General features: G+C 36.2%; 1 protein-coding gene across 2 annotated transcripts; it reads right to left on the bottom strand.

Moving 5' to 3' along the window:
* Positions 1 to 44,482: 44,482 nt before the first annotated feature.
* CDH11 (cadherin 11) lies at positions 44,483 to 123,486 on the bottom strand. Of its 2 annotated transcripts, XM_062007241.1 has the most exons (13): positions 123,364 to 123,486; positions 84,803 to 84,933; positions 64,040 to 64,435; positions 62,734 to 63,028; positions 61,860 to 61,979; positions 61,221 to 61,388; positions 58,298 to 58,485; positions 56,567 to 56,820; positions 55,461 to 55,597; positions 55,140 to 55,261; positions 54,253 to 54,370; positions 47,973 to 48,224; positions 44,483 to 46,977 (listed from the first exon to the last, which is right to left on the bottom strand). In XM_062007241.1, the coding sequence occupies exons 3-13, from the start codon at positions 64,265 to 64,267 to the stop codon at positions 46,481 to 46,483; spliced, it is 2,379 nt and encodes a 792-aa protein (XP_061863225.1). In that variant the 5' UTR covers positions 64,268 to 64,435; positions 84,803 to 84,933; positions 123,364 to 123,486; the 3' UTR covers positions 44,483 to 46,480. The 2 variants fall into 2 exon arrangements, with proteins under 2 accessions (XP_061863225.1, XP_010208305.2); XM_010210003.2 differs by lacking the exons at positions 84,803 to 84,933; positions 123,364 to 123,486 and adding an exon at positions 64,922 to 64,983.
* Between the last annotated feature and the right edge of the window lie 20,693 nt (positions 123,487 to 144,179).

Raw genomic sequence — 144,179 nt, 5'->3', positions numbered from 1 at the left:
GATCTCTGCAGCTGTGGTCAAGATGGACTGAAGCACTACTTGTTGTGCACAGTGTACCATACATCAATGATTTCATTAGAGGAAGGTTATAGCAGAGGAAAAGAAAATGAAATATTTGGTAGGATTTTTTTACAGGTTGCATAATTTTTATCTACTTACTTTTCATTATTTTGCTCCCATTCTACTAAAAATGGATGAGATAATAAGCAATGACTCTCCACCCAACACATTATCTTTTACATCAGCTTGCATGGTTATAACATGCACCAGCATGTGAAGCTGATGTGTGCAAGTCGTTGCTTGAATTCATTAACAAAAAAAATATTGAATATTGTAATCTTGGCTTCTTTGGCAAAATTTCACCTTGGTAATAACAAATATCCATACAATGCTTGTCAGTGTGATGCATCCTGGTGTATCAATTAAAGAGCATAGCTAACTGATAGGATTAATTTAAAGGCACAGTTCTTTATTTCTAAAATTCAGACAATTTGAGTGGTGTCCAAGTGGAGTTCTGTATTTTTCCTTTTCAGGCCTATTTTAAAAGTCAATCATTTTAATTGATACATGTGAGTGGAAGGTGTTTTGGAATGTTTTCACTTGTTGGGATCCCAAGAGTGGTTTCAAAAGTAGTCCAATAATTTATATGGTGTTTAACTAGGGGTTCCTCTAATACCTATTGCACACAGTACTACATTCTTCAGGTAGCAGCAAATAGTAGTGTTTTATGGGTAATTTCTTACTTCTACCTGCAGCTATCGAAATGATCCATTTCTTTAAAGCTGAAGTCCCATCAGATAGTATTGTGTTCACACTCCATTATTTTGTCACACTCAGTGACAAGTCACCCACTGGAAGATGACAGCCATGCTGTACTGAAAGGAACCTCACACTGCATTTCTAACCACATGTGAAATTACACAAAGGTTGATGTCTCTGCTGGCTGTAAGTGAGTGCAGAGAGATGTTCTGAAAAAATCCAGCACATTTTCCAAGCTGAAGCAGGTGGCAGAGTAAGATTATTGCATAACTGTTGCTGCAGAGGAAGTGGTTTCTGACATTTTTGTGCCATATGAGACCTGAAGTCCATAGAACAACTTGCTCTGTACATTAAGTCTTGTTACATAAGGTTAGAAGAGTATTAACCTGAAAGCACTTTTTGCTGTCATTACACATAGTAATAACTGCACATTGTTCCTGGAACTGGGGAAACATACATGAAGCTTATTCTACCTCTCTAAATCAGCAACAGCAAAGCATCTGTGTGTAAAGATGTCCTGTGAACAGGGCTTGTACATCTTGAAAGCATTTGAGGAACAACATATTTAATTACAGAGGTCCCAGTCTGAGTTACTATGGCAGCAGATGCATAGCTAAGTAGTCCATGGTTACCTGCAGAGAAAGAATTACTGCAGTCCTCTTACAGCAGTGGGATCAGAACAGAATCTAATCTGTATGCTCAGGAAGTGGTACAGAATAACTGTAGCTCAAACACAAGCATCATTTCATATGTGCACAAAATTTTATTCCTCTTATTTAGGAGAAGCCAATGCTACTGAGAATGTAGATGAATGGTTTGACTACAGACTACTGACACCATCTCTGGCAAATGCCTCTCATTTCCTCCATTGTCCTCTCCAAGTAAGCACACAGATGATTATTTTTTTCAGCACCAATTACATGGTTTGCAAATTGAAGTCAAACCTCTGAAAAGTTTGTTGAGATTAAAAACTACCTCAAACTTTTCAGGAGAAATACAATGAAGCAATATTCAAAACCAGCCTAAATATTGGTTAATCTGTGATATATTTACTTTTTAATGTCTCTTCAAAATAATGGCATTATTTATAAAAAGAGTGAAAGATTTAACCCCTAATGTCATAAAACTTTGATCCACCTTACAAAAAAGATAGAGAAAGAAAACTGGCATTTTTAAGAGTAGTTATCAAAGGAGGAGTTTTTACATTTTAATATGAAAATCACACAGGGGACATTTTATTCTACTGAACATTGTCTACAGTAACTTTCATTACTGCTATCCAGCATCCAATTTGTCATCTCTAATCAGGCATCTTTCTTTTATATTTTTTGCATGCTTCATAACTTTTCAAATTACTCTCACTAGATGAAGAATGTCGTGCCCTTTAAGATACTTTCCTTATGTGGAGAAGAACAACTTCTCAAGCAAGTTTTCTGAAATTGTGAAAGACTCTTGATAGCAGTAATTTTAAAGGATGACAGTATAGGTGGAATATTCCTGTCTTTTTCTTTTTAGCCATGTGTTACATAATGTCTTTTTATTATATTCGAATCTTTCATTTTTGAAACTAACTGCACATGAAATCCTGGGCCTCTCAAGCTACTTTTACCATTTGGACTCAAAGTGAAGCAATTTTTCCTGCATCATTTCTCCTTTGTTATCTTGTCTTTCCATCAGGTTCTCCATTAGCTCAATTATAGGACCGCTACAATTTTTACTGCTACTATTATGTATGGACTATTAAATCATTTACTATTCTCCAAAACATATTTGTGTATAAAGGTCTCATTTTGAAAGGCTGAAAACTCATCTCAGCATTATCACACTGGTAATCAAAGAAGTAATTGCACAAAATAATCCAGAATAAGATGCATAGTAATTCAGCTTTAGGGATGCAATCTATTTGTGGTTATAAAAGATAATATTTGTTTATATGGTCGGCTATTTTTCTTCCTTTGATTACCTTGAGATTTTCAATGTGAAAATAAAGAGAACTTGTAGCATAATGTGAGATACTGCTGTAAAATCCATATCATATGGGCCATCAGGTAATTTAATTGATATGTTTTAATAAATTGTATCTTGGCCAGATGCTAAGTATCTGAGCTGTGCACCTATGTGTTTGATGCAGTCTGTCGCACAGTGCATAGAGTGGTAGCAAATGAGTAACTGCTGCAAATGCATCCCTAAGCAGGCTGAACTGGACCCAGTGCACACTCAGCAGACCACTCTTCCCTTCTCGCCACAGCACTCCTGGTGACTTGAGTTTCCTAAATTTAACATTTTATCTCTCATCTGTTGCAATGCAGAGTATTTTTAGTTATAGCATGTACTGATAAAATCCATCAGGTGTTGCATACTTTGAAAGGGCTTTGAGTAAACAGCAGGGTATGTCATTATCATATAAATATTAATTGCTGTGTTGTGGTACAAATACAGCACTATTGACTTTTTTCTCTTCCAGTGATGACGTAAAGTGAGTGGATTTAACTGTTAGTAAGCAGAAAACTCCCAAGTGAAATATATTAAAGTGGTACCCTAGCAAGCTTGCGTAGTGTAAGAATCACTGTAAAATCAGGAGTTATGTGGTCGTGAAATGGTGTAATTTAGACAATATTAATTATCAACAGTATGCATGAGTGTTTAATGAATTTTCTTAATTTATTCATTTTCAGTTCATAAGTCTCCAGCAACATGTAGCAGAGTTGTGAAGTGATGCTCAGATTTCACTCAAGCACTTCAGGTTAAAAAAAATACGCTGCATGAGCACATTCCTGTCTGCTTTGAGAGCAGCAAAGAGCACAGGTATTGCAGTTCAGATGCAAGTACCTTGGAACATTATGAAAATTAAAGAACAGACTTTAGTAGAATTGTCCATAATATAAGGTAAGATATATTGTATTGCATTATACTAAGCTGTTAAGTATAATTTAAGGTAATATATCTGTAGCTATAAGAGGTTGTTTAGACTTGTTATATCAGAACAAATAAAACAAAGGAACTCTGTCAACCAGTGTACATTGGCTAAACGGCTTGTGTAAGTTTGACTTAAATCATCAAGTAAAGTAAAAGACTAGCTATTATGACTTTTATACACGGGGAAGAAAACATTTTTTTTCCTTACTCTGTATCTTTACAGAGCAATGTGCCTCAACTGCTCAAATGCACACTTTCAGAAATAATTGGACCCTAAATCTACAAGATACTTGTGTGTTGAAATTGTATCATTTTTAAGTTAGACAAATGTTTCCTTAAAGAAATTCTTCTGCCTCAATTGTAGAATTAGACACTTGCAATTTTCCTCTTGTGTTTATAAAAGGCCCAGACAATTTTTCATAAGACTGTAAAACATTGTCAAATTCTACTCCTGTCTGTCTCTGCTTTTTTGCTTTATATTGGTGAAAATAGTGTGGAAAATGTATAAATGTCATGGGATTCTCTAGCAAATTCACTGAAATCATTTTGGTTCTCTGTTCAGTGAAACTGGTTTATTCTACTTTACAAGAAACAAGATGACTATGGGAGAGCTTAAGGGCCAGTCAAAACCGGATGATCAGAAATAGCTGCTCAGATGTCAATGGTTTTTTGGGATTACATCATAAATAAAGTTTCACTGCTTATAAACCTGCAGGTGTTGCGGCCTTGTATTCCACAATCTGGAATCCATACTTCAAGGATGAAATTTTGTCCTTTATGCCATTGATTTCCAAGGGCTCATAGTTTCTCCAAAGATGAATAACATTGGAACAAACTGATGGTGTTAAAGTGTCATCACTAAGAGGATTTGCTCATAAAGGTCAAATAAGAATATGTCACCCACCTTTGATTAATAGTCCACAGTGTTAGTAGATATTGATTACATTGAAGAGCCTCTGAGTAAGAGGCAATTTTAATTACCTTCAAGCAACTGTACCAGAAATAAGAAATAAGGTTCATTTGAAAGTAGATACAGATGCCATAGCTGTGAATCCAGTTTGAGGAAGAGGATATAGTTAGAAGAGGTGTACCCATTTTGTAGAAGCTGATTGTAAGCACAAGTAGAGGTATCATGAAGGCAATAGTTGCCCATTATCTGCTGTATTCTGTCCGTGGTATCAATTAGAGCAATGTAACTATCCAACTTTTTTTCATTTTACCACTCAAAATCAAATAAATCAGTGTGGTCCTCAGCTTTTGACATCTGAATGACTAAATACTCTTGTTTCAAGTACTGTAGGAAGAAAAACAGAATACCCACACCACCTTATCAAATGCTTTTTCAAATCCTTTAGACAATTTATTATTCATTTATGTTTTATTAAACATAGGTAATAGGAATTTATTGGTAATGTTAATGTACAATCTGCACTCATCAGATATTGTGTAACTCATCTAGCTGTATCAGTTCAAATGTAAGGGTTTCTTTGTGCAAGATTTGCAGATGTTTAGCAAATATCTATAGCATAATTGAGTAGGGAGACCTTGGATCTTTGTTTACAGAAGGCAAAGCTGTGCTGTTGAAACAGTGGTGAAATATTGCCTTGCCATTCTCACAATCGCTTCTTGTACTTCCATGCTAGTAAGTATATAAGGGAAAAGCTATTTTTGTCCAGATTTCATAGTGGGAAAGTCTTACCACTTTTAACACTTATTTCTATTTGCAGAGAGTCATCTAAAGTCTTCCACTGTTCTGTCAATATAGAGGGATCTACTGTGTCTGAGTAGATATGTACAGCATGTTAAGCTTTTCTATTCATGAAGGTATGCATTTTTAAAATGTTTATTTCCATCGAGAATCAAACATAATCTGCATCACTACTTGTTTTTTTTTAAAGCAAACTTTCTCAGTCTTTCTGTTTTATAACCTCATGGTATTTCACAGCCACTTATATTAGGCATCACTGTTTGGAAGTTAAAATAATCAGATCTGCATGAGGATGAAATATGGGATTGCCTGGTGGAAAGAGCAGTATGTGAACATGGTATGTGTGCAGGCCATCCATGGGCACGTAAAGGTGATCTGCAACTCCCCAGACAAGTCACATTGGTATGCATATGTCACTTCTGAGAGATGCATGTTATTGTATGGTAGTACTGGTTTTGACTATTAAGCATATTAAAGGGAACCTTTCATGCCAGTAATGCCGTCTTTATGGTCATAATCAGCTTATTTAATTAGCTTGAGTTTGCCCAACCCAAAACAATAATTCATATGAGCTGAAGTAGTAAGATTTTGGGCTTTTCTGAGTGTAAAACTTGGTCTGGCTGGTACAATTTGTTGTTATTTTAATGATTACTTCTGATGTCTTGGAATACGAATTCTTGTACTTAGATGTCAATTCTCTGATATTTTAAGGTAGCAGTTGAAAAAGTTATCAAATTTTGCATGTTAGTTCAATGATAAATTTTATGTCTCATTTAGAGTTCCTCCATGACTGAAATTTTGTACCTTTTAAATTGATTTTATAGAAGTACATTTAGTATAAAGAGCACTATAAGAGCTTCTTAGTGCTATGTAGTTTATTCTTTCACAGTAACAGTTGAATTCCTATTCAGTTTTGTCAAATACATCAACCAGTAATTGTCCACACACAAAAAGTCCTCTAATAAAATTTAAGCAGCAGCTGGATACATTTTGGAGTTTTACTTGTTTTATAAATGAAGTACAAAAGTGTCCACACGCATGTTAAATGAATGGATATATGTACAACTTGTCTCCAATGCAACTCATTATTTTTTTTTTTTACAAAACAATAGGGCACTGGTTTGAAAAGCAGCAGCTTTGGAAAGTATTCATATTAATCATACAAAACAAATGTCAGACAGTTTGAAAACAGAGCCAAATTCTTATGTCTTCATATAAAGTACAAACTCATGAATTATTTTGTGTATTATCTGTTTTGAATATTTCCTGGGTGCATCTGAGAAAGACAGTCACTCACAACAATGATATGATAAGACATTGAATTTCTACTAATTACTAAAAATGTTTTGTGGATTTGTCCCATGAATTAAACATTTTTACTTAGATTCTGATTATTTTTCCACCTTTCATTACTAATGTACTATCAAATCATCCTCTCTCAAAAAAAGCAAGACTCATAAACATTTTAACATCAAGAAGGTGCATTTACTTATTTATGAATTTTTGGAGCATAGAGATAATGAAAATACTGACAAATTTCATGTTTCGTTGACAAGTTACTTTGAATTTCAGAATATACAAGTATTTAAAACAACAATTTACTCCAAAGTGTTTTGTCATGCCAAAGAAATACGAATTGTACAGACGTGTTAATAATGTTTCTGATCTGTCAGTGCTGCTTTATCTTCTGCTCCAGTCATTTAACTTGGGATAGATTGTATTTGTTTTAATTTTTAAGTATTTCCTTTGAAGTAATGAATCACATCTACATGTACCAATACCTATTCACATGCTGTGATCAAAGGTGATATACTGAGCAACCTGATCCGGTTGAAGACATCTCTGCTCATTGCAGGGGTTTAGACTAGATGGTCTTTGGAGGTGACTTCCAATCCAAATAATGAAGACTTGCAGTGATAAGGATACCTTGATAGAGAATGTTACATATTCCTTTTCAGAAACATTAACTTAAAAGGCTGGAAATGTGTTAAATAGTTTTAATATAGGTCCTAAATCAGCACTGTTTTCCCATGCCTGCTATATTTCAGGACCAGGAGATGATGATTTTCTAATCAAATACAGTTTGTTCATTAAATACTATATCATAATTGCACTGAAAAAAATGTGTAAATAGCAAAAAAATTATTAATTATTTGATTAATAGAAACCAGACAAATTCCATTGGGAAGAGTTGAAAAGGAGGTGTTTTATTCTTTTTTTTTGCATATAAGCCAGTTAATAATTCAGAAGTTTCTCACGAAAGATCACTTCACTTAATAAGCTGCTGAATGAGCCAAAAGAATAGGATAGAGTATACTGAAGGATAATTAGACATTTCACACAATAAAATTAGTATTGAAAAACATAGACTAAGGCAGTAGATGGCGAGGCAACTGGAATTAGTTCAAGTCTCTTAATAGAACTGGATAGCCATTTCTGAATGGTTTAGGTGGCAGAATTTTGCAATATACCACAAGTTCTATTGATTCATTATCCACTGTTATGGGTATTAAACTTCAGGAATTAATTGTTATTAGCATAAAATGTGAATTAATAATTGCCTCTGTTTCATGGTGATATTGTCTAAATACTACTATAGCAAGTCTTATTTGGGAAACTGCCTTATATGCTTTGGCAGAGTGGAATGAGCTGTGCAGAGGAAAGGCACATCAAGTGGCACAAGCAAGAGGGCAATAAAATGTAAAAAGGATTGTATGTTAAATATAAGAATTTGGATAGCTGTTGTTCAGGATACTAAATCAACTCTTTAACTCCTCATTTACACTGTGGGTAATAATAGAAAATCATGGGAAGGGTAGTAATAAAAAAATAATGGGAAACATTTTTGGGAGTTCACAGCAAGGAAAAAAAATACTAAGTTCAAAAGAATTCTGGATTTTCCTTTTATTAATTACAGCTTCTCTCTATCTACCCTCCAGGTGAAGTTACTAGGCAAAATTAATCTCTTTTTTTTCTGCCTGTGAAGTGTTAAGATCATGCTCCAGGTTATTTCTCCAAAGGAAGGAAAGGATTATTGCACAAGATTAGCAACCTTGCCTACTAATGATTCTTTACATGACATACACTCACAGGTGATGTTTAATGGCAGGTATGTTACAAGCCACTTTTTTCTTCCAATCTTAAACTAGAAAGTTTCATAGAGGAAACAATTATGATTTGTTCTCAACAGATGAAGGCCTCAAAGTCTTGGGAAGTGCCATGGGGCTTTGGGTAGATGCTGGTGTGGAAGAAGGAGTTGTTTCAGCTGCCTCTTGTCCATAGTTGGGGTATACTTTTAAAGGAATACTTTTAATACTAAAAAAGTAAAATTACTGATGATAAAGAAATATTTTGCATCTCAAAATTCAGATTCAACTCCTAAGTAACAACCGCAAATTTTTTAAACTTACAATGCTGATAAGAATCTGAAGAATGGAAGATTAATCTTCAGTCTGACTAGTTTTTTACTTGTTATTTATCTTAGCAGGGCATTTGCTATGAATTCTGCCTAAAGAAAGCTGGTTTAGGACAAGATGCCTCCTGTCTGCAGATGCGTACTGATAGATCAACTAGACAAATGTGTATGTAAGTATACTTCACAGTGTATTTGTCATGTGAATTTGCTAAATTTGTCTCTAGAGATATTGAAATACACAATTAGAATTGTGGAAGACCCATTGCTATCCATTTTCAAACTTTCTTCCAAAACTTCTTACTTCTTTGTTGTTTTATACTACTCCTCAAATGGTGCAGAATTTCCTCAGTTTCTAAATTCTGATTTTGTCTCTTTCGAATGTCACCTTCTGAAAAAAGTTTTTCTGTTTATGTTAAGCATAAGGTTAACAGTAGCTTTGATATGTATACTCTAAGTCATCTTGTATGAAGACAGTCTGACAGCAATGTTGAAGGATGACGGTCTTTCATTACAAAGCTTTTGAAGTAGCAGAGGTACCACAAATGGCTGTTATTGAAAATTTTCCTTGATTATTATTTTTTCTGCCAGACTTTTAAACCATACAATATCAACTTTCTTTTGACTTTGCTTCTTAGTTCCTTTTATGGTAAATCTTAATACAGTGAACATATGGAGCAGCTGAAAGGCTGCCAAATGTTTAAATGACAAGGCTATAAACGTAGAGATCGCATGGGTTTTTTTCCCTCCTTAATGTATAGTTCTGTTGATTTGAGCCAAAGCAAACAATAAATCAGAATGTATCACTTGTTTTGCCACTAACTTATGGATTTATAACCTGTAGAGGGTACCTTTGTCTAGCAGAATGAAATAAATAGTCACATAGTGTTAGGTAACTGCGAGGGAATGTTAAGCTAACTTCCTTGGAGGACATCAATGATATTCAAAGACAAATTCAGTCTTTCAGTTTTGTTTTACAATAAGTTCCTAAGAACACTGAATGGCTAGGAACATTCCTTCCTCCTCCTGCTTTGGTCCTCTGCCACGGGCTATCCTCATTCACTGCCATGTTCATTTGGATGGAGAGGAACTGCCTTCTGCTTTGCCTTTTTTTTTTCTGCAAGTGAGAAAGACGCTCTGTGTGCCTGAAAATAGAAGCTTTATCGCTCTGCCTTGTACTTTTTTCTGAGCAGCCAGTGTCCCCTTACTGTAGTCTGGTGTTCTCTTGTAGCTATTGTTGTTTTCCTGTAGCATATGAGGAAACATGAGTAGTATCTGTTACACTGGTTGGACATTCAAGCATCTTGCTTTGGTAGGAATTAAACTGTTGTTTGTGTGAGTGTTGGAGAAAGCAAGGCAGTGTAACATACCTTGCATGTGGAGGGAAAGGGATACTGCCTATAAAAGCCATTTTTCTTCTGCATTATACTCAGTAGGAGGTATTTAAAACTAAGATGCTGTATATGTCATCTGCACCTTTGGTCTCTTAATGCACTGCTTTTTATAATCTAGACTTTTTGGTTATGTTTAGTAATAAGAAACTTGTGTATGTAAACCTCTTGTGGTTTATCAGCAGGGTGCATTAGGACTATATACAGTTTTGTGTTTCTGTTTTCTACCAGAAGCAAATGCTTTTTCTCAGCCATCTACAACTAGAAGAGAGCTACCCTATACCAGAAATATAGCTATGACAGAATCAGCACTCCTAAAAATAATAATTTAGATTATTTGCAAACAGATGGCTAGAAACACAAACACTTTATCTTACAATCATCACTTATCCCTTTGGCTGCCAATACTCCACTGCACATGTCTTTGTTGCTATATGCTAATAATATCCATTGAAAGGACTTGGAATGTCAGACCCTACCTGCTGCACTCAGCAAGTGAAGTACCAGCTGGGCTTTTCGAGGAACAAAGAATAGCTTTGCGGTTAAAGCATTTGGTTTGGGCTCAGGAGACATGCGTTCAAACCGTGGGTCTGCCGTAGATTTCCTGTGTGACCTTGAACAAATAACACTCTCATAATCTCAGCTGCCCATCTGTTAACATAGGAATGGTAATTATGATGGTAATGAATTTCATTTTGTAACAGTTCTAAAGGTTACAGACCCTTCATCAGAAGTGTAGGTCAAACTTGAGCACTGAAGACAGATTCCATCTGAGAACTGGTAGTGGAAGACAAGCTGGTTTCCATGGTGTGATCCTCTCGGTTACACTCATTGCCAAGTAGTGACAAGGCTATAGTAACCTTAAGACTAAGCTCAATTTTCAGAAGTCCCACGCTGGACATCTCTGTTTTGTCACTTGTCATGGTATTGAACTGTTTCCTCCCTCTGGAGATCCAGTATTCTTTTTTCTTCAATAAGTTCATTCCAACCCAGGCTTTGGTATTTCTCTTGCAGAGCAAGACTCTTTCCTTTGGCCTTTCCTTAGTTTCCGAGTGTTCCATAGCTGCAGCTGTTTACATCACAAAATGAATGGGTTTTATCTGTTTAATGCATCAGAGTACTTTTGAGTCACGTGCAACCTTTGGTACAAGAGCTGTTGCTTCATGGGATCAGGAGGACTGTGGGGGACATGACGAAGGATTGCTAAGTGAATATTCTATACAGATCCAGTAAACATGCTCTGAGAACAGTTAAGCACATTGGTGATCCACACACACACTTGTTAATTTGCCTGCATTGAACAGTCATGGGCCACATGTCCTCTTTGATGTGAGACCCAGGCTCCTGTGTCTCACAGGCATCCTGACTGATGATCCTTCCCCTCTTCCCAATGGAAGTAGTCTTGTGTAGTTTTAGTACTGTGCTGCTTAGGTGTTAATTCTCATTATCTTATGCATGCATGTAGCCATTGCATCCTTGACTTATCACACAATGGATAACTGGCACGACACTATGAAACCATCTGAGTTTCAAGTCACCTCTTTCCAGTTTCCTACAAAAGACTTTCATGATAAACTCTTTTTTTTTCTAAGTGGGACTTTGGCAACCTTACAGCATTTTTCATTGTGCTTATAGCTGAGATAGCACCATGGAAGTCGTTGATCTGGCAGCCAGGAGCAGAAAGAAGATGGTCATTATGTCCTTTACTCAAGATTTCTTTAAAACTGAGTCATCTTAGAGAAGTACAAGGAATGGAGGTGGACAGTGCAGTGTTTTCAGAGGCAGCCCACAGATGAAATCACAGCTTGTAGAGATATTCAAGGGGATTATGTGACACCCTCTATCAAAGTGTATTGTATGGAGCACAGACTTTCTCATTGTTCTCTAAATATACTTTTGTGTGGTTGGATGCTGTACTACCATTTTATCTTCCTTTTATGTATGTAAGTGAACAAAGGATTGTTCTGAGCTAAGTGTTTGCCTGATGGATTTTAAATAGACTGGAGTTCAATTGGATTTTGGTTCACCAGCCAGTTAGCACTTCAGGGAGAAACTGTCTGCATATGTTTGTATCTCCCGAGCTTTGCTTAGAGTTTCAGATTCAAACAAAATTGAAAGCTCAAAGGAGAACCCAGCTTGAACTGCCAGCATACTCTGACTTGAGGTTGGAACTATGCAAAATCTCTATATTTAGTTTGGATTCAAATAGCGATCATAAATCCTTACGCAGATCCCAAGAGGTGTTTTAAAGTTCACTCGGTACTTACTTACCCCGAGTTCCCTTGAAATATGCTGTCATTTTAGGGGTTTCGTTTGGCAGACCATGTCTGCCAAAATGTTACATTTATAAGAAAACCTGATATAAGCATCTCTTCCTCTGTTCTTCCACCCACACCCCTCTGCCCCAAATCATTCCACTCAAGCAGTACACAAAGTGCTAAGAGCGAGCGTGAGTTTTATCTTTCTTTTAAAGACAGATGTGGACTGAAATCTGAGAGACTACTGCCCCAGTTCCTCCTCTCACTCCTACACCAGTTCTCATTGATTTCAACAATATTTTCTTAAGCAATAACTGGCTCTGACCTTGGCATGTAGTCCTTTGGAAGCTTTTGTCTGGATCTCTTTACAGAAAAGTATCACAAAATAGACTGTGATGTGAATAACCATGGAATGTTTTTCTTGAACTGGGCTTACCACATACAGAGCTATAGCAAGGCACATACATTACTAAAAATAATAGCCTAAAACTATTCCAATGTCATTTGTTCATTATTAAGTCTATTACCTCTGAAATGAGGCTGCAGTACTCAGTCCTCTCTTATTCTGCATAAAGCAGTTTATTAATGGTGCCTTTGTTTAAGAGGGATGACACAGGGAGCTAAGTGTAAGACTTGAAGCTGCTCAGCAGCTATGAAGCAGCTACTAGGTACTGTTTAATATCTTAAATGACTCCATGCCCATAAATCAGACGGCTGTAAATTATATTTAATGCTGAAAAATAACCACCGAGCAAACAGATCTTTAACCTGTAAATGTTAATTCTGTTTGTTAATACTTAGTGGCTCCAGCAGTGCTTTGAGACTACACAAGTTATTATTCATTTTGACTCCAGCCCTTTTCAGAAAAGCCGCTCCAAGATCTTCTTAAAAATGGGAGACGCCACAAGGCACCCACAATAGAGCAGAAGCAAAGCGGTAATGTTATGGTTGTACCTCCACTGCCCAAGCCACTGCACTATAGAAGCCCTGGAAGGTGTGGGGTAGTTTAAACTACCCCTGAATGGGGTAGTTTATATATTAGAAAAAAACATTAAGTGGAAGCTGATTTAGAGCTACCCTTCTGCTTAAGCTGTGGAATGACTTTGCAGATGTTTGGCCCTATGATACAGCAGATACACTCTCAGAGGGATTTGAGATAGCTCAGATACCTCTGCTGCACCACCACGTGCACACTCATCCTGCCTGCAATGCTGAGCACTAGTGGGAAGGAGTTGAGAGGGCCCCACTTGTGGGTGTCCTGAGTGGAAAGGAGAATGCACTTTCAGGCAGGCTTATTCTCTTCCTTCCCTATTTCATTTAGTATCAGGTCTACATCCCTCCCCTTCTCTTGTGCACTGTATCTAGCAATCCATACAGCTACAAACCCCCAATATTTTCTTTATTTTTGGCTTTGTGGGGAGTGGCCTAATCTTCCTTTATATCAACAACATTCTAGGGTGGATGTGAGAGAGATTGCAGGACAGAAATGAGGGTGAGGAGGAGCAGAACATCTCTGTCAGGGAGTCCATCTTTGCTGTCAGCTACAATTTTGTGTGACTAGATCCTACTCTGCCTTGATGATGGACAAGTTCAACGAGTCAAATGCTACACCTTGGAGAGGATGCAAAATCTTAAAGGCCAAATCATTAGACGTCCTTTCACCATTAAAAATCTACTATTGCAATCCTTAATCTATATTACCAGTAATACTTTCTACTTCCAACTTTGTCTGTTGAAATCACTCTCCTTGACTAAAACTAATCCTCACTATAAATACTGGCTTGTTTTATTCCTTCTAGGCAATACAAAGATCAAAGAGTTTATAATGAAAAATAATTTTGTACATCAGTAAGTCACCTGGACATCAAATCTGGTTTGCATTTTACTATATTTTACTATTTTCTCTGTGCATTTCACAAAATATAAATGTTTGAAAATCAAGTTAGTTAAAAGATGTTAAAAAACTATTGGAACAGGTAGTGAACATTTTAAATACATATTTTATCCTCATTTGAAAAAAAAATTTAAAATGCTATCTAAGCCTGCATGTGTATGCATACATGCACCTTATTCTGTTGATAAAGTACCACTGTCTTGGGAAAAGAATCTTTTTCCTATTTCTTCATTATTAGCAACAGGCCCAAATACAAAGCTAAAGTTTGTTCCTTGTTTAGCTGTAAACTGTATTACCTATATACTCTGTAATTCAGTCTGCTTTTAATTGTGACGAAAATTGACACGCTATAGGAACTAAAGGAAGCATTTTAATTCTCAAAGTTGGAATATTTAAACAGAGATGTATCAGTACAGTTACTTTTCATTATATAGGATAAAATGATGTTGAAATGTTGGCCTTAATCTAAGTTGCTGTCCAACAGCAAGAAAAATGCAGTCATACTTCTGTTTTCTAAAAATACGGTTGTTCAAAAAAAAAATAACAGCAGACAATAAAATGTAAGTGGGAAACAAATGTTAACATTCTACTTATGGAGCTCTTACAAGCAGAAGAGAGCATGTAGAATGGTAATTAACACCCACTCATCATATTCTTCTTGAAGATTAAAGAAGGGGTCCTAGCCTCAGTACTTACCTTTGCAAATATAATCTCCTCAATTAATCTAATTCAGAAGAGAATTAAGTTTTTATTTCAGCTCACTTGGCAAGATTTTTCCTCATTAGACTGTTTTCTCATTTACCACACAGGAATCCATATCTCACTTAGAGGTGAAATTTCCTTGACCTTTAAATGCACTCAGTTAAGTCTTTACAAAAACAGATGAGATATCTCAGATGTAGGAATTATGAGAACAGGATTTATAATCTACAATAAAACTGAATTTTTGCTCCTGCAAAAATATGTTAGTTGCATATAAAATCTAACCATGCAAGTAGAGCTTTCCAATTTTGGCCCAGTGTGCCACATATCTACATTGCTAATAGTGGTAACATGGATCAATAGCTGTTTTCATTGACACACCATGACTTGATCTCCCCACTCTTATGGAAATGACATGCAACATCACTGTTAATTCAAATCACCAAAAATATGTATTTAGTTAGCTTTTTCAAAATGGGTAACTGACCTAAGAGCAATATTGCTTGGCTCCCTAATTTAAGTTACTTGCACAACAAGCAGATAAATATACATAAAAGTTTTATCTCTCTATATATAAAAAGAGGTTTAGACTTTAAGAATACAAAAATTTATCCTAAAGAAATGCCTTTGCTAGTTTTAAAATCATTTTTATTTTTGTTTTCCACACATACTTCTTTAACAGACTTCAGGTTAAGTGATTAATGCTCCATTTTGAGACAGAACTGATTGTATTAGCTGGAGAATCACATTTCTTTAATATCTAGTTCATTTACATCTAGCAGTATCTCCATAAAAGTGTTCTCTCAGTCATGAAACTTTTCAAGGTGCTATCATTCAAATATTTCTATGCACTACCCTGCTAAGGTTTTAGCAGATTAAGTTATTATGGTTCCATTTCTGAACATTTCATAAATGGAGCTGAAATATGATTTCCGTGTGAGTCTGATAATGAAAACATCTTAGTAAATCTACTTTGAACTGGAATTGCTGGTTCTTGGCCAGGTATTAGTTGAGTACTAGTAGGAGCAGATGTAATAAGGCAGTGAAGGTGATCATTAATGATACAATAGATGTTTGCTGGAGCAAAAATGAAAATTTCCACTTCCACACCATTAGGAGCCTGAAGAGTGTAGAAATGCATTTTGCAATCTTTGCTCAGATAAATGATTGCTGCTCTCAAAATCTTGAATAGTTTAACAAATGCTTACTGGCTAGGCTCTTCTATTGGACTGTGGCTTCAGAAAAACTGTACTACTTAAACATATAAACACAGATTGTTAATGAAACCAGTGTCTATATCCCTTCCACAGTTCCTGGTAGAAAACGTGTAGTTGAATATGACTGAAAAATTGAACTGATACCAAGGCTCTGTAATCTCTCTGTTGTGTTGAATTTATAGATGTGCTTATGTTGATTTATTATTGAAATTTCCTTTTGTAAAGCAATGGTATCATGGAGCTAGAATGACACATGAAATGTAGTCCAAGGTAATTAAAGTACACAGTAGTTAGTTATAATCTGGCAATAAGTACATAAGACAACTCAATATCCTCAAAAACACTTAATATATTAAAATGATCCTTAATATATTAAAATGATCAGTCATCAGCACAGTTCTTTTTGTCTTGCTGCTGTTATGACTCACTTTTATAAGAAAATGAGCTCTTGATTTCTATCTAGATAGGGACAGTTTAAAAACAAAAAAAAGAATTCTCAATGCAGTTAAATCAAGACCTTTTGCTTGACTTCTTCACTGAGTTAGTGGTTACTGCAATAATGTGGAATGAGGCATTAACATGACCTTTGTGAATTTGTGTGTACCACACAGATACCTATAAAAAATAGTCAATCTCTAGTTTGAAAGTTACGTAATTGCCAGCCTCACTCACAAAAATATTTTCCTGTGTCTATTAGGAAGAATGATAATTGTCTTGTTCATGATCAAATGGTAAAACAGCAGGACATATCCCATCTCAAAAGAGTTAAATCACCTGGTATAGATCTATAGGCATTCTAACTTCATTCCACACAAGTGGCTGGTTTAAAATAATGTTATAATGAATTGGAAAATTAAGAATGGGGAGGAGAGATCTGAAGGGCATAAAATTGAACTTGGAGACTGAAAAGAATACTTAACATTAAGAATAGTATAGTATTGCAGAAGCCACAGAGAAATAAAGAAAATGTCATTCAGCAAAGAAACAGCCTCTTCAGGTTTATGTTCTGGAATGAAATTTCTAAGAAACATAACTTCACCTTTCAGAAAATATAAATTAGAGATGAAAGAAGTACAGACAGTGGCCGACCAATACATATAATATATCATATGTATTATCTGTATTGCTTGCCTGAAAATTAGAGAGTATTGACAACCACTAGCTGTGTGAATTGCAACAAGCTCTCTTAGTGACACATTCTTTTCAGCCTATTCTAAACTCAGAACTGAAAGCTGAGTCATGACTGTATCACAGCATGGTTTAAATAATGTACTCTTTGTTCAGATTGTTATTATCTTCTGTGTTTTCTCAGGGGTTAAGTACAAACTAGGGGCCCTGTAAAATTTTTCTATTCTTCCAGAGCACATTTTTACAGCATCACAGTAGTTGATTTGGCTGCACTCAAACTTGCAAAAGCAGCGTAATTATCACAACACATATAGCATGTCTGAGAGGTCAAATCAGCAAAACACTTGAATTTTTGTTTAACATTAGGCACACAAATAATAGTATCCCTAATCATAATATGCCTAATCATAATGAAGCACAACCAATACGAAACTCACAATAGAAGATTAAGTTTTGGTATTGGTTTATTTTTTGACAGAGATGTAAAGCAATTACCTTGTCTTAGCATTAAAAAAAAAGCACTCTCTCACTAGAGATAGATATATATATAGATATATATAGAGAGAGATATATATATATGTAACTGAATAGTATTTCTATTCTGGGATGGATACTCCTAGTAGATGCCTTTCTGAAAGGTACAAGGTGATATATTTTGTTATTCATTATTTGGACTGTGGTTTATTTTTTATTAATTTGATATTTTAAAACTTCTGTCTGTGAAGCAGAAAAGGCTGTGTACTGTGTGTCAGGAACAGAAGAGCTTTTATAACTTTCTTATTGATAGCTCATCACGGATAACCCTAACTGATACTACACTTTGATATTGCAAAAATTTACATTGCCTTCTTTCAGCTTCTAAGAAGAAAAGACTCGATAAGAGAGAGACATCAGAAAAACCTCAAAAAGTAAGTTGGGTTTGGAGGACATAAAAGTATGTTTACAAGTCTGTTATCAATAAATTAAACTTCACTTGTCAGAATAGAAGATAGATATATATGTGTTGTTGTGCATTTTCCTTATATATTGCATTTGCTAATCCACTGCCAGTCTGACAGACTTAAAAGGTGTTTCCATTTCTGAAGAAAAGTTGCCTTAGACTTTCAAGGTCCAAAGATCTTTAGGAACTGTGGATTTATCAGTGTTAACTTATGCTGAATAGAACACTAATAGAGACTAAAATATCTATTGTTTTTCAATGGCTACAATACCTTCCATTGTTTTTCTGAAGCCTGTTAGCACCTGGGAACAGACAAAAGTGAATCTGATTCAGTGAGTGCTCTCCCTATACTGTTTAATTGTCTGACATTGGAGAATGCTTCCAGAAAAAGTTCTCTACAGGCTGTTTTTGAGACCTGCATCATCTTTTTTGACTGTATTCCAGCAAATTCACTTTGTAAAGGAAATTTCAAGGGGGATGTTGCAGTTCTCCCATACATAAAAATGATCTTCTATGAGTCAAAGGTGACTGATACATTTGTCAAATCCATAGGTAGAGCACACACTGCTGCAAAATCAGCAGTTTGGTCTCAGTGGAAAAGAAAAGATTAGAGAAATTTCTGAAAGTGTGTTTTTAGGCATTATTTTTGAGGAATAGAGTACATGAATGAAACTCTTGCTCCCAGGTGTGTATTGATGTCTGATCCAAAGGGACTATACAGATTGAAATCACCACAATTCTACTTGCATTTCTACAGTGCCTAGTACTATACCCAGCATACCCCTTTCAATTGTTTTACACAGTTACATTAACTGTTATTTTCCATTATACTAACTATCTATATCATTCTAACAACAATCTCAGTAGATGATACCCTCCTCACTAGTGAAGACTAGAGGAAACCAGTGTCACGGGAGATATAGGCATTTTTAGTATATGTCCTCCTTACATCTGACTAAGATGCAGTATTAGGCAAGAAGGAAAAAGTAAAGAGGTCAAAGGGCCACCCTTTGACTTAGGCACTTGATTCTGAAACTTTTTAACAGAAAGAGCTTGGAGTGACTACTGAGCATTAGCTGCATAAACAGCTAGAAAAGTACTCAGCTTTTTTCTATCTCTTACACTTCAAGTGTGCTCCATGTATTTCCAGGTATACAAACAATGTATACTGCAAGCACTCTTTTTCTCTTCTTTCCCCCAAAACTGACTAGTCTGTTTTTGCCTGGTAAGGCTCAGAGGTAATTTGACTGGGATGAACAGTGGTTCCTCACTGAGAAGCAACCAATCTTTACTCACCTGTCGCAGGGCATGAGGGTAAAAGACACAAGATCTGAAAAAGACAGCAGCAGCCTCTTAGATTATGGTGGTGATGGCAGGGCAATGTGCATGCTCTTTCTCACAGCTGCTCCTTTTCCCAGGGAGCAGCTCTGTGTCCTGGTCAGGCAGCTCTCTTGTAATTTACAGATCCCTCTGTCCAAGGTTTGACCCTTTCTTTGAATGATTGTAAAATGAACATTAATTGCCCAAATGACTACAAGGTAAGACTATCAGAGGAATTTAAGTAGCCAGCCATCCAACAAAGAGATTTTCATTGATATTCACAGTACTCAGGATGCAGCAGAGCAGATATGTGATGTAATACTGATCTTATTCTGGCAAAGAAGAGAGCACAACACACACACACACACTTCTAAAGAGAAGACTCTTCACACCAGACATGCTTTTCTGTCTCAGGGTAACGATGTATATGCTGATATACAGTCTGAACTTGGCAAGGGTGGGAACAGTTGTTAAATATCATGGGAGGCAGAAAGATCATAATATTGTTTGCTTACTATTTTGAATGGTGATAAAATTTCAAGACATGGGATTTTCTAGGTTGGTCCAGCTTGATGACTGTCATTTTGGAGGAGCGTCTTTTGGATGTCTGAATTTGCTCAGTAAATTAAAAGGTAAAGGAGAAGCAGAAAACTAAGACAAAAGCTTTACTGTTGCATAATGTTGTGTCTTTTTAACCCTTAGGCTATTGGAAATGACTTCTCTAAGAAGATAATGATGAAAATGGTTTAAAAATAATGAAATGGCATAAACAAAAAAATGTGCAGTCGATCTTCATGTACTGTCACAGATCAGCATAGCTCTGTTGCTGATCTCTGTTGCTTAGCCAGCCAGCAGAAAAAGATAATCAGGAAAAGATGGTAGAAGTAGTGTCCTTTTTTCCCCCTATATTTTTAAATATTTAAATTTTATATGCATTTGAATAGCTTTATGTTTGGGCCTTAGTGAAAAATTGACACTGTTTCTATTAAGAAAGAAGTAAATTTTTCCAGATTGTTTAATGTTCCTTTAGGTGGATTTCTCCAAGATGTAACATACTTATTGATGTTCTCTAGTGAGCCTTCAGCAGATCTGAATCATTTAAGGGTTCAATCTCATCTAGTTAAAAATTAGTGTTTGAATATCTATCAGTATGCAAAACATTCATTTTCTACTAGAGTTAGAGCTCCTTACTATACCAGGAAGAATTTAAGTTTTAATTAGCATTTCCTCTGGTGTACTAAACCCATTGAGATTACTTCACTTAGTAAAATTTAATTAACTTGACAAAAGATCCTAATTGTTTTCATGCCACTAGTCCTTAGTGGGACTAAAAATAATATCCTTCAAATTAAGTGTCTGCAACCAACCTTCCTTTTGGTTGTCCTATATACGTAAAACTGGTTGGCCTACATATAATTATTGTTGTTAGAAAGTCTTGTCCAATATGGAATCAAGATTATTTGCTCAAAGATGAAGATTGTTATGGCAATGCATACTGATGAAAGCTTATTAGTCAAAAGACCTCAGCTAATATTAATTCTTCCCACCATCTTACTAAGCTCTGCAAATGGGAGTTCTATTGATTTATCTAGGTGCACTGACTAATCAACAAGATATAGTATTTATTTAAATCAATATTGTAACATAATATTGGCAAGAGAAAAGAAAGATAAATCTATCAGTAACATAAGTGTGATAAACAATATGTATCTATATCAAGTGTAGCATGCCTAGGGGAAATCTAGGTATAAAATAAAAATACTTCCTCTTCAAGACTTTACTTGTATCTTTTCTTCTTTGTCCAACAGAGCTGCTCATGTAATTCCAAGGCTTTATTCACTTTGAGACACTCATCTTGAAAGAAAAGTGAGTATGGACAGTACTAGTGTCTTAAGAGTATTTGAGACAGCTTTCAGCTCGAGAGATTTGTTATGGAAGTTTATATGCAGAACACAGGTACTGGAGTCCAGTGAATCCTTTGACTCTATATGTCTAAAGAAGAGATTTTAAGGAGAAGGGGTCAAGGGAAAATACTTTAGCTCCTTTGCCAAAATTGCGATTTCTTCACGTCCATCCTCACATTACAGTGATATGTTTGCCTAAATACTATATGCAAAATTTAAGGGATGAATCAGCTTTTCATCCTAGGAAATCAAATCAATTACTTGTTATTCCTGTACTGAGCTTTGTTGTGATTGAATAGCCCTGATATGCTTAGAAATTACTGCTAATACGGATATGGTTTTGATAACATACTCTATTATGTGCATATTCCTTTTTGAGAAAGTGTCTTTGGTAAGGCTTAAACTCCATCCTGTCTGGAAGTAACAAAGTTCAGAACAAGCTTTTTCTACTGAGAATGCAAGAGAATATTAACTATATGCATTGTTTAGTCCTTATAGTACTGGTTGAAAAAAAACCCCTCAACCTGTAAATCTGTCTGCATCTATGGTCTTCAACTACTTTTTCTGCCCAAACATCTGGCTGCTTTATAACATATGAATACTAAGAAGATTATCTTGGCTGATGATCCATCCAGATTGGCTGTCAAACACCTCTTATCTGCTTTCCTTGCCAAGTTCTTTCTTTGTTTCCTTCCCTCTCAATTTAAACCACAAGGTGTTCTTACAGGTCTCAATCTCCATCAAGATTTATTGATGCAAGCTCAAGATATCATCAATTCTAGTTCAATTATTAGAATCTTCTGAATATACATAAACAAAATATTTCAATAAACAGCTCTATAGAGTTCACATTGATAACTTTTGCCCTAGCAAATAGAACCTTTATGACAAGCCTTTCACTCAAAACCACTATATGTACGTGTGTGCTTAACGTAAACAAATGTTTAAAAATATATTCCCATTAACTTTTCTCCACATGTATAAGATAGTTAACTCTGAAGAGCTGTGAGAGATTTTAGTACATAAAAATCAAAGAAATCCAGGTATATAGTCTGTAAAATGGAGACTACAGGAATAAACAGTTCACAAAAGATTCACTAGAGAAGTCTGTATGCATTTGGAATAAATTAAGTTCATGTTTCTAAGAAAATGGAAATACTGTTAATCTTTGTTTCTGTTGATAATATATTTAGAACATTAAAATTCTTAAGTGAACTATTGTACCTCTTCCCATCTCTGCCTTTGATATTTTTTTCTTCATATGACTAATGAATCATTGGCAACTGTGAGATAAAACACAGAAACTTTATCTATCAGGTTTAACAAGCTGTGAATAGCAGCTTGAAATACTCTTGCATTCCCATCTTCACTTATTAGAATGCATTGACTTTTAAAAGGACTGTTTTCAGCATTTTTTCATGACCTGACCTACTGTTCACCTCAAGGATTTAGATGCCTAATATCTATAATGAAAGAGAAGGCATTTCATAAAACAATTAATTATGATGCAATTTTCTGATGCAGCATTTTCACACACCTTTGGAGCTTTACGTTATACCATAACAATTTATGTGTCTAGAAAATTGAAGTATAATTGAAAATTATAATGTGTAAAAGCAGTTCTGATTAACATAACGTAGAGACATTTAAAAGGAATGTTAAAGGCTCAAGAAAGAAAATAAAGTATTTCAAGTGGCTGAACTTATAAGAATATAAGCCAATAACATAGTGTTCTATGGGAATGCTGAGAACATTTACAAAATCGTCTCTTCATCGTCTTTCATAGAGAAGACTGATAATTTCCTTTGGATCTATTCTTGCTGTGCTCTCATAGTCTTTCCTTTATTACATAGATACAAATTTTTTTAATTATGTATTTGTGATATTTTATTTCAAATTACTTATGAATTTAAAAGGAAAACTAAGTCCTCAAAGCAATTAGTAGTAGATACAGAATGGTCTGAAAAAATTGGTTTGAATTTTTGCCTTCAAAAGAGAATGCATGCTAAATATTAAATGGGTCTGAGTGCTCTTAAGTATACTACAGGTTCTACTCCTTTTTGGCAAATTAAAGGCTTGACTCTGACTCAAGCAAAAGTGTAGTTTATCAGATTTTCTTTTTTTTTTTTTTTGTCTGTCAGTAGCTGATGAATAATATGTCTAGTACAGCTTCTCTAAATAAATGGAGGACAGTGACAGAAGAATCAGAGGTTTGGTTTGAGGTTGGATTTTAGCAGTGGGGTGAATCTCTGGTATTTGTCCATGAAAAGACGTTGTGTAAGATGCTCTTAACCAATTTTAAATGTCAATATCATGAATATTCATCTCCTGCTGCTTACAATAAAAGCATTTTCAAGAAAAACCTGTAAAAGGTAAAGCAAGCTTTAACATCTTTCTCTTGAAATGAGTCAAGCTATGTTGATTTATGTCACTTCAGGTCTAAAATACAAAACTCATACTTTTTTTTTTTAAAGAAATCCAGCTTATATTTTCTTTAACTGTCAAATTACTTTGGAAATCTACAGTGACAGTCTTTTCTGGAAATGAAACACAGCATCAGGCTGGAAGAACATTGGCACCATGAGGAAGGAAAAGCTATTTCATAAAGTTTTACCAGCCACAAGCATTATAGACAAGACTGAAAAGTTAATATTTTGGTAGGAAAAATCCCAAACTGATGGAAAAACATCTGCTCCATTTAAAAACTAATGGAAAAATCAGTGCAATAAAAAGAAATAGTGCAATTAAAAGAAAGGGAAATGCTGAAGGAATGTAATTTGTGGAAAATGTTTATCAGCTTTGTATATCTAGTGAAGATTGTTTAGGTACTTCTCTCCAATCAACAGAAATCCACAAATGTTACAGTATATGGAAACAAACTGTGTCATTTTTAAAGCAGATCTAACTCAATAAAGTTAACATTAAGTCATAGCAACCATTATAGCCACAGTTACTGTACTTCTCCTCATGGATTTTTGAGTAAGTAGAAGAGATATATTTATGAGGGAAAATGTGCATACAATTCTTTTTGAAGAAAATATCCTCACATTCTCTGAACCTTAAAAAGTACTAATAATTTGGCTTTATAAAATAGCAGGAACTATGAAGCAATGATATTTTTCTGAGTATGTTGGCCAAAATGTAGGTTTCTCTTCCAAACTTCATAGAATTCAGTAATTTCTGTGTGCGTGCAGTCTGTTTTTAGTTACAATGTGATATTGGATTGAACAGAACTCATTCCACTTTTGATTGTGTAACTCTATGCAACTATAACTCCATAGACTTCATGTAACAAAAGTTACAGAGCTGTAATAAAAAAAAATGAACTGAGAAAAATCCATTTTGAAATAATCTAACTAGTAACCCAAAGTTATCTACAATTAGATTGGAAGTCAAAGCTAATAGTAGAGTTAAAGCTGCATTTAATCTCCCTGTTCTCTTTCAGAAACTGGAAGTTCTGAAGACTTTGATCATTCAATGATCTAAGACCCAAGTTGCTTTGGATTCCTTGGTGAGACCACACCACTTGCCTCTCTGGTCTGAACCACCCAGATTTACATTGCACAGTAAGGATCAAAAGTCTCAAAGAAAAGCTTGATATACAGCTTGATATTCTTGGTAGACATATGGGCCTAAATCCAGAACATCTTAATTCCCATTTGTTTAAACCTAGTTGACAAGAATTATAGAATGGTAGGGGTTGGAAGGGACCTTTAGAGATCATCTAGTCCAACCCCCCCTGCCGAAGCAGGTTCACCTAGATCAGGTCGCATAGGAACATGTCCAGGCGGGTCTTGAAGACCTCCAAGGAAGGAGACTCCACAACCCCCCTGGGCAGCCTGTGCCAGGGCTCCATCATCCTCACAGTGAAATAGTTTTTTCTTATGTTTAAGTGAAACTTTTTGTGTTCCAGCTTCATCCCATTGCTTTGTGTTCTGTGTTGATTCAAAAATGCTGAGATCCACAGACCTCAACACAGATACTAACATGCCTCTGTAGGTGGGAGAACTATAGATATATGCAATCTAAATGAATTTTATAGTAGAATTTATTTGCAGGTCTAGAATAGCAGGATGAAGGATCCTAAGGGCTTTTTTGTCCCCTGATGGTATGTGAGCTTATGCACATCTCTTTGGACTTCAGGATTCTTGAAGCAGCTGAAATCTTCCATTTTACTCTGGTCTTACCAGCTCTGAAAATCAGTTCCTTTGTTGATCTGATTGATCTCTTAAGCAGACACAAAGAGAGTTGGCTGACTCCAGGCTTTTGCTTTCCAGGGGGATGGTGGCTCAATATTCTATAGTTGTTCCAAGACCTAGGCCCATAAAATAGTTAGAAGTGATGCTAACTCAAATTACAGTTTTAAATGCTTTGATGAAAGACTAAATACAGAACCTATGTTCCCATGATGATAAAACTGGGCCTGCTCTCTTTCTTATAACATTGTTAAGTTTATCATGCTGTCTATCTCTCTACATTAAAAACAGACTTCCTTGATGGAATGTTTAAGCTAAAAAATGAGCTCACCAAAGTCAGGAAAAACACAGATAATGCTCTGTTTTACTTGTCACAGTCTAAGCTGATCCTACCATTTGCCATTCCTTAAAAGATACAGATCTCACAACGAGCTGTTGTTGATACCAGATGGGCAGATCTTTAGCTATAGATAAGTGGGTGCTGGAAGTCTGCTGCCAAAATAATGTCTGGAATGCTGGAACAGGAGAGATACCACATTGACTGGGAATGAGACCCAGCAGGCACTCCAGAGCCATTGGAGCTGGAGAACTTGCTCAAACCCATAAAATTACTTCTTGGTTATGCAGAAAGCCTGGTCAAATATCTTTTAAAGGAAGATTAAATGTAGAGGGGAAATGCAATTTGGACAAAAATAGAAGAGCCTGTGTTATATTCAAAGCAATGATGCTCTCAACTGGGAGTTCCTTAGTTTATGACTTAGCTATATATCTCATTTTCAGAGATCCCAGAAAGCCCTGGTTTGTAGTCAGAGCTCAGTTCAGACTCTGATGTTTTGTTTGCTGGATTCACTTTCTGAAGTTTAATGACAGAGCAAGAAAGGGGTGGGCAAGAAAGTTAATGATACCTATGGAAGCAATTAATTCACATGCTTGGTATTTTGTGTCTAAATTCATAATTCTAGGTGAAATCAGCCTTTCTGAACAGCTGCCCAGAACGTTTAAGTAGGGCATAGAATTTTTGATAGCCTGCACAGAAGAGAACTCTTATATTCAATAGTGTGTCTTTCTTTGGTTTATGTAGATCATGTAGCCAAATACTTTGTAATTTTAGCTGACATGAAAAGACTTTCTCAGTACAATGTGGTTTAGAAAAATCCATTCAGTCATGAAGAAAAAAAAAAGTTGTAATGACCCATTACGGAAACATTCCTTAAAACCCAGCAGTTTAATTTTAAAATGTCTTGTTTCTTCAGTCTGTTAATCCTAAAGAAGCCTTGTACATTTTTGAACTATGCAACTAATCCTGAGAACGCTCACTCATGCAAATTGTTGCTTAGAATGGGAATAAAAGATTATGCTGTCAGGTTTCATATCTAGGATATGTAGGACTTCACATTTTAGATTATAGAAATGTCACTACTTTTCTGGGGAAACGAGACATATTTTAACCTTGCAAATGTACTGCTTTACTATCTCTAAGATAAATAGAATAATAGTAGTAGTTGGCCTGTTTAGGATGGAAGGTGATATCTCTGCCAAAATGCAGCTCCTAAAACAGAAATTGGCCTACTTGGATAAAAGTCCTTCAAGTGTATTAGCATCCCAAATGCTACAAAGAGCTCATAGGACTTTTTTTAAAAAGTTATGAGGCTAAAGCTGCCTTTGGTATGTTTGACATTTGTGTGAGCAGAGGATGCCTTTTGATGGAAGAGATTGATTTGCTAATAGAAGTTTCTCCATTTCTTCTGCCTCTCGATCTGTGGGTCTTCCAGGCACAAGCTATCAGACATGGTGGGTACTTACTTGTCTTGTGGGAAGAGGAGTAGAGAGTGAGATCAGAGACATAGATGATGTGATCATAGTAAATTATTCATTATTGTGATGTATCTATAGCATATGCCTTAAGTGGTACTTCAGCAACATGAAACATGACAGCTTGGTTCTTTGTTTCTAATGGTTAAATAGGCAAAAAGCCTGAGACAATTTCTTTCTTCTATTTTGCCTTTTAGTGGTTTTTGTTTTCCTTTTTATCAACTTCATGAACGTGCACTTTAACTGAAGGATACAACAAGAATGAAGACGGCTTTTACAGCAGGACAGAACTCCTTTTCCAACACATTATGTAAAGCATCTTGCATGCATTGACATTAACCCTCTCACATAAATGTAAAATATGTATTTCAAAACTTTCCCATGCTTCTCAACCATAAATATTTAATTCTCAGTATTATCATCAATCAAATTGGGTGATCTATGAAAGATATTGGTGGTAAAAGCCTCTTGTACTGTTTGCTCCAGACCTCCAAAAGCACTCCAGGTTCACTGAGAGCTTCTAAGGAGCTGATGGCAGAGAGGGGGGCATTGATGAATGGCTCCCTGGGACACTCTGACACCTCTGCTTGGATCAGAGAGATAAGAGACAGTGGAGTCTGCCAGAGAGCAGTGCTTTATACAAGGGAGGCAAAGGTTAGCATCATGGAGGAATTCCTGCAAGAAATGTGAGATATGCAGCTCCCTCTGGGGCAGGATAATGGTCTACAAAGGGGAGGAATAGAGTGAAGGATCATTTTGTAGTACTCAAGTGAAAACAAGAGACAAGACAGATGATGTTAAAGGGTTAGAATAAAACAAGAATAAGAATCCATGGAGAAATGAAGCTTTAAGTTGGATTTTTTTTAAAAGCATAGTTTAATTTCTCATCCATAGCAGAGAGGTTTTGTCACGAGGGCTTTGTTTATTCATTCTTTTATATTGTAATTTGCTATGCTAAACAAAGTACACTTCTCTGTTGTGGAGGAAGTATCACCAGTACAACTAACAGTGCACTCCTTATTTAGTTAAAATAATGTGCACATTATAGTAGTGCAAGGAAAATCAGATAGATTGGTTAGAATAGTTTGGTCTGCAGATGCATGCTATTTGAATTGGCACAAAACATCTATTGTAACAAGGCAGTTTCCATGACCCAAGAACATTGCAAGTATTTCTTCCATGTAAGATAAAATGGAATGCAGGAATTTTCTATGCTTAGTCATCCATTTATCCCAGTACCATGCCTTTGGAAGTGCCTGGAATCACATGCCTCACAAGAAAAAAAAGTGTATTTTAGGTTTACTTTATCTTTTCCTCAGACTGTGCTTAGAATTCATGGTACAAAGCAAATAATCTTCTTGTAATCAGTTTCTACTTTAAGTCATTGGAATATTTTTCGTGAGTAAAATGTCATCACATAGGTTGCATTTCTGACCAAGCACAGATCTTTGTTATTTACAGATCTATTAGTAAATGCTGTGCATAGAAATAAAAGTGGCTTTAAACTTTGCAAGTGTCGTTTGCAAAGAAAGGCACAAGACAGCCTTGGGAAAATTCTGTCAACAGGGTTTGATCCAGAGAACCTAGGAACCATTGGAGGGCAAATATAATTTGGCTTCAATGAGCTTTCACTTAGTATTCAAAGCAGGAAATTTTGGCACATTTGGGAGTACTTTGCATTAACACAAATAAGCCAGGAGTACAAATCCTTGGAATGGGAATTATTTCAAAATTATTGTACACTGACGTCACTGCCTGGATTTAACTTCATCCTTTTCAGTGCATGACAATGTAAACTTGTGCTCAGCATGGAATCTGAAAAGGACAAATATCTATAACATCTCCCAGGTGTGAGCAAATGAAGCCTAAAACCAGTTATTAGAAGCTCCTAATCCCATGGGTGCTCTGTTACACAGAAAACTGCAGGTGAAAAAGGCCGATTGTCAGGTATATACTGCTTGGCATGGAGGTATGTACAGAAGTGAAAATCACCTACATGAACTCCAGAAAAAGAGTTAGAAAGAGTTAGGAAGAGGCATTTGGAGAGAGGTTTTTGAAGCTACAAAGATACATCTTTCAGTGACGTCAAGCACATTACTCATAAAAGATCCCACACAACCCACGTGTGACACCCATCTTCAAAATGCAACAGGAGAGCAGAAAAGCATAAAAAGCAACACAGCTTTTGGAGCTGGTCTTTCAACAACAGTTGGGGATTAGTCAGTATGTCATTTTACAAAGACAAATTTTACTGCTTGAAGCAACAAAAGTAAAACTATTGGATTCTTTCACTAAGAAACTAGAACACTATTATCATTTCTGTAACCAGTCTGAATGGCCAGAGGGTACTTATTCATTACATGGCATAATGGCAGGGCTGCAAACAATAGTTTGTGCCATACTTACTTTCTTTGCCACAATGGCTCTGAGAGGCATTGCTGTAATCCAAAAATGGAAACTACTTCCAAAAAATACCACTAGATACCTTAGACCAGTGAATAGCTTAAGAAATAAAGCTTGTAATTCTTCAAGTTTTGAAGGGCCTCTTCTTCCCCTGGTCTGTGAGATGTTGATCATGCCTCTCTTGTGGACTCAGGCCTTTAGTAGTAAGGTTGCTACAACAGAGAAACAAACCTGTGCAGGGAGTTTTGCTAGTTTAACAATCTTAAAAGTACAGTCTCACTAGGGAGAGAGGTTTGGAAATAAAAGGATAAGCTAATTATTTATAATTAGGTCAGACTGGAGAGGCTGATTGCCATAATTAACATTGCCTAATGACTGTCCTCAGAGACTTGACTTGGATATACCAGGTGAAAGTTGGTAAAAGTGGATATTTATTCTGCTCTTCTGATGTGAGAGGATTTACAGCTCCTGACTAAAGCAGGCATGTGAGCAGGGAAGTGTGTGGGAGGTTGGGATCACTACAGGCACGATGCAGGTTGGAGAGCATCAGGGAAATGTAGGTTAGTGTGCTGGAAGGCTGAGCAGACTGGGATAATGTGAGCACTCTGGGGAGGGAAGTGTGTGTGGGCTGGGGAAACACTCCTCAGCTAGCAATGAGGAAACTAGGTGAAGCTTATAAGTAGTCAGAGATCTGTGCATCAAAGCAAACGGCAGCATTTCTTAATTGAACAGAAATATCAAGAAAATAGAGAAGGAGTATTCATGTGTCTCAAATAGCTAGGGGGAATTCTTACAGACTGGGTTAACCAGAGGTACACAGACTGTGCAAGCAAATATTTCACACAATGATAATGAATCATGAATATTTCCCTTCCCATAGCTTCTTGTAGGATAAGCTCAGGCAACATCCTGTGGGATCCCATATTCAGTTTGTGCTAGCAGTTGTGGCTGGCTGCAAAATATTCTCCTACAGCACAGCATTTTCCTACCTATTCTTATCTCTCTGTTTTTCTTCAGCCTGTTTCTTCAGTGCTGTCTATGACATATATCAAATGAAGCTGAATAATAACCAAACAGACTCAAGAAATAATAGCAAAAGAACAGGAAAAAAAAAACCAACCCAGAGACTGAGTTACTTCATGCTCACTTAAGAGCACCACACATACCTTTAAAGACAGGTAGCATGAGCAAAAATCCTCACATGGCCTCCATGCAGCCTTCCATCTGGGTGTTCAGAATTTCAGGCTACTTCCAAGCCTTGGCCTTCATGAGCAGCATCCTGCCAGTAGTCCTCACTTGTACAACAGGAAAAACACTAGCTCAAGTTCTTTGTTGCCCAAATGGTAGTTGCTGATGAAGAGAGAAAAGATACAAAAATGACTGGTACAAATCATTTAGAACACAATAGGAGGCAATACAACTTCTCTGTAGAGAGACAGACAGGCAGGTAATGGAGGATAATTGGTGTTGCCCTGTTTTTAAAATCATGTGTAGCTCAGTAAAAAAAAAATACCTTCTATCTCCACTGACCTCAGGCTCAAATGCTTTTAAGGCAGCCTCCAGGTCTTTCCTAGGTATTCAGTGGTATGGTGGGGGAAAATAAATACAGCCAATTGCGTTTCTCCAATTTAAGCAATATTGATGCCTCTGTACTACAGCTCTTTGGAAATGTCACTGAGTGTGAGGGTTTTTTTATTCAGCGTTAAAAAGCTTGTCTGAGGTAGCAAAATGGTTAGAGGATCTACAAGACCCCCATCTATCAGGATGTATAACCAAAAGATGGATTATTATTAGAACTGTGTGAAAAATGCAGACACTTGATATTAATGTGTATTTTCAAATCACATATGACTTTCATTGAAAGATTCATGCCCTCCCTCCAAAAAAAAAAACAAACACAAAACTTTACAAAAAAATCCAAGCATTTTTGTCAGATTTAAAACACATTTCCCTCTTTCCATTTGCATTAGTTTTCATTTGGAAGTTTATTTCAAGTTTGAATAAACTTTCCCTCTGAACTATATAAAACTGTTCTTAAAATACTGAAATCCAAAATGAAATGTTTATTGCAGATCAAAGTAAAAGTTTCCATTCTCTAGTAAGCATCTAATCCATTCCTATCTTCTACCCCCAACTGTAAAAATGGTGTTCTGATAATAATTTTTCATCTTAAAAAAAACCAAGCTAGCTACTTACTTAATTTGGAGGCAACATAGGCAATGTCCTGATCAAACAGTCAGTCACGATTTTCTGTGGGCATCTAACAGAAGAGCAAGTGTTAAAATCACTTTTGTATTGCAAATGTTGGTAATCAACAACTACAGTTAGGCACTGGATGGTCTTTTCATCTCTTCTCTGATGGTTACTCTCCCCAGGTTACCACCAGTGTCATACCCATACATTTTTTGAAGCCATTTAAGACCTGTCTCAATTAGCCTCATTGTGCCTCCCACCTGTGTTGCACATTTCTGTTCCTGCTACCTTTTTTCAGGACAGGATTACTGGGGTGCAGTTTTAATTAGGATGTTGGAAAGGACATTACCCTTGACCCGATGAAAAACAACACCCCATTGTCTTACAATTACAGACCATTTTAAAGAGGACCATTGTAAGTCTGCAACTCACAGGTACTGCTGTCAGCCTGGAAATCCCACGCTGACGCCAAGGGGTACAAGGCAGCCACTGGAAGAACTGTGAACTAAATGAATGAGTTCCTTTGAAACTGGTGCTAAAAGAAAAGACTCATGCACACTTAACCAGCACAAGATTGTTCATTATAAAAAAAAAAGTACCTCCACATTTTAAACTAATGATGACTTTTAGGCATGGTGTAATTATAGCACCAGTGGGAACCCATATGTCACCGAACTTTCAAATGTAAAGGTTGTGCCTACAAAATGAAGCCATATATTTCCATTAACTGAAGCAGTTGATTTCCAGTTACACAATATTAGTTTTAATGGGGAGACTATTAGAAAGTCTATGAATTTCTTTTTGCTGTTGATCTGCAGTGTTAAAGTGGCACACTTTAAACTGATCAAAGTTTGTAAGAGGGTGATATTCGTGCCAGCAAAGTTATAAATATAAGTGACTCTTACAGTTGTCGTCTGTAAGTTAGCATTAGAATAACCTTGGAGGAATGGTAGTTTTGTGCTGTCAGCAGAGTCTGCACAGCTAGAGCATAAAGGATTAGCAAGAGAAATTTTGATGAGGGTATTTACTACTAATGACTGCCTTCAAAATTGCCTTTTATCTACAGCTTTTCAAAGCGTTTTCCATTCATTAAGCCTTATAAAACCTTTGTAGCATTGGTAGAAGATATAGAAATGCAGATATCTTTGTGCCAAAACACACAGTAATACTTTGACAGAAAAGGACAGAAGTACACACTAAATATTATTTAAAATAGAAATTGCATAATTTTACAGTGGTGCTATTGCTGTTAATTAGAGTTTGACCAGAACAGGAGAACGGTCTCTCTCTTAAGCAAAATGGTGTGGAATGATCGGTAAATAGTGCTGAGGCCTTCTGTTCTGTGTTGGAGCAGTAGCAGATGCAGAGATATATATATTTTTAAAAAGCTAAGAGTATGAATGGCACTTGTTCTTTCTTTTGTTGTAATGAAATCTGCTTCCCAAACAGCTAACTCCAAGAGATGAAAAGCAGAGAGTCAGGCCTACTAAACCAGTAAGCTGAAAACCCTGAGATTAAATAATGGGTTGTCTCAGTGCTGCTGTTTGAATATCTGGTTACTTGAAGCACCTCAGAATTCATCAGTTGCTATAGGAGCGATGTTTAAGGACTATCAATACAATTAGTCAGTCCTGTGAAAACACAAGTAATTTAATAGCATATAACTAAAGGCTGCCAAAATCTACAGTAATCTGTTGGAAATGTGAAGTTGTATGCACATGTGTCAGTGTGAGTCAGTGAGTGATATGTACATTAAAAAAGAGAAAGAAAAGTAAAACCACATTTTTGCTTGGAAACAACTTGTGGAACAACCTTCACAGTATCTCTGAATGTTTTTAAAGGGAAAGAAGTAAAAGATAATACTCAGGATGGCGTGCAGAATCTGCCATGCACTATTCAAAGGGCTACAGGAGTTTTTTACATCAGTCAGTGATAGCACCTCCCTGCAATATCACAGTGAGTATAATGTTGAATCCAATTGAGATGGCTTCTAGGAAATTTTGATATGTAGTTAATTTTCTTCATTTTCTTGTTGTTTTGCAATTTCAGCTTATTAAACCAGCTATAATTTATCTCAATTAAAAAAAAAGAAAAAGAAGAATTCTGCCAGTTAAATGGCATAGAAGAGGGTTGGATGAGCAGCAGAAACGATACACTGAGACTGGTGGGGTGGGGGGGGTCGGCCTGCAGGAGGGTGGAAGAAGGCTCTCTACAGCTCAGCTCAGCTCCCTCTCCATAACTTTCCTGATGGTTTGTAGAGGGAACCTATAGAAGGTTGCTCTTCTTTTTTTGTTGGTTTTGAAAATCCCCTCTAACCTAGCATAAAGGCCTAACCATGTCAATAATGATTCTAGTGAGGTAGTTATAAAACATAAATTAAGTATTTTCTAGCTAACTTGCTTGTAAGTGCTTATGAAGTATTCAAGGGGGTTTGATTCTTAGAGCTGTAAAGTTGTTGATTGAGGAGTCACTTGTTGGGTGAGAAGAAGCACTCTCATTCCTACATGGAGTGCAGCAAGCTGGATTTCATTTGTCAGTGGTCGTGCTGGTTAAAATATTCCCATTCTGCAGTGTTAATCTGTTCTTTAATAGCTTGGCTCAGGCCGTTGAAATTCACGGTAGGACTTTTTTCCACCCAGTTTGATTCACAGCATTTTCAATTATTTAGATAGAAAAAAAACCTAAACAAGCAAACAAAAAAATTGCTCAGTTCCACAGGAAGATGGAAACTTTCAAATGGGTTCACGGAACACAGATCCTTTTACAAGGTGGATCATGGGAAATGCTTTGAAAAAAGGACATTTCGGATTTAGGGTTCCTTTGAAGCCCTCACTAGGCATCAACAGAGCTTTGAAGTATTTAAAATGCTTCTTTTATATACAATTGGTGCATGGCTCAGTTGAAGCACTCAGCTAATTTTTAATCATAGATATGAAAAAGGATAGAGTAAGCTTGTGTATTTCTTGTATAAGGCTTGTTGACTGTTGGAGTACTGTTCAAAAAAGGCAGCTATACTTCAGTGTTTAATGTAACTGCAACAACTGCATGCCCACAAACCATTAGATTCTTCATCTGATAGGTGATTAATTTCCAGGGAACATGTGTTAAGAGAATAACATATTTCCCCACACCTTCTCCCAAAAAGATTCTCACAAAGCAATGTCAATGCTTTGTATTTACTGACAGAAAAATGAAAGAGATGAAAATTTAGAAGAATAAGGTTTTAAAAAAAATTTCAGCACAGCTAGTTCTAGTGTTTTGATCACTAGAGGGAAAACAAATATTGCCACAGCTTCTGGAAAATTCCGTAAATTAATACAGTAGTTGTGAAGAAAACAAATATTGCAACCAACTTACTGTGAGGATGAAACATGCCATCACTGTCCTCAACTTCTGAAGCTGAGTAATGCAGGTTCATAAAATGCCTATAATTTATGAAGAAAAGAAAACTTGTTTAAAATCCTTTAAAACAAACAGAAATGTCATTATGTTGACCCCTCCCATATCCTGTTTAAACTGTACTTAATAGGCCGTGCAATGCTCAGGCTCATTGATGGGGGCTGATGCTGAGCCTGGGGAGGCCGAGGATTGGAGAATGTTCTGCCCAGACTCTTTAGAGAATTTAGCTGCAAAGTACTAACAGGTCTTCCATGACCATCTGCAAACTGAAATTTAGTTTCTTTTTCCCCCTCTGAAACTTATATGTTTTCTACATTTAGATAGGCTTTCTTAGGGAGAGCTCCGTGTAAATCAGTGTCAGCATGTTTGTTCCTCCAAAAACTTTAAAATCTAATTCAGGGGGAAAAAAGAGTTTAAGTAGTTTATATTTGACAATTTATGAATCTGTGTGTCTGTGTGTGCACGTGTGACCATCCAGGGTGGATCTCGTAACATGAAGTTACAGTGCAGTCGCCAGTGTTAATCTGGAAGGACATTTCAATAGAGTTTTCAAGGGTGTCATGTCAATGCAAATATTTGTAAAAGAGTGAGCAGCTAAATCTGTCTTTAAAATTCCCTATTTATTGTGTAAGCTTTCAACATATGGACTTAAATATCAGTATCCAAGTCATCTATTTCACCTGTCATTACAGAAGTATATGTAACAGCTATAAGAATATAAGGGTTATATAAAATTGTATCCACTATTTATGTATTATTGTATCCAACACATATGTCCTTTCCATATGGGATGTTCTCACTGTACAGAACATGGTCGGTTCCAAGTATAACTCAACAGAAGCATTCAACCTTTGATTTTTAAACTGTTATCATCTCCACTTCAACAGCCCACGTTGAAAGGAAATTCCAGATTGTGGGGGGGAAATGGCTGCCAATCTGAATAAGAAGGAACGTCGTCAGATGGCAGGGAAGTATTTGTACTAGTTGTATTAACAGAAGCAATGACCTTTACACACTCCAAAACAAGCCATATGGGCCTTGGATCACAGCAACCGTTTGTCAAGCAAAACTCCTGAATCATTTCAAGCAGTGTTCAAACACAGTTGTAAGAAGCCTGAACACAAAATGCTCTTCTAAAATGCATCTCTGAACGAAGGAAGATGCACCAGATTTTGAGGTAACTGCTATTTAAACCTTCAAATCCTAGAGCAACATTTTTTTGCATAAATTTTGGCCTACCCATTGTTGGAGATGGAAAACAGATGGGCTGCAGTTTAACGTTGCAGCAAGAATCCAAATTCAATTCTCTGGCTTGTTCTTAGGAGAGTTAATGAAAGTTGAATAATATGCACTGGCAGCCCCTAAAATCCTCTGTGTTTTTCTTTCTCTTTTCTTTGGCAGGGTGAGACTGTTCTGCTTTAAATTTGCATATGGCCACCTTTCTCCCCAGCATAACTCTAGTAACACATCTAACCTTATTTCTGATGCATATGGGCCCTAAACTTTGCAAATTTTGCCTTCATTTCTTAAACATTCTCTCTACTCCTTATAACTTCTGCAAGTGAACCAGAAGGGCCTGCAGAAATGAGCAATGATTTAGTATTTACCTTATTTATTCATTAAACTGGTGAGAGTGATATTATGCTCCTCCAAGACAACACCGATCTTTTTAACTGAAACAAATTAAACCCATAATGTAAAATTTCTTAATGGAGAGTTATACATCCAGTTCTAAACACTTGTGGAAAGGATATCAATGGAGTACTCAGGGTGGCAAGCAGAACACATTTTAAATGTAATCTAAAAGAGATCAAGAAAGAAAATACCATCTTTCAGGGAAAACGGCAACAAAAAAAGAGACCAAATTGAGCATGTAACCTTTCCCATGAGTAGCTCAAATAGAGTAAGAAAAGGATGCTGAACTATGGAGAACCTGAAAGAGAGGAGGAGTCCATGTGTCAGAAATCTGGTCTAGTAAAGCAACACAGTCGATGAAGTCTTCAGAGTTTAAATGATAATGGGATTCAAAATGACAGACAATCACTTATTCTGGTTTCTGAGAGAAGAGATGGAAACTTTTTGGCAGATAAATAGCTCTTAATTTAGCTCAAGTGAGACAGTCTTTTTACCTGCTGGACACTCCACAGCCATTCAGCTATGAACAAGGAAGCTTTCATGAGCAAAGCACTTAAAAGATATATCATGTCTTACAGCAATGCTCTAACCTGACTCCCCCACTTCTGTGACAGCAGAGATGAGTGAAAAAATCAGGGGAGTCCTGGAGCATGACACGATTGGAGAGGAACCCAGCAGAGAAGAGGTGAAAGTTTCTGGGGGTCTATCACTGTTCTTAAAGATCAATGGTCTTATGAGAGAAAGAGATTTGAAGAGCTGCAATGTTACCTTTGCAGTTAGTGGTGGTCCATATTCTTTAAAACGTTGCACCCTCAATAGCTCTGCAGGGCTTCCTGGATAGAGTTGTTCTCATCTGCCAGGCTCCAGAGCAGACTTCTTTCTTCTAGCATAGAAGCAAACCTTTTCTCCACATTGATTTGTACCACCTGTCTGTGCTTTCATGTCAGGTCTCCATCATGGCAACACCAGCAGAGCAGTCTCTGGAGAATGGGAACTGAGAAGAACATTGATATCTGAGTCCCTTTTACACCTTCATATGTCCTCAGATTATCTTGTACTGATCAGCTAAAAAATAGTTTGCCTAAATCTTTTATCCTCCTACTCTTCCCTGAAACCACTTTCAAGAAAAACAGTAAAGTAAGGCAGGGAGACTAGAATGGTTTAAGGTGAGCTCCTTCTCCTTCCCCCACTGCCTTTGCTTCAGCTGCTCTCCTGTTGCCTGGCCTTTTGTATGCAGGCAGTCTTCCTAGGAACGCTTCTCTGCACCAGTTTCCTGACTCCCCAGAGTGAAAAGTGTTTTTCTGCCTGGAGGAATAGTGGGTTTTTTGCTGGTTTGATCACAACACATTGTTCTCTTGGCAGATGCAGCTTTGCAGTTGGCATACCCACAGTGCTCCCAAGACAGCCCAGGTGCCCCCTGCTCTGGGCAGGGAGCCTTGAATCTCACGTCCATCAGTGACTATTCCAGCTTGTGACTCCTGGGAATATCTCATAAATTTTGGCCTTAGACTCTTCAGCCAACACAAATTGGTAGCAAAGAATGATAACGCCCGAGGCTTACGAGGGAGGTCACAAGAAAGGACATAGTCCAGGCTCTTGGAGACAGATTATTGCAGTAACCTCCACAGTGCCAAATAAACAGAACAGCTGACTGTTACTGAAATTTGGCTCACCTCTTGTACGTGTGATGGGAAGAGGCCATTTCTGCAATAAATTGCTGGCATGTGGCTTCATGCACTGCACTGGAAAGGTTAGTTTAGGTTCCAAATTTTATAGGTGCAGTGGGAGTCTAATGCTCTTTTATTAGCACAGCTCCGTATTGACCTCCATACTAAAAAAAGCAGGGACTTTAATGTTATCTCATAATCCACCAAGGGCAAATAAACATTCAGAAATTCTAGCCTTTCTTTTTTCCCAACTCTCATTAAGACTGCTCTCTGTTATTATCATACAGACATTTTGCACCAGGTTTTTTTTATGACAGCCAAGTACAGATGCCCTTTTTATTTCTAACCAGAGTTAATAGCAAGACTTTTTTTGCTAAAGTTTCTGATTATCCACTATGGCTGAGAGCAGTTTACCAGCAATAGTCTCCATGGAATATTCAGGGTTGAGCACAGCTTTTAATTCTTTAAAGAGTTTAGTGATAAATAGCTTTTTTATATTGTGATCTCACTTGAAAAGCAGCCAGCAGGTTTATGAATATGCTTGTCTACTTCTTCCACCACCAAGCTGCTGGTAAAGCATCAGAAACATGAAGCTGGAAGGCAAATGTCATGTCATGTATTTACAGCTTGATCCAGGCATTATTAAGTGGATTTACATTGCACTATTGGGCACGTTATACATACATACATACATATATATATATACACACACACACACACACACATATATATTTAAAAAAGGCCTCCTGTCTGTTCTAGGTTCTGAGGTGATTGCGTGTTCAGTATGATGGCTTCTGATCTTGTATGTCTGCACTTGGAGCAAGTTTAGTTTTGCGAGTGTGATGGGAAAGGGGAGTAGAGGACAGCAAGAAAGAAAAACTTCTGTTTTGATCTACATGCTATAGTGGCTTGATAGTAGGTCTTGACCTTGCTGGTGATTTACAGTCTCTCAATACAATGACTTCCTGCTGTTTTCTTCTTGCCTTTTCAAAGTGTTTTAAAGCAAGTCAAGTCCTATGGCTTTATTTATTTTCATCTTCTAGTTTCTCTTTTCTACTACAGTTGCATATTGTTACTTACATGAATGAAATATACAATCACTTCTCTTTGAGCGGCCATGACAAAAAAATTATGCCATTTTAGCAGTTCTTAGTGAGATGCTTAGGTGTTATTGGAAGACTTTTTCTCTATGAAAGGAATTTTACATGACACTGGGCACTCCAGAGTTGTCTGCAGTGCAGTAGCAGTGTGTGTAGGCACATAAAGTGTTCATATTCTTTCATTTAATGATGTTTCAACACAGTGCGAGATATTAGCTTCCAGTAGCGTGGGAGCACTTAGATTACAGTAGTGTAGCTTCTTTATACTTACTATTATAAGTGCCACCATTTATTCACAGTAGTAAAGATTGTGATAAATAGTAAGTGTATACAGGATCTAGGCTTTAGAAAATAATATAATTATGAGTACTGTTTAGTGAAAAGCATTTGCATTGTGTAAAGCCACAGAAATAGGCAGTGCTTAGTTGTCAGAAACTTTTCCCTTTGAGGGTTTTTTTTTTCCCTCTAGGAAAATTCTGAGAAAAATTAAATGTCTGAGATTAAATATGATTAGTAACTGAAACTGTAGAACCTAGGGCAGTCAGCCATTCTGTCTTTGACCTCTTCTGAGGCTGTTAACAAGGGTGATAGCTGGATGAGGACTGGTTTCAAAGTGTAGATTTCTGCTAAATCAATGGACAAGATATGCTAGATTTCTAGTAATTTCCAAGAGCATCTGTCAGCTCCCCACAAATAACTTTCATTTACTACTGCACTATACTAAAGTCACATAAATTTAACACGACAGAAAATTCAGTTCTGTGAGCTTTTGTAGTTAAATGTCTCCAACTTTCCATTTTAGAAAGCAAGGGACGTACACAACAGTTTTGCTTATATGTCTATGTAAAGTACAACGGCTCCATGATCAATAATAGAAAATGTTACTGAAAGGCCCCATAGACCTCAAAGAGATAATGTGAATTGGCCATTAACAGTAAGTCATTATAGAACTTATTAAGTGAAGCCTTGGGGCTGTCATAGAGCCTAAAGGTTGACATAAATTTTTCATACACATTGAACTTTGCTAAATGTGCTTGCATTTGATTAATGATGACTTTCTTTGGTGCACTAATAAGAAGAAGGAAAATATGAGCTCAGGCTGCAGCAGGGAGAATAGTCTCCTGGAAGGAAGGCCATCTTTGGCAGCAGGGGAACAATGGGGCTTTCTAAAGACACCCTGCCAAGTAAGAGGGAGTTTATTACTCCCTGAAAAATTGCTCCTTACCACCCAGAGACAGGGCACTGAGCACAGCATGTGAGCATGGAAAGCCAGTTTTGTAGTTGTGGAAGTGAAAGCCTCATAGCTCCAAAACAGAACAAAACCACTCCCCCCTCCCCCCAATCCCCCTTAAGACCTCCATACGTCATAAAGAACAATACAGAAGCGCTTCATATTTATAAAGCAGCTCTGTGAGAGCAGTGGTGTGTCTGCAAGGCCTGCTGGTGATAGAGCTGGAGGAAATTTGTCTTGGCAGCCAAAGTAGTGAGTCATGTACTCATGGAATGATTAAGGTTGGAAAAGAAGACAACAACAAAATAAACCCTTCACTTACAGAAAGGCCTGGAGAACAGCATATGGATTTGGTCAAATAAAATAAACAGCTTTTTTCACTTGTTAAAAAAAAAAAATGTAAAAAGGAAAGCTGTCAGTAACCTCAGTGCAAAGCAGCCACTGTTTGTCTTTTTCACTAACCACCAAAAATGCAGGGCGTGCCTTAAAATTTGGAAGACAAAAAAAACCCCTAGAAAGTAAATTTCTTTTATCTTTCTAGTTGTTAAACCTATTCAAGGTCAACCTAATAAGCTTTTATTTTGATTTCTTTTAAAAGAGCATCCCTGTAATTAAGAGCACTAACCAAGAAGACTCAATAAACCAAAAGTCTTCTCCTAGACAGATAGGTAATTTAGGTATTGGTCCTGATTTGCCAAACATAAAAGTTATAAGAAATGCAAAAAAAGAGAGACGTGTTCATTCCTTCTCACCTTTTTTTTTTTTTTTTTTTGGCAGCATGAGGCAGATGATGATGTTTTAATCCCCATCACTACCAGCTATGAATTTCCCATTCTCAAGTTGACACTCCAAAGCAGATTTCTCTCCCGGCCGGTGGAGTTCTTTGCCCAGCAGCCTGACTGGTGTTTCAGCCCTTGCTATTCTTGAGGCAGCTATAAGCTACTGCAAATGGACTGAACAAGTATAAAAAAGAAAAGGAAAAAAAAAAAATCAGGTTTTAAGTTTGGTAGTTAGAGAATTCACAAAGACTTTGATAATCTCAGGTTCAGTTCCCCAGTTACTATTGAATTATCTATAGAACACACATTGGCTTCAATGCAAAGTCTGAAAGACTCTTGAAAAGGACACTTCTCTGACCTGGAAAGAGGTCTTAAGGTTTTGCACAGTCCAAGCAAGTATTCCCCTCTTTAGGCATCTGTGTTCTCTTTCCTTCCACAATGAAGTCTGAAACGCTCCATGACTGTGCCGCTGGCATATACAACCCACCACCTCTGTCCGGGATATAGGCAGCCTTGAACATCAGCTGAGTCCACTGTGTGTATGTCGATATGAAGTTACACTGTCTTCCATGGCAAAGCTGCTTTCTGAGCATCAGGTTGTAGCTTCTGCATTTCCCCTGCTGTGAAAAGGCAGAAGACTTGATTTTGGAAGCAGGTTTTTTTCACAAGCCATCAAGCCATGGTGCTTATTGTTCAGCTTTGATTACAATAGCTCAGTATTTGGAACAGTCACTAAAGTGGAAACCTGCACAGGCTTTATCTTGACTTTTTGTTTATCAAATCTTTCAATAAAAACACGTATTCTGAGAATTCTACTGGATAGGGAAGACATGAAAGAATTCCTGGCTTTTAGGTTCCAGAAAGCTAAGGCTGCCTCTTTGTGAGCCTGATTTAAATTACTATTCTTCACTTTTTCTGTAAGCTTATCAGCAAAGATTGGTAAAAATTACCAATTTATTTTTTCAGTCAACAGTATGGAGCCAAGAATACATGCAAATTATTTCAAAGCTTTTCTCACCTGTGGTTGTATCAGTTTCTAAAGTATGATCTTGCATAAGATCACGTAAATGTTGGTGGCAAGCTTGCAAGCTTGTACCCTTTGACACAATATCAAAAACTTCTTGACATAATGGCAAGAACATGACAGAAGTAATCTAAAAAATCCCAAACAAACCCTCCCCTTCCATATCAGTGCAAGTTTTGAGAGTTCCCTTAGCAACCAGCACTGAACCTGCATACTTAATTGCTTCTTGCCAGTGATGAGAGAAATTGTGTACAAATGCACTGTGGATATATGTGAGATGAGGGGCATGTCAACCTTGCTCAGATGCAAGTTCTTCTGGTGATAAGCAGCTAGACAAGGAGCTGTGTATTTTTTCCAGCAGGAGCACATAAGTGTACTCAGCTCACAAAATAAGCAGTACTCCCGGTAATGTCACACTGTCTGTTACTGAGGGTATTTAGATGGATTTTGCTGCGTGTGTTGTCTCCCTTGAAACAATGTCTCGGGTAAGACTTACGTGAGGGGAAAAAAGAGGCCAGAAGATCATCTGCACTTGCTGCTGTCTCTTACTTTACCTGGCTCAGTCGTGGTGATCCTCCTTTTGATTAGGACTTGTCTTCAAACCCACTGAAGCTGTGGTTAATCTTCCAGTTGCTTTCCATAGGTGTGAGGCTCTATCCTTCCCTGAGCTCAGTCAGGAACAGAGTCTACACTAAGGTAACTCGTGTAAGTAAATCCTTTCCCAGGTTGCTCAGATCCTTGGTAGTACCGTAGCAAAACACAACCCCAGCCCACAGGCTTCTCTGATTTGTGTCAGGGACAAACCCAGGGCTGCTGCGCTGGGCTAGTTTGTACACTCTCCGATTATAAGCCTGAGACTTCAGCAGCCGGTGCTGTGAAGTTTAACACACATAAATGTCCTGTCGTTATGCCAAAATACACTGTTCATTTGGGGTGCTGCAGATGATACACAGTAATTCCCAGTGTTTCAGAGGTAGTGTTGGCTGAGATTAGCAAGACTAACTTAATAAAGCACTATGATAATTGCATATTCACTGGGAAGGGGAAAAATAATCAAATGAAAAAGGACAAAACCAGCAGGGAAAGAAAATTTATTTCCAAGCATCTACGAGAGTGCTACAAACAATAGAGACTAAAACTCAAAGCATTTAAAACTATTAAAAAATGTAGTTGACAATGTCTGTCTTAAAACTTAAACACAAAAATGTAGAAAATGCAGTTATTAATTCTAAAACTTGCTGAAAAGTGAAATAAACCCAGATAGCATCAATGAGGATGGAGTCCTACAAATGACTTTTTTTTTTTTTACTTTATTTCAATTTGTTAATTTGTAAATTGATACTCATTTCATTCTTAAATGTTTATTTAAATTTATAATGGAGAAATGTGCAAATCTAGCAAAATATTCTTTGGATTATAAACAGAGAAAAATCAACAACCAAAGAAATTTGAACCAAGTTAATAATAAACTATAGAATGATATAGAATGCATACAGCTATAATAAAGTGAAATATTACAATAAACATTGTCGAGCAAATCTGCTGATTTAGCAAACTTTGCCTTATAAAACATAGGGATATAATGGGACGAGTGAATATGTTACGACTATAGAGCTGAAACATCATCCATAATTTTAACGAGTTAAATTTTAATCTAACTACATATACGGGGGTCTTCAGAAAAGCAATACACCAACAAATCAGATTTCCTCTCAGATCAAGCAGTTTGGTACCTGACTGGAAATGAAGAACCGGGTCTGTAAAAGGAACAGTAGAAAAATGTATATCATTTCTATTTATTGCCTCTTCCCATATTGCAGCTGCTGATCTCTGACCCTAAACAGCAAACTATATTAAATTTAGCAGAAGTACAGCTATACACAGATGCTGAAAATGTTGATGCGCAGAACATATTCCAATCCCTTGCTCATTCTGAACTAATATAAAAAAGTTATAGATCATTTTTCGATTAAAAACATACATTACAAAGAACAACTCTGAAAGCACTCTGTATTTCTGTCATCACAAATTAAAACATCTTCCTATCAGTAGACGATGCTATTCTACTGCAGTAAATGGGAGAAGAATCAAAAGAAAAGAAAAAAAAAAATGTAAGTGCCAGAATCTTAATTACTACTCAGGTAAGGTAATTGTCAGGTAGAACAGTCTTTAGGGAACTTACAGCTAAACTGGGTCAGATTTAAGTCTCTAAAATCTGCAGAAGCTTAGCACAGACAGGGAAATTCACAAGCCTGGAGTACGTTGGAAGTACAGAGTACTCCTGTCCACTTACAAAGTCATTTCTGAAACCTCTGGAATTTCTAAGATATAAGATAAATGCATATTACATGGGAAATATTGAAGAGTATTACACTTAATTTAATCCAGAAATCACAGTAGTATTATACGAAGATTATTACTGTGTTCTGGGAGCAGCCACAAGTTGTAGATAGGGTACAAAATGTTCACCAGACGTTACATTTTTTAATCTAAAAAACATTTGTAAAATGTACTTGATTTTTAAATAATCACTTAACAAGGCAACGAACCAACTACAAACACATAATAAATAAGGCTATTAAAAGGTCACAACTGTAGTAAATTAGTCTGAACTATAAATGGGACATTAGAAACACTATGGTTTTCCTTATATGCTTAATAACCAGAACAAGAATTAAAAAAGAATCAGTTTATTTCAAAGTCTGCTTCTTATATTGAAGCACATATTAAAGCAACAGTACAATGTTCATAAAATATAAGTGTGATGCTGTAACATTTCTTACATGTCAGAATACTGATATTTGTATGTATACTAAAATAAGAATTTTAAAATTGTACAAATAGATACATTAAAAATGACATAGAAATAGGGCGCCTCCCACTGCAACAAGACAGAGTTTTTATATCTGGCACGTATTAGTTCAAGATGAAAGTTTAAGCAAAAAGATTTACAAGAATCAGCAGTAACAAGTTTGATGCTCAAGAGACATAATAATTGTACATTGTACTGTACATACATCATATGGGTTTAAGCTGGCTGAATATTATATATTTCAAGTTTAAAAATGCACTACCGTGTAGAGTGTCCATAGTTTAAGGCGAAATTACAGCTCAGAACTGTTATCTTTTCTAATTTGTGGAAGCTTCTTTGACATAAAAGATTTAGATGTTCATAATACATAAAAGATTTCCCTTATTTGTAGGTTCACTTTTATCATTTTCCTTCATTTAAATATTTTGTATTTCTTAAGTGGGTTTTTTCCTTTAGTGAAGTTGGCAGCCAACTTCTACATTTGCCTTTTGTAGGAAAAGGTACTTCACAGTATTTACCACTTTTTTGTCCTTTTTAATGAAAGGAATCCTCTCTGTCAAACTTAAATGTTTAAGTGAGATTTTTTTTTCTTGATTTTTAAAAAAATACCTGCTTACATTTCTTCTGGATTCTTCAGAACATTGGACACAGTTCTTAAGGCCAAATCTTAAACTTTATCGTTAAGAATCATCATCGAAAGTGTCTTTGGAGCCATACAAGTCCGCAAGTTTCTTAAATCGAGGTCCCCAATTTTGTAGATAGTCGTAGTCCAAATCAGAATCTGTTGTCGCTGACTCTAATGAGCTAAGTGAACCAGCCACTGAGCCTCTTCCTTCATAGCCATAGATCTGAATAGAGTCATAAGGAGGAGCAGTTGGATCGTTATCAGCCTCTTGTATTCTTGTGTTGATGAAATCATCAACATCAACACTATTGGGAGCTGGCCGAAGCCCTGGTCTTGGCATATACTGATACTCAGGTTTTATGTCTTTACGAGGAATAAATCCATTGATGCCATCAGGGTTCTGCAAAGTAGCTATATCAAAAGCCTCGGTATCTTCCTCTCCTCCACCTTCGTCATCATAAGTAATAATGTTCTCTCGGACATCTTCTTCTTCAAAAACAATCAGAGGTTCCTTCTTCTGCCTTTTCAGTGTTACAAACAACACTACAATGACTAGAGACAAAAACAAAAAAAGCAAGCAAGTTAGACTGCACTCTCAAACATTAGCTCCTTTATAAACAGATCACTGCATTCAATGTGCTTCTGTGCTGCACTTTGACAGGTATTCTTGCAATTTTAGCATACGTAGCCAGGTAAAAGCATTGATGTTGAACACCGAACTGAACATACTGATTCAGGTTTTTCTGTTTGGGCTGAATGCCGTTGATCTTATTAACTGCTCATTACTGCAGGACTAATTCAAAAAAAGCACTTGTGAGCTCCCAGTGCTGCATGAACACTGTGTGACACTGATTTGAGCTTTGTACCTCTGCAGCAAAACAAAGATGAACAAAGACTCATCTCTTTAGAATGGAATTCAAATCTCTTCATACTCTTTCTTTTGTGCCCAAACCTCAACTCCTCATTCCAGGTTTCATTTCTGTGAATATGTAATTTTTCTTAAGCAACATCTCAAAACACAGGTCTTTGTGTTGTGCTCCTTCTCACTTCAAATTTCTATGAAATAGCTTTAAAATATGTAAGAAAGGAAAAACTATAAATTGCTATGGGCAAATTAAATATAAATATTTTCAAACCATCAGAAAATGCTTTACAGCATTTTCTTAAAAGCGGATCTTCTAAGCCATACATTTGTCTTCAACACAACAGGAGTTAGAGGGAAATAGCTGGCAGGAGCCATTAATCCTGGATGACCTCAATAAGGAACTTGTCATCCAGGGAAAATCACAAAACTTAAAACTGTATGTCATGACCTCCTTTAAACAGTATCCCTGATTAACTGATACTAGGCCACAAAAGGACATTCTCTGAGCCCACCTAGACAAATCCATTGGTGTTTGCTATTGCAGTTATCAGATAGGAAAATTAGGAGCTCCCATAAAAATAAAAGCTAAGAAATTACAATTCATTTATCCATCTTGGAGCTGAGTGCCAGGTTAATTGTTTAACACAAGTATAAAAGTGTAATAAGTAAAGAAGTGATTTACCTAACAAAATCACAATGCAAGCAAGAATGGCAATTAAAGCTCCAGTGCTTAATCCAGCATTGAGGATGTAGGCTTCAGCATTACAGGAGAGCAAGGAGCCGTTGCTGTCACAGCCACAGACCCGAATGGTGAGGGTGTTGGTGCTGCTCATAGGCGGGAGTCCACCATCACTTATGACAATAGGAAGAAGGTATAAATCTTGCTTTTGGCGACTAAATCCTTCACGTCTAACAAGAACACTTGCTGTGTTATCTGTTTAAAAAGAGAGGTAGTCGTCATTGTCTTTTCCATAAAGTCACCCTATTAGTAAATATGGAAAAAAAATCATCTATCTTGCTACAATGGCTCTGAATTTTCAGATGCCTTAGCATTACTTGTACAGTAAACCAATACAAAGTATCACCTTCCTAATGACCCAACAGCAATTACAGTGTTGTATTTCATTCAGACAGCATCACACTCAATTTTAAATTACTTTAGATTAGAATAACACATAGAATGGAAAAAAATTTGTTAGTTTTCCCTTTTAACACCCCAATAACTTTCTGGGAAGCTCACGATACTTCATCGGCTACCAGAACGATTGGGCCTTAGTATTACTGTTTGATCTCGTTCTAGTCACTTCCAGAACTGAAGTCTCAGTAGAGGTTAAAAAAACATATCTCTCTGATTTATTGTTCTTGGTGTCAATCCCTATGAAAATGTCCTGTATTAATGAGATTCCCACCAAACTGAAAGCCAACATTTACTGTGTATTAGCAGACTTGAGCCTCGGTGTTGACCCATTTCAGTAAGAAACATTTTCACCCAATCTCCCAAAGCCAGAATTCAGAAAGCTTGATCATACGTGCATAGTATGCCTGGGCACATTTTGAATTACATGGATATGAGGAAGAGTTAAAGTGTTGCTTTAACATTATTTCCAGCTGTTCTCACTGAGCAGTTGCCTGCCACGGGTCTCCTGGTGTAGGGGAGGGAAACGGAGCTGCTGTCTCAGCACAGAAGGGCCTTTTGGATTGAACTTCACACTTCCTGCACCAAAAGGATTTGAAGGGGAAGTGTGTGACATGAAATGCTGGGATGAGACGGACAGCTCTTCCTGCTCCTAGCCACGCCAGACAAAGGCTGGGAAACACAAATAGCATTTCTTTATTGTGCTGCTTTTTTCTCAGCTCTCAAACTGAACCAAAGTTTATACAATTGTAAACATCCTGAAGTAAATAAAATGGAACAATCATATCCGCACTTTTCAAATCTTCAAAGACTAGTTTAGGATGAGGATTTACTTCACACAACCTTTTCTGTTTTGCTGTGTTCTTTATTTTTCACTATATAACGGAAAGGGGGGAAAAAAAGAAAAGAATGGTTCTTTCATCTGCTAAAGGAGAGCTATTCACCTCCAACGGTACCTATTTCACTATTGCCTTGGGGTACTGCAGAAGATTAATCATTTTCCTGTTGAAGAGTCAGCATAAATTCCAGAATTTAATAATGCAAATCATAAAACCTCTCTTAATGATCTAATCACAGCTAATTCTGTGAAAGTTTGTGAATAAATTATACAAAGAGAGAAATAATCTTGTCTTATATTAACCACTCTTGCAGGCAGTATCCCTGAAGTAAGAAAAAGTCTGAAACGTCACCAAATTTGATGGGCCTAAGTTTCTGGAAAGAGAAGGAGGCTTGCCCTAAAGGCCCTTGTTATCTGACTGTCCTGATTGTAACTTCTGCAGAACTTCTGCAGAAAGGATGATTTTTTTTTTTTTAGGACTATCCTAGACATGATCTGTTTGTAAAATGGCAAATTAATTTCTCTCCTCATGTCTACACCTCCCCTGCCAGGCCCAGCACACCTGATGTCCAGTGTGGTCACCTCAGCATGACAGAACTGGAGTCTTTCTGATATCAAAGTCTCACAAAAATAATGTCTGGATAGAAAAAAACTTAATAACATCTCATTTACATTATGGTTGTATTAGTTAAGGACAGAGAAGCTCATAAAGATCTGACTATCTATTACTTGTGTTTTTTAGAGGTGCTCTTCATCTCTTTACAGTCTTTCTAACCTTGTAAATGTTTACATGCAACATTTGCAGCTAGGCTTTGTTGTACAAGTTTTGAAGGACCTTAGTGATATCAGTGTCTGTGTGATAGGAGTCCTATTTTAGGACTTTACATTAATGGGCTCGTAACAATTTGATATAAATAGAAAGGTAACATGTAATAGCTATTAACCTACCAACTAATATATTGATACAGAATAAAACTATTCCATAGGGTTCTCTAAAATGCATTTAATAATTCATTTCCTCAATATTAGAACAAAGACTTGCTCTATTAAATGAAAGATCACAATAGGGCAGATTATTCTTGTGGAAAAAATAAGAACATTAATAGTGATCTAAGCTGCAACTGCCTAGAGGCTGCAAAGGCAATATGGAAAGCAACAAAGGCAATATCCATATATTAGTATATTTTGTCTGTTGGCTACACATATTTTATTATATCATATTTAATTTTTCTTGAATTTTGGCAGCTTAGATAGTATTCCTAACTAGAAACAAGAAAGAATGGCAAATTATTCAGTTATTACACAGACTGGCCAATTCCACTGTAGCCAATTCCATTACACAAAGGCTCAATTTGATCCAATGGTTGATTTATCTGGTTTAACTTGAAGTGATTTCTAGTTTAATATAATTTTTTTAAAAAGAAAAATCCAATCAACATGTCTAGGTAAAGATTAAAAAAACCACCATATATCAATCTTACAAGGGCATTTTTTAAACTTTTTTTTTCCTATTTATGTTAACTTCTCACATTTAGAAACATAATATCCGTAAGAGGAAGAAAACCTCTTTTACCTAGATAAGAGATAACATATAATCCTAGCTAATATTCTCATCCTTGCTTTTTCATTATTTTCAAGTCCCAGGAGTACAACTATAATCCAGGTATAATGGCATTTTTAAGCCAAGAAACAGAAGTTAAATGTCAATACGAGCTTAAAACTATTACTTAACACATATGGGGGCTGCTTGACTGACAGTCTTAAGAAATACAGTAGGGGTTAACAGAAGACAGAAGGATGAAAACAGCCATTCTCGACAAAAAAAATACAAATGCTCTCATTTTTTCATCTATTACTGTCTGGGATATCCAGTATCCAAAAGTGTTGTAAATGAAGATTACCTTTACTCTGCATAAAATCTTCACAATTAGAAGTTAAAATTGCATTACTTTCTGGTGGTCTTTTATCATGATCTTCCTGACCTTTCAGTTTTGTATTTTTCTCTGGTTTTCTTATTGATGATTTTCCAATTTTTCCTCTACATACAGGCAAATGTAGCTAGCTTTTAGCGGTTTGCTAACATCTATTCTGTGTGAGGCTTCTAGATTAAAGCAGCTGACTGCAGTGTGAATGTTATCACCTATATCAGAATGTGATGCTGATTCAGTAAGAAACCTTAACAATTTCAGGAGTGCAACTGTCTAAAACCATTACTAGGCAATGGAAATTGCTGTGGATGAGCCATGGCAAAATCCTGTGACTTTATTGTTCGTAAGATTCAAAATGTCTGAAATTGAGTGCCACAGGACATGTTTCTATTAAAAAAGTGTATTTCAGTCACTGATTTTAGTGGACTCACAAATTTAATTTCATTCTTTATAAAGCACTGTCTTGTGTGTTTAAGAACATGACTTCACCTCGCTTTTGCCACTGCAGGGGAATTCATCCTTGGGCAGCACGATAAAACAAGGTGGTTACAATCCTTGCAGCAACACTGGCCATCTGCCAGGCCTACACTCAAGGTGAGTGAGCCCAAGTAAAGGGCATTTCAGTTTAGGACTAAGCAGGATTAAAAGAAGGAAATCCATTTGCTAAAAATCCATCTCTGTGAAGTGTCATGAGCCTGTACTGCTCTTTTGAAGCGCTGACTTCAATGGGAGTAAAACTGAACAGAGCCTGGGCAAATACAGTGCTGTTTATTTACGTGATATAATGTAACTAAACAGTGCAAAAGTAATTCAGTGTTTTATCACAGCATGTGATAAGCCATTATCTCATGTTTTCTATGGAAGATAGTCTCAGCTGAAAAACTTGGTAACACAGTAGGCTATTAATAGGATATAGAATGTGATTATGTTTTTCTGGATTACTGCAATATGTGATTACTTTCAGAAGTTGGTAGAAAGAAACTCTATTAAATGATAATTATAGGACTGTATTCAGTTTAAAGTTCTGTAATAGACCCAAACATGGGAGTTTTCATTAACTGTTCTCCACAGTTAATAAAGGTATTTTTCTTTAAAACTAGCAATTCCATCTGAGAGTAGTGGCACAGTATATAGACTACTCAGATTTATAACTGAAAAAAACTCACCTTTAAATGGTAATATAAGTTATTTGACTTTCAAGTAGTAACACTCTCTCTAAGAAGATTTTTTAATATGAAAGTAAATAGCATTTTAATTTTTTCACTTTGCTCTCTACTATAATAAAAAGTCCAACAGAAATAGTTAAATTAACAACATCACTGTACTGAGGACTGTACAAAAATGAGGAAAAGACACAATGGAAATAGATGGATTTCATCACAGTATGTTTCACAAACATGAAATTACACAGGAAAGTTAAATCCTTAAATATTGTCTTGCTAAAATAATCTTGTGCAAGATTGTCAAGTCCAGTTAAAAAATTCAAGTGGCATCATCATTTCAATTCCAAAACATTTTTATCTGGGTTAACATTGTCATTTAAAAACCAAAAGGATTATTTTGTTGCATATGGAAATGAAGAATAAGTGGAATTCACTGGAGTTGAGCACCATAATACCATTTGCCTACAGCTGTATCAGCATCTGACTTCTAACCTGTGCTTCCTCTTTAGATTATAAAATCTAATCCATTTTCAGTTTTACATAGTGGCCACAAAACATCTTTTAAAGAGAAACTTGGCCTCAGGGTCTCAAGCAAAGAATACATTTTTATTCTCTCTAAAAACACATTAATCAATTTTTCAAAAATTGTGTTTTACTACTTTAAAGAGAATAAATATATCCGTTCCACAAGGTCTTTTATGAATTGCTTATGTGTGTACAAGTGTTAAGCACTAGGCAACAGTATTACCTTGATCCTTCAAGAATAACAGAATTTTTGTTTAGAAACTCTAATGATAATTACCCTCACTTCAGGTGTTGACAAAGTATGCCTCAACATAACACTTGAGAGAAAAAAAGCTTTTACTGAAATCACGTATCTGGATTATGTTGCCTTTTATACTTCTAGCAATCTAGAAGAAATCATTTGGATTCATTACTTAAATCAGTTCATCTGAGTTCTACTTTTCAGAAAAGAGTCAAGTTTTCTTCAAACATTAAAGCTTGCTAATTATAACCAATTTCTTAGAAGCTGAAGGAGTTATTTTCCTGTACGGGAAAATAACAAATGCGTATTAAATGATAATATAATATTGATTATCATGAAACAAATACATTAAATATGTATAATGGCTGAACCTCTGTTTTCTGTTTACTACTCTCTGGCTTCCTCAACCTCTGGCAATTTAGGTTCACTGGTATTATTTTGTTAGCTGACCAAGAAAGTTTGGATGCTCATCTACGCCTGTTTGCAGTTTGGGGGCTTTTTTGCCTACAGATTTAACATCAGTCTGAATGCAAAGCTATACATTTCATGAACAGAAAATTGGCAAAGGAACCAGGATACCCATACCCTGAGATATAGCAAATCTGAGTATGTTTCACAGAGGAAATCCACCTTTGTATTTCCTACAACAGGTTAGCATGGCAGGGATTTTGTTCCCTTAGGAAGCTTTTCCATATCTCTTTACCAAAACTAGCAAGAAGAGTGAACAAATACAAGCAGCCTAACAATTCATCCTGCCTCAGATAATTTGAGCTTAGCAAGTACATTTTCACTAAATCAAGAAGATATGCCAATTATATTTAGTAAATATTTTTGTCAATGTTTTTTATCCTCTGCCTGGGAGATAAAATGGCAGTGGATTTTTCATGGAGGGTATTATTATGTAATTTAAAATATGTATTCAAGAAAATGAAAGTGAGTGAACAAGCATTCTATTATTCCAAGAACATCCTTGTATTTCAGCTACATTTTTTCTGCCTTCCTCCCCTAAATCTCTGCAAAATAGATACTCTGTCAAAATTAATGACAGTGCTGTTGCATGACATTATGCTGGTCATTTGTTTTACTTTGTCATTTCTTTGGACTCCAGTATGGAGGAAATCTTTGCACAAACCTCTGTTGTCTCTGAGTGTAAAATTTGGATTATGAATAATTTCAGGTGGTAAACTGAAGATAAATCTTGGTCCATTGGCCGAGTCATCCTTGTCATCAGCACTAATTGTAATAAATTGCTGTAAAAGAAAAGTACTCTATAAACAAACAGCTCCTTCTCTGGATATATCACATATAGCCATGCTAAGAAATCTCTTGAATATAAAGAATTTTGTAATAGCAGAAACTCCCCAAATACCTCAACGAATGCATGTAATTATAAACATATAGCAGACTCAAAACTAGAACAATCTTTCTTTGGTATTACATCTAACCAAAATAGAATTATGAATACAAAAGCATACACCTAGCTATGCATTCTTATATATAAATATCTGCTAATGGGAACTTAAAGTTCTGAGGAGAGTCAGCACAATGTAGTTTTTAAACCTCTACACCAGCTGCAAAAGTGCAGAGGATGTGTAGAGCTGTATTTCTGTATGATACTAAGCCCTCTTCCTCAGAGATTGTTCAGGGATAAATCCATAGGCTAAACTCTACAAGTCCTGTACTGTGATTCTTCACATAAGGTGCCAAGTATTTCTGTAACATTCAAAACAGGCACACAACTGGGAAAGCTGCTCCCAATCAGCTTTGTTGCCCATGTGATGTGGGATATGTGTAGTCAACACCAGTCATATTCAATGCATGAAGCACTGTATCTCTAACTGTTGATAGTAGTTCAAAATAAAAAGACAAGAAAGTGCCTTTCTGTGTGCTCTAGGCACTTTGGCCAACATTTCAAAATAAACATTTGTTTGCTATCACTCATTTCAGCTGCCAACACAAAAAACAGACTAATACCCTGAGGAATGAAATTCATGTGCTGGGAAGGTGGTGGGCACATACCTGATTGCTTCGGGCATTCTCACAAACAAATGCTTCATAGGCTGCTGCAAATTTGGGAGCGTTGTCATTGACATCAATGACCTTAATCGCAACTGGAACTTTGGCTTCCTGGTGTTGTTTGTCTATGGGAGCAGGCAAAACCAAAATGAAACAGAAGCAGGAAATTTCTTCAAAACAAGCAAGGCCCCAGCTGTATCCAGGTAAAAATTAAATAAGCTCAACTATTGCTATTTGGATTTATCTCAGCTTATCAAATGGAGACAATTAGAAGACTACAGAATTTATACCATTGATTATAAAATACCTCAGTGAAATACTTACGGACTTCAACTGCAAAGACAGAGATATTATGCCAAGCAATTTCTTCCCTATCCAAAGCTTTTATTGTCTTGATATTGCCATCTTCTGCATTGATAATAAAATATCTTTCAAGGTCAGTGTGACGATCAATTGAATATCTAAAGAAGATTGAAAGGCAGTAATTAGGTAAAAGAAGGATTTAGTGGTTCCATGCATCCAAATTTCTTCTGTATAATCATTACTTTTAAATAATTCTGAGCAGTGCACTTATTGTTACCTTTAATATCATTGTTATGCATTCTTTTAAAAGGAGATTCACCTGATTGTTTTCTATATTTAGAAAAAATATTACATCACAATGTTTGTTTTAAGTAAAAATTATTGCCCTTTGAAATTTCTAGATTAAAATTTCCCAGTATTCTTCTTTTTTTTTCTAATACAAAACATGATTAAAATATCTACTGGGATATTGATATTTTCTTCTGTTTCATCTCAATCATTAAGGTATTTTAAGGTTTTTTTTTGGATTTTAGATTACTCAGAATATTAATTGACAGACCAGATTATTAAAAGTTATCCATTATCTACACATTTGTTCAGCTTTGTGTATCTAGTTTCCACATCTTTACATTGCAATTCCTTGAAATGTTAACTATAACCACAAAGCAGAGTTTCATAGTTTAATTTACACTGAGAACAGGACAAACACTACCCAATGTAACTGCAGAAAGTAGGTGTGGGCATATGCTTGTCATTAGCAATTAACACTTAACAGTACCCCAGTACAATCTCAAATCTACTGCATTCACTTTTGAGAAAAAAAACATTCTGTGATGGCAGCATAAGATATTTTACAGAAAATATAATTTAGAAGAGAGTCTAATACAGATCTCCTTAGGTATATTTAGTTAGCCCTTACTATGGTATGCTTTTAGTGATACAGGCTTGGAGAAGCTAGTAGCTTATAGAAGAAGACATAAAATCAATGCTGTATAGTTAAAGGTATTAATATTCTGGGTGAATTTAGAATATAACTGTGATAGATCTGTCACACTATCTTAATAACTTGCATAAAATTTCTAAAAGCTAATGCCTATGAAGGAAGAGCCTGCTCTCATGAAGCATACCTTATAGCACTGTTTGCAGCATCAGGGTCTTTGGCATGTACTTTTCCAACCACAGTACCAGATGCCGCATTTTCTTGTACTTCAAAAATATAACTTGGCTTTAAAAACACAGGTGGCTCATCAGCATCTTCCACTGATATCTTCACTGTTACTGTGTCCTTGAATGGCCCGTTACTGATGAACTTAGGATCAATATGTACATTGGCTGCCTCTACCTTCAGACTATAGGACTTTTTGGTTTCAAAATCTAAGACCTGTGAGAAACAAGATGGTAATACATTCCACAGTTAGGAAAACTACATTGTATAAGCAGTAGGCAGTCCCCTAGCATTCAATGACATAAAACAGACGTGAGCATCTGTCAACAAGCTTGAACTGAAATGTGTGTATTTAAAAACATAAAACTCAAATGGAAGGAGCTACATTCTATGTATGGAGCAGCATAAGAAGGCACTCAGAATATCACAACAGAGTCCCTGTCTTGCTCTTTGCCTGCTATATCACTTGGGAAATCATCTTTACTGGGAAAATTAAACTTTTCTTCATGCAGCCTTCCAGATTGCACAAGAGTAATGGATAGGAGAGAGCTTTCCTTGATCTATCTGAAATTGGCAGGCATTCCCTTAGAGATATGGATGTGGTTTGAAGTGGTACTGGGTGCACCATGAGATGGCACACAGAGAAGTTAAATAATGTAAGTAGGAGGGGAAATATGAAGATGGTTTACAGTATTTTTATTTCTGTAGTTATTTCCATCCATAGATCTCATAACACTTTACCAAGAGGTGAAATAACATCCTGTGAGGTAAATCCTTTTGGGCACCTGACCAAAGTCACAGTATATCTGCATTGTCATTGAGATGAAATGGCTGCAGTGCTGCAGTATTGGTAGCCTCAAAATGACCATGCAGGTGCCAACCGTAATCCACAAAGTATGTTAACACCATAGACTGAATGATGTGACAGTTCTTCCAAGCTTTAAAATATACAAAAACCACACCCCTGCTTCTGGAACAGAAACAGTGATTGAACCACAGCATAATTTTGAGCAGAGAAGACCTCTGTGTCTCTTCTGAGAGACTGCCCCGATGTGAAGGGCAGGGCTAACTTTGAAGTTAAGTTGCCCAGGCCTTCTCCTTTGAGTTTTGATTATCTCCATGAGAGATGAATAGCTATAGAGATACAAAGGGCAAAATAATAATGTTTATGATTTATAATTTGTAATTTAAAGTTCATTTAATAAAACTTTAATAGGTCACATTGATGGATTGTATATGAAATCACCACAGTGTTTTTTGCTGCTTTTGCATAGCCTGTGACTCCTTCAGAACAATATTGTGGACAATGCACAGCTGAAGAATTCAAACTATAGGGTATGAGGCTATTCAGACTGAACATAAAGCAACAGTGAATGTCTGCTACTTAGCAGCACTAGGCAAAACTTCATTAACAATGAAGCTGATGGCATTGTATTTTACCGTGACTTTTTATTATGAATTCATTTAGTTTGTGCAATTAATCCACTGTACAGTATTTATGTAACTCTTCTTGGTTATTTTCTTCCATTCCAATTCAGCTAATGGGGAAATGGAATATTAAGAGTTAATCACAGCTTTAGAAACAAATTAAGTGAAATTGCTTTTACTGATATTTTAGCTTAGGTGGTAATCCATTATTACCAAATATTCTGCCAACAACAAAGAATACTACACATTAGTAGGCATTACTCACTTTCTTAAGCTTTACAACACCTTCCTGAGTCTCATAATCTGTTGTAATTTCAAACATATCCATGCCATCTCCGTCAATGATGCTGTAAGCTACTAAGCCATTTTCCCCAATGTCTGGATCTTTGGCCTTCACTCTTCCTACTTCCTCTCCTGGGACAGCTGCTTCTGACACTGACATCTGGTAGACACCTGGTGGAATAAAAAAAGGCATTTGCCTTAAGTATGCAGTCTGCTCTCCACTTGTATATTTACTAATTTAACTTGTAAATTCCAAATAAACACAGTATTTTTTTACATTTTCAAACCCCCTGAAAGAATGCTCTGAGAAGCGAATCGTCTGTGAAATCTTAAAACACATCACTACTGGTGGTTTACACAGTATCTGTGCATCTCTCTGTTTAGGATGGAGTTAAAAAGAGTCATTCAGAATGCAAAAACTCTTGGGACATCAAGGTTATGATTATTATAAGAAGCATTCAGAAGCCACAAATTATATGCAACAAGTTGGATAAGATCTCTCTCTGCAATGCTGGCTACAGAATAAATCTGCTGCTTTCTGTGGCTTTAATTTGGAGAGTGAATGTATAGCAACAATGTTTATTTAAGTTTAACACAGTACATACCAATTTGTACAGGGTCCCATACCAAACAAAAAAAGGCTTTCCCTCATCAAACTTCACTAGAAAAAAAACATCCCCAAACATCCCACACGTGTTGTGCTGTACAGGTTCCTCCTTGCATATTCCGGGACACCAGAGAAAAGCAATACTGTTGCTGGATAAATCTCTCTCCAACAGTTGTCCTTTAGGCATCATTGATGATGCCTAAACAGGAACTTCCCAACTCACTCCAGAGTTCAGGTAACATGACCTATGTACAAATCTATGTCAGCATTCTCTGTCACTTCATTAGCATTAATAAATTGGAGGGAAAAAAATCATGAGGAAATAATCTAATTTATTCCCCCTCCACAATTGCTCTTTGTTGCTACATGAGCACTGTAGGAACATCAGGAGACTTACACCAGGCAGGGACTTGGCTCATTACCCATAAAAACAATTGGCACATGTCATTGAAATAGGTCATTAACTCCAGTCACAAAGAATCCAAAATTTAAGCACATAACTCATTAAGGGTTTCAGCAATGAACAAAAAAAAAGGAAAAGAAGATAAAATCAATCCTTTGTACATTTATGTGAACAGGTCAAATCCTGGTTTTGAGTTTCAAAGCATTCCAAATTACAGTTTTAAATTGTGGGTGAATGATTAAGTAGAGTAACTGCTATTTGTCATTTCTGGTCAGTTTTAGTATTTTCCAAAATACTCAGTGTTCTCCAAAAATACTCAGTAAAGTGGCTTGGATTTCTAGAGAAAAGTCCGTAATTTGATGGTGTTATTTCACATAATATCATGTACTGTGGTCCTAGCTTATGATCTGGAATGAAAAGGTATGTTTGTAAAGTATGTAAAATCTGACATTTTTAGAATTTAATACTTTCCTATTGGAATGGTAGTAAATGCTGGCATGGATTTTTACATTTAGGGACTATGTCATTTAACCTGTTGCATGAGGGTCTGAGAAGCTACAACACTGCAAGAAGAGCTCTCAGAGAGATGGTCGTGTCCAGGACGTATCAGTGTCATAAGAGTTGCTCAGAGGAGAAACAGGGTGGGCTGGGAATGGTGTGTACACAGCACTCTAAAAAAACCCATGCAGAGATGAGATGCAGAACAGATGTGTGGGTCCATTAATGTACTTCCACCCAACTGCGAAGACCGAATCTGTTAATGTCAGACCTGATTAATTTTATATGTGAAAAATACACAGCATAGGTATTAGAAAAAATGACTTTATTTGACAATCAGCAACACATTTCAACTACCAACTTAAAAATGTTATTGAAATCAATTTAGTTTCTATTGCCATGTCTTGGGGAGTACCTTGTCTTAACTTTTATCTTTATGGGCATTCACCATTCCCTAGGAGTGTTTATAGAAGTAAAGGATGAAGCATCAACACTTGAAATGAAATACTAAATCAAATAAAAAATGATGCTCAGTCATTTGAAGGTCTGCAAAAGATCTGAAAGGACATAATCAGGATCTAGTAGTAGATTGTGCAACACTTTCATCAAGGGCCAAGAAAAGCAAGAGATCAAAGTCTGATAAATACATCTCTCAGAACATACAGTAGATCTCCTTTCCTTTGTGCATTTTCATCAAAAGCAAAGGGAATTTGTTCATTAAAAATGACTGCCTTAAATATGCTTACAGATAGCTGTGAACTTGGAGTGGAGAAAGTCAGGACACAAGGCCACTTGGAAACTTCTTTCAAAGCACTGGAGAGCTTTCTGTTGCATGAACGCTACGTGACTACTGCAACTCTCCCAACACAGAAGAATCTGTTCTTAAGCAATGCATGCAGGGATATTTGTTTTAATCTCCTGTTATTTCCCTACATTTTCTAGTATTTTTGACAGATTTGGTTTAACAAACAAGAAAGCCCTCAAGAAATGGAGCTTGTTTGTCCATTAACAGAGAAGTTCAGACTATTTTTTCCTGATCCTATAATAGGTATTTTTCTAACAAGATATAATCTAGTAGTTTCAAAAATATAGTGTAGGGTTAGAAATCTGTGTAATCTAATCTTGACTTTAAAAAATGTCTCACTTTGCAGCACAAAGCAAATAATGCAGATACTACAACTCTACGTGTTACTAGAAAAAATGTGTCAATAACATTTATTATTGTCACAAATTACTATTGTATTACAAATAAACTGTATTATTGTTATGTATTATTATGTATCATGTCTGAATTGTATTATTCCTCAGTTACTGCTTTTTGAAGTTTTGAATATGTTTGATACCATACAAATATAGGTACCAGCAGTAAACATCAGTAAGCATTTTGCTGTTACTTACTCTGTGGGAACTTTGGTGGGTTGTCATTGACATCTGTAAGTGTAATTGTCACTTTGGTTGTCCCTGAGAGGCCTCCCATGTGTCCTCCCATATCTTTTGCCTGAATTACAACATGATACTCCTCCTTAGCTTCTCTGTCCATATTTGGAAGTGCAGTTCGGATAATTCCTATAAATACAAAGAAAATATAGCACACATAAATTTGCACAAAATATCTGAACGATGCACTTTTAACTTGCATTAAAATACAGCAATATTTGCAGTGATGGTGTAGATTTTATGTTCCCTACACTGCACACCATTGTATGCAAGGAAAATAACCCAAATATTCAACACAGCTCAACACAGAACAACCCTGGAGAACTACAGTTCAGCACAGAAACTGTCATTTCTATCATACCATATCACACCACAAAAGAAATAGCATAATCTTTATAATGTAGAGTACCCAGAAGTTCTACCAAATACCAAGGGACCAGCCTACAAAAGAGCTTAGCTGGAATCAAGAGAGAAAGAAGGAAACTGCTCAAACACATGAGTAGATATACCCAATTGTACTGCCTCAGTTGATACATTTAGTTCTTCATTTTAATGTATTCCAGTTATGAGGTCCTACTCAAATCAACTGCTCAATAATACCTGTTTGAGCTTCCACCGAGAAGTACGGTTGACCTTCAAGAATACTGTAAACCAATTTGGCACTGTTCCCATAGGTAGGATCATCAGCATCTGAAGCTGTTACCTGAATAACTGATGTACCTAAAAACGGAAAGCAAACACAGAAGGAATACAGACAGAAACAAACATCTCTAGGGATGATACAGAGATGCTTTCAGTCATAAGGCATAACTATTTAACTTTTTTATTTCCAGGTTTGGTAAATGAAAAAAAAAATACTTGACAATTTCTATACAACAAAATAGACTCATATAACTCAAAAAGATTTGTCACCAGCTGTGATGTAGATTAATGTTCTAAACAGTGAAGATATAAAAGTCAGCAGTTACTCTGCACCATTACGGAGTTTCTTTCAGTAGTTTAAGTGTTATATTGCTTTTGTTGTTAGGCAGACAAAAAAATAGTTTTTGCTTCAGAGAAATCATTCCTGTAGAAATCTCCAAGACAGACACAAGTTCAAACAGGAGATGAAAATGGAATAGAAAATGTGGCAGTAACTCCTGAGCTTTATTACGCAGCTCTGCCAAAGGAATGATCTCGATGTTTACCCCAGAGGATTCACACTTCATAAATTCTAGGGGACTCTCACATTGCTTCATAGGAGGAAACAGTCCTGTTCTAGGAACCATCTAGAGACATGTCAACCATAACAGTAAGTAGCTGTGTAGGGTTTGATTTGGTTGGCAAATTAGATAAATTGACTGAGTCACTGGCTGAGCATGAAGTAAATTTTACTTCCCAAAAGTCTAGATACAAATTTTAAAAAGCCAAGATATACTGATAATGCAACACCTTCTATAACACCAGGGACTGAAGTGCATCTGTGAGTACTTACCTACATTTGATCTTTCTGGCACATTGGCATGGTAGTTTTCATGAAGAAACTCAGGTGGGTTGTCATTTATATCTTGAACCTTAACAATGAATTCAGAAGGTGGTTCCAAAGGTCTGTTAGTGTTTCTGTCTACAGCTTGTGCCGTGAGAGTGTACTGAGCTCTCTCCTCCCGGTCCAGTGTCTTTGTTGCATGGATGTTCCCTGATTTGTCATCAATAACAAAAATGATTCCTGCTCCTTCACCTGAGAGAATGTATTTAATGTTTCCATCTCCAGAATCAATATCTGAATGAAGCTACAAAATGAGAAACAGACATACCTTAACAAGACAGTATACAACTAATGTATATATTTATGAAACAAAATAAGTCTATGAAATTAATATCACTTCATAGTTGTCAAAAAGTCTTGTCTTGTACAAGGCAGTAATCCATACTTGGGCACATGCTGTGAACACATCTGCCCTGCATTCAGAGAAGCTGCCTGCACAGACTTGCATGCTACCACACGTTGGGTACTGCTGAGACTCAAGCTTTAAGATTAAAGTAACAAAACACATGAGAAAAGAGTTATAACAAGTTCTTTATTCAAATCAAGTTGGAAGGGTTATTTTTACAATGATTTTGTACACTTCATACTTATATTCTACTAGGTTGCATGTAAACTTGCTGTTAAGTGACAAATGGGATGTGAGGAATGAGCCAATCAGTGACTGGCAACTAGTTTTTAATTACAGCATCTTTAATATAATAGAAATAACAAACATTTGCTAACATCCTTACTATCATAATCAACACACACTTCAGTTTGACAAATGAGGGAATCACTGAGCCAAATTACAGATTTGTTGATTTTATACTGACATCTACAAGTTGCACAATACATCTTTACACATCTTTAAAACCAGAATACCCAGAATTTCCTGTCAATGATCCTGTTCTCCACTCTTTTCGTGATGGGGTTAAGTTAAAAAAGTTCTGCTGACTGTTTAAAAACTGACAAATATACAGTCATGTTTACAACTGTATTTACAACTGTTGTATTTACAACTGTATAGTTGCTGTCGTCCTTGCTGTTGTGCTAAATAACAGCTTGTACAGTTCAATGGAAAAATTTATATTTACTTAGGTAGTATTTTCTTTAGCACCTTAATTAAGCTACAATAAACCAACTAATCCAATGTGAATAAGTAGCTGCTGACAAAGCAGCTAAAACAACAGAAAAGCAGTGTCAAGAAAATAATAAAATCCTAAAATAATAATATAAATTAGTTTTATTAATTGATGAATGAGAAATTCTTTCTTACCCTTCCTACTAGTACAGGATCTGGTCCTGTATACTCTTCTATAACAAAGAACTGATTCCACACCCAGCCTCTTTTTGAACGATGCAGAACTTGTCCTTCTTTTCCCTTCTCGTGGTGACCATGAAGTGACGGCCTTGTGTGGTTCAGTTTTTCTGTAGTTATGGCATGGCTGTAGTACAGCATGCCCAGGCAGATGAGAGCGGCATGTAAACAATTGTCCTCCTTCATTTTTGGTTATTTTGTAGGCACAGGAGTATTCAAGAATCTACCCCTTCCACCTTGGAAGTCAAAAAGTTTGGGGCCACCAAAAAGTTTCAGATGAAATGTTCTGCACATAGGATGCCACCACACATTAAACACATCACTTCAATGCTCTGCAGCTTCCCAACTTAATTCCTGCAAGAAAGGAAAACGGAGAAGACCGTCAGTTCTTTTGTCTCTATGAGGTGCAATAATTTTTTTCCTTAAAAAAAATAAAATTAGGACTAACTTTGGATATTTTAAGATAATAATAAGAATAAATATATTAATAATTATGAAATACTAAGTAATGAGCATATTTTTGTGTTTTGTTGCATGTAACTGCCACCTTGTGAAATCTTCTGACTTGTTGGTTAGGGCACTCATACGGAAGTTGAAAGACAGAGAATCATATTCCTTCATGATCCTTCCAATTGGTTTTAGCCCAGGATGCAAGGTAACTGCAGAAATACCTAATTTATATCTAAGCCCTTTTTGGAGCTTACATATAAGCCGTTAAGCCATAGGTTTAGCTATAAGATAGATAGCAAGATACTTGCTTATCAAGAATGAAATATTTCCACACATGCCTGGAAAAAGACCTTTTCATGATCAGCAGATTTTTGAGCTGAAAATAACTACCTATGTTTTCCTGAGAAGGAGCAGTGGCCGACAGAACTCTGAAGACCTGCATTTTGAATTTAGGCTCTTGAAGCAGCCTTTCTACCTCCCTCTGAGGATCAAGGCATCAAAGTGGAGAAGCAGCACTGATTGCCAATTTTGCTGTCTTTGTGCTGGCAATGATAAATGCTACAAACCAAAAAAACATTTTCAGATACTTTTGATAACATAACAATTGATTTGGCTATTTATTCCTACTTTCACTGTAATTTAAATTACCAGAATTATTGATTTCTTACTTTCTAGTAATCCTTAAGACACTAGGTCAGACTTAATATTTGAAGAAGAAATTGCATAACATAGTGAAACCTGAACTAAGATCTATACATCGAGCAGCTAACAATCCATCATAAAAGGCCATTTTAACTTATTCCTGGGGTTTCTAAGATATTCTCTTTCAATCCTTACAGAACAGACAATTTTTACACAGTCCCTACAATGTTTGTTTCAGCTTTCAGTGTAATTCACTTTACTCTTTTGCAAGATTCTAATAAAACACTCAATGCTATATTCATACAGCCATAATTAGATGCTATAATCTTCTAAAACAGGACTTTTTAATTTAAAATAAGGAGATCTTACTTATAGTATTTGAAGCAGAGAAAATGTGAATATAGGGAAAAGCTTGAACCTACAAAACATCCTGGAACTACAGCAACAGATAAACATCTTACTAGAACTAAAACCGACTCAATCTAGGGATGTCTTTCTCAAATCCTCAACAGCTATGTGCTCCTGTCCATTTCCTTTCACATAGCTACATAAAAATACACACTCAACAGTGACAGACACGGGTTTACAAATATTTCATTCATAAAAAAGAATTAAATATTTGGGTTCATTTCCTCAAAAAAAAAAAGATGTTTATATTTTTACTTGACTGAAAAACTGAAATCATTTCAGTTACAAAGCCACAATGTCCTCAGCCTAATGAATCACATCAAAGTCTCATATACAGACACATAGTCTGGTGTTCCTAAGCGTATTTATTGAGTACAACATTTGGTGTACCCATTTAATTTTTTACTGTTCTTATATGATGTCACAGAACAGATGACTCATACAGCATGGAAGACATGAAAAAGAAAACAGTCTCTATCATTTTGGTCAAAAAATGTCTCTATCGTTCTGGTCAAATATAAAGGCCAACCCAGTTTGCTTGATAATTGCATTCATTTAATCAATTACACTGCTGTTTCAGATGTAGTTTGCTCTGGAGCCACGTATTGAGTCACATACTCTTTAATGTCATGTTCAGTATAGCTGATTACACTGGAGAAATACACCTGCTATAGGGACTTATAGCATGCTACTTGTGTGCAGCAGTCAGAGCTGCTTGGATCTTGGATTGTTGAATGGGGCACACCTGCTCCAAACAGAAATGAAATAGGAATGTATACTTAGAAAGCTGTGCATTTTTAAAACTGCTGTGAAAAAACAAAAAGTTAAGTAAACCGCTTAGGCAAATAGATTTTGGATGCGTTGAAAATGAAACTCACGGATAATTACTCTTCATTAACATCACATAATGATCTCAACAATGAAAATAAGTACACAACTATGACCATTATTCACAAACTTCTCAATATTGTTATGTAAATCAGTAAACATTTTATAAAGATGCTTAACAATAATAGAAGAGCCAAGCTGATACATGTGCTGCTTATTATCAGCTATTCAAGTGTGAAGTGCTGGAAATAAAATATTAATCACACATTATGATTAATTACTAATAAGGATTTAAAGCAAAAAATGTTTGCTACCTTTTGTATCCTCTGCTTATCTGTATATAGAGAGAATGCATCAGCCCGTTACTTGGGCTAAGAAAACACAAAAAACCACTAAGGCTGTTTATGGTGATTACGTCTGGTTTAAGTTGTAATGTGAAAGGATTCTGTACCAAGTTGGCTCTTAGTAAGTGACTACTGCTAGGCAGGCTGCAATTAAAGCTAAAGCTGCAGGCAGTAGGTCTCCCCAGCCTCCTCATGTCCCTCATCTTCTCCCTTCCAAGTTCATATGCTCTCTTCAGTTACACAGTGGTTGCCACAGCAGTGAGCCCTCTGGCTCCCATCCATGTAAGAAAATCTAACACAGTAAGTCAACCAGGTTTCACTGAAGTCTATAAAATGAGTTAAATTCAAAACAGCTACAGTTTGACTTTTTATAAACTACTTTCTTCCTAAAAGGCAAGGTGCCCAAATGCTCTGAAGTTAAAGCTAAAATAAACTTCATTAAAAAACACAGCAGTATTATTAACAAGAAGAGTCCTTTTTCTTTCTTAATCGCCTTAAAACTTGTCAAACATTTTTATGTTAACTCAGCTGATGAAAGCCTACAGTTCCCTACTTCTTCAAGCTGAAAATATGGAAAAACAGCTAAACAATTTAGAAAGCAATTTCTTTTCTCTTGTGGAAAAATACCTCATAATCCTGTAAGTATGGAATATGAAACTGAGCATGGCAATTGCCACAGCTGACTGGACTGCTGTGCTGGTGAGTGTCTGCAAATTCTGTGTGTGCAGCACTTTTATTCAGGCACTGCACCACACTACACAGATAGAATTGTCAAAATCACTTGCTGTGAAAATGTCTAGGGTGGTTTTTTTAAAAATCACAATCTTGGAGATATCTGCAACATTATTGTTATTTCTGTACATTGATTATATTCCTCAGCTACAGCAAAGCTAATCTCAATGGGCAGCTGGCCAAGCTGCAACATCCTGATTTTTTCCATTGTTGTTTAGAATTGCACAACATGTAATGTTGAAATCCTGTTTTCCCAATAAATCTGTACAAGAAACTGCTTCCTTAAATGTAGTGGATGTCATGTTCAAACTAAGGTGGACTTTTCTCAAAAGAAAGAATTCATTTGTATACAAAAAAAATGTTGTCAATTTTGGTAGTAGATAATAACTCTATCAGGGATAAAGGGAAAATAAGAGTTAAGCAGCCACCACAAAAGATCAAATCACCTCAGAGAGGCACATGAAAGCAATGAGATTCTGAGACGTTGCCCATGTAAGTTAATCAGTCGAGATACGCAGGACTGAGAAAAGTTAAAACAGTATCTAGCCCACACTCTTAAAAACATACACAGTGATGTGTATACACAAAATGTTTGCATGGAAATAGAAGGTCTCCCTAAGTAATTGTAAGAACATGCCTTCAAGGCACTTCTAGTTCCACAGATAATATATGTATGTTTTGTATTTGTTGTTGCTACTTAGTTCTGAAAATGCAATGCTAATAAGTTTCAATTTAAACACAAGTCTGTTCTACAGTTAGAGAATAAAATCCATCAATAATCCTAATGGAAATATGCTACTCAACTAATTAAGAACACATCTGTCTTAAACCTGAAAAATGATATAACCACATCCACAGACTATGGCATGGAGTAGAGTCTTGAATGCCCCACAACTCATCAACTCCATTCTCCTTGTACACTCTTGCACTTAGAGTCTGAAAAGTGCAGACTCCCAACATGCAGTACAACACAGGAGAGAGGTGGTGTCACAGGGTTATCCCTGTTTTAACGGGATGCTCTGCAAGAGTCAGTCTGCTCTACAAAACTTCACACACAAATTTGAATGATACTTCAAAGATGACTAATAGACAAAAATAAAGAGCCAGGAAAGAGTATTTTAATGACAAGCCCAGTCACGGAAGTGCAGTCTAGCCAATTCTAAATTTCTTTTATTATATTTATAGCAAAAATAATCCCAAACATTCACACTGACTTCCTGTGAGCTCTTAAATGACCATATGCCAAATTATAACAGACTAAACAATTTTGCTGATTTGTCTAGCCCATAACTTCTGGATGATGCATTAAAATAGCAATTGTTCTCAGGAATACACTTGGCAGAAAGCAGTTGTGCACAGTGTAGCAATATAATAATGAATGATTATGTTCTGAAATGTTTTGCAAAAGTATCAAGTAAATATAGCAAACTCTCAGTCCAGATGAGATTTCAGCTGTAATTAGAATTAGCTGAAAAGAGGAATGATTTATTTTACAATAATTTTATTGTCAGACAAGGAAATGAATAGTTTTTTAATGACAGAATAAATATTGGATCATATTAGTTCTGAAGTTAAGAATGCCAGAGTTTCGGGCATAAGGATGGAGTGGTGGGCACAGCTGGCTGAGCCCCTGTTGCCCATGGAGGCAGGGAGGGACCTGCTGTGGCCAGGCAATGCATCCAGCTTTGCAGGTGGCCTCTCCTCCATGTGATCAGGCATAGCAATGCTAAAAAGAACCTCAGCATTTTTCTGCTTTTGGGATAAGGTCCTTCCAAGCAGTCTCAGCCATCCTACTCAATTGTTTAACTTAAATAGTTAGCTAAGACTCTCTTCTTTGAACATTGCAATCAGAGTCATGAAAAATGAGCAGATCACATGGAAAAAGGGTAGGAGAAAGATTTCCAGATCAAATCACTTGAGTCCTTCTGAGCCCATACTGGTTAATCTTTAGGACATACCAAAACTTTAACTATTTGGGGAGTGTTTAATAAAATACATGAATGGAGGGATGTGGAATAGTTCTATGCACAACTGTCTCATTACTCATGCACACTGGTGAATATATGCATAGCAGTGGGAATGTAGGAGTTCAGTCTGGCATGTATTTTTATCCTCTTGTAGACTGCTGTATTCAAATACCTGATGCCTAAGTATTTTCAAAGAATTTGCATAAATTAATATGAAAATATTTTTAAAGGATACTAGCTCTTGCTGCAGAAAGCTATTCAGCTCTAACCAGTATGCCTCACACACTTCAATAACCTAACATTTGGGTTTCATTTAAGTTTTTCCCATTTAACAGAACTTTGTTCTCTTCCTTGACTAATTTCAAGAAAATGGTACATAAAGGTAAACAAATAGCTTGGTCCTATTTGGTTATGAAACACGATAAATACCAAGAATCAGTACCTTCCACATTTAATTATCTCAATTACATTTTGATAACTGTTCTGCATTATCAGATCAATCTTTGAATAGTTCTTAGCTTAGACTCCTGATTTTTCCTTGATAGAGCTACTATATGATACACAGAACTGAGAAAGGTGCAACACTGCTGTACCATCATTTCGAAGGTCTACTTTAAATGGAATGAGCTGAGCTGAAGGATGAGACACTACGAGCCTTTTTAACTTTCAGCTGCACCCCAGCAGTTAAAGGCTTTATGCGTGTATTTCCAGTCAGGAAATCATCCCATTAGGAGACAGATTTTTGCTTCCTCAAATGAACTCCTTTTCTCAGGGCAGCACTGGGACATAGCGCTCTATTCATACACTAGCAGAGTTCCCTCTCTAAGTGCCAGGACCACAGCCCATCACATACAAAAGAAGAAGATTAAAAACTAAAGGACTCCATACCCAGCAAACTGACTCTGTGAATACAGCTAACCCCATGAGAGTAGTCACGTATAGATCTATCCACTGGGAATCAAGCATTAAAGGCCACTATGCAGTCTAATGGAAAACGTTTTGTTTAAATGACAAGAGCTCTGATCTCTGATACAGTAAAAGATTTTAATCCTCTACATATAAGTGCTAAATCTCATTTTTTTCCATGTGTAATTCTAGAACAAACCACCAGCAACTAACTCCCTGTGAGCCCTTCTGAAACACTGAATCTCTCTTCTTGCTGAAGCATATTTCAGGTCTCACTGGAGCGAACAGCAAATAACCCTCATCTGAATGCAAATTGATATAAAGTCTTTTGTGTCATTCACAAAACATAATTAGTCTTATGAGACAAAAGTATTTAGTCCAGAAAAGAACTTTTTTATTATATAGAACTATTTGGGAAAAATTCTATTAGTTATTCCAGTGAATAATGAGAACTTCACACTCACTCAATTCATATTCTGATATGAGAGCGTGATGCAGTTGTAAAGGATGATACTCAGAGGTTACGGTTCTGCAGAGATAAGTATATATGTAACTTTATAGATGGTGTGAAAACAGTCAAGATGCTAGAGACATCCTACTGCAGAGGGATTCTAGGTCATGGTAAGATTTGTATGTACTAAATACATAAGTAAAATCTTTACAGAATTGGTGATTTTCATCTTTAGCAATAGAAGCTGTAAAAATGCTAAAGTTGAGTTTTGTAGAACCCTATTCTGAGTCCTGTAGACTCCCATGAGAGGAAATCTTAATCCTTTGCATTTTCAAATTATGCTTTATAGCACCATATTGGATTATTGAGATGTTTAAAGCCAATAATCCCCAGTTGCGCCAAAGTCTTTGAAATGTAACCATATTTTCCTGTAGCAGCTCTGCTACAGTAGAGGACTTGACATTACAAACCCATAAAATGATGGCTCATTGAAAACAGAAGTCCTTTGGTAGGAAAGATGGAGAAAAATAACTTCCTAACACAATGGGATACATTCTTGGTATCCACCTCTGAAATCATCATGGAAGGAAAGCATTTTCACCAGGCTTTGATTTAATTTGTACTCATTCACAAAGACTAAAATTGCCCTTTGGTGTACCTCATACAAAGCAGTAGAAAGTAGGAAGACAACTTAGTACATTATGAAGTGAATGACATAGAAGTAAGCCTGAGAGAGTGATATTAAAAGGCCTGGGAAATGAAAAATGGCTGTAAACAAAGTTTTACATTTACTTGCCACCCTAGGGAGATCCACTTAAGATAAATGTGACAGAGGCTGTCTGTTTTTAAGCATAAACTCTACAGGAAAACAACTAGCATAAGAAAGGTAGTCTTATTAAAGAACACGGTGATTGATAGAGTCATTTAAGTAATGACTAAGCTCTTGGTAGAGTTTATTTTAAATAGTAATTGTGTTCTTGTGCGTCTCAGTCAAACTGGAATTCTCATAATTTCCTGGATATGCAAAGGCCAATATAACTGCAGTCTATGTCCATGCTGTTCTCAATATAGTTTGCTATGATGTAAGTGGCTATAAATAACAGCCCAAGGACGAAATAAATGACAACTGAGTCAACTTACAACTACTAATACTGTACTTACACGCTAAGTCAACCCTGAATATTTTTTTTCTCTAAGAATTTATACTTAGGAATGGCTAAATAACATCTCTGCAGTAACTGACAGCCTTTTTGGTTTATGCCTAAAATGAGACAGGAAGTCAAGATAAAGTGTGATAACTGAAAACCTGTCAAAAACTAACAGCTACAGGCAGGCCTATTCAGTTACCAAACCAAACCGAAAAGAATTTCAACAAGCAATCCACTTCTGTTCAGATCTATAATTTCTTACTGAAAAGCTGACAGCCTCCATGCAATCAGAAATCTAAACTTGATCTGTGGTATTGTACTTACAGCTTCATTTGTAGGGGCAGCTTCAGTAGTGCTGCTGCAATGCCAAAGTATTATAGCATTTTATATGGCCTTCCCATGAACAATGTGTTCCTCTACAAAATGCTTTTCCACATTGAATATAATTCTATTAGACTACTCAATCCCCTGGTCCCCTTCAATCTGGTCTCTCTTAAGCAGGAAAGTTTCCGATAAAAGATTACCAGTTTAGAAGCACAAGCAAAACCACCCTGACAGCAGTTTATTTAAGTCTTGCAACCATTGTGGCTCTCATTTAGAGAGGTTCATGTAATTAGATTCTCTGTAACACTTATCTTTATAAAACTTGACAAGTTAGTGAATTAGTAAGAGTCTCTTTTTCAACTACCTTTACTACATAAAGAAACATAAGAGCTACATTTCTGATCAAAGAACCTTCTCCTTTTCTCAGCTTTCTTGGAGCTGCAGAGGGAAGAGTTCAGATCATTTACTCTTGTTGACCTGTCACTTGTTACTTTTGAGAAGAAATTGTTAGCCATCTCTTAGAACCTCTTTTCAGGTAGTTGTAGAGAGTGATCACAGAACAGCAGAGATGGAAGGGACCTCTAGAGATCATCCAGTCCAATCCCTTGCTAAAGCAGGTTCAACTTATCAGATCACACACAAATGTGTCCAGGGAAGATTTGGAAATCTGGAGAGAAGGAGACTCCACACTCTCCCTGGGCAGTGTGTGCCAGGGCTCCCTCACCCTCACAGGAAGGAAGATTTTCCTTATGTTTAAATGGAATATTTTGTGTTCCAGCTTATGTCCATTACCCCTATTCCTGTCACTAGACATTACAGAAAAAGTATTGCCTGTTTTCCTCATATCCACCCTCTAGGTACTTCTACATGTTCATGAGGTCCCCTCTTAGTCTTCTCTTTTCTAGGCTAAACAGTCCTAGATCACTTAGCTGCTCCTCACAGGACTTTTGCTCTACACCCTTCATCAGCTTCATTGCCTATCTCTGGACACAATCCAGAACCCAGTATCTTCTGTGATACCTTGTTGTAAGTAGTCAACGTGTCCAGCAAGTCAATGGAGGTTCTCCTCCCTCTCTACTCTACCCTGATAAGGCCACATCTAGAGTTTTGTGTCCAGTTCTGTGCTCCCCAGTTCAAGACAGACAAGGAATCTCTGGAGAGCATCTCTCTTACAAGAAAAGGCTGAGAGACCTGGAGCTGTTTAGCCTGGAGAAGACTGAGGGAGGATCTTATCAATACTTATATCTTAATGGCAGGTATTAAGAGGATGAGGTCAGTCTTTTTTCTGTGACAGGACAAGTGGTAATGAACACAAGCTGGAACATAAGAAGTTCTACTTCAACACAAGGAAAGAATTCTTTCCTGTGAATGTGAGGGAGCCCTGGCACAGGCTGCCCAGAGAGTATGTGGAGTCTCCTTCTCTGGTGATTTTCAAACCCATCTGGATGCGTTCCTGTGACCGAGGTGAATCTGTTTTAGCAGAGGGTTGGACTGGATGATCTCTAGATGTCCCTTCCAAACCCCACCACTCTGTGATTCTGTAACTTAAAAAACAAAACACACAAAGGAAAGCATCACCTTCATTAGATACAACCTTCCCCATGGCTTCCTGTGCAGCCTGACCTGCTCTGCACACAAATCAGAAGAACTACCTGTATTTTCAGTATTCTAAAGCTACAAGTACAAAGACATAACTTCCAATATCATGATACAATACCAAAAATGGAACAAGAGGTGCTAAGGTGATGCAATTAGATGCTAAGCATATCAATAACACAAAAAAGACATGCTTGTCAGCTTGCAATTAATTTTTTTTTCATGAAAATCATACATTTGTAAGAAAGGGCAAATGATTCAGTATGTTTTGCATGAATATAATTCATTTTGAGTAAAACCTGTTCATTACATATTTCTAACTGATCATATGAAACACTAACACATTCCAGAGAATATGGATTGACACCATTTCGGACCTGTAATTAAAGATGATTATAACAAAATACTTCATTTTTGTTCTTCTGATAGAAACCATTAACAACAATAGTTTTAAAGCAGTGACTTGTTACAGTTGGAATGTTTGGTGTCATATCATGCAGAAAAGGCAAAATTGAAATACCATGACCACAGAAAGCTGGTCATGGGAAATTGGCAACAATGGTGTTATCCATAGCTGAAAATATAGCTATGAATCAGCTGTAATTATATTCTGGAAGTAGATAAAATAAAAAAAGCTATAAATACCTTTCAAAATAATTTCTCTAATGTTAACATAAAGTCTTGAGAGTGCAATAATCATGACTTATGGCATATATCTGCATCTTAGATCACCAGTATCTTTTTTTTTTAATCAATGAGAGGGCATATAAGTACTCAAGTGTGAATGAACATGTGTCCAGACAGTCAGGTAAAGCTTTAGCTTCCAAATCAGTAACAGTTTTGTCCCTAATGAAGACCAGTGAAGTGTTACTTAAAAATGGTCTTGTGGAAAAGAAAGAGGAAAACAACCAAACACTCAATAGAACCGCTAGATTAAGAACTATGTAATTTTTGTATGGAATGACCTTAATATGAGGCAAATACAGGAAAAATAGATTATATTGATAGAAGAAAAATAGAGGTCTATAATAATAACTAAAAGAATCAACATGCATATGTGTATACACACACACACACACGTATATATAAATGACTGAAAGCTTCAGTCAGAAGGATTAGGCATTCTTTTTCACATTAAATATACCCTTACATTCATCATATTTTATAACAAAATGTTCTTTTCAAAAAGTTACCAGGGTGATATCAGTACTTCAATCCAACCAATTTCCTTTGAAGTCTCCCATAATTGTAATTAAACAAATTGCTCTTGGAGTAATTATGGTTTTTTCTGGAAATGGATCTTTTAGGGTAAAGAAAGATGAGAGAGTGTTACCAAACATAATCTTTCTAAATAGATTGGTACTTGTTGTATTTATTGCAAGGATTGGAATAGTTAGAAACTTTGGACCTTTTTAAGGTTTTATAAAGGAAATGTTGACTTGACAGTTGAAATAAGAAACAAACTAAAATTACTACTGACAGTCCTGGGAGTGCATAGAGAAGGAAAATGGAAGTTGTGTCAATAGAAAGCTTTTAAAAACCATATGTGTTAAGCCCAAGAGAGCTAGTGTGAACTAGAAGCCCAAATTACCACGTTAGAAGCAAGTAGCTTGTGGACAAGATGAAGGTGACTGAAAGCCCAAGACTAATGGGCAAGTGTATTGTATAAAATGGCATTCTCCATGTGAGCACAAATACATCATGTCTGCAAGAGCAAAAGGCTTTGGAGACTGGGTTACTATAGTTCTATTAAGAAGGTTCTGTGTACAGCAATTTATCAGATCAAATACCTCTCATCTCTGTGAATTTTATAGTCTTTGATACAGAGAAACAACGCTTTCACTGTTCCAAGTAATTTCCAAACACATAACTTTTTTCCACTGCACTTTTTCTCTTGCTTATAAGTCAGGATAAAACTGTTAGTTTCTCTGTGTTAAGTGTACTATGAATTTTCTTTGTTTTTTATCATATCAAGTTTTCTAAACTTTGCCAAAGATTCTTCTATTATTGTGGAAATTTGCCATATACCTGCTAAGCAAACGGTAGCATCATAGAATCATTTTGGTTGGAAAAGACCTTTAAGATCATCAACTGACTGAACCATCAGACTAGGCTGACATAACCCTCTGCCTTGTTCTGTGGTCTACTCTGGCACCTCAGATTCCACAGGATTTAAGTGCAATACTGATGCTTGCTGGTTTTTGCTCACATAACAAAGAATCTGGAGTTTTTAATTTAAAAGCCTACGCAGAACTTCAGTGCATATGTTTTTGTTATTTGTGGATAGTGCTAAATACTCTCATCTTTCATTTTCCTTTAAATATTTTTGGTAAATAATATAAGGTTGTATAAGACTATCCCATATGGGTTATTATTTGAATTTGAAAATCTTTATGGTGTCTTTAAAATATGACATTCAAGGATAGTGACATGCTGCTCTTCTACAATGCTAACTCTTTTTTTTTTTGGCTCTTCAAAGATCAAAAGACAGTGTTTTCAGCTCAAAAACTTGCAAGAGTGAGAAAAAGGAAAATGAATTATTTGGTACCATTTGTACTTCACCTACAATCAAAAATAGCTTCCCTTGAAATCCAGTGGTCAGAGAGAATAAAGCACCAGACAGGCACCAGCTGGAGAAACTGAATCCGGGGACTCATCCAAGAACTGGAAACATCTTTCTGAACAGACAGACATATTTCTTGTTCAAATATAATGGCTGTCAGGCTAAACATTGCCTTAAAAAGCTCTATGGGATTTTTGTAAAAAATTCTTTGTGCAAATTTTGTCAACTTCTTCTGGATTAAGCTTCAGCAAGTGAACTTGGAATCAGATCTAATGAATGATACATATATATCATGAGCAGGAAAGATTCATGAAAGTCATACAGAGGCACTTACACTATGCTATGTTTAAATGCAGCCATAGCTAAACCCAACTATAATATGTGACAATAACTACTATGTAAGAATATGATTGCTAATATGGATATTTACTGAATGCCTACTAAATAATGGGGTTTAATTAAATTGTATAAAAAGTAATTTTCTACATGTAACATGAACTTGTTAAAATTTCAGAGCTTTGTAAGCCTGAACATGGCAGTACCATTGCTTGCAACACGGAAAAGGCTGTACATGAAGCTGAAAACACAGGCCTCAGGATCCACTAGGAATTGCTAGACTTCATCTGGACTAGTTTTGACCTGACTGGGGCTTGGTTACCAAATTTGTTTATTACCAAATTTGTTTGGGCTTTTTGCTTAGCTTTGGAAGACCATATTGCAATACAGCTGGTTTACAACATTCACTATTGCATATAGAATGGACTATCTATGACTATAATGAAGCATGGACAGGCATAAAAGGAGATTTGAAAGTCCAAGTAGAAGATGATAGTGGAGGCCTCAGGGCCATAAACTTCTCATCAAGGGTCTGCTACTGTCCATCGAACAAATGACACCATGAAAGCCATACAAGCTCTGTTTTAGGTAACACAGTAAAACTAGATGCAATGTGGAACTACAGACCAATGAAGAAACTGAAAGGTGTGGAGATGTGGGGCAAAAAAACCCCACAGAAATTACTCCAAGTGGATTCTAGAGAGAGGAGGAAAGAACCGTCCATCCCCATCCCTGCCTGAAGAGATCTGACGTACCATACTAATAGCAAGTGTGACAAAAGAGAAAAGGTAGATACTAGAAAGCTTGTGTGTATCACTTTAAACTGTACAAGAGCTCAACATGGGTGAACTAGTAATTCTTTGCTTAGGCTTTTAAGACTTTAGATCAGCAGTATATCCCTGGCTTTACATATATGTTTTGTTTCTTTGGCATAAGCAAGTTCCACCAGTTGTAAAGTCATGAATGGATGGAGAATTAAAGTAACCTAGTCTGAAATCTAGATGCAACACACTGGTAACTACTGACAGGCAAAGTAAGTCAGTTGAACAAAAAACAATGTTGTTAACCATGTGAGATTTCATGTTAAAGGAAATGGAGTCTGTGTTGAAAGGTGTTAACAGCATATGGGGAGCAGAAGCTATGTGGATAATGAATGGGCCAACAGAGCACCAGCCTCTGCTTAGGAGAGTTGGTTTTGACAGTTAGTAAGAAAGCTATTACCATTGTATTCTTTGCTGGGAAGTTTTCCCACTTAAACATTTAACTGATATTTATACTTGTTAAATGAAAGCACTTTTTAATCAAATCAAATCACTACAGATCTACAAAGAGAAAAAAAGTCATTGCATTTGATGTGAGGTTTCTTGAAAACACAACTATTGTACTATTCTGTTTATCCTGTAAGCAGCACAGCAGCAGTAACCACTGGTTCACTAGCTTTACTGTGAAACAGCACAACACATTCTTTGTTGAGTTTTCCTTGGATTGAATCATTGTGATTCACTGAAAGACTGATCCCTGTGATAGAGCTGTTCTCTCCTGTGTCTTATGCAGGGCAGAGAGGAGAGAAGACTGAAGCGGTATCTTTGGACATGTAAACATCAGAACATAGCAGTAAAGTCTGCAGTTAGTACCCAGTCTTGAAATTACAATCTCATTAGCGAGAGCTAAATGTTTCTGCATACACATTCACTTTAAAAATGAAGAGAAATCTTCTCTTTGACACGTTGCAACTCACACATGTTGCCTGCAGTGAAAGTATGGAAACAGCTCAGGAGGTTGAGGGACAGTCTTTTGGTTGGTTAGTTATTTTTGCTTCAGTGCAGCCTCAGTTCACAAAATATAGCTTATAAGCATGAAACTCAGTCAAGATAGCCAGGAGGCCTCTCAGAGTGAACAGACTTTTGAGGTTACATAATCTGGTTGGGGCTTTTCAAATTATTTTAAGGGGAATGAAGGGAGACTGGGAGGCCAAGTATCCAAGTTCTCTTGTAAATTAGGTAAAAACCTATAAAAGTATAAGGGGATCAGATCCCAAAATCATGACATTTCAGTATTTTAGGCTGTTGTTTCTAAAAGAAGATCATGTTCATAAACAGAACCAGAGAATACCCTGGAGGGTCAGTCCTGTATTTCATTCCAAACATTGTATTGGCTCAGACTTCCCCTTTTGGGCCTCTCCTGTTATCCAGTCAAATTCATTAGAAGGTTGTGGCTATCGGCCAAAAGAAATGGCTAATGCATCTCAGAACCCATATTCTTTGAAATATATTCTGAGAGAGGAATTTATAGCATTGCTATAATAAAACTCAGATTTCAACATTAAAGTATGTCTGTGTACTTGCCACACATATGAGACTTACACAGGAAATTTGAACCATGAAACCCTGAGGAAATTAGGAAAATATGCAGGAACATGTAGAAAGAGGCCATTAGGACTTGGTTACACCTTTAAGGACAACCTTAAGCAAGAGATAAATCACATACAATGTTGCACAGGTAGCAGCAATGGAGCTAAAAGAAATGTCATTGAATCACAAATACTTCATTTTTGTACAGTGAAGTACAGCAATTTTAGACTGGTCTAAAGTAGTTACTACCTGAGATAAGAAAATATGGGATTGAGTCCTGACACTGCCCTCCCTTCACCCCTCCGTGCCTCTGTCTGGCTTAGACAAGGTTAGGCTTTTGCTTTGATTTATCCATTTAATATATCCTATTCTATTATCGTTTGTATTATGTTTGTTGTTATGCATTCAAAGATTATTAAATAAGTGTTTTGCATCCCAAAAGAGTACATATTATTAATCTGCAGGAATTACAAAGCATTGCTTTTATAGATGAGAAATGGTATAGCTTTTTCCTGCAAAGGAACAGAAGCATAGACTTTGCCTAAAACCTTGGAACAAACCTTCATTTACGAGACAAGGGAATCATTTTTATTCCACTACATGAATTCAGTGGGCTGCCACAGGCCAGTCATAATCTGTTATTGTTTCCCTGCAACCTTGTACTATTAATTTTTCTTTTTAATGAACTGTCCAGTCTAGTTTAGCTATGGGAACTATGATGGAGCTGCAATATAAATGGTTTATGTCATGCCTTTGTCAAAAGGCTTTCCCCTACAGCACTAGAATGTAATTGAAAAGCCATTTTAAAATAAAGTAACTGAATGGTTGCAAATGCAAGTTGTCAGGAATAAAGTGGGAAAATCCTTTGCATTACATTAGATTTTACCAATGCAACTTGTGTGACTTTATTAGTGTTTATACAGATTAGTAAAGCCACATAAATTGCATATGTTTGCATGATTGTACTAGTAAGCACTCCTGAAAGATACTGAGGCTATTTTTAAGAAGTTTTTCTTCAATGGTGCCTAACAATGCCATTAGTTTGGTTAAATACCTCAAAATAATTAAATACACTAAATTCTGGTTTATTTGATATAGCATGCAGAACATGTCCATGTTTGAGACTGCAAACTAGCTTCCAAGAAGAATTCAAGTTTTTGTTGTTCATGAAATCTTGAATAGACAGAAATCTCTTTATATATATATATATGTTTCTTTTTTCTAGCTCTGACTGTGTGTGTTTGTTCCTGGAGCCACAACGTTGTATGTTCTAATAGATGCTATTATCATTATTATTACTATGAAAGCCCAAAGAGAGCAACTACAGAGACCATTTATAGTTAAAGCTGACAACAGTTTTCTCAATAAATTCCCATCACACATATTTCTGAAAGACTTGGATTTAGCTTTTGGTTCACATTTCGCATCCCTAAAATAACTATGGAAATTTTATCAGACGATTTTATCAGAACATAAATTTCATAACTAAATGCAAAATATTTGAAGTTGTTTTGATTCACAAGCAATTCGATTTTTAGTGAGTCTTTCAATCAGAGTATCAAACTTTTAATGTCTTTTTCTCACTTAACACCCAGTCTCTGCAGTTTGTGCAGTCTGTCTTTTGCTTAGGTAAGTCTTATTCCTTGGAAGAACTTCATGAGTTTCCTGTGACTTAGCCCATCCAAGCTGCTCCAGCTCACAGAGCAGAGCACACTGTAGCCCAAACAGAGCTGCAATTTCCCAGAAGGCTGGGGAAATACAGAGATAAGTATTTGATAACTCAGTTGTTTCACCATTTGAGCTAAAATAAACGTTTTGTTGCTGTGACTTGAATTTCAGTTGAGTTACAAGATAGTTGTTTCCAACAACACACTACACATTTCAATAGAGTCAATATTGTTTCAAGGCAACATTACGTCATATAAATAACTTTCTATAAAAAACAGATAAAATCTAGAATGTCCGTGTTAAATGGTATTGAGACTAAGAAATAGGGCATTGTGAACATATTTCCTCACTTGATGTCTTTTATAAGCCTTTGTAATTTATAACAAAATAATCACTCCTCTTTGGTATCTGATTGACCAAGATATACGTCTTAATAATTATTTTAACAATATTTCCAAAGGTGCTTATCCTCAAGCAAGTCTTGAAGAGCATTAACAAAGCAGAAGTAACAAACTCAGACTCCATCTCATATGTGAAATGAGACTGACACAAGCACACTGCACTTCTTAATATTTCCCTCTCAGGCTTTACTTTAAGAAGAACCTAAGGATTCAATGTACTTTGGAGCATCATCCTACTAAAATCAAAGCTTTTCTCCTCACATATGAGCCTATTTAATTTAGGCTACTAGTATATCTCCAAGAACATATGTAATAAACTAATCATGCATATACATTATACATTTGTTTTGCATTGTAGTTCTGTGGGTTGAAGTTGAAAATTCAAAAATTCTGGTCTTAAAACCTATATAAATGGCTACTTGTACTGAAGCAAAGGGACATGTGTAATTCAGGATAAAGCAGACAATTAGAGATCTAACACTCTACAGATATATTCAGATATGTAGGCCTCACTAAACCTGCCCTTAACTGTAATAAGACAGGGTGATTCTAAGTAACTGGAAGTTAATCTTTGCATATGGCATTTGTGCAGAAACAAAACTATACAGTGATTTCCTTCCAAGATCTACTTTGTATGTCAGGAATACCATGTTTTGCCCATTATAGTCTAGGCTTCCTATGTGAGAACTAAAAACAAATAAAAGAATATTAGATATAAAAGAGGCAAAGTATACATTATGCAATACTGATTCATGTACTCAGTAAGTGAACCTAAGTTTCTCATATAACATGAGAGAGATTTTTAAACACAGCACTACTCTTTTTTGGGGGTCCCATGGACATTTTATTAATAAATAATTATTTTCAGAGCAATATAATTCAGAAGAAATTTATGTGTTGCCTTACACATCCTCTAGAACTTCAGTATATAAAATCCAGGCAATATAAGAAGGAAATCTCTAGTCAGGATTTTCCCATTTAATGAAGTTACTGGCCATGGTCTGGTATGACTTAGCAGTCAAACCTATGTTATAGTTCCAATGAGTTCAGTAGTGGCTTTCCTCCTCTCTGTCCTGCTGTTCTTTGTTTCATTAACAATAGTTAAACATTAATATTTTACCTTCTCAACTGTTTGATTATCTAGATACTATAACAGGAAATTTGCATCCCTGAACAGGCACAGCTGGAAACAATTTAAGAAAGATCCTTCAAAAGAAGAGAAGAGAATTTAAGAAGCATATGGATGTCTTGGTTTACATGATAATCAACAAAAGCAGTGCTTGTTCCTCCTCTTTTGCAGGGAGGCACTTCACACTCTGACTAGAGGGAACCATCCCACAGTCACTCTACAGGAAGCTTTCTTTCAGAAATGATTTGCTTGAACTCTGAAATGCAAAAAAGTCTATGAAAATAGACACAACCGTTTCTCAGATAAAATATGATAAAAAACTTCAGTAGGGATTCAATTTGTTAAATTCACTTAGCTCATATACTAGTGAGAACAATGGGCCCTCAAATATCACTTAAATGTTATTCCTCACAGTCCTTTAAATCTACTTGGAAGTGGAGTTCTGGAGTCAAGAACAGGAAGAGCAAAAAGAGTCTTAAACTAAATCTTGAACTCAGATATAAGAAAATGCCAGAAAAGCAAACTGAAACGATGAGAAAATTTACATAACTGTGCATGGAAGAGACGCCGTCCTGGTCTGAGCTAGGACAGAGTTAATTTTCTCCCTCATATGGTGCTGCATTTTGGATTTAGCATGAGAATAACATTGATAACACACTGATAATTTTAGTTGTTGCTACATAGCACTTATCCTAAATCAAGGACTTTTCATTTTCCATGGTCTGCCAGCCAAGAGGTACACAAGAAGCTAGGAGGAAGCATGGCCAGAACAGAGAATCTGAACTAACTGAGGGGATATTTCATATCACAGAACATCATTGCAGTATAGAAACTGGGTGGAGACTGGCTGGGGATGAGTGTGATTGCTGCTTATGGACTGGCTGGGCATCGGCACACAAGTGGTGAAGCGATGGTATTGTGTATCACTTATCTTTCTTCTCTCTCTTTTTTATCTTCCTTTTCATTACTCTAATTATTATATTTTCTTCCAATTATTCATTTTTTCTTGTCTCAAGCCACAGGTTTTAATTTATTTTTTATTTTTGTCCCTATTCCACCAGTGTCAGGGAGAAGCAAGAGTGCGGTTGCATGGAGTTTAGTTGCTGACTGGGGTTAAACCATGACAGACACTCAGAGAAACAGAACACTTAACTAACTAAAGATAATTTTGCTATGTCTTCTTGATACCCATATATGAAAGATTCATCTAAATAAATGAATATTTCACTACATTATATTGAAAAGCTGTATTTGAAAAAGAACTGAGCATTGTTTGCAAAATTTGGCCATCATGTTTAGTGAATGACAGGATAAGAATCTCACATGCTGAGATACAACTCTTCCTAAGAAGCAAAGGAGCTTAACACATTGTCCACCTAAATTAAACTGAATGCTGTTAATACCACTGTCAAATACGCTCTGTTTCAGTCTGCAGTCTACCTTAACAAGTGAGGGGATACCATAAACATATATCCTATATAGCTGCGCACAAGGATGTTTAAGTATATGGCCCATTTGGCTGCCAGAAATAAGATTATCATTATTCAAGGACATTTCCACAGAAATTAAGCATCTGTCAAGCAGGACTTCAATGCACTGAATGTAAAAACTGTGAATGAGTCAGATAGACAAAGAGCTTTAATATCCTGGCTTTGTACTCTTGATCCTAGACAATTCAGATGGGATCATGCCTTTGTTTCTGTAAAAAATATAGTATTCACATATTTATCTATTATATTTAATCTGTTTCTGTGATAATTTTTTAAAAGCAAGATACTCCTGTAAGTGGACAGTTCTCATCTCTGTGGAATCACTGGTTTCAGTAACAGTACAATTGAAAGTCAGAGAAGATATGAAAAATTAAAAGCATGAGAGCAGCAGAAGTAACTATTTTTAGGTCTAGGGTTTCCCATATCACTCTGTTTCCACACTTTCTCTGAAGTCTAAAGGTCATCACTAAACTATTTTTCTAACCCAAGTCTGAGCACTTACATTAAGTTCAGTGGTAATGCACAAAATATTGAAGACATAAACCAAATACAGAATTAATCACTCACCCATGCAGGTCTAGAATAAGAAAAGTATGAATCTTTTTGACTGATAAAATCAAGTTTAAAACCTAAATATTGGAAATTTCTTACATTTCTGCTCTTCAGTGCTACATTGCTGTGAATTTTCAAGAGGTTCTCTGACTTTTTAAACAAGAAATTACAACAAATGGATCTTATCAAAACATACTTTAGAGATACAGTATGATCAGTGTCCCACAGAATCATCTTTCCTAAGTGACAATCAAGACCAATGGATAAACTCCCTGATCCATGTGAAAAACTGTCTGACAGCACACATCAAGTGAGGGATTAATCACTGAAGAAATGTTCCTTGTACAAATATTTTAGACTCTATCATAGAAACAAGAGACTATCTATATACACATCTCACACCACTCAGATAAAAAGTTCAGATGCACTACTTACCTTCACCCACTGGAAACTTGTTGCCAATTTATGTAGCATATTCCACACATTTCAAATGCCACTTAATGAGACTATGATGACAATGCAGATGTAAGCTTTCTGCTGACACTTATCCAGTACTTCAGCTCTGGCTGTAAAGAAAGAAAAGTTCATTTGAAATCCAATACAATGGTGGTACCATGATAAAAGAAAACTAAAGTGTAGCCTATAAGCTATCAGAGTAGCCTAAGGTAAGTTTGAAGACTAGCGGTTAAATAATATTTGTAATTCCAAGGAGAAAATTAATAACGAGCTTTTACCTTAACAGACTTACTATTGTAAGAATGTTCCCATAACTAAAATATCCTGGAGGCTGTATCAAAATTCCTTCACATCTTTTTCATTATCTCCTGAAAAAACAGAGTTCTATGGAAAAATCTGTTCTGGGAACATTATCCAACACAAGACACACTGCAGGGAAAAAAGTAACAGCTGCAGATACCATTAGCCAACAAGATGTGCTTTGAACATTTTTAAGTGTTCTAAAGGCATATTAGAAAATGTGTATTTTTACCATTATGATGGAAAAGGGAGTTTATTGTTTCAGTAAGTAGAACTACCACTACAGTAGGGGAAAGATATCTAGGATAAAACATTTGTAGTAAGAAAATTAGCAAGAGATTCCTCTGCCTGTAAGAAGTTGATCTATAGCTGTTTCAGTAGTTAAAATTCTTTGATAAACAGGATAATGATTAAACATACTGCATATAAAGGATATAGAAACAAAAATAAACCAGCTGAATCATTCCTTATGAGGAAAGGTAAGTCTTTTCTTGAATTTAAATTAGTAAGTTAAGAGTGCTCACAATTTCACAGAGCAGTTCCTCATCATCCTGTGTTTCTGACAATTTCCCACACCAGTAAAAAGTATAGTTAATATGACTGAATGCAACAGAAATACTGTGTGATCTGTTGTTATGTACTGATGTAGACACTGTATTTCTGATGCTCATTTGATATCTTGATAGACTCTTAAATGAGTACTGCATGTATTCTAGAACTAGGACTCATTCTGGCCAAGGAAATAGGACTAGATTACCCAGTCCTTTCAATTTATTCACAGAGAATTTCTGGGAAGAATTATTGCACAATAGCCTCTGTAATTTGGGTTGATACATAGAAATACCAACTTTCTACAGTATTTAACTGTTAAAGCTGTGTCATCTGTATCAATCTTCCATTTTCTATCCATTTTTCACCCCCATTAAAACAATTGCGTTTAATTGCAAAAAACAGCTCAGCAGCACAGGTCAAATTTCAAATTTGCTAACAAAAGTGTTGAGGAGACATCAACAGATAATGACTGAATATTATACATTCAGTATTGCGATATTACATAAATATATTTCACACTTATTCCATCAAAGGAAGAAATAAAGTCATGTGGCTTCTCTTGCCAGTAGTGACTACAGATACGTTGACTCACTGTTTAAAAACGTGATGATACATGTTCAAAAGAAACACATTCCTAGAAAGTGAATTTTGCTAATGTAAGCTCTACGAAGGAAGTTATGTTTTGTGTGATGACCAAGACACTAATATAGAAAGCATTTGCCTTATAAAAATATGCATGCAATGTATTTATGCAATTCGCTATGAAATACATACAGCATTTAAAAATCTGCTCATTTTGCAAGCAAATATATTTTTTAATAGAAGACCCTTTTGAACTACTTCACAATTCATGTGAATGAATGAAAAGAAAACCTAAAACTGGATAAACTTTCTCATTCTGATAATTTGTTCAATACCTTTACAAATGGAAACATCTTTACAGATGACTGCAGCTAAAGATTTCTTTTCGCCCAAGACATTTGAAGTTGCTTATGTAAGTATTTCTCAAAATACACTCTTACATATCCCTATGGTCTAATTTTCTTCAGATTTGTTTTTTTCTTTAAAAAGCAGAAATAGTTGATAATAGATACTATCAATCCCCAAACTGAGCTGCTATATTCGTGTGCATACATCTAACCACCAGTGAAGTGTCCATGTACATAACTGAACTATCAAGTAAAGGCTCTATTGTCTGGTTACACTGCATTTAGAGAAACATCAGAGGTTGCAAAACAATATAATTTATAGTACTAATTCCTATTTAAAGGAAATAAATCTTCATATTAACATCAAGCAAGAAGAGAGAAACTTGTTCAGATATCAGTTTTCATGAAGCACAAGACATAAGACTGCGGAATTGTTACTATCATACAAAAAATAGTTTAGCTAGTTAATTGATACATAGGTATCGGACTGCATGTTATGAGTTTATTTTCTTATTTTCTGTTGTGGTTGGATATAGCTTCAATAGTAAGGTTCTACTAACTCTCCAATCTTTACAAAAAGTAGAAAACCCTTTACAAAAAGGAGAAAAAAAATCTGATGTATTTACAGAAGGCTGTTTCAAAGTCCAATTATAATTACAAGAAAACTCAAAAAACCCCCATCCATTAAACAGTTTCAATGCTCCAAATAGATTTGACACAGTGGCACTTTAAATCAAATCTTCTCCAAGATTTTTTTTGGGTTTTGTAAAATAAGCCGTGGCTTCAGAGATGGTTTATACAAAGTGACAACTTGAACAATTTCGAAATGTTGCTAGTTAGAGGGGAAAAAACCCACCCAAATCCATTGTCACTATGGTAATTATTTCACAATGCTTGATGTTAAATGGGCAGTCCTGTGGCCTAAGAAGCAGCTGAATCCTGCATTGTCCATGCATGATAAAAAGATTTGAAAGTCTGAAAAGCAGAGGAACCGAATCTCACAGCTTCTTAGACTTCGCTCTGAAAGGGCCATTGTAACATCATCATAAATCCTGGGCTCCCCAGGCACTTGACAACTAAAGCAGTGGACAATAGAATTCTTGTGTTAAACAAAACACTCCTTGTCTGCCAAAGGGCTTATCTGCTTCATTTACAAATGTCTTTCATTGTACCAAAATAATTTGCTATTAGAAAAACTATTAGAAACAGAACTAAATAAATATTCACAGCTTTATGGTCTGTTTGGCAAAATGAATAAACTAGTACAATCAAGGAGCCTACCAAAATATGAGATTTAAATCAAAGAAACCCAAAACAACCACAAACATTTTTTTTTTTCTCTCTTCATTTTCCCCTTTCCTGTTTGCAGGGAATTACATGGAATAAACATTTGTCTTTAAAAAAATATTCCTAGGTACTTTACAGTTATTAAAAGGAATGAAAAATATTAGAAATCTGCAATGATGTCAGATTGGAGAAAAATTGCATCCAATGTGCTTTTACAGTTAAAAATTTCCAGAAGAGCAATTACAGAAATAAACTTGGGACCATATCTCAGACTTTAATCAAATAGAGACAAAATACTTAAAATCATGTAACAATTTAAACTGTGGATTTATAATTACATATAATTAGGTCCTTATTACTAAGAGATACAAAGACATCATGGATCAATTTGTGAAATGAAATGGTTGCCAGATTATTGCAACTTTTTAATCAATGAAAATTCTGGCAGCTATCACAGAAATCACTGAAAAAGACTAAAATATTCCAAATATATACATATGCAACTTCAAAAAGCATCTCTAACCTAGCTAGCACTCTGTTGCATCAGGTTTCCACATAAACAGTTATTTGATTACAATTTACTAGGAAAGTGCTTATAGAAAGACAACTTACACCATATACAATTATTAAGGGAAAACCCTACCAAAGTAGTTAAGCAAACAGTGCTGACCATGTTCAAGTGTTTGAGTAATATGTACAGCTGAATTAAAACCTGAAAAAGTTGAAACTTCTTGTCTATCAATCAAAACTTATTCAAATCCAATATGGAAACAATGTTTTACACAGACCGGGAAAATAGGTTGAGTGGCTGAACAGCTTTTTTTTCCCCACATCTAATTATTACAAGTCCACAAAACATAGAGGTATTTCTGACCTGCATATTAAACAGACATTCAAGAGACAGAACTAAATATTCAGAATGTAGACTATAAACCAAAATAATACTGTTAACATGCAAAAAAAAAAAGAGTTTAACGACATCTAAAATAAAAACAAAACAGGTTTAAGGTCACAATCGCAAGACTGAAATCCCAGATGTAGGACTATGTGAGTTTTGCATGGTTTTACCATGAATTTGCAGTTGGATCCTGCCCCACACAACTTAACCCTGGATCATTTCTAAAAATGAACAAAAGCACACTAAAACATCTCACCAATGAAAAACGTACCAATCAGTATAAAAATAAGAGGAAAGAGGCCTGAATTCAGACCTCCCGCATGCTAGCTGAGTATCTCTACTGTTTGGGTGCAGAGCTTCACCATTTTTTCTCACCTTCTCTCCTCAGTGAATAATTAACAGTTCTAAAGATATAGGTATAACTTCTGATTTAACATAAAGTTTATATTTGACTTCTTGTATGCCATTTTTTGATGTTTGCTATGCATGCCTCTCCCAAACTGCACTCCTTCTTGAAGCTGTATTATCTGTATAAATATAATTTGCATAAAGTTATTCTGATCATTTAGGCAATTCACAATTCAGGAATGTGTCTTTAACAAAATCTGTTTCCTGCCAGCTCTCATAGTTTTATTCTAGTTACTACAACATAACACACAACCACATCATATTTTTATATAGTCAGCAATCTCTATTTAGGTATTAAAAAAATGGATCTGCACCGAAGTTTAAGTCTCTAAGTGCAGAACAGCATTTAACCCTGCTAGGGAATATGTATTTGAGTGTCTTGACTAGGAGGGTAGTGTCCTTGGCTATATATAAATTGCTCTTGCAAGCTATTATCTTAGCGTCTAAATAAGCTTATGCTTGGAATCACCTTCCAGGAGAATCTATCTTTTTCCACTTACTACAGGCAGCTAAGTCAAGTAATATGAATCCTCACATACTGCAACAGATACAGCATCCCAAAATAATTTAGATGGGAAGACATCTATAGAGGTCATCTGGTCCAACTCCACCACTGAAAGCAGCACCAATTTCAAAGTTACTTTAGGTTATTAAGGCTGTTACTTCATTAATGTTAATAGCTAAAACTAGCAGCATGATCAAGGTCTCTGTGTGGACATCAATGCTTTAAGGGCTCTCCATCTCATGATGAAAGATAGTCACATTAAAAGCAATACAACAAAACAAAGGGCAAGAATTGCATCAGAAAGAATAAAAAGGCAATCTTGTTTAATCTGCCCCTTAAATATATTATGCAATTACAGGGTCTATTGGCAGGTCAGGGACAATGACTTTGATGACTGTCCACTTTTCAGGGTCTAGAGGAGATTTGCACTGCTGTGTATGTGCTCCCCAGAGTACCCGCAGTAGACCTAAGGTGTACCCTGTGCTGAGCAGCTGGTGATGAAGGACCACACATTTCCTCTGTTATTGACTTTCACCACCACAATACTTGAACACTTCAGATTATTTTTATTACCTCCTGGATCTGAGGTAGAAAGGTGTTAATATCTGTTTTCTACAGCACAGAGTTCAGTCCTGGAGGGGATCTAAGTTTTCAGTCCATGATTCACATAAGAAACCTCTCATAAAGTGCGGCTTGAAAAGAGATTTTGAACCAAACAGTTATGCCATCCTGTATCTCTCTCTGGAAGGAAAGAAGGACCTCTTCACCCAGAGGGATGCCTTGTGGAAGGCAGGAAGAAAAGGACAAAACCTAAGAACTGCAGAGAAGGTTTAACACAAAGTTTTGTTCAAAGCATGTAAACAACCTGCTTCTCTTTCTTATGAACTATTCCAATTTTACATTATACTCTCTCTGAAAATATTTTTCCTTGGTATTCCCATCGTTTTACCATGCTGCTGAGTGCTGACTAACATTCAGCAGGTTGCAATACCACAAGCAGGGAATCAGTGAGACTCACTTGTTCCAAATACTGTGCATTGAAAAGTAGTTGACTGTCCTGAATACTAAGCTGTTGGATGTGAGGCCATGAACAATAGCAGAAATTAACTAACTAAAAAGCAGAATAGCCGTACACTCTCAAGAGAGTCAAAAATACACCTTAATGCTTTTCAGAATATTAACAGACTGCAGACTAAAGCTCAAATCTCATCTGTCCAAGGCCAAATTAAACTGCAGTAAAAGAAAAGGTTCATATGGGCTCACAAGGAACGAATTAGCCTCTCTCAATAAAGCTTTTTACAGATCACATGAGATTCCAGGCCCTGTGCTCACCCAATATAATATGACTTTATTGGCTTCTTGCTTTTGGGTCACAAGTGCCTGAAGGTAGACAATAGAACCTTGAGGATAAAGTCTGTATTAATTAGCTTCATGCTGTTCCAGTCCCATCCTATCCAGGTACTAAGAATACAAGTGGATTTGGAGGCCTGAAGGCAGGTATGTTCTGTCATTTTAAATATCATAAATCAAACCCTCCATTTCAATGTTTCCAACTTCTCTGAGTTCCTTCTAAAACCTAAATTTAGAAAGAGGATCCACAACAAGTAGACACATACAAGCTTATATATATGCAAGTAACTAAATATTAATGAAAATACTTCATACAACTTTTCAATGCATAAACAAATATTTCCACATACCATACTGTATATAACTTTAATTCCCTGCATTTGGAAAAAGTCTTCCTCTAAAATCTTAACTTTGCTGTATAACAGATTAAGTTAAACATATGTTCTTGAACCACCACTAGTAAAACGCTCATACATATTCTCTCTTGTATAAACCTCTTATACATACAAAGCATAAAAAAACAGTTACTGCCATTGCAAGAGGCACATAGAGTTGTTTTAAATCCTTCTAAGTCATGCTGGAACTCAGCTTCCACAAGCAGCAGACGTCAGAGACAACTAGAGTGAGATCTTGTCATCATTAAATTATTTTTATGGCAAATTTTCCCTGCAGATCTTTCTTATTTGTTTCTTCCCTTCCTATTTTCATATCCACATTCTTTGTTGCTTTTCTACCACTAAACACAAATGTCCAGATCCTTTCTCTAGAGCAAAGCTATAGCAAAGACTATCTTCACTAGCATTTGGTGCTCTATTTATCTTATCTTTCTTAGCTGCCAATTTCAGTTGGCTGTTCTCTATTTCTTTCCTCTGGCTTTCTTCTGCTCTCTTTTATCAATCTCTTCTAGTGACCTGAAAAGAAAACCTAAAAATTGAGAGCCACTGAAGTATATGCTGAATGCCCCCATTAGTCAAGCTGCAGGGGACACTCAGCATAGAAAAAAAAATTCAACTAACCTTTCAAAAAATCTTTATATAAAATGTTCTACAAAATCATCCTGCTGGTTCCAGGTCCACTGGAGACACCCAAGAAAGAATAGTTCTGGGACATCACATACCAGAAAGGAGAATAGCTCAAAATTTGTTCAAGAGACTCGAGAGACAGAATTCTTTGGTCTTGAAGACATTTTTTCCTACCTTCTCCCTTTTATTAATAAATAGAGTTGTTCAAAGTCACCACAGAGATCTGATATTTCTGAATATCTGTGTGCCTTATTCAGCTCACTGAATACCTCTGTCATACCAGGAAGATACACGATTCATTCTGGGAAGCCTATTGCAAACCCAGTAATGTCTCTTCAAATGTGTAAAGCCTTTTTTAAAGTTTATTTCAGTCTTATTTCTGGACCAAATACACCTCTTTCTCTATTCATTCTCGTCCCAGACTCCCACAGGTCATAGCTTGTCTAGATCTAGGGAAGGTAGAAGGGAAAACGGATTGTAAACTCATTTTAGGTCAACCAAAAGGCATTCAGTCTCTTTTTTTCCTAGATGTCTTTTCCTCATTTCCTTTTGTGTTTTCTCTAAGGACATTACACAGTGGGCTTCTCTATCAAGGACAAGGCAATGTCAAGCATGTTCATTTGTCCATGAAAGTTTCTAAATGTTGACAAAGAATGCTTAAAAAATGAAGACAGATAAGCCAAATCTTACTGATTCCAAAACCAAGCCTCTTCTGAACAATACTAACTGATGGTTTGATACTATCCTCAACAGCATATATTTTTAAATAAATTATAATTAAAGATACATAAAAATATTAATGAGCAAGAATAGAACTTGGAAAATGTGCAAGCACTAAGAGCATTTCATGATGCCTAGTGTCCAGTTTTTACTGACAACTAATACAGCTTTCCAGCATTTTATCAGTGTTTATAGCAAGGATGACATGACTTTCCACCACCTATCATTACAGGATATTCCTCTCTAGGAATTACAATAAACTTCAAGTTTATTTATGGAGTCATTTTGTTGTTTGGTAACATGCCTACCTATCTGTTCCTGAGAGTAGAGACATAAACACAGATTTCTATTTCAGCTGCATCATGTAATGAAAATCTTGTAACACTGAAGTTCACGACCAAAAATTAAACAATATTCGACAATATTAATATTTAACATTTGTCTGCTATTTATTATGCCCCCCAAATACCACCGAGTCTTTAATTTTCTGTAGCGTAATTATTATAAGCTATGAGCAAGTGCATTATGAGGTTTCTACAAAACAATGATTGGGAAATAGAAATATGCATAACCAAATAATAACAGAGAGAGTGCTCTGCGTATTCAGGAGAAACTGCATAATTAGGAAAGAATTCCTACTGATACCAATGGGAGGTTTTGCCTGATAGAGATAGTCCTAGGTGCTATAAAAGGCATTGCTTAAAATAACAATAAATGAGCTCAAGTCCTATATTACTACTATCATCTAGTACACTCACATTAAAACACTCAGGAACATATATTTATGAAATAATAAAGATGATTAAAAAAAAAACCCCAACAAACCTCAAATAAATGAACAAAATGCTCCTGGCTGAATGAAAGTTGAGACATTATCTACCCTATCATAAATGATTTTAGAAATACAGCTACTCTCTTTGTTTCAATTGCTCTCTTTTGAGACTCAGACAGGAGTGCTCAATGTCAGTGTGTCCAGACAAAATGGAAGACAAAATCAAAGATAACTCTATAATAATGAAAGAAGTTGCTTTGTCAACCGTGCCAACTCCAGCAAAAGCATGGAAATGTTTATTTGCCAAAAGCTTACCTAAGATCATATAAGTGGAACAATTTTAATCAGAGAATCATAGAATGGTAGGGGTTGGAAGGGACCTTTAGAGATCAGCAGTATTTCTTTTTTTCCTTTTCAACTGAATTGGACAGGGATACAAGAATATTCAAGGCCATAATCGAAGTCTCCAGGGTGGTCTTTGGCAGATTTGCTATGAGCATCTACACAGTATATTGCTGGCAGATGTGAGCTTCTTCTGCCTAAGTTCCAAGCTGAGTTGAAGCTGAGTAAATGTGGTTAGAACAGCACACTGTGCCCAACCCACCAAGCCCTACTGCGAGCTGAGGCATGAGAACTTGTGATCAGACCTGCTAATTCAGATTTGGCACCATGATAAACATGTTTGTGTAGCTCCAGTGGGCTGAGATTCCATCTGCCAACAATAGACTTTGTTGACATGCCCTCTGCTCCTCAGCTACATCGCTAAACTGGAGATAATAATTAACGCCTGCAACTGAAAATGATGTTGTGAAGGTAAGTTAATTCACTCTCACAATGAATGTTAAGATGCTCTAAAACTAGAATCACATAGCTGTACAGTTATTACTTAAGGGAATAAATCTTTTTCCACGTCTATGCTATAGAACAGACAAAATAATGCCATATGCATACTTAATGTTCAATTTGATGAGCTCTCCATTTGGATGATATAAATAGACATTTACATCTTTGGTATTCAGGCTCATAAGACTTATGAGTATCGAACAACTCAATGTATCTAAACAAACCTGGTGTTTTGTTTTTAGAAAGTGTCAACATAGATGAGTTTTATGAAAATGAGGCACCTGATAGGTTTACCTAAGAGTGTGGACAACTTTGCTTCAATATCTTGATGATTCTCCAGTCAGTATTCACAGCAATTGTAATTAAAATATAGTCCTTTTTCACAGACAGTATTTTGCATGCTGAACTATGGCTGAACACTTCAGAAAATTAATTTGAGAGCTTTCAAATGACAATGACAAGTTTCCCCACTCCTTTTAAAAGAGAAATATAATTATTTATTCTGTCAATCTCATGCAAAATGTTCATTGTATTTGCATTGTTGTTTCCTTATTACTGTAACTGTAGTACACAGAGAGATACTATGAGGAATAAACCACAGATACTCCAATAAATGCTGGATTTCTCATTTTATATTTTGTATTTTGTTTATGCACTGGTTTTATGCTTTTGTTCTTCAGGGCACAGGAACTTCACCAAACACTTTTGCAAAAATAAACCTCAACAATCCCTCACATCAAGACAATTTTATGAGCAGTTACATAAATTACCTTCTAAAATACTTGTGTTATTGAGAAATACACAATGCTATAATTCAAAAGGTCAGGATTTCATGGTTTAAAACACTGCACATCTCTGAATATGGTACAATAGACTGAAACAAAAATAATCAAAGTTTCAGGTTTCAGAGCAAAACCCTGTGCTGTATGAAACAGATAAATTTAGTTGACAGCAGAGAAGCCCATACATCTGCACAGCATTAGAGTAAAACACTCTTTTTAAAGACACTGTAAGGTTGTCCACACACACACACTCGTACTCAGAGCACTGTGTAACTGAGTCAAGGTGCAGACATGTGCTGCTCTCCTCTTTTCTTGGTATATGGTAATCAATTCATTTACCCAAGCTTGAGTGGTGCAGGCATGGACTTTACAGCTTCTGGAAACACATAAACCTGCAAAGCTGTACTTTATGCTACACAGATATTACTAAGGGCCTTAGAAACAGGAGGCAAAATTGCATATAATCAGAATATGAGTCATAGACAGTTGGAAGTGGAGTTGTTGAGTTGTACTTTTTCCCTATAGATTTCTTTGTGTCCTGAGTTTCCAGTACTAAAGTTACTTCTTTCCAGTACAGAAATAATTTGAATTAACTGAAAATAATAATTGCAGGAAAGGATATTTGCAGGGAAAAAAAAAACCATCCAAAAACATCAAAGACATTTAAGAGCATACATTTTACTAAAAGTCTGAAGTTCTCCTATGATTAAATCACACAGACTTTGAAGTAACTTGTGATCCTGAGCATTTCAAGGTCCCCTCCCGTAACAGCAATCTGTGATGAAACTTAAGTGCAACTGCTCAGTACCTTTCAGCAAATGTCATTTAATTTCCAAAATTGAGCCAGTATTGTTTATGCTTTACAGAGTATGCTTTCCCAGATACTGCTGATAGCTAGGGAGGAGATTGTTATCTGTCTCAAGGGACACTACACTGCACCATACCTGCATTTACCAACCTTCCATCTCTAAGGAATAGACGTGCCTATCTCCTATGGCAGGTCGGGGGTGATACAGGACCACAGGCTCCCTAAACTCAGCTCTGAGTAGAACAGAGCAAGTTGTGAAATAGAAAGACAAGTTTAGTTGTCTTGAGAAAAGAGGAAGAAAGAAAAAAAGAGAAAAAAAAAAAAGGGATCCTTAAGAATGAAGCCAGAAAGCTTTGAAGAGCCAGCAGGCTCCCATGTTAGCCATATGCCTTCATATGTCTGTTCTGTGGGAGTGTTACAGCTCCTGCTGTTCCATTCTTCACTTTTTAAAGAAAATGTTACAAGGCCACAAGGACTCACAAACATTTGTTGACATTTCTTCTGGGTCAGCCTTAGGAGGCCTGCAAGAATTTAAACATATGGCAGTATTTAGTTGCATGAGGGAATGGGTACTTTCAGAGAAAAGCAGCATTTAGTTGCAAAATAGTTTAATCCACCATAAAGATTTAATGTTTTTGGCCAAAATCCAAACTTTTCTCATATTTTTCACATTATATTTTTAAAGTAACAGCAGCTTCTCAGTTGAGCTGGTACTAAAACATATCCCATAATATATTCTACTGTCCTTCACAAAAATTATATCTTGGTCTGGGGTTGCAGATCAAACTGATTTGACATGTGTTTAGATTTGAAAAGGGTCAAAAAAGAAAGAGACCTATGACTACCCAAATGAAGGCTATTTCTCAAACTTGTCAAAGGACACAGAACCATTGCCATTTTGAACCACAAGATTATATGAATTGGGTTCTCAACATGTTTCAGTAGCAACACATATACATTTTCAAAGTAGAAAAATAGGATTTACAAGGCTTTGTCTTCTTATTCGGATAACATTGTTCTAAAATAGTTGCTAGTAAATGCACAATAGCTCACTTGCTGTTAGTCTTTATATCTTGCTGTTAAAAAACCATAATACATTGGACATAAAAACACGAGCCAAGTTTTGTCTCAAGCCAAGAATAAAGGTTAGCTCAATGTAAAAAAACGTACTCAAAAACACTCTGGGAACACACCTGATACAGGTGTACTGATCAAGCTGCAGGATCAGGTGCAGACCATAGCAACCTACCTCACAAGTAAAAGTGAAAAAGGCTGATTTTTCTTCAATGCTTATTTCACAGCACTCTGACAAAGGACATTCTGCCGCTTTTCAATTTTCACTTACATGATATCAAATAGGCTACAATCTTGTCTAGCAACTGTATAGCACCGTATTTCAACTGAGCAATCTGAAGAGTTGAAATGGAAGTTCTTGCATGAAAAACAACAAAGCAAGAGTCATTCCCTGTTTATAAATATATTTTTTTTCCCAAACTATATAGAATAGACTCGACCCAGAAATTAGACCCTTAAAGCATTCAGTTAACTAATATCTAACAGATGAACTAGTATGAACTGGAAGTTGTCAAACAACCTACTAGTTCTTTTAGGCAGCCACGGGCATTAGTACTTGCGTGCATCCTTGCACCCGTCCTTTCCTGACTGGAAGAGGCAAAGCCATGCCCTGTACCAGGCAGGGACAGGAAAGCAGGGCATGGATGACTGGGGAACACCACAGCTGCTGTTGCGATGGTAAAGTGTTTGCCACAGCAGATATCTCATTAAAAGATAACATCTAGATTGAAGAGACTGCAGTTGGATTTCTGTACAAACAAACATGCTGCAGTTTTGATACATTGCTGCTGTTAAACAAACCTTTCTGGTTTTGAACATTTTGAAGTCACTAAAATAATGGAAAGAAATTCATTTATGAATGACTGAGAGGGATAAAGAAATTTTATAGAAATAAAGGAAAAGTAAAGTTATCAAATTTTAACAAGTATATTGCACAAATAAAGAAAACATCTGGAAGCTTAAAAGATATAGGTAGCACACTTTTTGTGTACATTTCCGTGGGACTTTATTAGCTGGTACCAAGTTTTTTCAAATGTTTGTATAATTAATTTCATATTTCCTCAAAGTTACCTACTGACATTTAGACTTTATCCAAAATTACCTTTTATTATAAACTATTGAGTAATAAACTGCATGAGGCATTCTGACATTAAGGGAAGGTAAAAACTGTGTTTCAGAATCCAGCTATCAGCCGTGATCACAACCAGACAAACAAACACTACTATGAGTAAGAACCAGTAACTTCAGAGGAAACAGTAAATCAAAGAAATACTGATTGTTAGTTACCACATAACAAATCCTGATGACTTAGGGATGGGAAGATTAGTGCTCAAAAGCCTAAAATTGCCATGATGAAAGGTCCTGACTGTACAGAAAACATATTGCAGAGTATGAAGAAACTAGCATCTTTGATGGAAATCAATCACAAAGATTTTAGTCAAATACATATTTGATGCAGTAAATAAAAATCAGCAGTTGAAAAAAAAATCTAATACGGTGGCCAATTTTGCAGCTGAATTCAAAGCCAAAGAATATGTGAGCCAGACAGATCAAAAGATATATCAGCAGCCCAGGAAAAATAACAAAACAATGAATAAAAAAAAGGGACTGTATGACTCACCCAAATGTCAGTGAGAAAACTGCATCAGACAGCTGAAGCCATAAACTTGTAATAATAACTAAAAGGTTAAAAATAAGTTTTTGTATTAAAAAAGTGGCAAGAAGGCTCAACTGGAAACCTCTTGTTGCCTTCAATGTGAGTCTGTAAAGTAATTAAAACTGGGAATTGCAAAGAAATTTTTATGGTGAAATTCTTATACAAGCACTTGGCATTAAATTCACATTCTTGCCAACATTATGATAGAAGGCAAGACACACAAATCCATTTTTATCTGTGAGTAAAGGAAACAAAGGAAATATTTTAAGTATCCCAGTGTGAGGAAGAAAAAGACATGTTAGTCTTGAGTCTACAAATCAATGACATTTTAAAAATAAAAGGTGGATTCAGTTTTGGATCTGGATGGAATATAAAGAAAATGTAAAAATAACTGTGCAGTATGGAACAGCAAGGCTGTATTGAGTGGGGGGTTCCTTCAAGAGTGACAATTTCTGGTAGAATGTCCTTGGTATGCTGAGGGTTTTCTCAAACATTTCGGGTCAGAGCAGTGCATGGTGCAATGCCCAGGTGGGCAGCTGCTGCAGGGAGCCTGAGAAGCTGTTCTGCATTGCACAGCAGCCTGCCCCGTGCTGTACTGCAGAATCACTGCTATTTATCACAGGTTTAACTATTCTAAGTCTTTGTCTTAAAAAGAGGAACAGTTGTGCTTTGGACTCTTGGATATAACTTTAGCTAGCATATGTACTGAGGAGAACCCAATTCCAATTATCTGAAAGCAGAGAAGAGTCTGCTTCTGTATTCAGGTGTTACCCTATCTAATGTATTCCTCTTTTACATAAGAAATCGAAGATGCTCTAATACACTCATGAGCAATTATAAAAGCCAATTATTGCCAATGTATCTATAAATATTCATTTCATATTAAATCTTTATCAGATTCACACACTTTCAGATTCGCACACTTTTGCATTCTATTTCTGCAAATGCTTCACTGAATTCAGATTATCAAGTACGTTTGCTGAAACAGCATCTTTTGAGCAACTATTCACAGCAGACTTTCAACGTGTAATTGCTGATATTTATGTCAGAAACCTAAATGAAAGAACTACATTTAGCCATTTAGTAAACTGAAGTTTATCATGTTACTTTTACATCCCAAAACACAACTCAAAATACATCAAACTGCTCACAAAAATTACCAGAATAAGATTATGCTAACGATGCATGTTAATGACCTTGTGCAAGTGGTCTACCGAGATGAGGAAAGCTGATGACACACACAGGTGTTTGCTGAATATTTTGCTAAACTTAACTAATTTTCAGTGAATATATTAGTAACTATTGCATGAACATAATTTAAACATAAAAGCAAGATGACCTGCATTTAATGAATTCTTTTTTACAAATTAGCTATCCTCCATTTAAAAAATATTTTAAAATCTGAACTATATATACATATAAATGTTTCTATATTCATAACGCTTTAATAAAAGATTCAATTCTACAACAAATAACAGAAAATTAAGTTGATGTGGTGTAATATTGTTTTTGCAGACCTGATGTACCTCCAGCTGAAATCAATGCAAGCTAGTTAAATAAATGCTCTTGGCAGCTACTTGCTTGTGCTTTAACATATTAGCCATTCTTTTGATGAAATCAATCTTTATTAATGATTTTTTCACTTTTAAAACACAGAAACAATTGTTTCTGGAAGTCACCAATTACATACTGTCTTCTGCATAAACTTGTAGACAAAAAAAATTACCATCAAGGTCATAATTGAAACATATCAACACATTTTCAACTCCTACACTTCTGTACTATTCTTTGGTGAATATGTGTATTCCTTCACCTGCTCAGCACAAGACACTGCTTCATCTACTTGGTAGAGACTCTTATCCAGCAAAGCTACTTCTAAGGCAGCATTTGCTCTTATTGCTTTGCTTTCTTAATATAACCCATTCAGCTGAACTTGCTTCCATACTCCATCATCATTAACATAGCCATCACAAATCCAAAACCTCAGAAAAAGTTGTACTGGATCTAGTCATACTTTTCATTTACATGAAGGATTATGAAACATAAAAAGGTCTAGCTAATATCAGATAGGTGTTAAGCTTCCTTTACTCTCTGTTTTCATTTCAGCCATTTGTAATAAATATCTCAAGATTTTTTAAAAATGGATTGTAAGTGGCACAATCTGAGCTAACTTCTGTTTCAACCTTTCATATCATGGCTGATATATGTTGTGATCCAGGTACTATGAAGATATATAGCTACTGAGAAATGTTATAAAAAAACTAAAGCTCCATCGCATGCGAGATTAAATGTTACATCCACTTGTTTCATTTTAACTTAGACATTGTAAGGAAGAAGAATACATGACCATCATTTTATGGCAAGTTAGGAGCATCTGTTAGGATAAACTGTAATAATCAGTTAGAATTTCTCATTATCCATGTCCAGTTGAATGCCCGATGCTTCTGTTGTCAAATCTAAACAAACTGCAGCACAATTTTCAGCAATAATTAGCTACAATTAGAAATCTTGATGGCTGCCTAAATCAAAAACATCACAAGTGAGGTTTTTGTTATTCCCACTATTTGGGCTGAAATACAGATTTGGTCAAGAAAATTTTCATTGATATGAAGCATAATAAAAATATATCAGCTCACGTATCTATTGTTTTTATTATCCAACAGTATAAATAGTTTTGCTGCACTGAAAAACAAACATGGTGACAGCTATTCAGATGATTTATACTCAAAATTTTGTCCCACAAAATTAGGAAACAGCAGATAAACCAAGCACAAGTTCAACTCACTACTAGAATTTTTAAGAGACCAAGCCATCCTGACGTATTACTAGGACGACTCTGTAGCTCTGGCAAGATACTAGCAGAAGCTTAGTTTGATGCCTATATCCTTACTAGGAGCATCTCTGCAGTATTTAGCAAGCACTTCAACCTCCTTCATTACCATTCAGTGCAATCCCAAATAAATTGCACACAGTTCGAGTTGATTCTTCCTGCTCTTGGGAAGCAAGAACTCCAATTCAATAAATTGATATCAACCTTTTTACTGTCTTGCATTAAATACCAGAATGTTCTCAGTAACAGTTTCATATCAGATTTTTCTGCTTTCGACCGGAGATAAAACATCTTGTAACTACTATCTGCTTAACAACAGCTAAGGATTAACCAGCTTCACGTGGAATGAAGGCAAAATGATGTTGACTGGGTCTTTAAGAAGAGCACAACTTTTTCTAACAAGACAAAATGCCATTGCTAGGATCTCTTCAGTACAGCTGCTGTGCCGATATGCACAGGATATCACTGTGTATAAATAACACATATGTTCTACCATCACCTATTAGTGACATTTTCAAGCCAAGGAATACTTAATTTTGCTAATTTAATGTGATGCACATAGTTAACCAGAACTTTTTCTGCAAGTTATGAAGGTCATCGTTGGCCACATTCAGTTGTGCTCAGGCTATGTTACATCCATGGATTTTGGTCTCCTGCATAAGGCTTTTATTTAAGAAAATGCTTCAGACATTTTAGATTACATATATTGGAAATTATTCCTGGTTTGGCAGTGGGACCTATTTCTTGCTCTTGATCTGCTCTTCTGTCTCCTGATTTCAAAAATCATGTGCAACTGTATTATAAGAAATGAGCAGAGTCATTCAGGAAGGTGTAAAGAGGTAAATGATCTGGACAAAGGCCATAAACCAAGCCATTAAAAGAATGTGCAATGGTAGAAGAACTCACATTTTTTACTAAGATCCCTCTAGATTAGAAAATGGGATATTAGCCCATATACTCTAACAAATCCTTTTTCTCACTCCTAACAGGACCTAAAATCTCTTTTCCCTGACATGTTTTAAAGAAACACTGATATCACCAACAAATTGTGGCTACAGAAATATTAAAAAAAAAAAAAAATAGTAGAAACTTTCGAGATGTCTAAATCGGCAATGTCTCACTTTCTCTGGCATCCTGAAAATACAGGTTCAGCCTACACCAGTCATAGACGCATGGTTTCAAGCATTCCTCACTGATAACAGTGTAAGACAAAAATCTGAGAAAAGAAGAATTTCAGCTGGCAGAGAAAAGTCATTTCTGCTATATGAGCTTTATTCATCAACAGACAAAAGCCTTCCTTTGCCAACATATGCTGTGCTTAAAATAAAGATTGTTATTGATACACATATCCTGGTGTAACTATATTAGCAAACACTTTCTACTTCTGAAGACTAAAAATGTATCTTCTTCGCTAGAAATTTTTTCTGAATTTTTAATCACTTTCAGAAAACTTGAATCTTGCAGTAGAAAGTATGGAGAGAGTTAACTTCTTCAGAAGTTAACATCTTTTACTTTTGAAGCAAGTTTTGTTTTCTGCTACAGTCCTGACCTAAAACTAATTACAAATACTAACATGGAAAAAAAAGTACTTTCAGACATAAAGGTCTATATTCTGTAGCTCCAGGAGTTTAATCTGTTCTCATCATGCTAAACAGAAACAGCTACTACTGAAGTTACACAAAACAGAGGACTGACACTAACTCTACATCCATTACATGTATCTGTATGACTTCCAATATATCTGTATATTCTGTCCTATACAGAAACAAGAGGCAGGTAAAGTAATAGATTTGGGAACTAGTTTCAGTTGACATGATGTGGGAGCTCACAGTTCCTCTTAAGTTCAACCTTCCATCTAATCAAAAGAAAGATTTGCTAATGACTTTGAAATATCTTGCATGAGTCATTTGCTAAGAAAACTAAGGGACAGAATTAATTTTCCTCTGAATTAAAAATTCAAGATTTTTTTTTCATTATTATTCCAGTAAAGAAGTACCTAAAAACCATAGTAAGTCTGTAACTTTATGATTTTCATCTATTTTGGTATCTGTGAAAAAATAACTTGGAACTGAATTAGTAGCACTGAACTTCTTGAAAAGAGGAACTGGAAAAGAGTAAATGAAATACAAGGAACATCTAGTGATCTGAAAAACTGTAAAGAACTTTCAAAAAGAAAGTTTTTTCAATGGTAAGGAAAAGATTACAGATTTCATTAGAGGCCAATCAATCTAATATATGCCACTTGGTTTTCTCAGGCTCTGTGAAAATATAAAAAATACATAATATTTAATTTGAAAGAGCATGAGGATTATTTTACACAGAAAGAACACCAAAAATACAGGCCATCATCTCTGAGTTGAAAGATGTCAAATCTGAAAAGGATAATTGTAACAAACATTATTTTCTTCTTATCAGAATCTTTTAAGAAAAGTGTTTGTATTTGCTTCCTCCAAGATCCCTATTCCAATAGCGTTTCTTCCACCTGACTTAAGAAGCAGCAACTCACACCAGAATGTTATTGGGGGTAACTTATTTAATGATTGCAATTCAGAAGAACCTCACTGATTTAGTGGGTTCAGTCCAGATTTAGGTAATTAAAGCTTGTACAGCTGAACGAGTTGGAAGGACTGTAGTAGCTTTATCTTGATCATTCAACAGGAGAAACTCTTCTGACAACCGTTTAGGCTTAGCGCCACATAAATATCCTGGCATAAGCAATTCAATCCTCTTCACTTAGCTTCCTTGCTGCAATCTATGGCCTCTTCAAAAGACTTCTAATACTATTTGCTTCTGAGGATGATAACATATTTGAATATGATCTGCCTGTTTTAGGGTTTTGGAGATCATTTAGTACAACCAAAATTGTGAAGTACATAATTATGCTTCCAATAAGAATTATGGTAATGAAAACAAAAAGAAAGGGGGAATCCCTGTAGAAAGTGTGCTAGAAAATTTGAATTGAGTTTGGGAATTCACTATATATGGCACTCTGAACACCTAGACCTGACCCATTAAAGTTCAGTAGTAAAAATCTCACCAAATTCAATGAGTTCAAGAATGTGGAAGAGGAATTTGTGGTATATTTTTCAATGGGCAATTGAGACACAGGATAAAAGAAGGATCCAGGCACTGAAAAGATGAAAGGCTAAGCAATATGGGGGTGAAAAGCCATATTCATATTATCTCTCTCTTCTTTAATACAAGAGGAATAAAAAGGAATTTTATTTGACAGAGTGCACACGTAGCAAAGAAAACACATGTTCTTCCTGGCTCTGTCCCTGCTTACTCTGTCTTTTATATTAGCTCTCACAATAAGAGTCTACAAACATAGCTTACTGCAGAATAAAACTTAAAATGGAAGAGAAATGTTAAGTACAAGTCTTCCATGATCTTTCTCTTTGCCTGTCTTTAAAAGTATTAATCCATCCTCAATGCCTTCCACATAAATCAAAGACTCCTTTGATATCCAAGAATATATAAAGTTGCTTATCATCCCCTATTCACAATACCATATCCTGCCTAAAATTCACTGATAGCACTTCAGAAAAGGAAAACCAAGAAACTAATGTCAGTAGTACCCCTGCATCAGTTATATTTGGTGTCAAGGGTCCTTTTCCCCACAAGCACACAGAAATCATAGTTTCAGAGACAAATTATTTTAAAATTTCTTGAGAGAGCATCAAAACATGTCCTGTATTCAGTGACATAAAGCAAAGCTGAGATATAATTATCCTGTGAGTGTAGAGTCAGTGCAGTGTAAAAAAGGTGCCAGAAATTCCAATGCTGTCATTAACTGCTGCTGGCTGCTTCTCATCTGAGAGTGGAGGACAGCCCATCAGCCTGTACTGGTAGATAGAGAGATGAGACAATACCTGTACACAGTAGGATATTTATAAAATGTAATCATGCACAGAAAAAAATACAGAAATTGCCTCACAAAGAGTTGTAGTGCTTATATAAGTTACATGACATCTCATTTTTCCTCTTGAGCCAGCAATGTCAGACTGCTGATCTTTCCCTGATTTAAAATTAAGTTTCCCAAAACCTATTAAATACTAAATTTTTGTATAGTCTCTTTATTGAAACAAGATCAAGGAGGGAAAGAATCACTAAATTAGTGGAATATTTTGTCTATTTTGAGCTGATCTATTTCTTTGAATTCTGACATTGATAACTTTTTCTAAAATCACCCTGTAACTATCAGGACTTAAACCAAAGAATTAATGTCCTCGCTGTTGTGTTATCATGCAAAGAAGCAAAATTTTTTTCTCTGTACATATGGTGTTGTGCTACTAAATAAAAAAGAAGAGGTGCACAGACATTTTCAGTCTCTGACTCCAGCCACTTCAGGCAGGCGAAGTAGAAGTACTTGAAAAAGGTGCATCCACTCAAATGCATGATAGCAGGTATGCAGCAGACAGGTTTTAATGTGTGCTATAGTAAACCTAAGTATGCAATACAAAACCAAACACCTAAAAGTGTAATGTGCCATAAGAAGAGAGCCTGAGAAATCAAAAGGTTTCACCACTGACGTAGGTCCTGGATGAGGAACACTTTGTTATATAAAAACACCGGGTGATAACAAAAAAGAAAAATAAAAAATGATATTCTGTATTACAGAAGAAGAAAAGCAAAAATTGAAAAACAATCCCAGTGAGTCTGATCTGAGCCTGCCTAAGTCAGTCCTGACTAAATCACAACATCTAAGAGAAAGGTGAACCATTCCTTTGTTCTCCTGCCTGGATGCTAAACTATCCCTCAGGAAGTTAGAAAGGAAGTGCTGTCGGTCTTTTAATTATTGTCATCTCAGGCATTTCTCTAATTGGACTAGCTATAGCCTTTTCAAACAAAGTTAAATCATTGAGTTGATAGTGAAACCATATTTTTGCTTGCAGAAAAAACCCTGTTCCTATTTCTTCACAGCATGACAGTCTTTCCAGTAAACAACCTGCTATTTCAACTGATTATTTAACTGTCTGACCAAGTTCTGTAGCCATTTCAAGAAACATCTTGCTAAACTTCTACAACATTTTAACTTTATCTGATTCCTCTTTCATCTCTCAAATTGAACTGTAAAACACATTTTTCTTATTCATAGAGTGCCACAAACACAGATTTCAGCTGAAGTCTGATCTGCATGACAGCTGCTGAAGTCATGGACAAGAAAAAGCTATATATCAAATTGAATGAAACAGGATATAAACAATAGCACCTTCAGTAGGAGGTACTTTGCTGAACATCACATCAGTAGAGCTGGTTAAGATATATTACTTTGACTACTGTGTTTTATTCTCATGGCAACAGCAGATTGAGTGTATTTCTGTTTAGACTTCAGCATGTCTCATTCTCCTAGAAAGCTCATAGCAGCAGGATTAAGCCAATTCTTGAGCTGCTACTGGATAAAGTGAAATTTCCCAAACTGAACTCAATGTTTAATTCATCTGTGTTGGATGTAACCATAAAGCTTCACTTGGTTCAATTAACCAGCAGGTGCAATTCCCCAGAGACAGCACATCCTTAGCTGGCATGGCACTTAACTCTTCATAGATTTCCACCTTTCCCCCTTTTTTCTTGGTCTTTCAGAAATATCCATTCTCACCTATGCAGGCAGGCTTCCCCCAGATGGCCAGAAGCAGATCTAACAAAGAAGAGCTTTGGTGACATTTCCAACTAGCATTTTTTCAGCTGATGCTTAAACAACAGCAAGATGTGCTGATGCTTGGAAACACCTAAAACCAGGTGCAATTCTAGCGAGACTTCAAAGACAATACTCTGCAAAGCTCACTAAATCATTTTGGGGTTCACACAGCTGTCATGAACTGTGTCTAGAAAGAAAGTAATTTTAAAACTAGCACATTCCCTTGACCCCTACTCTACAGCTCACACCATTAGAGTGGGCCCACTGTAAGAACATGAATACTGAGCATACATATTGTTTATGTATGATAATATGACTGGGCAAACAGATTACCATTATTACATTACTTGTCCCTATTACATGCCTCTACCTTTAAATTTGTCCTCTTAATAGTTGGTGGAAGATTTTTTTAACAATATTCAATGGATGTGGAGAAATGGTAGGAAAATAGGTATGGAAGACAAAAGACAGAAAGGAGGCAAAACAGTCTTTGTCGGAGAAGCTTGAGAGCAGAATGAGATGACATTTTCAAGGACTGTGCAGCACATGCAGTAACTTCTGTATATGGGGAAAAATTAAAAAACCAAAAAGTGGCCAGTGTTACAACTTCATAATCACTTTAAAAGGCCCTTTATTGGTAAATTCAATTACAGAGTCTCCCCTTTCCTTGGATTTTCTCTCTCTCAAAAGTTAACTTGCTTTACATTTGTCTTTTGCACCTCTCTAAACCTCCTGAAAAATATCTGTACACGTATTACTCTTATAACCTTAGTAATGTGAACTTATAGTGTTCACTCTCATTTTTATGCATGCAGTTGTTGTATTTCATAGAATCATACAGTCACTACAGTTGGAAAAGACCTTTAAAATCATCAGATCCAACCAACTAGCTCACATTGCCAAGCCCATCACTAAACCACATCCCTCAGTACTTCATCTATGTGTCTTTTGAATATGTCTAGGAGTGGTGACTCCACCATCTCCCTGGGCAGCCCATTCCAATGCTTAATAACTCTCTCAGTGAAAAAGTTCTTCTTAATGTCCAATCTAAACCTCCCCTGGTGCTACTTGAACCCATTTCCTCATGTTTGCATTGATGTACCAACATTGTTTAGAAGCATTTTGGGACACTTTGGATGTTAACAGTTACTATCTAAATCAAAGTTGCATTCCAGTTTCATATAGAGATTGAAGTAGTCACAAATGTCAGATTTGTGTCTGCTCCTGTGCTTACATAACTTGAAAATATAAGTCATCATGCATGTAATACACCCACAAACCCTTTTCTTAGCATGGACTAAAATACAGTTCAAATACAATAACACATGACCATTTTAAATGCTTAAAATCAGACTAGAGATTTAATTATATATTACTAAAATGATTTGTATGAATGTTTTAGGAGAGGACTGAAACACCTACTTAACCTCTTACTCAGAGCATAACACTCAACATCTACATACATTCTGCATTCCTGTTAAGAGGTTCTACAAAGATTTTCTTTGATCAAAGGTAGAGAAATCTTGTACTATGTGAATTTCTACACATGCTAGAACATGGAATATTTTTGTTTATACTACTGCACTATCAGGTAGTATGATGTAATAAAAATAAATGTATGTTCCCACATTTTAGTCTGCATATCTTCACTTGGATAGTAAAAGACAGAGGGGAACTGTCTGATGCATGTCACATATAAGACTTGGTAATTCAAAGATCTAAATAAGAAATCTTATACTACTGTAGCTATGTGACACTCCATAGAGGACCAATGTATTTGAACCAATGACTGTAAATATGTTCCTCATATAAGATTTTTATCTGTTATTAATGTTATCCTCTATTTTTCCTTATCTACTAAAAAATAATATCTCAAAAATATCTTGTTAAGCACTTTTATTTTCATAAAGGTTGACCTTACCGGGCAATAATCAATGATGGAGGTTTACATTTACAGCATCTTAATTTCTTAAGTGCCTTTTAGTCCCTAACTTTGTTTTCAAAATTTTTATAGAAGAGACTTTATATAGTAATTGTGACTAAACAAGCAAAAAGGTACCTTTCCACCCAGTCTGTGAATGTTTACCTTTGACATACAGCAATAGCACATGCTGCAGTGGTTTTATACTAGCTTTATCCTGAAATCAGGAAACAGTCCAGTTTTCAATGCTTTCCCTTAGCAATTCTCATCTTTCAGTAAGACATTTTTTCTACTTATTTATTTTTTAAGGATACTTCTCCCAAGTAAGTGTCCTGTGGAACTTGTGCAATTGAATTAACGGGTTTATAGAAAATAAGTTATAGCAAACATTGCAAAGATGGGCGTGGGGAAAGAATGAATATTTCAGCAAGATGCAGCCTATTATGTAAATTTGTCACCACATGCCATACATAATGAATAAACCTTGTGCTCTTAACACTTTGATTATAGACTATACAGACAATGCAAATTAAAATTCCTGCTGCTCTATAAACGCAATGAGAGGAAATTATGTAAATTTTAACACATTAGATTGATTTGGTTGAAATGAAACCTGTTCCTCTTGATGTTTTAGGGGAAGAGCCACAATTACAATGATTGAGAAAGTGCAGTGTTAATGAAGTGTGTTATTGCTAATCAATTCCTCCTCCTCTGGTAATGGCACAGGCATGTGCACTGTCACTATATCTTTCACTGGCAAATGTAACCACTCACACCACCACATAGTTATATGGTAGAAATTAAAGCTTCCTTAAACTCATGTATATGGCTCTGTTTAACATCAGAGATTTCACAGTAAAACTACAATAGACATTCAGGAAGGATGCATGTTCTCGTATGTGTGTATACACACACATATAAAATTTGTTTGGCAATGTCTGGCTGACCATAATACTGCTGTCTTGAATGTAGATGTGGTATGATACCAATGAAGTAACTTCACTTTAAGCAAAATAATCACCTTTCTACTGGCTGATGTCCTGGAAAATATAGAATGAATTTATCACATGGTAACAATTTTAACATGTTTAGTTAATTGAAATTAAAAGCAAAGTCTTTGAAGCTTAAAAGAAAGTTTTCTGTCCAAAGTGAAGAAACTGAAAAGCCAGACTCAGTGGCTTCAAAGTTTCACACAAACACTGTGTTCTTCCAATAACAGTTAGCTAGGAATTAAGGTAGGAATTTGGAATGTCTTTACAGGTAAGTGTAGTTGTTTCTATCTGTAACTTTATCCCAAGGAACTACAGCACACAGTTGATAGAGCTGCTTTATGGTTAGCTAATATATGAAGTAGATTATACATTCTTCACACCAAGCAGAGGAGCATGTCTCTCCAAGCATCATGTCATCATTTTAAACAAACTACTTTACAGATCTTCTCCACCAGCATGACAATGAATTGCAGAATACTGCATTGTTATCTTGTCTTAATTATTTACTATGTTATATGAAACAATTAATTAGATTATTTATCATAGTTCTGCATTTTGCAGTCCTTTTGTTCTATAAAAATTTCCATGGCATTTTTAAAGAGAAATTTTCAGTTGCAAAAGGATCTGCAGCATTAGAAACCTGTGGCACACATTAGTTCATAGGTAAATATGAGAAGGTGGGATGTGCCGACCCATTTTATTTTCTTTCTGTTTATATAACTTTTATATCATCTCAGAAACACATGTCACCACATGCAGTGACTGTATTTGTTTCCTGTCTCTACTGTCTTGTTTCCCACTATTTCTGTTCCTGCTAAGATATAAGGAAGCACTCTGCACAGAGACATCTCACTGGCTTCAATAACAGTTTGACACACAGGATTGTTGCAGGTCATGAAGATAACACGTACCAAATCAGGACAACACAAGCAATGAGAGAGCTTTTATGCAAAAACAACAGAGCAGATAAACATCCAAGACACGCACTAAAAGTGGCACTTACCATCAAAAATTATAGGATATTAGGCTTGGTCCATGAGCATGGAAAAAAGAAGGGCTGAGCCCCAGCTGTGAAAGTAAATCTGGCAGATTGGAAGAAGAAAATGCAAAAATAGAAATAAAATGGAAAGATACAAAGGGACTAAGCTTTCCTAGAAATAAAGTGGCATTTATTTTTCCAGGCTGAGAATCCATTCTTGTATCAGCATGCACATCTCTGCTATGTTTAGGGTTTAAAAAACGCCAACCAATTTTGGCCTCTTTAATCCTGAATTAATGTGACTGCCACTGCTGGTAAGAAGCATAGAGAACACTTGGGACTCAGCACTATTCCTTCAGACCATTGGCTTCTCTGACCACTCTAATTTCTTCTGACTTTTGGTTGAGGCTGCTGGAAGAATCAGCTTTGAACTCTGTCCTCTGCAGTAGAGTGCACATTCTACGTTACCCTGTGCTAATTAAAATCTCAAAGCATGACATGGCCAAAGAGCCACTTAAAGCCTGGCACAGATTTGCAAAACAAAACATGAAAAATCATGTAAAATTGAGAAACAGGAAAACCAATGTCAATTAAGTGAACTTACAGGAGTAGGAGCTAAACATTTCAGTTTGTAAGATTTAGTAGAGATGTTCTGTTATATAAAATAAACACAAAGAGTCACACTGGGAAATATCTCACCCCACAGGAATCAGCTTAATTTATAGCTCACAAAGATTCTAGAAAACAGAATCTCTCCATACTAGCTTTTGCTTGAATTCTTTTACTCATTTGTTTATAGGAAAAAGACTTACTTTGATGTTGGAATATTAGGAGTGAAACAATAAATTTCATATATTCTGATATCCAGACATCCTGAGCTTGTTCAAGGACCCCTTGATTCATGAAGGCAAATAATTAAATTACCTGAGCTTTGATCAAGGAGTTGCTGCAGTCTCTTTTTGATGTAGAACGTGGCTGTTTGAAGGTGCAGAAAGATAGCTAGCCCATATGTTTTTTAACTCCTTTGCTACTAGTAGCAGACTTTGTGCAATGTTCCAGCATTTCAAGGTGAGCACTACAACATCACTTGGGGATGCTGCTCCAATAGGAGTAGAGAAGGTACAGTATGTCCAATAGGATCCTCATATTATACACTTGAGAAGATATTTATTGAAAGGTAGAAACTATCCCTCCTAAGCAAGTTGAAATTTCTTTTTAGTCCAGGTAACTTGCCTTAATACTATGCTTTGGAAGCTGCTCTTTAGAAGGCATGTCACTGAGATACATAAAAATACTTCTGAAAAGCAAGATAGTTTGCCTTTGCAACATAAAGAGTTTTAATCATATTCCATGCTTTCCAACTATTTCCCACCAAAATAAATAAATAAATAAATAAATAGATAAAAGTGAATGGGCACACACACATAGATTTAAGTCTTTCATTCTTCTCCCTCCTCAAATGCAAGCACCTGGATAAAGTCATCTTAGCCAAAGTCCTAGCCATGCTTTTTGCAAAATAGAACAGGAAGTAGAAGTCAATATAGATGCTTTCCTCTCAGCTGATTTGTAATTTTGAATATGATTACTGAAAGAATGTTTCTCTATAAATGAGGAATTATGCTCCTTTTCATTCATTCTAGGATTCTTTCGGGACATGAGGAGGTTACTAGAAGGGCATAATTAGAAGGCATAATTAATGTATGGGGAACTCTTATTCAATTCCCTGTACAGCTTCAACTACATAGACATATATATATCTCCTCCTAATTTTAGCAATGACCTCATCAGACTACTGAGAAGTGGGAAAAACAGTTCTGCAATAGGACTTTTTCTGGTATCATTCATGGTAGAAAGGCATCTGTCCTTCAAGGCACAGCTGTGGAAAGGATTCATGTCATTCAGACTGACATCTCAATTCATAGGACATAGGCTTAAAGCATAATGAATATGCCTGGCTTACTATAGATAACAGACAAATTATTTTGAGGCATGAGGAGGCAGATAGAAATTCATGTCTTTACATTTAAAGCACTTGATACAATATTAAAAAGTTAGTATGTTTCTAATTTGTCAGAAAACAAAACTTGGAGCCTTTTATAAAGGTCAAAGGGGAAATACATATAATCAATTGGTAAGAATGAAAAAGGAAGTTAATGTGTACACAGTTTTATGTTTTTATCCATTAAGGCACAGGAGCTGCATATATATAATTAACATGTGAAACAGGAAACTGTCATATCTGAGTGATTCAAAATACTCCTTGTAAAATTACTGAAAAGCATAAAAGGAGGAGCTGCTGATCTCAAATTCAAGAAGCAATTAGCATTCATTAACTCGAAGTAATAAACTGCCCAAGGCATTTATGGGTTAAATACGGTCTGCTTTTAAGCACATGGAAACAGTTAAACCACAAGCTTACCTGCAGTTTATTTTGAATGATTTCATTTCTTGTAAAAATGGATTTAATTTCCAGATGGGGTATACCTCTAGGCAAAAACATACTTCTCTCCTCCAGCAGGCTAAATGATTTAATACCGATGGAAACATCTTTTGTACACATTATTAATTTCATTTACACTACTTTTCTTAATAAAGTATCAATAATCTTCTGTAAATTTTTGGGAAAAAAAAAAGTCCCACACATTATGTACAGCTTTCAAGAAATAACTTGTTTGTTATGCATTTTAGAAGGGAAATATCTTAAAGGCTAAGTTGTTCCACAAACTGTATACAGTGACAGGCAGAAACAGAATTTAACAGCTATGAGAGCAAAATGAAGATTTGCACACAATTCATTAGTAATCTGATACATGTCGACAATCTGGTTCAAGCCCGCTGCAGAGGATGACCCATAGAATCTTATGAAGGCAGTAATTATAGCCAGCATACTTTCTGATTATAAAAAAGCCAAGGTCATGGCAACGAGCAACTGTCAAATCTTGGTAAGTATCAGAGCTGGCACTTTCTCCGTAGACTTGATCATTTCAGCCAAACTCATTTCTTGTTCAATCTCATTCAACAATTAAACAAATAGTAGTCTGGTTTCTTACATATGATGGTGTATTGATGGCATTCCTAATGCTAGGAGCACTGACAACTGGCTTAGCCCTGAAATGCACACCTCCATGTAAACTCTGTTCAAAAATGAGTTAATGTAATTAGCAAGATTACTTTAAATTTCCACATCAAAGATATTGTTCAATAATACCAGTGTCAATTGAATAACCCCATGGACTCCAATGGAGTTTCTCTGGTCATCTGTCAGGATGATCAGACAGGATTTTAACCAGCAAACATCAGATAAACAGTTTAAACTTGTCTGCTCATAGATGTAATAAAAGTCTGCTAACAACAATAACAAATTTCTGAGCCTATATTAAATAAGGTGGATGTTTCCCAAGCCTTCTAAACTTACAGACACATACTGAAGGTCACACTAAGGTTGCATTCCATGTCAATACAATGTCATCCAAAGAAAAAAAAGACTTTAGACTTCTAATTTTCATCATGTGTTTTGACTGCTCCTTTAAAACCCAGGGCAGCAGCCACTTCATAATTTGTGATGCTATAGAATCATAGTACATTCCTGCGGCACTGACTAAATCTTTATGTTACCTTTCTCAATGGGGTTCATCATGTTTTGGTTCCCTATGAGACCTGCATATTGCTCATAAACAGTCTAGTGAGATGGTAAGGCTAGTCTCTGTTTTCTTTTTCAGGAGATTGCTTGAGTATTTCTCAGATCCTGCCAACGTCACCTTATTTAAAAATGGAATTACCTTTGTAACAAAGTAAATATATAGGAAGTCATTGAAGATACTAAGAATTAGTTTCTATCATATCTAACTACTCCAGTAGCTTGACATACACCTAGTCAAACACAAAGGAAGTAAGATTTCTGTTTAAGGATCCAGAAAAGTAAGGAATTTGTACAGAAAGTAGTTGGACATTACTAACTACAACATCATCATGAGGGGTATGACTACAATGCAGTCTAGGAATGGGAAGTCCTTGTTTAATTCAGGTAGAAGTAATAGCCAAAGAAAAAAGCACGTGTTTGATAAGTCTGATCCAATCAATCAAAGAATAATGTCTCAACATTTGAGGATAAATGGAGATGATTGAGTAAAGCAGAAATATGAAAATAAAAAGGTAGGCTAAAACAGTCAACTATAGCTGGTAAACGGAGGTTATGTGGGGGCAAAGTTTGCATTCAAGAGCAGCAAACTTTGAATACTAGATTTTGAATGTTAGATTTTGTGGTGTAGAAGGGGAGCAGAAGCAAATAAACTGAGGCCCAAGAAATATCATCTAAACGTAATCAAGTTCAACAAATCCAAGCCAATGATGCAGGAATCTGAGAAACCAAGAACTATGCCTACGAGGATAGGTTCTGTGTTACCAAGGTCATACAGACAGTAACCTTAACTATTGTATATGTTTCATTTTAAGCCAGATGATGCAGGTGTCCTGATTAGCTCTGAAGTCTCGAAATCAACTTTGTTGGTACAGAACAGTGGACTGTAAACTGCAGAACAGGATTGGGAATCTCTGAGGAAGGGATCATCTTAAACTGGCTTCACTATAAGAGTATAGTCAATGACTGCACCACAGAAAACCACGAGAGATCTCTAAGAGGATTGCTCAATCTAGTATTTGAAATGTGACATGTTCAGTTTATGAATGCAATTTTTTTCATATAAATATTGCAAAATTCACAATTTTAAAAGAAAGAACTAGAATGACCAGCCTAAGTGTGACCTACAGTCATTTGTATTGCTACCTAATCAGCCCTTTTGTATGCAAATCGTAAATTGTATGTAAAAGCCAAGTCTACTATGTTTTCTTCTCGCTTTAGAAAAAATAAATGCCATGTAAATTGCCAGACTGCTAAAAAGAATTGAAATGCATACCAATCAGCTGTATTCTCTGAGCTATACCAGCTATAACTGGAATGGTAACAAATAAAAAGGCAACAATCAGTGGTGGACAAAGTTTTCTATTTGAATGAAAAATGTCCCAAATAAAATTATCGTTCATCTGCTTTTCAAAATTTTGGAACCTCTTACGTCTGGAGAAAATGAGTTTGAAACTGTGAATGAACAGTAACTTTCACTTATGTGACATATTGAAGATCTTCAATGAAATTTCAATGGCAAGAAAAAGATGCTGAAAGAGGATGGGGAAAAAGACATTATCTTTTAAATATCTGTTCACTGTGTGCATTGGATAAATGTTTGAGTGATTCTTCAGTTACATCAGTTTGGTAATCTCTGTGGTTAAATAATGATAGTTACATGCAATATGAAACTGGAGGATCTGATCACTGTGCTGTACATATTGAATTAACCTCACAGCATTCAACGGTTTTAATATTAGTCATTCCTCAGAAAAAGCTTCTAACCATTTATGCCCTGACCAGAAAGTACCTTGCAATGAAGAAATGTGCTAAAATCTTGTCCTGAATGGTGATCTGAAATGAACTGAGTAATACTTAGAAATAACTAACTACATCAATATGTTGTCAAGTCTGCTGAAAGGGATGATTGCCCATCAGGAACACTGCTCTGAAAAGGACGAGATTTAATCCTAAAATTTCAAGTGTGTTTTCTAGTGTTAATGAGATCAGGCTGTATTTCATAAATGCTATTAGAATTCCTGTATTTATATTGGAATTACTCTCAGATATAATTATGATTTCTGAAAATTTGGTATAAATTTTCTGTCAATTTTCTCAAACCACTTAAAGGTCACATTTTTTAACCTGTTGCCTCAATTACAATTTTCCACTAAATCACAGAAATTAACTACATAAATGAAGATATACAAAAATGTACATGAAGTACACATAAGGCAGGTACATAAAGTTCTTTGACACTAAAAATGCCTCAGAATCCTTTCTGGGGGCTGGTATAGTCACAGGTATTCTGCTGTGGTAATGAAAATATGTTTATTTTTGGTTCAACTGCCAGCCAACTTTACACAAACTCTAGTTCTTTTGTTTGCCTTACAATGTCTACATATTAAAAAAAAAAAAAAAAAGTTGATAAAAGGTGAAAGGAGTAAGGCAGTTATTCATACAGCAGCCAAGATCTTTGAGATAATTACTTTAAATCAAGAAGGGACAGACCATTTAAATTTATGACTTAATGCCGACACACGCATGTATTAATAAAACAGTTAGCATTAATGGAAATAGGGTTTAGTCTCCTGATTCAAATAGAGCTATCATTTCTGGTTTATACTGAACTAATGACTTATCCTTGGCAGAATGATATGTATGCATGTATTTAAGTATTTAACTTAACCACTGAGACCAATTAATATGTTTCTGAAGTTTTATTTTATTTAAAAATATATATTAGCAGTCTCACTAGGATAAAAATTATGTTGAACTAGAGTTTCTATGGCACTAGTTTAACCTTAAATGTAATACTTTCACATGGAACATCTCATGATCACACTGGATAAAATGAAGAGCATTGAAATGCAGTGCAGAAGCAGCAGCTCTTCAATGGGATTCACATCAAGTTAAGGAACTTTTCAGCTTACCAAGTTAGCATAGACTACATGGATTAGGAGCTCATGTGAAAAGAAGTGGCAGCTACAAGATGTTACACCATAAATTTAATCTCTATCCCACTTGCTAGTGTGAAGATAGAAGGAACAAACCTGTGCACATACATCGAAGCCAGACTTTTCAAGCTACGAGGTCTTCAAGCTACTCTGTGAATTATGTTTTAAAGGGTTATTGAATATAATTCCTTCTCCTTATGGCTTCAGTCTTCGCCTGTGTGGGCCTATGTCTCTATAGTATCATTGAGACTTCACTGGAACAGTGTCAGACTGTACCAACAGAATCAAACGAAAGCTTAAGTGTAATTACTGTCTAGACAGGTACTACGCACAGTTTACACTCACATATCAAAGTTCTATTCAATTTTGTCTACCTTATAATAGCTCATGATCCACAGTTGCATTTTATGTTAGTTTTCATATGATGTGGCTACAGTCTATCTGTTGATTAACTTTTAAATCATCACAATAATAATAAGTTCTATTTTGAAAATTATTGCTGCAATGTTCACCAATCACTCTTAAAAATCCGAGCTCTTCTTTTACGTTCAATTACTTGGTCCTTTTCTTTTAATCCACTTACATTGATTTCTTCTACTCCAACTCTGCCTGCCATTGCATTACAATTAAGAATTCCGATGAACTGTTGCTTATTCAGAAGGGAGAGAGCTCTTACTCATTGCCAAACTTCAGAGAAAAAAACCTTAGAAAAACCCTTAGAATTTGCTTAAGCCAGCACTTTAAAATTGAAGAGCTGAATTATGGCTCATGGAGCCAGCAGAGCTCAGTGGGACTGGAATGTCTGAAAGCCACCACACCACCCATGAAGTTATGGAAGGCAGCCTTATGCCTTTGTCAGGCAAAATTAACCATAATGTCACCTTCCTCACAGGCATTGCACAGCAGCAGGGCTGGCTGCTCTAGACAGTTATCTCTGAATTCCTGCTGGCTTGCAAGGAACTGCTAATGTCCCAGTCACATAGTGTGTTCCCTGGAGGGTCTTAAACATGACTGGCAGCTCTAACTTTTCCACCCACCTTGAGTGCATCTAACAGCTTAACGGATGTTCCCTGCCTTGGAAAGCAGAAGACGGGCAGTTAACAGGTCTCCCACTGCTCTCTGTAACACAGTGCTCCTCAGCAAAACTGTGCTCATTTTCCAGAGCAGCAGTTACTAACTTACTCTCTGAGAGTTAATACTTTAATAATAGTTAATTAACATCCTAAATCAGGACATTGACAGAAAACTATGCAACTATTACGGCAGTGTGTTGCCCATTTTTTGTCATCGAAGTTGTAGATGACAATTTCTCTTAGGCACATTAGCTTCTATGGCCATGTATCTGTCCAAGTTGGTATAACATGATATTATAAAACTCTGCTTACAGTATATATTTCTTACACATGGGCATTTGATTGGTCTATGAGTCAAATCCCACCTTTAGCAATACTCCAAAGTGGCTATCTAGGGAAGAACATCAGAATGAGGCAGGTGGAAATGAGACTCCTTCCAAGCCTGTAAACATTTAAAATCTATATGGTCATGTATGTCCTTTTAGGTCATCATTTACAGTGATGCATTGTAACAATGTCTTCTATATTCCAAGGCACTACAGGATTACACGGAAGCGATTTGGACCAATCTATTGCTCTTCAGTTGTAAGCTCCACTGACCTAAATGTCTATAGGTAAAATTAGACCAATTTGGTCCAGTATTTTTTTTTCCTGTAAAATCCTCCAAGTGTTACAATATTTGTGCATGAAATATTTTTTGCTTCATCATTTTTTTTTTTTCTATCTTTAAACTCTTTCTCTCAGCATAGCAGGAACTGACACTGTCATTGAAAAAGGAGAGATAGCAAACCTCTTAAAAAGCCACAGCCGCTGAGAGGCCCGCACTATTTATTTTACACCAAGACTCCAGCTGTGGCACTTTCCAGACAATCTGAAGCCACATCATTCCAAAACTTTGTAGCGAGCGTCGAGGAGGGTAACGCGACGCCGAAGGTAACGCGATCCACTGCCTAGAAAGATGTTAATCCTGACAAACTGCCTAAGCGCTAGCCCCAACCACAGCGAGATTGAATCCCGTCTCCCTTGAGGGGGCCGGCAATGCCGGTGGTAACAAAACGGCTTTTCATGGCGCCCTGGAAAGCCGGCGGCGTAAGGCAGCGAAGAGCGTCAGTGCCCTCTAGTGCCCACCCCGCCGCTTCCCACCGCTTCCCGCCGCCTCGGCCCGGCCCGCACCGCCTCAGCCCGGCCCCCGGCCGCGGTAGCCACGGGCGGCGGGAGCCGAGTCCTCACGGCAACTCACCCGGCCGCCTTTCAACCGACCTGTTGAGCGATAGCAAGGCTCAGCACCTCAGGGAGAATGGCTTCCATAAATCTCATCCCCTCGAGCGAAAAACTGCTCCTTTGGGAGCATCATGTACAAATTTGGTACTTTTCGGTAATATTTAAATGATTTTTCAAATCATTTAAAGTCCAAATGGGTTTAATAATTCAGCATACATGGGCTTGCACTTAATCAAAGCATATTCTAGACTTCAATATCAAAACCCAACCGCAGGACTACATTTTCTCCTAAAATACTACAAAAGAGTTTCAGAAGTACATGACTGTGATGTTCCTTCACTGATAAGAGATAAAATAATATATGCATATGTGACGCAAACCAACAATACTTAAGTGTAAAGTAAGACCACACAAAGTGCCTGTCCAGACTACATTGAAATCAATTTACTAATTTATCTCCCTGAGCTTTAGGTTGGCCCCAACAAAAGGACAATGAAAACTGAAGTGCCATCAAAAAAAAACCCAACCCAAAAAAACCCCAGGACATAGCATAGGAAATTATACACAGATTTTCTCGCTTAAAATGCTAGTGGAGAAACTCGAGCACTCACACACAGACAAAAAGTCTAGAAAGTATGTTGCTAAACTATTTCAAATTAATTGATTCCAGATGAGACCTCTGTTTCTCAGACACTGAAGGTATTTCGCTAAACATCCAGCTCACAAAATGGATTCAAAACTGGTTTGGGGGCTTGACCAAAAAGAGGAGACACTAGTTTTAAGTTTAGAATTACTTTAAATTTCTCTGACATCTGAGTCAGAAATAACTTCTATTGTGTAAATCTAAGCAATAAAACATTTGTTTCTCCAGTTATGCTTTGTTTAGTTACAGTATTTGTAAAAAACCAAAAATGTTAGTTTCAGTCTACTAGAACTCTGAACTTCACATATGTTTCCTACAGCAAATTAAATTCAATATGTCAAATGTTGTCAGAATAGCATATTAATTGAAGCTGAAATCACAGGATATATTTTTAAGTATTTTATCAGATAAATCACATAAATCATTCTAATCTTTGTATTTTCTCCATATTGTTATGCTAAAGAAAAATTAATTTAGCTGTCCTGCCTCTCAATCAACCATTTCCATACATATTTCCTTCTGAAAAAGCTGATGATAAATCACAATGACTTATCTCCTATCCTGACATACCCTATTGTAGCAGCATTTCTGGTAATGAAGTAATCTAGTTCTTAGTGATTTTTTTGGACAGGCAACACTTAAAAATTTAGCAAAGTTAAAGCTGATGTAAAGAAGTCTATAAATAGCATTCTCTGTCCATGCTCATTTTCTGATGCTGTAGTACAAAGCTGAGGTGAAAAAAATCCAAACAACCCAAGCCTATTCCAGGGCCTAAGAACAAGAGCCTGCAGAAGAAAGATGTCTTTTAAGTAATTTTCCTAAAGAACTTCCAATGTTTTTATTGAAGATTTTTTTCCTTAGTTCTGTAACTTTATCTTGTTCTCTTGCAAGAGGAAAGAAAGCTGCTTTACAGGTACCATCAGAAACTTCTGTTTTCTAGAGCACAGTAGACTAATATGCTAAAAGAATGTTTTGTGTGTTAAGGTTTGAAGCTCAAACCAGACCTTCTGCTCTCAGTCTCCCTACTGTTCTTACTGCCCATCTCCCAGCAATATGAATTGTGCCGCTCTGATACAAAAATGCAGTTCATAAGCAAACATCTGCAATTCCAATTCCATATACTTATATATATATATATCTCCATATAAAAATCATCCAAAGGATTGAGTACAATCATCGATTTGTGTTCCAAATCTCAGTGGACAGACCTCACTGTAGCAGATGTCAGATCAATTATTGCAGAATTTCCATGCTGAAAGCAAATTTATTTATCGGTATTTGTTAGCCAGGGTAGAAAAAAAGAACAAAGTATTTACCTGAAGAATCATACAGACTTTGGAAACACTGAAGCGAGCAAAAGAGCAAGACGGGGGAAAGAGATGGACATTCAGTAACGTCTGAGTGTGCACTTCCCTGCTTCTGGATCTGCTAGTGCTGTTCTCATTCAAGTTTCATTATTAAATAATAAAAAATATTTAATTTCTTAATAGAGGGGTGCAGAGTCTGTGAAATTCTTATTGTACAACTATCACAAACCAACAGGAAGAAAGTCTGTCCCAGGGAGTTACTACCCATTGGAACATGAAAAAGAAATGAGCATTCTCCTTATAAAGGGCCAATTTCTGAATTAGTGACCTCATTTGCTAAAGAGGTTCCTTTGTCACAGATATCTTGGTAGGTAAATACTGTGTTACACAGTCACACTGTCCTTTGTAGCAATGGTACAAAGAAGATCTCCTAGCATATACTGGTTCTCTCTTCACCAAATGAATATTTAAAACAGTAGACAATAAAGGGGGACTTCTATAGAAGGTAAAGGCATTTGTATCATGATGTCAGACTGCTATATGTGCTCCCGAGGGACTGAACAGGAAGCACTTTTATTCTAAAAGTTAACGGTATTTATGGGGATCTGCAGCATGATCTATTTTACCTTTCTTGGGGATGTGCTTATGCATGTATCACCCAAGAGTCTAATGCTTTTTGGACTAGCCCATATGAGAGACAGATACCATTTTGGTACCTTGTGAATAGTAATGCATTTGAAAGCCAGTAAGCAAAATAAATTTAAAAAATAAATAAATAAATCTAAGTCGTTCTCCCCCTCCTTTTTTTTTTTTTTTTTTAAATTCTGGATAGAATAGCCTTCATTTCATGCACTTAGATCGCTGCATATCCATTTCATGCCTGGTAGCTACAGTGCAAGTAAAAGATTTTCAGTCTGGGGCTTTCAGTATCTGCTTATCCGGAGAAACATTTCAGAACGGACAAATGCTCTCTCTCGTGCCTCCCCACCCCCCACCACCCCAACGAACAACTAAAGGGGAAAAAAACAACCCCACAAAATCCTAAAAAAACCGTTCTCTACAGTGTTCTCTTTCTCCCTTTGGAGAGGCTCCCTCCGTCTCGGCGCGGAGCTGCAGCACAGTCGCGCACCTCGCCCGGCGCTGCCCGGCCCCGGCTCCGCTCGCCAGCATCCCGCTCCCGCCGCCTCCTCCCGGTCCCTCGCCGCACGCCCAAGCCCCGCTGCTGCTGTCAAGTTTCCAGTGCACACGCACGCATCCCCCCCGCTCGGTTCTCTAGCTTTGAGCTACCAGTGACCACGGTTTCCCTAGCCACTCCGCTCCTTCCTTTTCCCCTTTACCAAGCCGCCTGTGAGCCCGGCATCAGCGCGCCCTGCGCCCCGCAGCCCCGCTCGCCCAAGGCAACTCCGGCGTGCCCCGCTGCTCCCCGCGGCAAACCGCTGCGGCCGTCGCTTACCTGCGGGTCCAACGGGGCTGGCCGCTTCCCTTGACCACCTCCGGAGAAGGGAGAAGAGGCAAGTCCCATTCACAACTAGACACTGAGCAGACACGGCAGCATCTTCAGCCTATTACACTCCACTGGCAGCGGCTGCTGAATGAGGCTCCGAGCTAGTGGCAGGAATTAGAAAGAAGGAGGGAGGGGAAAGGGGAGAGGAAAGGGGAGAGGGAGGGAGAGGGAGCAAGGGGGAGTGAAGCAAGATTAGAGGAAGGGAAAAGCTGGAGGTTGTTGCTTCTTCTCTATTTTCTTCTCCCTTTCCCCCACCCCTAGAGGAAAGTAGACCCCAGAGCCTGCCCTCCTGCAGAGCCCCGCGTCCTGAGTGCCCTCTTATGCCTGCAGGGGAGAAGTTGGGGTTGGAAGGGCAAAGCGAGAGGGATAAGGAGCCCAGGGCGCACTCTCTCTCTGCCTTGCCAGTCCCGGGGATGGGTAGGGTACGCTGTCCCCACCCCATGGGTCAGTTCTACACCCCATCAGCGACCCAGACACGCATGTCTGCTAGGGGGAAGGGGAAATCCATCCTGCTGTGCTGGCGGGCTGCGGGGAGGCATGCCTTGTCCCTTCCCTGTCGCCACTCATGTGCAGACAGCCCAGGACCACCCCACGGCGGCGGCGGCGCGGGCGGGCTGAAACCCACGCCAGAGCCCCGGGCACAGCCGTCCGTGGCCACTGCCGCTGGAGGTCTCTGCTTGCGGGGGGGCGCTACCCGTACCTCGTAGCGCAGACAGGGAAATCATCAGAGCTGGACAAACAGCAGAAGCGTTTTATACCGAATTCAGTCATGTTTCCCGTCATGATCAGACATTTGTCTAGGAAGAAAAAAAAAAAAATATTAAAAGTTCCCCAAGCCTTCTTGGCTGTGCAAAATCTTGGTCTGTTGCAGCTCACTACCAGAAGCAGTGGCAGGACCTCTCTACCCAGGCAGGCTGCTGCCCCGCAGGATGTGGAGGAGGGATTGACCCTTTCCTTCTCAAACACACCTGATGCAGGGGCTGCCACTCTCTCTTACTATGTTTTCATTACCTAAAGTGAAAACCTCAGGCATGATTCCCAGATAGGGTTGAGTTCTATGAGACCTGAGAGAAGTGCCCTGAGCCAATGTACTCATCTGAACCCAGAGGCAGCACCCAATCCCCTTCTGTCGTGCCCACACAGGCACTTATGAGTCTGCAAGTCCCCTTTCACTCAACAGCTTTCCTTACAGTGGCCAAAACCTGTATACTCTGAGGTGGCTGTCAGCATAATCAGTGCCATCTGTGTAGCTGCAGAGCAGCACAGAGAAGAGCAAGGAAGGATGCAATGTACATCCCCCCTCAAAAATAAGGATTGCATTCACTGTTGGAAATATCCAGGTACCTCTTTGTGAAGATAATCTGCCCATCTTCAGCCAACCCATCTAACCATTTATACCCCACACCACAAATCAGCACTCACGCTGCTCTGTGACCACACCACTTGGCCCTGAAGAACAAGGCTTTTATATTCTGTGGTTAATTAGCTCTGCCAATAACTCCAGGCAAAGAAAAAAGAATTGACACAAAAGCTGCCACTGTACAAACAACGAATTTGGAAGGAGGAAAGCTGATAAACAATGCATCCTAAGGAGGCTGAGGGATGCTGAACTTAGCACAGTAGAGTAACAAGCCCTGCCTGATGTCGGCCCCAGGGAAAGAGCAGGAGCCTCCTGGCTGCAGAGCTGTCAGCCTCAGAGAATTAAGGCAAAAATTTGCTTCAAAAAGATGTTGAGAGTTCACAGTGTGATTCACAAGTGCACCAGGGAAAGGTCTGCATGTACCATGAGGTGGAAAGGTGCAGGCGGGAGAGCTCTGAGGGGTACATAGTGTGAGGTGTCTTGGAGCAGTGATGTAGCATCCAGGACCACACTCTGGGACCCACTCTGTTGAGCACAGCGCAGACGGGAAAGGAGGGGCATAGCCCTGGTGTGGAAAACTTAGAAGATGAGACAGAGAGAAGAAAACAATTAACAAACCCTGAAACAACCTGGGCTGAGCTGAAAGCTTGAGGTAATAAGACAATTAATTTGCCTTATTTTGATAGGTGCTAAGAAAACTATTTTTAGGAGGAGTTTTTGATAGAAAATTTAAGAAGTAACAAATGGGCATTGAGAAATAAAACATGTAAAGGACCACTCAAGAATGTTTTTAGGGAGACATAGCTGAGGAAGTAAGGTGATGCACATTAATTTGGAACAGTTTTGTCAAGAAAATGGTTTTGGACAGAAAAATATGAAAGGAAGGGGAACGTGTCTCAAAATAGTTCCATATAATCCCAGTCCAAACCTATTGCCTTTAATGGACACCATCAATCTCCTGTGATGATAGTATGAGAATTACCATTTGTTTTCTTTATGGACACACTGTAGTGAATACTACTTAGTGCAGCTCTGCCAAAATTGTAGCTAAGCCGAAGCCCAGAGCAGGGTAGTTGGCTGAGGATTTTTTCCTTTTTTCCGTTACCTTGCTAGATTTAGCTGCACAGGGGAGGAGATGGTTTTGTAATCCCTTTTTTGAAAGTGCGGAGATCAGATTTTTTAATATAAAGGAAAGGTGAAAGTAATTTCAATCTAATTAAGCATATACAATAGGTACCCATATTATTCTCTAGTCAAAGAGTGTATTGATCTATAATGAAAGGTTTCATTAATTCCGTTCAAGAAGGCATAAAGAAGTCCCTCTAAATGGGCCAGCCCACTAGCTGCAGATTGCCTCTCTATATACTGAAGTTTTTCTAACAACTTGCTCAGACTAGAAACCTAACTACAACCATCTACAAATCAGATTAAATTAGTCCTATTTTTATGTTAGATACAAAAAATAGGAATTGGTCAAACCAAAATCAATGCGATGCTGATAAGTGACAACACTTGGTACATTCCCTGCAGTTTACATTCAGATAGTTATGGACTACCCTACCATCATTTCAGAAGAACTATTGTATAGAGTCCTTGTATAAGAAATGACAGGGGGACACATAAAGGAGAAGTATGCAGGGAGAAAAGGTACTCTGCAACATCTACAGAACTGCTCAACCAACGCTCATGTGTGCATTCACAGCACATTAGATGGGAGATTTTCATAGCTTGTCCAACTCAGACCTTGCTATTCCTACCATACACAAGTAAAGGAAAAGAGAAGAAACTACAAATTTCTGCCTTTGTATACTATTTCTACTCAGTGGTGACTCTTAATTTAGGAAGCTTTAGGTTAGGTGGTACACTTTATGAATGGAATGTTTGAAGAAAATATAAATTCAATGTGGATAGTATCAGAGTAACTAGTGTGAAATCTTCCAAAATACAGTTGCCATCTCTCTTCCCAAAATGTTACATGCAAACTAGAAAAGCAGGCCAGGCCTTAGCTATCCTGCTGCCATAGAAGTCATGGCAGATCATCAGGGAAGTACGGGGAGGTCTGGAATTAGCATTTACAGCTGCTTGAAACCTGATGTCAGAATGAAATCAGTGTCAGACATAAATAAAGGAAGTTTATACATATTTTAAACAGTATTTGTTTTTTCATATCCATATATTTAGGTTAAGAACATCTGTGATAACAAATCTGTGAAACCTAAAAAAAAGGTTTCTTTATCTACTGTGGACTTACAGATTCTGAAGTTTGTTAAAATTCTGCTCATTGGTGGTTAAGTTAACCCATTTATCATTTCAAAATAATCTGGCTGATTTGTTTTTTGAGCATCTGAAAGGGTATAGGCACTTCTGCTAATTGAATCATTGTTCTAGAAAACATTACAGCTGAGTTAATGAAATAAGCATAAGCAGGTATATTATTATAAGTTTATGCTGGACTTTTGTATTAAGGTGTGTGAAAAATCTTGAACTATGAACTTCAATAAACCAAACTCCAAAAAGCCTTTCACAATTCAAAAGAATTTAACAGTATCCCATTTACTCAATAGCTTGGGCACATCTATGTATTAAGTATGAAAGAAAAAACGTCTATCTTTTGACCCTGTTTTCTCCAGGCCCTACAAGCCCTTTTCCCCACATGGCTTCCAATAGATTTTTTTCCTTCTTAGTTGCCTTTAACAGACCTGCAATTTCCTTCACTTTTCTTCTCACCTGGAAAGTACTAGAGATTTAAAAGGCACATGAACAGCATATTGCTATCTGCAGGAGCTGGGAGTTTAGAAAGAGGAAAGAAAGACAGTGAAAGTGAAGAGGAGCTTTATAATAAAGGATATTCCACACAGTCTGAACGGAGGTTCTTTTCCAAAACACCCTTCAACTTCAATGTCATTTTGTAAATGAAACAAAGCAAAATTTGATTCCTATGTGAAAATGTGAAGGGTAGGCAGGACTGAAGGAGAGAAAAAACCCCTGTTCTTAATGACTCCAAAAAAGTGGAAAACTAATTAAAGCCATAATAGCAGCACAGACAGAAGACAAGTGTGTGAGAAGAGTATAACTTAACAAAAGTGACAAGGAAACAAGGCTTTTATACAATGAAGAATGGACAGCTCAAAGCAACTAGTATCTAAAGCTGTTTTTTTTCCAATAATTCATGTCTTCCTCATAGAAATATAAGGATGTAACAACATGCATTTAATTGAGACAGATTATAGCAAAGGCAAATATACTAAGGTTCAGAAAATTTTACACAAAGCAGCTGATCTAGAAATTATCTCCTTAAAGTCAGCAATGCAAAAATCTATCTTTGGCTACAGCAGTGGTTTATACTGGAAGCACTGAAACCTGAAGAGAAAAGGAAATACTGAAATGGAAAGAGGACTACAGTAAAAGCTAAACTGAACTACGAAAACTCTATAATCTCATAAACAGTGCTATGCAGGGTTTTGTGGTTTGTTTTGGTTTATTTGGTGCACTAGCTACACTCATAAAGCATCAGCTTGAATTACCTAGTTCAAGTGATACTCAGGGCCTGATATATCAAGGAGGAACCTCTATTTCAGGCTTGTATATCTCCTTCCCCTGTTCACTAGAAAAAAAAAGGTCTCATTCCTATACCAGAGTGAAGCAAAGCTCTTCTCATTCATCTGCCAATGGAGACTGGTGTTAACGGCATTTCACATTTTAACTCATTTTCATTATGAAGATGAAAATCCTCATCTTCAGTCAAACTCAAGTGGTCAGACTCAGGCTACAGAATAAGCACCTGTCTACGCATAAAAGACAAGAGAATTGAGTCCAATTCCATTCAGGATGCAGTAGAATAGAAGTATCTTCTCCATTTTTCAGAGACCTTTTAAAGCTAGGTCTGTTTTTATTAAGACTTTTATGGGAGGAGCTATCTTGGTTTTACAAGATATGAAAAAGTGGTTTGGAACGTATTGATCATGGACAATTAGACAATTTTGCCACTGAGCTTTGAGACCATCTTACCCTGATACGGTCCCTTAGAATCTTTCAGGACTATTTTAGTCTGTTATAGAAATTATTGTGATAAGTATTCTGGCCATCATTGTGTTTCCTTAGCTCTACTGTGATGTACTGAAGACCAGGTAGGACAGGACTAGTCAGCTTTTCTGCTCTAAAGGGTTCTCTCAACCCTGGAAAATCTCCAGAAGCACTGAGACAGCCTTTAGTCACCTTGGGTTACAGACTTGACCCAATTAAGGATCAAGCCTCGGTTGGTTTATACAACAATGAAGTAGAATATCACAGACTGGTATAGTATTCATAAGTACATGAACTGAAAAGTGTTGTTTGCTCAGGGTCTGCTGACCTATGTAGATTCACAATTGTAGACTCTATAGTTCCAACTCTGAATCGAAGAATTATAGAGCAAAAGAACTCAGGGGCAAAAAAGGGCCTAATAAAGACCTCAAAGTTTTTAATGTATCAATGTGTTTTGCTAACGAGTTTTTAGAAATACAGGTCAGAAAATTAAATTTCTCATTTAGAAAAAGTATTATTTAGTTAGGAACTTGAGACATTTATTTCTGTCACTGCATTAGAAGAAATGCATTTATATATGTGTATGTACATACACCTGTGTGTATGTACAGTCTACATAGGCTGTCAAGCTGGATGAGGCCTCTAAATATATTCCTCTAATATATTCCATTTATAGCTTATATAATTTTTTAAAATTAGAAACCTAGCTTGGAAAAAATCCACTGCATATTACTAGAGAGTATGCATGACTTGTACATACATCATTTGATACTGAGATATACTATAGCTAAATAGGTGGTAATAATTGTGTGTTCTAATTCCATTTCTGAGTGTCACTTTTTTTGTGCAGCATGTGTTGTATAGTTAATGATTACGCTGCTTTAAAAACGTAAGAAAAAAATACACTATCTTCCCAATTTTGCTGCTATTTTCCCATTTTTCTATGTTTTGTTTAGGGAATACACATTTTACTTGTTAGAATGTACTTCTGTTCTGCTACAACTACTCTTTGCATGTATATTGAGTATATCTAACATCAGTTTGCAAATAGCCCAAACTGTGCCCAAGAAGATTTAAAGGAGAATGATGTTCTTGTAATCTCAGCTGCTAACCCTTCTGTACTGATGAACACCAGGCAGTCATGCTTATCTAGCACAAAGATCTTTCTTCATTTAATGCCCGCAGCTTGAGATAGTCAATCTTGCCCAGCATGTGCCTCAAGTATTTCAGATTCTTATTTGTGATTTTTATGTATGTCTCTGTGCTATTCCAGGTACTATGAGTTGGTAGCTACTTATCTATCCATACATGGGCACAATCAAAGGTATTTTTACATCAGTGTATGAATAATCATGTTGTACAGATACAGGAGATCAATCACTGTCATAATGCAAGAGTTCAGTAAACAATTATAAATGGAGCTATTGTATATAGACTTGCAAAATTATGACAAAACTATAAACCTTTAAGCCATACAGAAGACTAAATCAAACTATATGGTATGATTGCATTAACATCTATCAGCTATTGGAAAACATACACAAAGTGACTTTTGACTTTTCTCCAATGTGCTGGAGTAAAAAACTTATAAAAAGAAATACAGGTTTGCTTGACGGTTTAAAATTCACACGACTATAATTCTTTAATATTGCTTGTATCAGAAACTAAAAATGTAACAGACTTTATAGTTTTTCAGATGAGTCACAACTAAAAACGTTAGATGATTCACACAATAATCACAAAATATGAAAGCAATCGCGGTTACTACACTTGTTGAAAAATGAAATGGAGGTGCTTTCCTATAAATCTGTTACGTGGTTTAAAAGTTCATTGATCGTTATGTAAAAGTTATTTAAAAAAAATCCTGTGTATAATAAGGTATCATTTTGTTTGAGCCAAGTTAATTAATTAAAGAACTTGGTGACATTTTTTTCCATATTTATTTCCAATAGAAACAATATTGCAAAGCATTTTTAGTTCCACGTACAAGTAGGTCAAAGGTTATATATCAGACTCAGAAAGGTGATGTGATGCATGCTTGAAAATGATAGGCTTTACTTCAGGAAGCTCAGGTAAATGTCTTTAATTTGTGTCTAAATAGATAAGCTAACAAATTTCTAGGAAAAAAAAAAAAAGTGTCCTTTAGGCATCTAACAGAAATCAGTACAAACATTAAGATTCTACACCTGAAGAAACACGAGATGGGAAATGTCCAGAGTATGTCCAATGACTAAAGAAATTGGGGAAGACTTTGCATTGACTTCTGTAAGCTTTAGACCAGGCCCCATGGCTTTGCAACATCCACATATGGGAAAGAGCTGAATGAGCTCTTTTTATCCTCTGACCAATCAGTACGTGCTCATGAGAAGACATGTGTCAGCTGGTCAGTCTTCAATTGCACAGCTCAGTTCTATACACAAATCCACTGTGTATATGTATAGTCAAACAGCCACTGCAAATTTGTTACCAACATTACATCAATAATGTCACAGCAACAATCATGTAAACTAATGTAAGTAAATCTTACGTGACTTTGGATGTCAGTGAAATTTTTAGTATTTCTCTATTTAAAAAATAAGATTGCTGTCCCCACTGTATTTTATGACACCAGTAAGCGACACAGCTTTCTATAACGCATTTCTGTTAACTTGGTCATTTTATGCTTTTGGTTATTTGTTCTGTACATTTGGTGATGTTTTCTAGTTTTTTAGGAAAAGAAACCCCACAAATCTTCTCTGGATTCAATAGCTGAGATACGTTACTGTTTGCCTTCCATTTTTCAAAATCAGAAGGTAGATTAACACAGATGCTTAAAGCATCAAACAATGTCAGGTTTTTTTCTAAGTGAAATATAGTGGGTGCTAACAAATCGTGGAAAACATGCACAAACTATGCTGCCACACTGTCAAATACATCTAAAAGAAAAATATATTCCATTTGAAATCCAATACACCATCCTTACTAATTTAAATAAAAAAGGAACTTTTTCTGCATATTTAAAAAAGATACTAACATGAATTTTCACATGGACTAGGCCTCTTCAGCCTATGTTCAGGTTATACAATGCAAAGAAATACTTCACATAAGCATTTAGCACATGTGAATGGCTCCTTCCTAAGAGCATTGGAGAAAATTACATATATTCTGGATCTGCAGAGCCCTTAATCCATGGAAAATGCTTTCACATCCAGGATATCTACTCAGAGAAAGCCTCATCTTCCCACTGCTGCAGCACAGGAATGTGCAAGTAGCCCTCACTAAACTGTTTAACATCTAGATGAACTATTTCCATGAAAAAGAATCCTCTCCAATGCAGTAACCTCTAAGAGGTTGTCTGTAGTTGCTCTTTGCTTTTAGGGATGTATGTATTACTCTCCTTAGCTTTTCTAAACAGCTTGGAAAGAGGTTTTCTGTGGTATTTTGGAAAGAAGTGGATATTCTCTTCCATTGCTGCCTACTCTGTATTCCACGAGTCAGAGCAACCTGTCCTGAATGGATCAAGATATTGGTCTAAAATTTCAAGAACGTACCTACAAGGTGTGAAAATGAGTCAGTTAATGTATTCCTCAGATTTTAAAACATTATTTCAATGGAGTCTCATCTAGCATTCTGTAAATGAAGTCACAGAACTTCCTCTTATACCTTGATTTTTATGGTACTATATTACAGGCCTAGGCATTTTCTTTTTCAGTTTGATAATGCAATTAGGCATTGTTTTGAAGTTTTAATCATTTTGCACTGCTTGTAGTAGATCATAGTAGATGAAAATTTTGATTCAAGAATACAAGAAAAACAGAATTTAAGAATAATATTGATAAATAACACCCTTAAGTTCCCGAGAGTTACACATGCACTTACCCTTTAAAGATGACTGGATCCATGGACCTTTTATGCTTTTACTTGTAACACTGAAATTAATAGCAGTGATAGCAACAAATGTCCAACAAAACCAAGATTAAAAAACATGCACAAATATTTGAAGTTCCTGATCATGCAGAGAAAAGGTTTTTTTTTTTTTTTTTTCTTTAATTGCAGTGATTCAGGCAATTAAATTAATACTGTTCTTGTATCATTTTAGTATCTGTTCTGTTGAAGTTATCAAAGACCGTATAGGAGAATTGCAAAAGAAAGAGGCAAACAGATAAGGTAAAGAAGCTGGAGAATATAGTTGATTAATTAATGTCATTAGTCTTCAGATAAGGCTCAAAACCCCAGACCTTTTGGCTAGTAAAGATGAGGAAGAGAATACATGAATCAGAAACTTTTACACTTGCTCTTTCAATGAGCTAAAACATAAGGATGCTATGCCAGATTCTGTTCTCATGCTATAAATCCAAAATAACACCATTGCCTTACTTAGATTTTACATTGACTTCAGAAGAGTAACTTTGAATTTACATCACTGTAAGATCAGGATCAAACTGCTAAGAGGATATTAAAAGCAGATTAAGCATGATCTTAAACAGCAATATCCCGGGAGATCCAAGGATTTTCAATTTGCAAGATTTTACAACTGTCTGAGAGTTGGATAAATTTCAAATGCTGTTGCTGATAAGAGCATTTGCAGCTGCCAAAAGAACCTGTTTTAAGGACCTGGAGGTTGGCAGAGAAACAACATCATGGAAGAGAGTAACAGAATAAGCAAGGCTGCAAGCAAGCAGAAGGGAACTCTGAGAGCATTTATGAGAGCATAAGTCTGTTACTGCATTCATTTGACTTCAGTTAGTTATTGGATAGGTTTACCCTATTCTTCAGTCCACTCATTCAGTAAAACTTGGAGCACAGGTTTAAAGCACAGATATATGGATTTCGATATCAAAGTTCACTTTTGGCTAAATCCTGTTCATCACAGACTCGCACTGAAATAAACAAAGATGAATTTTCAATCTTGGTTTGAGTTATTTTGTTTTTTTCCTGGGCACAAGACTAAGATTCAGGACTTTCATGTCTGAATATTGATTCCAGTGATTATGTCTCATCTTGCTTTCCTTCATTCATTAAACAGTACTCCTAGAGAATTTAATGGGAAAAATCCTTTCTGTCTAGGTGCCTGTGCTCTTGCAACTTTATAGGTGGTATTTGCTCTCTTAGAGCATCAGCGAGGTGAGTGCAACAATCTAATCTGCAATTCTTGAGGCAGAGGATCATTTTCATTTCATTCAAATTAATTTCTCATCTGGCATAAAAGAACACAATATCCTTTTTTTGATACTCCAAAAGTCATAGGCTCAAGCTGATAAATTTTCCTGAATGGGAATCATAAAGAACCGATTCACAGTGAATTCAGTTCAGTGTTGATCTACAGAGAAGAGATTTTGAGGAAAGATTAATGCTTAATTCCCAAACCATGTGTGAAATTTTGACTATCCTGTGTCCCTTCAATTTGCTTGTGCACACATGCACAAAACGCCTAGACATGAAGCTGAGCAGATAAATGCATGCTTTCTGAGTGCAACAATAAGAGTTCTAAAATCTAAAGCATTAACACAAAGTAGACAGATACCTCTTTTTCTGTTGTTTCACCTTTAACTCTGAAAATCAAGCACTGTAAATCATTCTGCTCAAGGATGCGCTGCAGTAACTAAAGTATACAGATTTTGAGGATGCTAGAAGAATAATTTTAAATTATGTAAACTACATACATATGTGAAACACTATATAATGGACTACTTGGAAGAAGTCTCCAAATTCTACTGTCCTTTACATTTGGCTAAGAAAATCCTTAAATAAAGCATCTTCTCTATCTCAGAACTGATTTTCAAATTGCCTAGATGATCTGATGCAACAATGCCCTAGTTCACATTTCATACAATTATGTAGCAGTTCTTCTGAAATAAAACAGAACTGAACTGCACATACAAGGCAGTTATGGTCTGAAATCAGACACAAAGGCTGCAGATCCTGATACAAAATACCAAAGAAAGTATTTAAATTTCAGTATAACTTAATTTTCTAGAAACAAATTTGTCACTAGGAAATAGAAACTGGTATTTTTCACTCAGTATAATAAAAAATACCATGTGTTGAAAAATGTCCCACATGACCTTCCCAAGTAGTTCATTAAATACAATTATTTCTGCAGTACAGTATTCCTAGTCTACACAGCTTGAAGTTACATTCATGGCCCCCATGCATTTCACCCCGTCCTAAATCAAATAGACCTCATGGCGCTCAGTTTCTCACCTTTCAAAGCATTTGGCACTCCAGCATTTGTAAAACTCCAATTAAAATCCCAATTAACAAAAAGACTATTCCTTTTCAGCACAAAATATGCAGTGCCTTATTTAATTTGAGCCTTAATTTGCATGTCTTTTTATCAGCTAAAGTTTGGAATGTTCATTTCCATAATAGATTTACTTCAAGATTTATTTCTCAGTCAAAATACTAAACCAAAGTTTTAACAACAAACTATTGGTGAATTGACATTAAATGCAGCTTGTAGGTTTTGAATGAAAGGAGTGGGGGAAGGGAAACAGTTTAGAAGAGTGAAAACACTGTTTTCATATATTTTAAACAAAATGTGTGAAAATGGTATTTATAAAACATAAACCAAAGTAAAATGTATCCAAAATGAATTTTTCTAAAAACTAAATGTTTAAAATGTAGCTGCAATACCCTCTCAGAGCAGAATACAGTTTAGTTCAACTGTAAAAATACTTCATGAATTTCATTTCAATGAGAAAAAAAAAATGTTTAAATTGTCTCATTCAGCTAACAAAATGGAAAGAAAAAAAACCAGTTCCTACTCAGTTTAAACACATTTTATGAGAACTCCTATGACTCCTAGTTTGTATCAAGTAATATAATGATGTGCGCTGAAATATTCTGCTGAACTTTCAAATTACTAAGTTCACTGGTTTGATAATAAAAAGTATTTCTATGACTTTGTTCCCCAGGAGCTTATGGATGGGTTCTCACAATAATGTATCCAATATAAATATCTTTTTATAATTTACATATTCCCAGAAACAAAGAACACTGTTTTTATCAATCTTCATACATATTAGATATGTAAAAGGCAATGGAATGTGAAAATACAGCAGTTAAAACGTGTAAAAACAAACATTTATAATGATAGAATCAAATCTGAGCACAAATGTCAATTTATTCATAGTGCAGATTACATGACGTCTGATGATTGATGAAGATGGTTAAGTGAGGTTCTATTAAAAGCAGTGCAATGTTTAAGATAATGAGGGTATCACATCATTACTAATTTTCTGGATGGAATTAACAGGTAAGCCTCATTGACCATCAAAATATTATATTGTAGTCAAAGTCTTCGAAAGCACATATTTGAAAATCTGTGTATCTAAGTAGCAAAGAGAGGGGATTAGATAATTCATGGTTATAAAATATTATGTAACTAAAAAAATTATGGAAATGTGTTAAAATAAGATTAAAAATATGTATGTTAAGTGCTGTTTGTAAATATATAACAGAGTTCTTCCACAGAAAATAAGAGCATTGTATTATTTTGTAAGCCTCATAAAGTGTATTCAGGAAAAAAAAAAGATTGTATCCTTATGTCATAAATAGACCTTGGCCCCTGTTATAGAAACAGGTATGCAAAAATCGGGAAAGCCATTAGATCAGAGATAAAAATAGAAGAGTTCCTGATGGTGGCTAAGATGTGGGAAGAAACTTCATCTCAGTGCATAGAAGAGTGACACATGGCTTTTTTCTAAAGGTGAAGATCTTGTGTTCGAAGTAAGAACTGTTTCCAATGCCTTTTTTTGGGAAATAATTTGAAATAGTAGCAGTGGCAAATGAAAACAAGTACAGCAAATCTAATTAACCATACTAATCTGCAGAAGATCCACATCAAGAAAGGAATTACTATGTTAAAACGAAATGTTGTCTAAAGAATCCACACACTTGCCAATGTATTTAAAACTTACCCAGTGCCTTATCAACAAACAAAATACCTTATCTTCATAAAGATAAATGCTAAAAATCTATCTCCATAACAAGGCAATTATAATGAGACTCGTCATTCACCTCCTTTACAAGGGTAGCAGGAGGCGTGATTCATTATATTTGTAAAGCACTTTGAAATCCTGAGATGAAAGGTGTCAAAGACATGCAAAGTATTATTATCATAATACAAAGTATTATTATCATTGACACCAAACAAAGCACCTTATGATAGGGCACTTTTATACATGAATTAATCTGTGACTTGAACAGCTCACTTATTCCCATATAAAGCCTTTGTTACTATTAGATCCAAACCTGGATCTAACCAAGAAGTCAAACTATCAGGACTATATTCTTGCATTCCCAATCCCAAGATGTCATTGCTATACAGAGAATTGCATCTGAATTACAGTTTAACACAGTGCAGTCACATTTAGTCTGTGTCTGTCAATTCAGTATCTACCTCAGCAAGTGGCAGCTGCAGTTGAGGAGCACACCTCTCCTCCAAGAAGCTGTGTATATTAATTGTCTGACTTCACGCAAGTGCTATTCTAAAGAATACTGCACAGAGTTACAAACTAAAAATACATGCAAATGCATAAAAAGTGAAAATGACATTTTAAAAAACCCCACTCTTCTATATTTTAACAAATAGGTTAACTTCACAAATACATTTAATTACTCCAAATTTCTTCAATATTAGCTGAAAATTGAGATTTTTTTTTTTCTGCTATTCCAGGCAACAACACAGACTCAAATTGAGATTTATATCATTAAAATAGTGAGGCTGTGCTACTTCTTGAAGGAGAGATTCTGGTTCCATACATCAACATCAACTCATCCACGATGACACAGCAGCAGTATTGCTACAGTCAGCATCTGCATAAACAGATGAATCTGTGGGAAGCATTGGAGATGCTCCCCACCAGCAACAGAGCTCTAAGAAACTCCTTTCCCAGAAAGACCTGTGGATGAGTTAAGCTTTACCACTGGTATTTTGTACTGATTACATATTAACGATTCCTCACAAGGTTCAGCTATACCATGCTGACAATCTGTCATTTTTACTGAAAGTAACCAAATTATATCAAAGTTTAAAGGTTACATTTTTTACTGATCTTAAACCATGATCTGACAGGTATTGTTTTCTTTCTATAGATGCTTTTTTGCACAATTTTTGCTTTGATTCATTGGAATATTTAGCAACTTAGTACATTTATAAATTATAATAATTTTCTCCTTTTTTTTTTTTTTCTCTCCTGATTGTTTTGAATTTGTTACTGTTTTGGGGGAGAGAAAAAGTATGTATACTAAAGATTTTGGACCTCTCCTGGACAAAAGTAACTTTTATTGATGCTAGCTGAAATCATTTGTTCCTTCTTGATGAAAGTCAAACTCTTGTTTTTCTCCAGTTACACTTAAACCAGTACACTAACTCCAACAGTGCTGTCCAGTCTTCACATAGTAGACCTGTCCCAACTAACACCTACAACTGTTAAATTCTGATATTAATTCACAACACTGTTTTGAGTCGATGGAGTTGTGCCAGTTTCCACATATTTCTGACACCATACAATTACAGAAAAGCTCTACTAGACTCCTTGTTTTTATCAAGAACCAGTTTATTTAAATCAAGTGTATTGTATTGTATTGTACAACACTTTGGAAAAGGCCTAAAAAGCCAAGGGAGTATAAAGAGTAGGTTACTGTATTTCTTACAGTGTGCGGGTGGAATAGCTTCATTTTAATGTAAATTCCTCTAAGAAATGACGGAATCATTTGCTTTGATAATGTTCAAGGTAATAGTAATTCTTTTTGGAAACATCATATCAGATATACAGAAAAGGTTTCCATTAGGGTACACTAGAAACTAACATGCTTGTAACCTTTAACAGAATAAAAGACAGATTAGTTTTGGGAGTAGTTTCTTCTACTTTTGCTTTTTCTGATGGCTTAGAATATAATTACCATCTTTTTTCAGCTCTTAGCACAGAATGGTTTGGGGTAATTAAAGGACACATATGCCATGTACAAAGGGTGAAAAGTAGATGACACTGCTATTCATTCTGACCTTGACCAGTCATCAGAGCAAATTGGACATGGATCCTCATCATTCAGAGGACTGATTAGCATAGAGCTAATCCTGTCTGCTAAATGGTGATCATAGTGCTAATCCTACAGACGGAGGAAATCTAGGATTTTGTTCCTGGGGTAGCTCAGTATTCACATCTCCACACCATAGGCAATACATCTGTCTACCACAATCTGGCCTCAACCTGTTTGCTTACTAAAGTTTGTTATTACGGAAGAGTATCTGACTAATGCACTCTAAAACTTGATTTCCAAAGACAATTTAAGAACTTGTAAAATCATTCTATGTTCTTCCTTCCTCACATTAGGACAAATAAAGGAACAGAAAAATCTCTATGCTCTGCAGCCACACAAACTCCGCTCCTCATTTGCAAGACCAGTGGAGAAACTATAGGACACATTCTACATCTTCAAAGTATGAGGAGATCAAACCACCAACATTTGGGGAAGCTCTGAGGTGCCAACTCAACAACTGCTTGCAGTTATCTTCTTAGCAGTGGATAATACCCATCAGTCTACTGGTTCTTGCCTTACAGACTACCCAGGTCTTTACAGAAATGCCACAGGGTACATAGAGAAGTTAAAGTTGCTTAAATTACCATTTGCTCTCCACAACTACTTACTCTGACTCAAAATACAATTTCTCTTCTTATGCTTCCATTCTTCAAGTCACCACTAAATTCATTTACATTTATGCCCCTGGCAAAGAGAAATATTCTGTTCTTTATTTATATGTTGATCCTTATCCCTCTCTAGTTCACAACATGATTATAAAAAAATACAGTGTTGATCCTCCAATAAAACTTAGACACATATGAAACACTGTCCAGGAAGTCCAATAAAACAATATGAAGTGAAGGGAAAGGTACAGATGAAAACTACATATTGCTGCTTCTGTTAAAAGCACACATTGCTTGAAAGAATCCAGTATGAATATAACATTGGAGTGACCTACAGAAATCATAAACACTTGATGTTTGAATTGCAAGACAGAAAAAATGCAAGTAGGACATCAAATGCAGCATAAAACAGTGAGAATAATAGCTACAAGGCAACGTTCAAAGGTGAAAGAAAAGAGATATCACAAAAACCCTAAAATAAAAAAGTGCTAATTGCCATTCACCTTGAAAGTGTGCAATTTTCTAAAGTACTCCAACTCAAATACAAAGCCAAAAAGAAAAAAAAGCCAAAATAAGAAAAACACCCCTCAAATATTCTAAGCAAATTGCACTAAAACTCATTTGATTTGTAAAAACAACACATGAGAACCTAGCATGCTGTCTTTAATCATTACTCCATCCTTCCTTTGCAATGTCTTAGTGAGTAGGTTAACATGATTATTTGTATCATTTAGTACAACCACCTGGAGATACATAAAATATTATTTTAGGAGTCCCCGGGCTTATTCCTTTACAAAACTTGTCATAGTTTTGCTTGAAATATCACTTTAAGAAAGAAAATGTTTGCTTTTTAACTACTTCATATTTTTACTGTTTAAGTAAACAGATCAGAATGCATTTTCTTCTTGATTTTTTAGCTATTATATTCACTTAGTCAACAGAAATTTGCAGGAAAATATACTCAGTTGTACAGGTTCCAGTCAAGGAAATATGGAGCATATGGAAGCCTCAGAGCTTTTTCTGTATATTTAGAGCTCTAAGTGAGCGGCTGAAATAACTTCTTAGTCTTAGAAAAAGACTAGTTAGAGTTCATTCTTAGGTTCCCTGGGGAATCTTTTGAGAACTAGTCAGACTCTACACTGTAGTCCTGTCACTATGGAGTAGGAGTCCCTATACCAAATCATGCTCTTTCAAAATGTTCCTACACTTCAAAGTCTTCTGACAGAAGCATTAGCTCTGTTTTCCTCCACTGATGCTTTGAATGTGGTAAGATGTCCATTAAGATAATGTTTAAAGTACAACATTCAAAAACATCAAGAACAATATAATTAATACTCTACCTTAGTAAATCCTAAATCCCACGTCTAAACTTTTCTAAGTAGATTAAAAATAATACAGTATGTAAAACAGAACTGAACATGATCTTCTACCATTTTCACTCAGTGTTTTTCAGATTATGAGATAAAAAGTTATTGTTCTTGTTTCTTACACAGCCATAACTCTTGTTTCTAAACCTGTGCTATGCTCTCTATTGCATAAAAAGTGAGGTACCCTGACTCTGTCTTGCTTTTCATGACCCAATATACACAAAATCTTCCTGTTTCAGTGATACTGAAGGAACAGTTTCACCTTGCATGTTTCATCTTGAAACATCCATCTCATTTCAGCTCAAATACGTATTCTGGCTTTAGTCACTTATCCACTGTCACAAAATTTCCTTTTTCCTCAATCCTTTTGGTATACACCATGCTAGGACCTGAGTCTATGGAACCAGAAAAGCTACACCATGGAAAATATCCTCTGAATTTTCATGCATAAAATGACTCATTTATTAATACGAGAATAAACAGCACATGCCTCACAAGTCATGATCAAAACCTTCTATATCATCTTGAAAGTTTGTATCCATAAAAGTCTTAGCATTTACCGAGGAAGCCAAAGAAATCCTCAAACTCTGACAGTACTAAGGGATTTAGATGAACTAAAATATCCACCACAAGATACTAAAACATCCAGAGAATAAATGTTTGGTTTAGACATTAAAATCTCCTGTTGTCTAACACTCTGTGTGACCTATCGATCTTGACTTGCACACTACAATATAGCTGTATCAGCCAAACCAATTCAAAGCCATCTACATGTTACACATCTTGGACTAGTGCTATACTGAACAGTGCTTCCATCTGGGAAAATTCACTGGGGAAAACGGTAATGGAAATTTTATGAAAAAAAATGTAATGCTATCTATTTGAAAAGCATTTTGTTTTGCCTTGAATGAAGAATAGAACATAAAAAAAAATTGGATTCTACATTGTAGATGCAGAACTGTCTGGCTGCTACAAGAGAGAAAAAGCTACTGTGGTAGCAAGAGATAATTATGGATGATGATAGGACATCCCGTAAAATCTCCTGGGGAAAAAAATAATTGATCCAGGCTATCGATAAGATAATTCCTCTCTAGCCTTGTGTCTCTTCCTCTGCTTCTTTTTCTTCTTTCTTTCTACTTTACTGCTACTCTTACTTAACCTTCAGCTAACCATTTAAGTAACCACTGAACAGCAGTAATAATTGTATTAAATCAATAGTGTGGTATATCATCTTCATGCTTTTTGTGTTTATGTCAGGAGGTTTTCTTCTTTTTAATATCACTTTCTTTATGTTTCCAGTATCATAAGAGTGTATTTTTTATTATTTGCAGTGCTTTCAATTGTTACTGCAATTGTACTTGTTATTTTCCCAAATTTGAAAATTGCTTCAATGACAGGAACTAAGATTCTTGGCTTCATTTCATCTTCATGCATATGACTGCTTTTGTATTCATGCAGAACTCTAGACCTGGTTGTATGATAAACACTGTTCAGTCCATTGCATGCTTCCACATTTGAATAAGAATTACTTAAAAGTTCTTGGAATTCTCACTGATTAGATGTCAGGAAGGTACCAGAATACTAGTGCAAACATAGCCCTACCAATAAGAAGTACATGTCTAAACAAAAAAATAACATACTTATCAGTTTCGTTGGAATGCTGGATATCCTATTATATCACCTATTACTAAGGATGTCTATGATTTTTATTTCTGCAGAGCATAAACATCATCTTAATAGAATTAATAAATACCAATATTATGGCTCCTAGGAAAGTATTAGCAAAAAAAAAAAAACTCCATTAAAAACATTAACATTAATGTTTTAAACAAACAGTGCTTATAAATTAAACTGTGAAAATAACTAAGAATCTTTCTGATGGCTTTTCATTTTAAGGAAATACTTGAGTTTCAGCCATGGAAATGCTATTAGGAAAGCCATTTAAGCTGACTATGCATGCCAAAAATAGTGTGGACTCCAGAGGATGAGATAGCACAAAGACATGACTTAGGGAACATTATTCTAACCAGACCCCCTGCACAATGAGACTGCAACATGCAAGCAAGACCAGAATTTAACAATTTGATTTGTAGCCAGAACTGCAGGAACAAACTGTTACTTTGTCTCAGTAATGTCACAGTGACAACAAGAGCTTTCCATGACAAATGGAGGACACACAAAACCAAATGCTGTTTTTTACAGAAGAATAGTATTAAAGTCTTTGATGAATACAGTGACCTTAACAGACAAACTTCACTAGGGAAATCCTAAGCATACCTGACATAAAACACGCTGAAATGAGATGAATCAGAACTGGGTATATTTTCGTAACAGATAATTGAACACCGCAATAATTAAGGAAGGATGATGCCTTCATCTTTTCCCATCTAGATGCTTTTCTTGTTAAAATGTTATTGCCTCATTCGCATCATGGGGCCTAGTACAGTAAAGTAAAAGGTCAAGATTTATTGCACATAAAAGGTCAAACCACATAATCTAATGGTTCTATCCAATCCTGAAATTAAAAACACTTTTTGATTACTCGCTCTCTAAGCTCTATACACATGCAAGTCTTCACAAATGCCTGTAGTACAGAAGGAATTTCCTTCATCCTGTTCCTTTACTTGCAAGTTGCTCTCACTCTTCATGTTGGATTTTCATTTTTTTTTTTTTTTTAAATGCAGAAGAAACTATAGAGGAGAAGAGTTCTGTAAACATTTTGGTTTGGTATACTTTTTTAAAATATAGGTTATAGAACTTGTCCCCTTATGGCTTTATGGGTGATATTTTCAACAATATTCTCTAACAACAAAATGTGTGAATGTTCTACAGTATGTACTAGACAGTCAATGGCTATTCACATTGAAAAAATGAATGTTGTCCAAATGAAAAGCTTAGATTACATCTCTATGTTTATAAAAAATATCCCATTTTGACTTTTTTAATTGAAAAAAAAATCTCTGAACAAAAGAATGTAACAGGATGCATTCAGATATGTTCTTAAAATGAATAAAATTAGGATTTAAGTGCCATCTATAGAAGGTTCTAAAATATGACTTGCCAAAATCAGTTAGCATGGCATAAATATCAATGGAAAAGACAAACTATACAATTTTAAAACCCCAACAAACCAATCGACAAGCCACCACCAAACCAACAAATCCAATTGTGAAAGATCTAGTGAATATCTTTGAATACCAGACAAATACATAAAAAAACCTCATGGGCCCCTTTAATCTCAATTTTTATGACTAGAATACTGACAAAAAGGAGTATGAAAAGAGTAATACTTCCTACATAAATATACAGAGTATATATTCACCAATACTATTTTTATGTTTTAAAAAAAAGTGCTTTTACAGTATATTTAGTCTTTTTTTAAGT

This window comes from Colius striatus, chromosome 14 (genome assembly GCF_028858725.1).
Source record: "Colius striatus isolate bColStr4 chromosome 14, bColStr4.1.hap1, whole genome shotgun sequence".
NCBI lineage: Eukaryota > Metazoa > Chordata > Aves > Coliiformes > Coliidae > Colius > Colius striatus.
This window is presented reverse-complemented; position numbering and strand designations above follow the sequence as displayed.

Coding starts and splice junctions, on each gene's coding strand:
- CDH11 (XM_062007241.1), bottom strand. CDS start 64,267: ATGAAGGAGGACAATTGTTTACATGCCGCTCTCATCTGCCTGGGCATG. Junction 54,371..55,139: donor AGAATGCCCGAAGCAATCAG/GTATGTGCCCAC, acceptor TTTCTTTTACAG/CAATTTATTACAATTAGTGC. Junction 48,225..54,252: donor TACACTCAGAGACAACAGAG/GTTTGTGCAAAG, acceptor CTTTTTAAACAG/ATAACACAGCAAGTGTTCTT.